The sequence below is a fragment of the Pongo pygmaeus genome, chromosome 1 (assembly GCF_028885625.2).
Source record: "Pongo pygmaeus isolate AG05252 chromosome 1, NHGRI_mPonPyg2-v2.0_pri, whole genome shotgun sequence".
NCBI classification, from domain to species: Eukaryota; Metazoa; Chordata; class Mammalia; order Primates; family Hominidae; genus Pongo; species Pongo pygmaeus.
In genome coordinates this window covers 227,308,053-227,429,948 of record NC_072373.2, presented here as the reverse complement: position 1 = coordinate 227,429,948, position 121,896 = coordinate 227,308,053, and the positions used below count along the sequence as shown (strand labels likewise).

Sequence of the window (121,896 nt, the reverse complement as noted above, 5' to 3'; positions counted from 1 at the left end):
GATCAGGTGGAAATTCATTTAACAGTGACTTCCTCCACATGTCTTCAGGAATTCCAAAGGGTGGAGAAAGTGAAGCGCCTCTGAGCAAAGGCATGGGAAGGGCCCACACCTATGTCTACCTCAATTCCAGCAGGGAGCTGACGCCTGTCACAGAGGCAGCACTACTGGAGAAGCATCCTGCAAGGTGCGGCTGAGGTGGGACCAATTCTCAAAGAAACTACGATTTAAAAAAAGATGTTCTCTTTTGCCTTTATTTCTTGCTATAGTGGGAACGTGAGTTCTGCTACCCGGGGCTGAGTGCACTGGGCAGCAGGCCCAGCAGACGGGGCCTGCAGGGGAGAAGGCACGGCTGGAGGCCCGTGCGCACCGCCACTCTCCTGGAACCACTGCTGGCCGAGCCACAGCCCTGTGGAAATTCTACTGCGTGTGGCAGAGACTGATGTGCAAAAGGTTTCTGGTGAATATTTTATGGAAATTGCTCCAAGCACTAAGGAAAGCGGGACCGTGCCTGTGCTGACCGTGGCCTTGCGCTAGCGCCTCCCTGGCAGTGCTCTCTGGCTCTCTCCAAACAGGATGCTTCCTCTTCTGATTCTGAGGAAGGCCTGAGACAGCCCTGAAGGCTTAATGTACAGTGTAGCCAGGTCCTGGCACTGCACACAGGATCTTTGGTTAGTTCCATACATACTGTTTGCACGAGAGCTGACGGCACAGACATGTAAGAGGCGTGCACGGCTGGGAGCTGGGGACAGCAGCCAGAGCATGGGGTCACCAAGGCCAGAGAGTTCTGGAGAAATGGTGGAGAATCAGGAGACCTTCTCTGTCCCTTACAGAGACAAAAGAGCCCGAGCGCTGCGTCAGCGCTTGGCGTGCGTCCTGCTGGAGCTCTTGCTCAGTCCGCCCTTCGGGGTGGGGATCTTGCTTCCGGCCTTTGACCCCGAGGGGCCCGATGCGGCCACAGCTGAGCTTTTCCCTGCAGAGCAAGCACAGGACCCACATTAGGAGGGGCGCTCCTACCCATGGACCAGGTGCAGAACCTGTGGCCACAGTGTGAGTGGCCGGGAGTGATCAGACACCCAGCAACAACGTCCGAGGCCCATGCTGATGGCCGTCACCCAACTACAGGAGCCAGGGCTGAGCCTGGTAGGGTCTACTCTTCAGCTTCCTATTTTTTTGTTGTTGTTGAGACAGAGTCTCACTCTGTCACCCAGGCTGGAGGGCAGTGGCACAATATTGGCTCACCACAACCTCCACCTCCCGGGTTCAAGCAATTCTCCTGCTTCAGCCTCCTGAGTAGCTGGACTATAGGTGCCTGCCACTGTGCCCGGCCAATTTTTTATAGGGTTTCACCATGTTGGCCAGGCTGATCTCGAACTCCTGACCTCAAGTGATCTGCCTGCCTTAGCCCCCAAAGTGCTGGGATTGTAGCGAGAGCCACCGTGCCTGGCCAGCTTCCTGATTCTAAACACTTGAGTCAGTGATGTAGAAAGAACAGAGGACTGGAGTGTGAATCCTAGGCCACCTGTGAAGCCTTTGCACTGCACAGCCAGTTTGCACGTGGAGAAGGATTTTGGTCACACGCTTATGATTATTAGCCTGCTTACTAAGGAACCAGAACATGAAGAGAGGCTGGGATGCTTTTTTTTGCTTTTAAAGGGATGGGGTCTTGCCATGTTGCCCTGGCCGGGGATGCTCTTTTGAATAAGTCAAAATGGAGGGATGCAGACTACACCTGCTCAGCGGCGCTGGCCCTCACCTGGCTGCAGTGCCGGGGCCTTCTGCAGAATGTGTGTCTTGCGCAGGTTCATGGTGCAGCCGGTAGGGCCCATCAGATGAGCTTTCCACGCCTGCAGCAGAGGAGGCACACAGAGTGTTAATCAGGTGAGACGGACCTGGCACGCTACCTCAGACCCAAAAGGACTCGCTGTGCCAGCTGAAAACGAGGGGTGGCCGCTCCAGCAAGAGCCACAGAAGAACGGCTCCCTCACCTGGGCACCTCCCTTCGGATATGTTATGTCAGCCTCTGCAGTCTGTGCGGGGTACAACTCAGGAAGCACGAAGTCCTGTCGCCAGGCAAGCCTGCATCTTGCATCCCCACCCAGCCACACAGGGCCCTTGGTGTCAGTGACTCTGAGCACAGCAGAGCACGCACGCAAATGCAAGGGTGAGAAGCAGAGCGCCCGCGTGATTACGTTCCAGGCCAGAAGACAGAACGCACCAGGCCCTGCGGGCTCCCCGCCAGCCTGCTGCCCACGGTTCCTCGTGGAGTTCCCACTCTCTTCATCCCTACTCCTCCTGAGCCACGCCACATGCACTCACCCTGCAGAATGTGGGGCTTACGCAGGCCTGACTGCCTGGGCAGCCAGCTTCTTTCCTTTAGGACCATCTGTGGGACCGTCTGCATGGGGACAGGGAGCTCATCCCGTCCCCCTGTTGGATATAAACGTGGGGCCGCCGATTCCCTGAGTCTTCTGGACATTCGGGTTGTTCGTGGTTTCTTCCCTTCTATTTAAACAACACTCGCGAGGCTGGGCGCGGTGGCTCACGCCTGTAATCCCAACACTTTGGGAGGCAGAGGTGGGTGGATCACCTGAGGTCAGGATTTCGAGACCAGCCTGGCCAGCTTGGTGAAATTCCATCTCTACTAAAAATACAAAATTAGCTGGGTGTGGTGGCACATCTCGTGTCCCCACCAGCTAATCCCAGCTACTCAGGAGGCTGAGGCAGGAGAATTGCTTGAACGTGGGAGGCAGAGGTTGCAGTGAGCCGAGATCCCATCAGTGCACTCCAGCCAAGGCGACAGGGTGAGACTCCGTCTCAAAAACAGACAACGCTCCCTAGGGACACTGCTCCAGCCGTTCTCCCATTCTCTGGTGGACCAGTATCTCCACCAGACACAGCCCTGCTTCTCCCTGGTTCCTCTCTCACTCTCACCAGCGGCTGTCAGTTTCTGGTCGCCTGCAGCAGCCCTCAAGATACTGGAGCACTTGCAGCCCCAGCCCAGCCCACTCCTGTCCCGCTTTAGCTGCTCCCAGCACGCCTGGGTTCTGGTCTCTCCAGGCCACTGGCAACCTTCATGTCCCTAAAGCTGGGGCGCCTTCTCATCAGGACGTGGCCCATCGGCACATGGGGTGCAGTTGCTTCCCCCTCCCCTGTGGAGGGACACGGCCTGCCCTAAGGCTCCAATTCCTCTCTCCCCAGCACAGAGGTGGCGGGTCCCTCTCCATCCCTTGAATCTGGGTGACTGTGGCTTGCTTTGGCCAATGGGACAGTGGCAGACACGTGGCAGGGCAGGCTGAAATGAACTCATGCGCCTGGGCTTGTCTTGCTGTTGCCCTCTGCCACTGCCGTGGGAACGCCATGCCCAGGCTGGCGTGCTGGGGTCAGACACAGGAAGCAAAGCTGAAGTGCCGCAGCTGCCTCCAAGACCACCCTCAATCAGTCTCCGGCTGCGGACCCCAGGCACACGCGTGTGTGAGCCCAGTCAGGGCCAGCAGAGCCGCCTGGCCGCCCTATGGCCAAGTGCAGATGCAAGAGCCGGGCAGCTGCGATCAGCTGAGCCCAGCCAGGCCAGCAGGGCGTCCTCTCTGATGGGCTGTGCTCTGGGGCCTCCAGGACGCCACCCTCGTCAGGCTTCCTCCCCAATGCATTTCTTCCCCAGCGCCTGGTTTGCTTCTTCCTGCCACTCTGCCTGGGGCTTAGCCTGTGGGCCTCTCCTCTGTCTATACTTGCCTTTAGAAGAGTGTTTCCAGTATCACGACCTTAACCCCACTTATTACACATGCTTACAAACCCCACATTTCCACCTGCAGCCACCTGTCTACCGGCCTGCGCGTCTGACAGGCATTTTAACTCCACAGCTCCAGGCTAAGCTCCTGAGCGCCCTGGGTTCCTGACCGCAGTTACTCCCTCACCATGTTGTGAGGGCTCCACCGGCCAAGTCCTGGGTCTGCCTGCAGTGCGTGTCCAGAATCTGACCACTTCTTGCCACTTAGCTCTCTGCTACCACCCGACCTCTCTGTCCCACAGGCTGCTCTCAACAGAGCAGCAAAAGTGGCTGGCGTGGGGCCCACCAGGTCATTCCTACTCTTCCGCTCAAACCCTGCAGGGACATTGCCTTCCACTCACTTTGAAGAATAATGGTCAATGATTTTTCATCCCCAGCATTGCCTTTCAGTCTATTTATGTCCTTTGATGAAGAGGAGGTTCTCACCTTTTACAATTTAATAGTTTCATTATAAAATGAGTGTACAGTTCAGTAGCGTTAAGCACGTTCACGATGCTTAACTCCAGAACTCTTTTCATTTTACAAAACCCAAATTCTGCCCCGAGGTTCTTCATTTTAATCTAATTGAATTGATCCGCCTCTTCCATCAAGGCTTAAGCTTTCTGTGTCCTGTTTGAGAAATCCCTTCCTATTCTGAAGGCTATTCTCTTATCTCTAGCATCTCCTGAGAGATTCATAATTGGGCCTTTCACATTTGAATCTCAGATCCACTCGGAGCTTTCTTCTGAGCAGTGTGGAGGGTGTTGAACTTCACTGTTTACCCCCTTCACATTCAGAAAAATTCCAGATGTTAGAATTAGCACAAAAGGACTTTAAAGCAGATCCCTAGTATGTTCAAGGACTTAAACGTGCAATGAAGTGCTACTGATTTATTAGAACCCGGGAGAACCTTGAAAACATGTTAAGTCAAAGACACAAAGGCCGCATAGAGTCCGATTCCATTTACAGGAAATGTCCACAGTAGGCAAATCCATAGAGACCAAAACTAGACAGATGGTTGCCAGGGGCTGGAGAGGGGGCTGGGGAGAAAAGGGGCAACATGTAGAAAGTGCTGTCTTTTGGGTGATGGAAAAGTTCCACATGTGTGCGGATGGTTGCACAACCCTGAATACATGAAAACCCACTATCTGTCCATGGGGAGAGGCTGTGCAGACTAGATCTCCGTGAAGCTGTTAAAAACAGGTGATCTTAATGAGTGAACAGAGGTGAATCTCGGCAGAGAAATGAAACCTGTAAAGAAATCCCAGCCAAACACAAATACTAGAATTGGAAAGTACAAGATTGAAAATGGAATATTCACTTAACAGAGGACTGGAGATGGAAGGAGAAAGGGCGCGGGGCCATTCAACTAGAACAGAAAGGAAACACTGGACAAAGCCCAGTGACCCACAGAACAGATTGAGCAGTCTTCACACTCACGAGCCTGCAGGCAGGAGAGAAGGGAGGGAACGCTGAAGAGAGGAAAAATATTTGAAGAACGAATGGCAAAACAATTCACACGAAATTAGAAAGACGTGTCTCAGCAGGCTAGAGTGGCAGAGCCTCCTGCTGGCCTCGAGGAAGTGAGCTGTCCAACAGAGAGGCCCCCGGTGCTGACGGTGGGGGCCTCTAGGAGTTGAATGGCTCTGGGTTGACAGCCCCCTAGAACATATTACTGCCAGCTGCTGGGATGAGCCTGGAAGTGAGTCCTTCCCTAGCAGGGCCGACAGATGAGAATGAAGCCTGGCTCTGGACCCAGGGAACCCGTGAGGTAATAAGTGAGTGTGTGTTTTCTGCTTATGCTGCAGGGTGTGTGGTGATGTGTAAGGCAGTGCAGAGAATTAGATACAGGGAAAGCAGATGACACATGAGATATGCCTGGTGACAGCTTTACAGGTACTACCTGTAAGAGGATGTCAATTCAAATCAGATGTTGGGAACAAGAAGGGAAGGAAGAAAAGGCTGTTACAGGAGAATCTGAGTACTGCTCCTAGCAGGAAACCAATGGCAATAACTGAAATCAGAGGGGACGATGGGCACTGCACGGAAGGACAAGTAAAGGTAACAACTCGAATGCAAACACAAAGGCTCCTACATTCTGGAGATAACCAGCGGAAAAGATGTATGTGCAGTGAGAGCTGCTTATATTGGGTAGAAAAGGGGCCGGATGCCCTGTAGGAAAAGCAGCCCCTGGAGGAAGGCGGATGGAAGCGGGGCAGGATGGCACCTCCGTCTGGGGTGGAGGAAGGCGGATGGAAGCAGGGCAGGACAGCGCCTCCGTCTGGGGTGGAGGAAGGCAGATGGAAGCGGGGCAGGACGGCGCCTCCGTCTGGGGTGGAGGAAGGCGGATGGAAGCGGGGCAGGACGGCAGCCTCTGTCCGGGGTTCTTCTAAGATGCCTGATTCTATCGACCCGGAAACATGTCTTCTGTAATTACAGAACTTAATTCTTTAAAGTCCCCTAGAAATGTAATATAAAATGAATGTATTTACAGTTGGTGGCACTGCTAGCCAGGGCTCACCCAAGTCCCTCCAACACAGGGCCACTGGGACCCCCGTCACCAGTGGCAGATGTGGTCAGGACAAGAACTGGGAACAGATCTAATTTCCAGTGGCATCTCCTGCTGGCGGTGCAGGTGCCACTGTGCTGGGGCTGCCCCAGGTGCAGTGGGGGCCAAGGTGAACTGGTCGCCTCCAATACCTGAATTCTGTCTCCTGGGCCTTTGGGAACCGGGGCCCATGGATGTAAGAAAGGAGACACAGATGTTGGGAGAGACAAGGTTAAATAAAGCCTGCAGCTCAGGACGGGAAGGGGAAGTGTATGTGCATGAGTGATGGAGCTTACTTCCCTTGATTTCTCCCGGCTGTGTCCACTGAGAGTCCAGCCACAGCGACCCACCCAGCAGCAGTGGGCATGAGGCCCCCAGTGCTGTCCTGAGACATCCATTCCTGCTAATGGGAACCAGGCCTCTGTGATCAGATGGCTGATTTCAGGTCCAGGGCAGGAATGCACCAAACAGGAGGGAGCTCTCTGAGGCTGCGTGGGTCTCATCCAGGCCTCAGGAGCCCAGCTGAAGAGTCTGCCATAGGCCAGAGCTGGGATAATTCACGTATCACTAAGCATGGTAACTGCAGTGACTGGAACACATCAAATAATTTAAATCCATGGTTCATAACGACACTACAGACAAAACAAAACAAATTAGCTGCCATGGAAGATGCTAGTGACCCAGCTTACTATTCTGAAAACCAGTAAACCAAGGAAAAAAATTAAACCTTCATTCTGCCTTTCCAATAGAAAGTCTAACCCAGGGTAACCACAGAGTGGACGAGCTTCTGCTTAGAGGAATATCCCAGCAGATGAACGAAAGAGGGATGACAGAATGAGGCCCCTCCTGAGTCAGTGGGTGAGGCCTTGAGCATCAGCAGCTGCCACCGTCATACACATCACGCGCCTCCCGGGGGTGACACCAGCATTGCCTGTAAAGCAGCCACACCCACACTGAGCCTGTGCACACCTGATGGGGCCCAGAGATCCCACCTCCTGTTTATAGGAAATACAGGGACAGAGAAACAGGTTAAGCGCCCCCAAGGGGACGTAGTCAGCAGATACAGAGGATGGCAAGCCCTATGGGGCAAACAGCCTCTTCCTTCACCAAGTGAATCGTAAGGAAAAAGAACAAAAGAATGAACCTGTTCAAAACAGACCAACCAGGCACCGGGGCCTTCTATGGATCCCGGTAATCAAATGCTTCTGACCTGATGAGATGGCGGCAATGTGACTGATGTCTGGAAGGCTGAGGCTGCTGCTGCGGCTGTGTAAAAAAAAGTCCTGATTCCGAAAGCTCTGATGGGAACGTTTACAGATGAAACAATGAGCTGTCTGGGTTGGCTTCAACATTACATGAGAGGGGAGCACGTGGGGGCACGGGAGAAACAAGACGGGCTGAGTTGCTAGTTGCTCGAGCTCAGTGACTGCTACAAGGGAGAGTCCTGAGGGTTTCTGTTGCTTTTCTGCGTACTCTGTGATGCATTTCAAATTTTGAGAGACAGAGACTGACTGACAGACAGACAGAGAGAGCCAGATAACTGGGTAGACACTAGGGCTGAGAGTGGCTGGGGGCTGTCTTCTCTGTTTGGTGTGTGAGTTTTCTGCGGTCAAGAGAAAGCTACAGTGGCTGGGTTGGAGCCATCTTGCTGGTACCATATCCCAGAAGGCTGGGACAAGGGGAGCCAGCAGCAGGACACAGTGACACACTGCAGGTGGCAGGAGCTAAGGAGGTTGGAGTGGAAGTGGCTGAGCCAGATTCCAAAACTGGGTCCTGAGCAGGGCCCCAGGGCTCAGCATTCGCTGCCTGGCATAAAGAGGGCACCGCCAGCCCATCATGTTGGACAGGGCCAGAATAACTGCCATGGAGCCTTGCACGCCATGTCCCTCCTCGTTGCCTCCAATGCCAGAGGAGCCGAGCACATGGGGGAGCGGAGGGTGGGCATGTACGAGCCGGCCGTCCCCACTAAGCCTGCTGAGTCACAGCGTAGTGCACTTGGGGCAGGGAGGAGAGCTTGGAATCAGGTAGGAAAGAGAATCGTTTAACCAAATAGGGCTAGGTTTTATTAGGCAAAAGGGACTGCAGTGTTACAGAATCTGGCCAAGATGTCACTGAGGGCCTCATTATCTGGATAAAGGCAATGACCAGAACAAAATAAAACCATTTCATGCTTGTATCCCAGTGACACAGGCTGGGCCTCAGTGAGTTGAGGCTCCTCGATAAACCATTCGTAAATGTAGGAAGGAAATCATGTGAACGTGTAGGTAAATGGAACAACTGCTCAGACAGGGCTCACTAGACGCTTTCCACTCCCTGAACACTCATGTACTGTACTCTGTGGCTATGGTCCAGCACTAACACCACCACTGTCACCACCACCGTCATCCACAGGTGTGTCACCTACTTCACTGGCCCCTTCCCCCCCAGGCCCCTCACCTCTTCTCCAGGGCTGAAGTTCTCATGGCACAGAGGACACCGGTTTGCCAGCTTCTCTGGTTTGGCAGCTGAAATGATTTAAAAAAGACTCAGTCGCTCCCTGAATGACAGGTGACAAGACATGCTGCTGGCCTGCCTGCAGGTGCCCTTTAATTCACCAAGCCCTTGCAGAGGCCCAAGAGCAGTGGCGCTTTCTCCAAGAGGATACCTGGTGACCTGAGGGTACGGGAGCCTGGGAAGGGGCACTCACGGTTGCAATCCTTGTTTTTTATGTGTCCGGGCAGCTCTTCCTTGAAAACAGCCTCACTGCAACGGTAACACTTTCCAAACCTGTCTTTTTTGTCACATTCCGTCAGCAAGTGCTCCGTCAGACTGGATATCTCGACCACCTGGATTTCAAAATACAGAGCAAAGCATGTTGCTGAGAAAGCGGCAGCGCCCTCCAGCCAGCCTGCAGAGCCTGTGAGCGCCTCCCCTGCCCAGGGAGGTCTGTGCCACCTGCACAGGAAGTGAGCCACAGGCTTCTGTCTTCGGCATTTGCCCACAGACTGTCTGGAGTCACTTGTGACACTTTGCTGAAGACCCCATGTCCTTCTTTCCTGTCATCTTAGCATCGGGCAGGGATGCTGTAAAGGATGGGGAAGCTACGGTCGACCTGAGTGTGTAACTTGGATGAGGGCGCAGAGTGGCTTAGTGGTTACAGTGTGGCCCAGGGTTGAAATCGTGGCTCCCCGCTATTTCTAAGAATGTGCATAGAAACAGGACCACAGAAAAGAATTTTAAGAGATTCTCTCGCTACGTTGGTGTCTCTGGCAGGAATGACTTGTATATACTCTATAACTTCAAGCTGCAGGACTTGACACACTGTAAGCCAGTTCAACCTCTTTTCTTCGTAAATTACCCAGTCTTAGGGATATATATATTTTTTGAGATGGAGTTTCACTCTTGTTGCCCAGGCTGGAGTGCATTGGTGTGATCTCGGCTCACCGCAACCTCTGCCTCCCGGGTTCAAGTGATTCTCCTGCCTCAGCCTCCTGAGTAGCTGGGATTACAGGCATACACCACCACGCCCGGCTAATTTTGTATTTTTAGTAGAGACGGGGTTTCTCCGTGTTGGTCAGGCTGGTCTTGAACTCCTGACCTCACGTGATCCGCCTGCCTCAGCCTCCCCAAGTGCTAGGATTAGAGGCGTGAGCCACCGTGCCCAGCCAGGTATTTCTTTACAGTAATGCAAGAAGGCCTAATATAGGGGATAGGGGAAGACTTCTTACACAGGACACGAATAGCATGAACCATGAAAAAGACTGGCAAGGTGGGCAATGCTAGCATTAAAAATGAGTCTACCTCAAGACACTGAAGACAGTGAAGATGCACGCTGTGGAGTGGGAGCAGGTGGTCACAATTCACGCGACTGACCAACCACTCACATCCACATGTATAAAGAACGGCCCTAAATCAATAAAAACAGACGGACAACCCGAGGGAAACGGGTGAGAAACCAGGAGGTGCTTTGCAGGAGGACAGCCAAGGCCTGCAGACAAAAGGACGGGCACTCCACCTCATCTTCACCAGGGACGGGCATAGTGGGAACTCACCAAGACAGCAGGAAGCATGGCCGCAGTGCCACTGTGCGAAGGGGGGCAGTGGCACTGTGGGAAGGGGGCAGTGGCACTGTGGGAAGGGGGCAGTGGCACTTTGGGAAGGGGGGCAGTGGCACTGTGGGAAGGGGGCAGTGGTACTGTGGGAAGGGGGGCAGTGGCACTTTGCGAAGGGGGCAGTGTCACTGTGGGAAGGGGGGCAGTGGCACTTTGGGAAGGGGACAGTGGCACTGTGGGAAGGGGGGCAGTGGCACTGTGGGAAGGGGGGCAGTGGCACTGTGGGAAGGGGGGCAGTGGCACTTTGCGAAGGGGGCAGTGTCACTGTGGGAAGGGGGGCAGTGGCACTTTGGGAAGGGGGGCAGTGGCACTTTGGGAAGGGGGCAGTGGCACTGTGGGAAGGGGGGCAGTGGCACTGTGGGAAGGGGGGCAGTGGCACTTTGGGAAGGGGGCAGTGGCACTGTGGGAAGGGGGCAGTGGCACTGTGGGAAGGGGGCAGTGGCACTGTGGGAAGGGGGCAGTGCCTGTGCTGCTGGCAGTGGTGCCCAGGCACAACCCCTTTGGAGCACTCCTGGGCAGCCCCACTGAGCATCAGCACACCCGGCAATGCCACGACACATTGTGAACCCAAGAAAGTGCATTCCTGTGCATCCTGGAAGACACCAGAACACTGTGGCAACATCGTTTATCATGGTCTCAAACTGGACACAGCCCTCGCGCACAGCAGTAGGTGGATGAAGGCACTGTGGTGTATTCAAGCAGTGGACGCTATAAAGCAAGAAATCCAACATGACATCACATGGTTCCGTTTCTACAAAGCTCAAAGGGCAAGGAGGACCCATTTGTGGTGTCGGAAATCAGACCCCTGCTGACTCTGGAAGGATCCCTGAGGGGAGGTGGCAGCACAGCATGTTTCCGGTTCACTGGGCTGTCTGTCACATGGAATGACTCGCATGCATTTTCAGGTGTGTGTTCGGCTTCAGTTACTTTTCTCACAACCTCTCCTCTAAAAATACTAAGACTTGGGACAGCTTTTTGACTCGGCCTTTCAACAGCCAGGTGTTCACGCTCATGCAAGTAGCTGGGCTGCTGTGCCGCTGGCCTGACCTGTTTGCAGTGGCCACATCTTGTCAGCATGAGACAGTGCTTCCAGTAGTGGAGATCCAGACCTTCCTCTGTGAAGGATTCACTCCTTTCCCCACAAAAAATACACAAACTGAAAGGAAAGCAAAGCAGGAAACAAAGGTAAGGATCTAGTTCCACTGATGGCCGTTCTGCTCCCACGTCACGAGGAAATTCTGGATTTCCCCAGTCCCTGTGATGTGTGCACTTTCCCTCTCATCTGGAACTGCCTCAGTTTGCTCTGCGGGGGCCGGGCTGGGCCTCCCTTGCAGGTGGCAGAGGAGGCCGGGTGTGCCATGTGTTAAAGCACGATAGGAAAGCCCTCACCAAGGAGGTGCCTGAAATCAACGGGCGAACAATCCTTCCGAACTTTCACTCAGCATCGTCAAGCAGAAAGGATATTTTAAGTTACAATAAACAGAGGGAAAGTTGTCTTGACTGACTCGGAGTGGATGCTAGTTAGTGCAGAAGGCACATTTCCTACCTTTTATGATGACTACGAAGGGCCAACTAGGGAGGACGCGTTCCCTTTCCAGGGTTTCTGTGTGGCTCGTTGCCCTGACCATCGTACAGTGGGTGGAAGACAGCGTGACTTACTTATCTAGATAGTGCTCATCCGGGATTCCCAGAGCTTCGGCAGGGGCTGCTTTCCCTCCTTGAATGTCTGAAGAGATTAAAAGAAAACAATTTAAATAACTTTTTATAGAAATTATTTTCAAAATTTTAGTAAGCAGTTTGATGTGAGCTCTAAAACGATTATACAAGTGAAAAGGTAGCGTGTTTTCCATTCAGCTGGGAGATGGCTGAGGTGCAGCAGGTGTGCAGCGATACTTGCTGAATGGACGGAAGCCGTTTCCACATGGAGCTTCCATGACATGCATTTACACACCCCGATTCTTTACACACCCCAATTCTTTACATACCCTGACTCTTTGGCTTCACAGCATCACTTTCTTTTTCCTAAGACACAAAAACAGTGAGGTCAGGGACAAAGGGCCGCAGTGTCAGTGAGTGAGAGCCTGTTGAAGATATGTTTTGATCATGAAAGCACATTTCTGGGTTTTGTTTTAGAATTTCTACTGGCTGGGCAAGGTGGCTCATGCCTGTAATCCCAGCACTTTGGGAGGCCAAGGTGAGTGGTGGATTACTTGAGCTCAAGAGTTAAGACCAGCCTGGGCAACATGGCAAACAAAACCCTGTCTCTACAAAAAATACAAAACTTAGCTGGGTGTGGTGGTGTGCCCTGTAGTCCCAGCTACTCAGGAGGCTGGGGAGGGAGGATCACTTGAGCCTGGGAGGTGGAGGCTGCAGTGAGCTGAGATCACGCTACTGCAGTTTCTCTCAAACTCAACCACTGACTGTGGAAAACACATGCAGAAGTGCAATTCTAGTTCCACAGACACCCACCCCGCCCCTAAAAAGAGCACAATTTTATTCTTATTATCATTATTTTTAGACAGGGTCTCACTCTGTTGCCCAGGTTGGAAGTGGTACAAACACAACTCACTGCAGCTTTGGCCTCCTGGGTGCAAGCCATCCTCCTGCCCCAGCCTCCTGAGTAGCTGGGATTACAGGTGCTCACCACCGTGTCTGGCTAAGTTTTTTTTTAAGTTTTAGTAGAGATGAGGTCTCACTATGTTGCCCACGCTGGTCTTGAACTTCTGAAATCAAGTGATCCTCCTGCCTCGGCCTCCCAAAGTACTGCAATTACAGGCCTGAGTCACTGTGTCTGGCCAAGAGTATAATCTTAGAACCAGAAATGGACTTAATATGTAAATTCTGAAAGTTCTGGAGATGGATGGTGGCGATGGTTGCACAACAATGTGAGAGCACTCCATACCACTGCAGCGTGCACTTAAAATGGTAAGATTTACACTCTGCGCATTTTACCCCAATAAAAAAAGAGAAGAAACCATCCCATCCTATCATTCTCCTGGGAGAGGCCTTCACCAGGCCCTGTGTGGGGGCGCAGGCCTACGCTGGCCTCGAGGCCCCCGCACCCCATGGTCCCCAGCACCCTGCAGCAGGGACCCACTGCCTGGGTCTTTCTCCCTTGTCTGCTCCTCCCTGGAGCCCCAGCTCCATGAGGGCGGGACTTTGCTTTGCTGCCTGCTGTATTTCCACAGCCAGATGGTGCCTGGCACAGACAGGCGCTCCATAAACACCGAGCCAATGAGCAGGAGCTGCAGGCTCTCAGGACGGCTGTGTGGAGGCTGTGCAGCCCGTCAGCATAGGCGACCCTGGGACAGACAGTGCTGTGTGCCCATAGGTGGCCCCAGGACGGACAGTGCTGGGAACAACAGCTCCTGGACAGCTGCTGCTTCTGGAGCCACTGCCACCAGGTCCTGGGCTGTGGTGAGGGAGGCGGGAGGCAAGCACCTGGCAATGGGCTTAGTACGTGCTAGCTCATGGCTGGAGGGAAATCCCTTCAGTTTGCGACATCCGTGTCCTCGTTTGTGTACTAATCACAATGAGTGTGTGCTGAGCCACTGAGGGCCACTGAGGGTCACTGAGCACACGAGTCATCCACACCACGATGCGGACCTGAGCCAGAGGTTCACTCCCCATCCCAGGGTCTGCCTGCCTCCTTCCGCCTCTTTTGTCCTTTTCTGATTGTGACTCTGACGTTCCAGCATTTGGTGGAAATGTCACAGTGACTTTTTGCCATAGGAAGTTCAGGCTATATTCAGCCACATTTGATGTTTTTTCCCCATTCGTACCCATTTCTTCTTTTAAAAATCTGTGCTAAGAACACTTGACATGAGCTCTGCCCTCTGAATAGGTCTGGGTGCGCTGTGCAGCCAAGTGGGCTGCAGGCCTGAGGTGCCAGCAGGTCCCAGAACTCATTCACCTGGCACGGCTGAAACCTCAGGTCTGCGGAACGGAAACTCCCTGTGTTCTGCCACCTTTATTTCTTTTTTTAAAGGAAATTTTCTTTCAACTGAAGGAAACTTCATCATAAAATCAGTGTTATGAAGCTAATTCATATCCCAGAAGCAGGGAGGTTGAAAAGGAACAAATATTCAACCAAATAATATTTGTTCCCAGTACATATGACACCCCCATGGGCTTAAAGAGTAAGGGCTGATAGAAACAGAATGTTTACCTGAAACCTTCCCTTTTTAATGCGCTGAAGTCAGACCTTTATAGTCAAGCTGATTTTTCTCCTCTGCCTCTGAAGGTGGCTGGAGAGCTGTGGAGGAGAGCAGCTCTGTGCCCACAGCCCCGGTCCCTCCCTAAACCTCTGCAGCAGCTCACATCAATTCTGACAGAGGATGGAGGGGCAGGAAGAGTATCTGCCACCCAATTCCACCTCTCCATGGAGGGCTTCTGTCATCCACCCCAAAACTAACCTAAAAAACCAAAAGCAATCAAGACGCTCATTTGCATAATCCCATGAAAAATAAGTCAAGTATAATGTGGATCTATACAGCAAAATACATCTCCGCTAAAAGCACACAGGTGAAAGACGTGTTAACTTCCAACCTGAACTTCAGCCTGAATTTCTTTCAGTGCTGCCAGCTGCCCTTGTAAAGCTTTTATTTCTTCTTTCTTTTGTTTTTCTGCTTCTTCTGTAGCCGCTTTTCTCCGTGCCTGGTAAGAAAATTATTTTTCCATTAGAACAGCTTGTTAGGGTAATCTTAGAAACTGGGAGACAAATTATGGCATATCAATTATATTTCTTATAAATTAGAATATTCACTAAGACTAATAACAAGTTAGAATAAATCTTTTCCATTGATTTCATCGGTGTTTATTGATAGATAAACCCGCCGTGTCCTCACAGCTATCGTTATTCCGTTTGCAGCCTGGGAACCTAAGGGTCTCACTGGCAGAAAGTGGAGGAGCTGGGATCTGAATGCGGGAACCTGTGTTCTTAGCCAGGACGCCTGGGCTTCCCATACACATGACTCCTTCAAATTACGTGTTTACTTATTTATGTACCGAGTAACTTTTTCAATACAGGATGAGGTCATAACTTTACCAAAGTGAACTTACCCTCATCTCAGCATCTGTAGGTCTGCCATCTATTTTAGCAAATCCCTCAAAAATTGTTTTGTAGAGAATGTTCTTGCGTGTGTTGCTGTCGTCTGGAGGAAGGTACTCCAGGATGGAAGCCTGGTGTTGTCTGTACATGTCCAAAATAATTCTAACCGCCGTCTCACGGACCTCATACACTCTATGCTCCAGGGCACTCACTGAAAACTAAAGTTGGGAGGGGCTCTTGTTACTGATTCTTAAAATAAAATTAATTTCTTCCAGCATACAAAAAAGGTACATTATAAACATTTGAAAAAGCAAGAAAAGAGAACACATCCATATTAAGTATTATGAAATACTTCAAACATAAAACCTCACGGATCTACTCTCTCATTGTAAGCCGTGTTATATTTTCATCACGCTTGTTTTGAATCTTTTTAAGAAACAGAACGCTGTGGCTATAGTGTAATTTCATCCCCGCTGTGCATCTCTGGGGCCCATGGTTTCTCATCCTCCTTGGAGGTGTGCGCTGCTGTGTAGCCGATATGCAGATTTCAGGTTTTTGGATTTGGGATCCAAACCAGTACGTATAATGGAAGTATTCCAGAATCCGAAAACAATCTGAAATCCTAAACACTTCTGGTCTTAAGCATTCCAGATGAGGGGCTTTAACCTGTACCTGATATTCTCCATCACACTGCTGTTATTGTCTCTTAAAGACAGGCCGGGTGCGGTGGCTCACGCCTGTAATCCCAGCACTTTGGGAGGCTGAGGCGGGCAGATCACGAGGTCAGGAGATCGAGACCATCCTGGCTAACACAGTGAAACCCTGTCTCTACTGAAAATACGAAAAAATTAGCCGGGCATGGTGATGGGCGCCTGTAGTCCCAGCTATTTGTGAGGCTGAGGCAGGAGAATGGCATGAACCCAGGAGGCGGGGCTTGCAGTGAGCCGAGATGGCACCACTGCACCTCCAGCCTGGGCGACAGAACGAGACTCCGTCTCAAAAACAAAAAAAAAAGACAAATGTTTTTTATTATTTGTTTCTCTCCATGGATAAAGATCTGCACACACCATGCACCACCGAGTAGGATTAGACAGCAGCATGCATGTGGGGGCCCCCATTTGTTGGATGAAACACTGGCTATTTTTCTGAAATCACTGCCTCACTCATTCCTTCAACAAATGCTGATGAGACCCTCGCCACGCTCCAGGCACTGTGGTGAGTGCCGGGCCGCGTGGTGTGTCACATGCAAGGTCTGCTTACCTTCATCACGTTGTCAATGGTGAAGCCTGAGCTGCCAGTGCCCAGGTCTTTCAGCAGCCGGGCCAGGAGGCCCATCTGACTCATTGCCAGGTGAACTGAAGAGTTTGCTTTCAATGGCTGCACCAGGTAGGATGGAATAATTTGGAGAGACTTAACTTCTTTAAACAAGGCCATTTCCTATGAAAGCCAACGTAATTTGTTAATTTTTACTGGAAAATGCTGGAGGCAGTTTAGTACAATTCAGCATGATCTTAAACTAAACATTGAAGGGAAAAATAGGGAAATACAGATTGATAGTGGTAAGGAGCAATAAGAGCACCGATCTGTAAGCTTGTATTTCTATTGAAAGCGTAACAACCACTAGAAACAAAAATCTGAGCCACAGGAAATAAAATCATGAAGAACAAAACGATTTTATGTCTAATGAAAGCTTTTCAGGAGCGTAATTGAAAACTTGAAGGTTTCTGTTCTCAGTATTCTCAGCTTCAAGGAAAAGGTTTTCTCATTTGTAAAATTCTAAAAGAAATTATAGCTGCTGCTAGAATCACCGTTATTTTAGTATTTATTAAATGTCAGCCAAGAGCGTATGATTCTGCAGTGATATGGTCACTAGTGGGTTAAGATGGAAAAAATGTAAGTACCATTACATATTTGAATGTCTCTAAACAAACAAGTCTTTATGTAATTAAGATATTTATCACTTAATTAACCGGATATGGAGAAAAAAATAAGATGCTGAAGCATTAAGTTACAATCAGAAATAAACCTGTTTCCAATAGGTCTGTAAGTCCTATCATCTAAAATAATCGCTCATCGCGCTGGACTGACTCACTCTGTATTTGGGCCTGTGAGTGACTCTGTACAAATCTAAAAGCTAAGAGAAGAAGAAGAGCATTCTCCAGGGAAGTTTGGACAGTAAACTCCTTAACTACAAACAGATGCTGTTGAGTGTGTATTTAGTCCACTAACCGGCACACTGGTGCACAAGAATTGTAACCCTCGACAGATTGCCTTAAGGTTATCTCAAATAGAATATTTTAGCACCACCAAACTGCTCAGAAATTAATGTGGCTTAAAAATAATTAAATGAAGCAATAACATGTGCTCATTTGCAACATATCTTTTGAAAGATGAACCCTCCTCACCCCCAAATTCTAGCTGTTGTAACCAGGAGTGTATTGTAGCACATTAGGTTGTAACCAGGAGTGTATTATAGCACATTAGGTCATAACCAGGAGTGTATTGTAACCAGAAGTATATCGTAACCAGGAGTATATTGTAACCAGGAGTGTATTGTAGGTCGTAAACAGGGGTGTAGTGTAGGTCGTAACCAGGGGTGTAGTGTAGGTCGTAACCAGGGGTGTAGTGTAGGTTAACCAGGGGTGTAGTGTAGGCCGTAACCAGGGGTGTAGTGTAGGCCGTAACCAGGGGTGTAGTGTAGGTCGTAACCGGGGTGTAGTGTAGGTCATAACCGGGGTGTAGTGTAGGTCGTAACCAGGGGTGTAGTGTAGGTTAACCAGGGGTGTAGTGTAGGCCGTAACCAGGGGTGTAGTGTAGGCCGTAACCAGGGGTGTAGTGTAGGCCGTAACCAGGGGTGTAGTGTAGGCCGTAACCAGGGGTGTAGTGTAGGCCGTAACCAGGGGTGTAGTGTAGGCCGTAACCAGGGGTGTAGTGTAGGCCGTAACCAGGGGTGTAGTGTAGGCCGTAACCAGGGGTGTAGTGTAGGCCGTAACCAGGGGTGTAGTGTAGGCCGTAACCAGGGGTGTAGTGTAGGCCGTAACCAGGGGTGTAGTGTAGGCCGTAACCAGGGGTGTAGTGTAGGCCGTAACCAGGGGTGTAGTGTAGGCCGTAACCAGGGGTATAGTGTAGGTCGTAACCAGGAGTGTAGTGTAGTAACCAGGAATGTAGTGTAGGCCGTAACCAGGAGTATACTGTAGCACATTAGCATGACAGCATTTCTTCTTACCTTTTTATTAGCAGTCGTTTTCCTTATTTACTCTGAAAATTTAGGTTTATTAAATGAAACTAGATCTGTGGTTCCTCATATTTTGGAGAAATGACCCCTTTGGATTCTTTTTTTTGAGACACAGTCTTGCTCTGTCGCCCAGGCTAGAGTGCAGTGGCGATATCACGGCTCACTGCAGCCTCAACCACCTGGGCTTAAGCCTCTCACCTCGGCCTTCCGAGTAGCTAGGACTACAGGGGTGTATCACCATGCCCAGCTAATTTTTGTATTTTTTGCAGAGACAGAGTTTCACTATGTTGGCCAGGCTGGTCTCAAACTCCTGGGCCCAATTCATCTGCCCACCTTGGTCTCCCAAAGTGCTGGGATTATGGGCGTGAGCCACCCCACCTGGCCTGGATTCTTTTTTTTTTTTTTTTTTTGAGATGGAGTCTCACTCTGTCGCCAGGCTGGAGTGCAGTGGTGTGATCTCGGCTCACTGAAAACTCCGCCTCCCGGGTTCCATTCTCCTGCCTCAGCCTCCCAAGTAGCTGGGAAAACAGGCACGCACCACCACACCTGGCTAATTTTTGTATTTTTAGTAGAGAAGGGGTTTCATCAGGTTGGCTAGGATAGTCTCGATCTCCTGACCTTGTGATCCACCTGCCTCGGCCTCCCAAAGTGCTGGGATTACAGGTGTGAGCCACCGTGCCCAGCCTGGCCTGGATTCTCTTTTAAGAAGGATCTGCACATCACAAAATTTTGTGTAAAACTTAAGTAATTCATAAGCTTTCTTAAGCTCAAAGGAGGACTCTTAAGAACTCCTAGACTAGATGAATTCATTAGCTAGTTTAAAGATTTTCAAATTATGGTACATAACTGTGTGCCCCAAAACTCATACATTTATCTCTATCTCAATATTTCCCATAGTATCTAGCCTAGAGGAGGCACATTTGGTGAAAGAATGAAAATATTTCTATTAAGACAGTTATATTTTTTATTTCTTTACCCTCAGATTTTCTATTTTGATATCGTTTTCTGTATGTTTTTATTTATTTAAAAAATTAATGGCATATGTTGGATAAAAGAAACATTGGAAAAACCCAACTGTAGATTTTAACTAAAGTTTATGTCTAAGACAAAACTGACCTTTTAGAGCATAAGGAAAGTGTGATGGTGAATCCCTGAGAATAATGTTAACTGAGTAGAGACAGAATCTTGTAAAAGGTGTTAAGAAAGCCAGAGAGCTACAGGAATACGTTTATCATCTACGGTTTCAAATGCTGTGGTGAAGTTCAGACCTGAATAAAATTTGCAGCTGTGACGCGAAGGCGGGCAGAAGAATCTCCAGTTCTGGTGAGCAAAATGGGAACGGTCCTCTCCACACAGTGAGCTGTTTCAAGTTTACTCAGTTTATGTTTAGGAATATATTGTGTAATGATCATTTTCAACAATTTCAAAGAAGCCTGAAAGACCTAAGAGAAAAGTGATAAACACGGATGAGTTACTACAGTGGAATTCCACCAAGAGGAAACATGGCATTTACTATCAGTAATACATATGAACATTATATTGAAAATGACATCTCGTCTGAAAGGCTGAAAATGGCAAACTGAAAACTGCTTTCTAAACACAGTACCTTGCATATAGAGGACATATGCTCTTACTTCACAGAAATCACTCCCCATCTTCCCTTCATACCAAGTATCTAACATCCCTGCTTCAATGGGTAAGCCCAAATCTTCCCTTCATACCTAGTGTCTAACATCCCTGCTTCAATGGGTAAGCCCAAATCTTCCCTTCATACCGAGTGTCTAACATCCCTGCTTCAATGGGTAAGCCCAAATCTTCCCTTCATACCGAGTGTCTAACATCCCTGCTTCAATGGGTAAGCCCAAATCTTCCCTTCATACCGAGTGTCTAACATCCCTGCTTCAATGGGTAAGCCCAAATCTTCCCTTCATACCGAGTGTCTAACATCTCTGCTTCAATGGGTAAGCCCAAATCTTCCCTTCATACCGAGTGTCTAACATCTCTGCTTCAATGGGTAAGCCCAAATCTTCCCTTCATACCAACTATCTAACATCCCTGCTTCAATGGGTAAGCCCAAATCTTCCCTTCATACCGAGTGTCTAACATCTCTGCTTCAATGGGTAAGCCCAAATCTTCCCTTCATACCAACTATCTAACATCCCTGCTTCAATGGGTAAGCCCAAATCTTCCCTTCATACCGAGTGTCTAACATCTCTGCTTCAATGGGTAAGCCCAAATCTTCCCTTCATACCGAGTGTCTAACATCTCTGCTTCAATGGGTAAGCCCAAATCTTCCCTTCATACCGAGTGTCTAACATCCCTGCTTCAATGGGTAAGCCCAAATCTTCCCTTCATACCGAGTGTCTAACATCTCTGCTTCAATGGGTAAGCCCAAATCTTCCCTTCATACCAACTATCTAACATCCCTGCTTCAATGGGTAAGCCCAAATCTTCCCTTCATACTGAGTATCCAACAGCCCTGCGTCAGTGGGCTGTTAGAAGCCCAACTGTGCGATGTCCATTCTTAAGGCCCATTCAGCATTAGAAAAACAGTAATTCTCAACCTCATCAGGTTTCATGCAAAGTGAAAACACAAACTGAAGATGTGGTAGCATTGAACCAGGCCTCTATAAACGCCTGGCTTTGCAGACCATGGAAAAGCTAACACTGCTCGAGACCAGAGACAATGACCCAAGCAAAGGCAGATTTCCCAGACCCTTCATGTAAGATCAGTTGCACAATATAGCTCTTGCTAGAGAACTTCATTTCTTAGTGATTCTATCGAGTTACAGTTGGTGATCACGTCAATGACCAACTGGTCCTCTCTCAAGCTGCTCTGGTCTTCTGTGGTATGGCGCATGATCTCATCTATGCACGCTGGAGCCAGCGCCAGTTGAGGACACTCACGGAGGTCACAATGTCCTTTATGGCTCTTCTAATGAGAAAGATGGATGCTCTCAGTGTGTTCTTTAAATCTTCTTTTGGGGTTCCAACAGGCATTTCCATCAACTTCTTATACAAGGCAAGCAGTGCATCCTCTCGGTAGGACCATGTCTTAGAATAGGCCCCAGCAACCTACCACAAAACAGGCAGCATTTGCATGACATCACACAACCATCCTCCAATACTATACAACTTGAAGGCTTTGTTTTTTTTTTTTAAACTAAAATGATTCATTTCTAATAACAGAACTTTTATAAATGAAAATGATTCATTTATAATAATAGAACTTTTACAAATAAATATGCATATTTAGAGAAATAATTTTTTCTGATAAGGAAATTTAAGACTATGTTAAAATACAAAAAGTATTAAATTCTCCAAGAGAAATATTTTAAAGCTGAGAATGAGGGGAAAACCCTACTCATTTCTTTTTTTTTTTTTTTTTTTGAGACAAAGTCTCACTCTGTTGCCCAGGCTGTAGTGCAGTGGCTCGGCTCACTGCAATCTCCGTCCCCCTGCGGGTTCAAGCAATTCTCCTGCCTCAGTCTCCCAAGTGGCTGGGATTACAGGTGCCTGACACCATGCCCGGCTAATTTTTGTTATTTTTAGTAGAGATGGGGTTTCACCATCTCGGCCAGGCTGGTCTTGAATTCCTGACCTCGTGATCCACCCGCCTTGGCCTCCCAAAGTGCTGGGATTATAGGCATAAGCCACTGCGCCTGGCCAACTCTACTCATTTCCATAAGGAGATACTTCCATCTTTTGCTGTGCCATCCTTTTGCGCTGGAATTAGCTGGTATTCAGAAGGGAGCAGTTGTTTAATACAAGCTCCATGAATGCCAGAAAGAAACACCCAGGCTGAAATGAGTACTCACTGGTACATCTTAGCTCATGTTTCTGCTGTTTCACATAATTTACAGTTTACAGAAGGGCAGGCGCGGTGGCTCATGCCTGTAATCCCAGCACTTTGGGAGGCCAAGGCCAGGAGTTCAAGGCTATAGTGAGTTATGATCATGCCACTGTACTCCACCCTGGGTGACAGAGCGACACTCTGTTTCAAAAAAAAAAAAAAAAAAAGGCCGGGCGCGGTGGCTCATGCCTGTAATCCCAGCACTTTGGGAGGCCAAGGTGAGCGGATCACAAGATCAGGAGATCGAGACCATCCTGGCTAACAGGGTGAAACTCCATCTCTACTAAAAAAAATTACAAAAAGTTAGCCAGGCGTGGTGGCGGGCGCCTGTAGTCTCAGCTACTCAGAAGGCTGAGGTAGGAGAATGGCGTGAAGCCGGGAGGTGGAGCTTGCAGTGATCGGAGATCTTGCCACTGCACTCCAGCCTGGGTGATAGAGCAAGACTCCATCTCAAAAAAAAAAAAAAAGTTAACAAAAGACTTTCCAATTCAGGAAGAACAAAGGGAAGTCGACAATATTACAAATGCAAAGCCCTGGGCGTTTTCCCTCCTTTATGTGTAAGTACACAGAGGTGTGCATACCATATAGACTTCCCTCACCTCTGCCCCCCACTGTTTTGTTTTGTTTTTTTTTTACCAAGGTTTCTCCCAACACATCGATGGCAGAGCTGGCTTCTCTCAAGGCCTTCTCAGTTAAGGGTTCTGGCTCCCCTAATATGCCTCCCCTTCGAGCATCGCTGATGTCTGCATTACTCATTTCCGGCTCCACCACTGCCTCCCCATGATGCTTACGAATAGCTGGAAGAGGCCGCTCATCGTAGGGCAGGGACTCTGCCTGCAGTGAGTGAAGGAGAGAGGAAAGCGCTGGGGAGATCCATAGGTCACATTCTCCGATGCAACTCTCACTGGCAGGCTTACTGCACTTACTTACCTGATCTGAAAGATGTTATTTTGCTAAATATCAGTATCATCAGGTTAGAATAATTTATACAACAAATAGGATGTAATTGAAAAGATTAGATGAGGCTTTCTATTACTTTCTAAACTCATTACAGACCTAATAAAAAAAAGCAAGGTAGATTCCGCCTCAATGACTGTTTACTGGTAGCAAATTTCAGTTCAATTGACATGGAGACTACTAAAGTAAAGGCTATTACATCTTTTTTTCTGACAAGATCTCTGATATTTTCTTAGTTTATTGCTTAGAAATAAGCATCAAGCCTGATTTTAATAAACATGCTCACAAGGTGTCATTAGGCCTATTGCTTATGTGGCTATGCTCTCACTCAGCACTACGGCTCCTAGAATGAAACAGAGGTGGGTCTGGCTGGGGTGCACTCATGCACCCCATGCATGGGAACAGCACCTGGCACAACACATGTCCTCTGCAAATACCCAAATAAATTGAATGCCAATCTGAAACAGAATTACCTACATTGATCTTTGGATGAGGATCTGTGGCAGGGAGTAACTGGTCTACTGCAGAATGCTGAGGAGAAATAGTTAGAGAATATGATGAAGGCTTTTCCTGAAGGAAAGGTTCTGCAAACTGGTTTTCTGTTCCTCTTTCTTCCAGTTGTGGTAGGGAGGGCATTGGCTTTTGGTGGCGAGGACTGCCAGAACGAGCGAGGGGCTGGAGGGGCAAATCAAAAGGTCTTCGCATCTAGAGAACAAAAAGGAACATTTAATTTCAAATACAACTGCCACGCCAGATATATCTATCTCATTCCTTCAGATGAATAAGACTTTAGAAAGCTGTGCTGGAAGAGGCTCCTTGGCACAATGAAAAATTTCAAAACCAAAGAGAAACTTCCACGGAGTGAAATCTACTTGAAAGTCCCACACAATCAAGTTGCACTCGTCTCAGCTGTCTCTCCGCATTTCTGTGTGGACTACAAAAGTGACATACACACCCAAAATGCTAGTGAAGGAATGAGCATTTGTGCATGGAGCATGTCCACACATACGTGCCCCTGCAGGAGCACAGTGGTGTGGAGAAAGCACCTGGGCTGGACCCAAGTGGACTTTTATTCAAAATCTGGCACCGCTATTCACTGTGTGTACAAAGGAAAGTGATGTTGTGTAATCCCAACAAGCAAAGCTGACTGCACAATTGCTGCACACTGGGCATGGTACTGTTTTCGACAGGTAGGCTCATTAATGCTTACTCTTTTTACCCCCACTTGAAAGCTGAGGGAAAACTGAGGCATAAAGCTGATAAGAATTAGTCTGTGATCACAGAGCTGGAATGGTGGTGTCCGGATTTGAACCCAGACAGTCCAGCTCCAGAGTGTGCTCTCTTTTTTTAGAGGCAGGGTCTCACTCCATCACCAAGGCTGGAGTGCAGTGGTGCGATCGTAGCTCACTGCAGCCTCGAATTTCTGGGCCCGAGTGATCCTCCTGTCTCACTCTCCTGAGTAGCTAGGACTACAGGTGTGTGCCACCAGGCCTGGCTATTATTTACTTTTTGTAGAGACAGGGTCTATGTTGCCCAGGCTGGTCTCGAACTCCTGGGCTCAAACAATCCTCCAGGCTTGGCCTCCCAAAGTGATGGGATTACAGGCGTGAGCCACCATGCCTGGCCTTGAGAGTGTGCACTCTCAATCACTATTCCATATCTCAGAACCTTCGTTTCCTTATCTGTCATGTGGGCTGAATGCCCCATTTGCATGAGTTCTAAAATCAGAGGCAGAGCACCTTATGGGAAATATGTTCTCAATACACCAAAGCTGTTAGCATTACGTTCTCACTTGATCCTTACAACATTGAGGGGTCAGTGGGGCAGGGTCATCACTGCCTTTTCCAAATAAGGACGTAGCTGGAGAGATGAAGGGATGCAGCAGAAAAGCAGCAGGGCCTTGGTTTTCCTGACCCCGGTTCGTTCCCTTTCCCACAACTGTGAGTCTCCTGAAAGAACATGCTGAGGCAAAGCCTCCCTGATGTAGGCACAGAGCTGAGGCCATCTATGATAACTGTCCCCTGAGCACTGCAGAGTGTTTTACACTACACTTCAAAGACATCTATCCACCTTTGTGAACCACACAGTTGAATCTCTGTTCTCCTAGGCTTTCCTCCACCCTGTCCGGGCTCCTGCACCCACCAGCTCGGCATCCAGGAGGCTGTGTAGCTCCAGCTGCTCGTACACCTCGGTGCGATACTGCTCCATCTGCTGCTTCTTCTCCTTGGCGAGATCGTAGTCTTCCTTCTCCACGGCACAGCGTTTCTCTACCTCATACCTCCCAAGGCGCTCACCAACCTGAAGCACAAAATATTTGCTTTTTGTTTCAAATTTGGATCAACTCACATCAAATGCAAAGCTAATTTTTAAGAATCATGCTTGAACCATCTTGCGAGGAGAGGGAGCGAGCACAGGGAAATGGAAGGAATGGGCCACACTCAGCAAAGGTCTGGCTGCTGTTGCTGTACGGACATTTAATAAGCCCATGGGTTGGTCATGACTTTCAGGATAGCTGGTTTTCCTATTTTCCCATCGTGCTCGGGGTCCTAGTAATGAGGTGGCTGACCCTGACACCTGAACGTGAGTCTGAAGAGATAAAGCTTCTGCTTCCATTTACATTTTTAAAGCGCTTATCTGTCTCCGTAACTTTATTTTGCTGAAATCTTTGAACTTACACTAACTTCACGGCTTTTAGTAACCGGTTTCTTTTACCATGTAGTTATTCTAAGTATACATAAAACCTATTACAGGCATAAATTAGGAACTGTTTTCTCCAAAAGCAATACCTTTTGCAAATCAGCAATAGCTTGTTTTAGTTTCTTCGCATAATCATAGCGTTCCTTTTGGACAGCTTCCCGTTTTCTTTCATCTAATTTTCGTATAATCTGTGCAACTTCTGGATCTTGGTACATGTCAAAAGCTAAGTCATCTAGCGGAGAAATATAGTCAGATTTCCTAAAGGGAAGAAATGCATATTTTAGAGATAATTTCAAGCCCTAGGAGTTCAGTGCTGAAGATGCACGGTTGAGAAGATGCCCCTCCCCACCCTGCCCCATCATGGTTCACAGAGCATTTCCTGCATGAGAAAACCGGTCTCAGAGAAGTAACGGGCCTCAGGTCACAAAGCTCTTAATTGCAAGCAGGCCTTTCCGACTCCAAAGCGCATGCTCTTGACCATGAACCAAACTGCACTTCAGGGCATCTGAGCCTCCAGTGCATTCGCTCAGAGTGCAGACTCTGGGCCTCGCCTTGTTATGGGCCCTGGGAATACGACAGTGAATGTGAATCAAATGCAGAACAAGGAGAAAAACAAAAACAAAGACAAATGGATGACCAGGCCCCACCCTAAGAAATGTGACTAGTGGGCCCAAGATGGAGTCCAGGCGCCGTATTTTATAACAACACAGTATTTTTTTCTTTCTTTTCTTTTTTTGGAGGTGGAGTCTCACTCTGTTGCCTAGGCTGGAGTGCAGTGGCGCAATCTTGGCTCACTGCAACCTCCACCTCCCAGGTTCAGGCGATTCTCCTGCCTCAGCCTCCTGAGTAGCTAGGATTATAGGTGTGTGGCACCACACCTGGCTAATTTTTGTATTTTTTAGTATAGACAGGTTTTCATCATGTTGGCCAGGCTGGTCTCAAACTCCTGACCTCAAGTGATCCACCAGTCTCAACCTCCCAAAACTGCTGGGATTATAGGTGTGAGCCACTGCGCCCAGCCTGTATTTTTTTGTTTGAGACAGAGTCTCGTTCTGTTGACCAGGCTGGAGTGCAGTGGCATGATCTTGGGCTCACTGCAACCTCTGTCTCCTGGGTTCAAGCAATTCTCATGCCTCAGCCTCCCAAACAGCTGGGACTACAGGCGTGAGTCAGCATGCCTGGCTAATTTTTTGTATTTTTAGTAGAGACGCAGTTTCACCATGTTAGCCAGGTTGGTCTGGAACTCCTGACGTCAGGTGACCCACCCATCTCGGACTCCCAAAGTGCTGAGATTACAGGTGTGAGCCACTGCACCCAGCCAACATCACAGTATTTTTGATGAACATGATAGGTTAAGAATTGCTACCACTGAGGTTTTACTCAAAGGGTTAAGTTATATGGTGTCAACCATCATATCCTAGAGGAGATCAAAAACATTCCTTCAGAAATAAGTGATCTTTTGCAGTCACCTGAATAGCTCATTTCTGATTAAATATGACCTCTATTCCTCCTTTCGAGCTCTATAGTAGGGTCTAGAATGTAAACAATAAAGCTAGTCTCACCAAGCAACAAAACTTTACGAGAGGATGAGGATGGAAGTGTCCCAGCTGCTGTATCAACCCCATTAAACAAGCCAGCTGCTTACGGTGACTTGAACATCCTTCGAGACAGGTACGTTTTAATGAAAACACTTGTCATAAAAGTGTAGTTGGTGAATCTGTATTATAATGAATTCAAGTGGGGCATGGGAATAGGTCCTCTTTAAGCACTCACAGCCCCCCTCTGGCATCTCCCCACCCTTGAGGTCACGGTACTTCGCTCACAGCAGCACCACAGGCTGGCAGCTGGGACGGCACCAGCAGCTCTGAGCTGTATCTAATCCCAGGGGTGACTAAACAGCGAAACATTTTGGGGTGTCTACAAGATCACATTAACTATTTTTAGTGTAACACATATGACACTCTTAAGTCTACGTCACGTTGCCTTGCTGTCCCAGAGATGAACACAAAGACTTCATTTGATTATAAAAATCCTTCAAAGTGAACATCATGTCCTGTGGCACCCAGTCCCAGCTCCTGTTGATTCAGCAGCAGTGTGGGGTGCCATCTATCCACTTTGGTACAGAACCCCCAGCGGCAATGACCGGATTCCATGTCCAGCACAGGCCCGCACATGCCAGTCACACAGCTTTTCCCAGTCCTTGCACTTAACCTTCATAAAACCCCGGGTGTGGGGCAGGACAGGCAAACCACAGCCTGCCATCCCACCTGGCTGATTGGATTAAGGCAACAGATTTAAAGTCTAAATCAAAATAACAGAAAGAAGCTTTATTGGCGATACTGAGAAACTAAAGACTTAATCAGTTTGGTTGTTCCTGCCCTACTGCACTTGCTTCAGTAAGGGCAGAGCCCCAGCTGCGGTCTTTGTGGCGAGGCTGGCAGGAGGGAGGTAGCCATCCACTCTCAGTGCTCCTTCCCCACAGTGCTTCCAATTGCCAGCTTGAAGGATGGGAAGAGTACTGTGATTTTTCTATTACACAAAGGAGGCATCTGAGGGACAGACCGAGAGGCTGGTGTTATTTATTTATTTATTTTTTTTTTTGAGACGGAGTCTTGCTCTGCCGCCCAGGCTGGAGTGCAGTGGTGCAATCTCGGCCCACTGCAAGCTCCACCTCACGCCATTCTCCTGCCTCAGCCTCCTGAGTAGCTGGGACTACAGGCGCCCGCCACCACGCCCGGCTAATTTTTTGTATTTTTAGTAGAGACGGGGTTTCACCGTGTTAGCCAGGATGGTCTCGATCTCCTGACCTCGTGATCTGCCCGCCTCGGCCTCCTAAAGTGCTGGGATTACAGGCGCGAGCCACTGCGCCCGGCCTTGGTGTTATTTTTTTATAGACATTACATGAATAGCCTCTACTCTCTAAGCACTCCACACTCACAAGTGCCTATGACAGCTCTGGTCTGCACCAGGCCTGTGCGGAGGCGGTGTAGCCTCTGCAGGAGGGAAGGCTCGCTGTCCACCAGTGCACATGCTCAGCAAATCGCATGCGGCTCCTGAGCAACTGCAGAGAGAATCTGATCCAGGTTGTGTGCAAACAGAAGAGCCTGGATCAAGAATTAATCACTTTATGCGAGCAGTCTGTATGCAGGTAAAAGTGAAATTACACCAAATGCGGACAAATTTGAAATTTCTATTAAAGTTTAAAAAGTTGATCTTTTCTTTATTGGGAAGCTGCTGTCAGAGAAGAACCAAGGATTATTTGGAATTCCTCTTTATTTAAATTTTTTTTTTTTTTTTTTTTTTTTGTGAGATGGAGTCTTGCTCTGTCCCCTAGGCTGTAGTGCAGTGGCATGACTTTGGCTCACTGCAACCTCCACGTCCCAGGTTCAAGGGATTCTCCTGCCTCAGCCTCCCAAGTAGCTGGGACTATGGGTGTGCGCCACCACGCCTGGCTAATTTTTGTGTTTTTAGTAGAGAAGGAGTTTTACCATGTTGGCCAGGCTGGTCTTGAATTCCTGACCTCAAGTGATCTGCCCACCTCAGCCTCCCAAAGTGCTGGGATTACAGGTGTGCGCCACCACGCTCAGCCTAAAAAACATTTCAATTCCTCTTTTTTTCTCATTGCGGCAACTATGGCAGCCCTTCCCTTCTTTCCTTTAGACCAGGCACCTCTGGAATGGAGTCCCCTCGTTGTCATCCACAGCAGGCAGGTGGCAAGGGAGCCACTGCCCCAAAGAGGTGCCCGGGACAGAAAGGGTGACCGAGGATGGCACGGTGGGGCCCTTTAGCTCTCCAAAAGTGGATTCACCCCCGGTCCTTACACTGCTAAAAAAAAAAGAGGAAGCAGCAACAGCAGCAGAAAAATATCTATAATTTTTTTTTTTTTTGAGACAGGGTCTCACTCTGTCACCCAGGCTGGGGTACAGTGGCGTGATCTCGGCTCAGGCGATCTTCCTGCCTCAATTTCCTGAGTAGTTGAGACTACAAGCACGCACCACCACGCCCAGCTAATTTTTGTATTTTTAGTAGAGATGGGGTTTTGCCATGTTCCCCAGGCTGGTTTCAAACTCCTGATCTCAAGCAATCCTCCTGCCTTGGCCTCCCAAAGCGGTGAGATTACAGGTGTTAGTCACCACACCCGGCCTACAATTGTTAACATGAAGAACTTTCCCCATACCCTTTTTTTTTTTTTTAGCCAAATTTACCAGTGAGAAAAAATATTTTTAATGGGTAGAGAGGGATTGGTAAAAATTGTGGTGTGTGTGTGTTTTTTTTTTTGAGATAGAGTCTCGCTCTATCGCCCAGGCTGGAGTGCAGTGGCACAATCTCGACTCACCACAACCTCTACCTCCCGGATTCAAGTCATTCTCCTGCCTCAGCCTCCCAAGTAGCTGGGATTACAGGTGTGTGCCACCATGCCTGGCTAATTTTTGTATTTTGAGTAGAGACAGGGTTTCACCATGTTGGCCAGGCTGGTCTTGAACTCCTGACCTTGTGATCCACCCGCCTTGGCCTCCCAAAGTGCTAGGATTACAGGCGTGAGCCACTGCACCCGGCAAAATTGTGTTTTTAAAAACGTATGTGATACATATTTTTCACTCTTCTAAAGAATAAACTTTTGAAGAGGCCATAAGGTGATGTCTCTAGAACTGATAACCTGGGTCCATTAATATCTTTGATTTTTACCATGAATTTGCTTGTGCTGATAAAATATCAAAGGATGGCTGACAGATCTTTGTTCTAAACGTATTTTAGGAAACTTCTAGTAATACCTGAACACAAGAAAGGAAGTAGTCTCTGCTGGGCAATAAATGAAGGTGTGTGGCTGGGCATGGTGGCTCACGTCTGTAATCCCATCACTTTGGGAGGCTGAGGCAGGTGGATCACCTGAGGTCAGGCTCAGGAGAATCGCTTGAACCCAGGAGGCAGAGTTTGCAGTGAGCCGAGATCACGCCACTGCACTCCAGCCTGGCGACAGAGCAAGACTCCATCAAGGCTAGCCTGGCCAACCTGATGAAACCCCATCTCTGCTAAAAATACAAAAAATTAGCTGGGCGTGGTGGCAGGCGCCTGTAATCCCAGCTACTCGGGAGACTGAGGCAGGAGAATCGCTTGAACTCAGGAGGTAGAAGTTATAGTGAGCCGAGGTCGTGCCATTGCACTCCGGCCTGGGCAACAAGAGTGAAATTCTGTCTCAAAAAAAAAGGAAAAAAATAAATGAAGGTGTGCTAAATAAAACAGTGACCTTAATCTTTATGTAAATTTCAGACAATCCAATCAGTGGCTTATCCAGCTCTAAACTGAATTTAGAGGCTCTAAGTCCAGAATCCTTTGGAAATGACTGACCCTTTCAGGATTCTGAGGAAAGTAAAAGAAGTTCATTGCTGGGGAGCAGGAGTCTTACCTGGCGTAAGTTCCTTCTAGAGCAGGGTCCTCGCTGTTGTGCCCAAGGTAGTGGTCAATCAACTTCTCTCGAGAGGCCTTTGGGGGCAAAACATCTGCTTAGTGTCTCAGAGAGAAAGAGGAACAACACAAAAGCTTAACTACAAGATTTATTTCATATAAAGCTGTCAGCAAGGTTCAGTGATCCTCATCTTTTGGAGGGACAGCTAAAACTGTTAAAGAAAAGTTTCATATGCTATAGCTCCTAAAAATCATCTGAAAGTTATTTACTAGTCAATTTTATGCAGATTAAAAGATGATACATTTTTTGGGTGAAAATAAATGACTCCCTCCTGTCAGAAATACATTTACTTCCTTAGGAATTAAAACTTTCCAAACTTACAGTATTGCTTTCATCACTGAAATCTGCAGGGTCTCCAATGATATTTATGGCAACCAAAGCAACCTAAGAAAGTGTTAAATTAACAGAATTAAATATACAATGTTTGAAATGACTTAACCCTTTTATTTACTTATTTTGAGACAGGGTCTCGTCTGTCACCCAGGCTGGAGTGCAGTGGTGTGATCATGGCTCACTGCAGCCTTGAGCTCCCGGGCTCAAGGGATCCTCCACCTTAGCCGCCCTGGTAGCTGGGACTATAGGTGTGAGCCACCATGCCCTGCTAATTTTTGTGTTTTTTTTTTGCAGAGATAGGATTTCACTATGTTGCCCAGGCTGGACTTAACCCCTTTATAACAAACTCTGACCTACACTGTTATCAAATGGGATGATGTATATCAAAGCGTATTAATTGTTAAAATGTTATGCCAATATAAATAATTTTTAATAATTAACAAAGAATTTTAAATAAATTATGTAAGTCAGTATTCTAATGCTTAACCAAATGGTTATTTTAACCATTTAAAGGCTGGGCGCGGTGGCTTACACCTGTAATCCCATCACTATGGGAGGCCAAGGTGGAAGGATCACCTGAAGTCGGGAGTTCGAGACCAGCCTGACCAACATGGAGAAACTCCGTCTCTGCTAAAAATACAAAATTAGCCAGGCACATGCCTGTAATCCCAGCTACTCAGGAGGCTGAGGCAGGAGAATTGTTTGAACCTGGGAGGCAGAGGTTGCAGTGAGCCGAGATTGCACCATTGCACTCCAGCCTAGGCAACAAGAGTGAAACTCCGTCTCAAAAAAAAAAAAAAAAAAAAAAAAGATGTTCAAATCATAATAGCTAAAAACTCCCAAAGTTTTAACATAGCCTCATAATGAGACGTCCACTCGAGATTCAGTATGGAGCTCATCTTTGAAGGATCTTGGGAAATTAGATGATGAAAAGTTAACACAACTCAGTTCCCAGTTGGTGAGTCTCACCTGAGGTGGGGAGTCACTTTTCCATCCTGCACCCCCAACCACTGTAGACTAACCCCACACTACTTCCAAAAATGCAAAGGTTCAAGACAGGCACATTTGGGGCAGGAGGGCAGCTGGCACAAACTGGGAAACCGAGCAACTTTTGAAATGAAATTCTTTAGTCTTTCATCTCAGTAAAGTGCTGCTTTAGATAGTTACTGCTTTTAAATGCAGGGCACATAAATTATCACTCATGGCGAGATTATCTGAACATAAGGACAATAAATAATCTATTATTTAAAAATCTTTATTAAAAAACAAAACAAAACTCCAAACTGTTTAAAGAAAACCAAGACAACAGCCAGGTCATTGCTGGTAAACACATGCAGGTGAGTGGAGGAAGGAAAAGGGTTAAGACTCATTCTTCTGGCTTCCTGGCATGTTATGCTGCAAGGGGCCAGGCAGCTTAACTGGACCTTTGCGCTCTTGTCCAGCTCACCTGCTTGGTCTAGAGATTTGATTTGCTGGGTGCTCGCATTCCTCTTGGAGGGGGCAGGGAGAGTTGTAAATGCTTGTGCTAATTAACTAGATTGCTTTGGACACAATTGATTTCTATTACACTAATCATGTGAGAAAAAGAAAAAAAGAAGGAAAGAAAGGGAGGGAGGAAGGAAGAGATGAAGAATTAGCAGCCTGGAGCTGGAGAGATTCTGGATTACATGCAACATTAATGTGTCCGCAATTTCCACCAGGGGATTTACCTTGTGCACATTGGGAGGGTTTATTTAGAACTGTGCTGTCCTACACAAATAGGATGTGAGCCACACGTGTCATTAAGGTTAAGCAGGCACATTACAAAATTTAAAAATGCAATTAATTTAAAAAATGTAGGTTAACACAACATATCCAAAATATTATCATTTCATCACATACAATTGACATAAAAGTTCTCAAGAACTCTTTCGTGTTCTCCTTTTGTACTGAGTCTCTGAAGCCCACTGTCTGGTGATGCTGGCAGCAGCTCTGGGCACTAGGCCAGTTCGTGGTGGGCACTGGCCACGTGTGCCCAGAGGCTGCTGGATCAGACAGCACAGCTCAGAGAGCTCAGCAGTCTCCCAGAAGAGATCCTCTCTTATAAGATCACCTTGAAAATGCATCTAAGAAAAGACACGTGACCACATAATCCCACAAAGAAGGTAGGGGCAGAATCAAAGGCGAAGCTGCATGCATCTTACCTGATTATATATGTTGTATTTGTTGACATGGTTTTGGTGAAAAATCAGTTTAAGAAATTGTCCTACTGCATCCACATAAACTGATTTTAGTTCCCGGGCTTTGCAACCTGTCTTTTCATTATCACAGAGAGACACGTAGCTGAAAAACAAAACACAACTGAAGAATTTGAAAATGTGCTGTTCAATAAAACTGCTCCCTACTCTGATTGAACTCAATAAGCTCATTTATTTTTATTGTTTTATTTTTTAAAGCTAGACTGCCCCTACGCAGGATCAACAGGTTTGAATAAAAGCTAAGTCTAGAATGAAAAACCTAGGAAAAACCCCTAGAACTCAAATTCTAATTAGTATTCTTTTTTTTTTTTTTTTTTTTTTTTGAGATGGAGTCTTGTTCTGTTACCCAGGCTGGAGTGCAGTGGCGCGATCTTGGCTCATTCCAACCTCCACCTCCCCGGTTCAAGCAATTCTTCTGCCTCAGCTTCCCAAGTAGATTATAGACGTTCGCCACCACGCCCGGCTAATTTTTGTATTTTTAGTAGAGACACGGTTTCACCATGTTGGCCAGATTGGTCATTTAATTAGTATTCTTAAGAAAATTTCTACATCTGAAAAGTAGAGTTGAATAGCAGAATTCACAGAAATTATAACGCTGCTTTTCAAGCATATTCAGTAAGAGGCAGGTGTTAAGAAATTGTGTACTCTTGAACCAAACAGAAGTACATAACATAGGACCAAAAGTTAAGGGACAATTCATTTTTAAGAGCTTTCAGGGCCGAGTGCAGTGGCTCACGCCTGTAATCCCAGCACTTTGGGAGGTCGAGGCGGGTGGATCACAAGGTCAGGAGATCAAGACCATCCTGGCTAACACGGTGAAACCCTGTCTCAACTAAAAATACAAAAAATTAGCCGGGCGTGGTGGCGGGCACCTGTAGTCCCAGCTACTTGGGAGGCTGAGGCAGGAGAATGGTGTGAACCCGGGAGGCGGAGGCCGCAGTGAGCTGAGATTGCACCACTGCACTCCAGCCTGGGCGACACAGCGAGACTCCGTCTCAAAAAAAAAAAAGAGCTTTCAGGTAGAATTAGCCTAAAAGCTGCCATGTTACATTTTAAATTTCATTCTTACCCAAGTCTTCGAAACCGCTCTGCTTGATAGGGTGCAAAATATTCAGGCAAGCTTTCACTAATGTAGAACTCAATTTTACTTGAAATCATATACTGGTGAGCAAGTAACTGTAGTTTCCTTATTCGACATCTCTCCACCATTTGAAGGACAATTTCTTGTGGAAATTGGCAAAATCTGAAAGCAAACACATTTTTATATTTTCTGAACAATTTCTGCAGAGGGTTTCTAGATGCTAGCATCTCATTCTTGCAGGTAAGAAGCATTAACCACACACCCACTTTGAACAGGACAGTCTGTAGGTACTGATGGTACAAAGATGCCTGCGACATGATTCCTGTTCTCTCGAGCTTTTCTTGTTGGAGCTGAAGCTTGGAATTAAAATTTGATTTGATCTGCCTGTAACCCTATAGGAATCATACTCTTGGCAGCTAGTAAATGGTCTGATGTGAAACCTGCAGTTTTTCATAAGATAAATCAATCTTATGAGGCGGCACCAGTGGGCAGGATGGAGCCAAAGGATTTTCCACAGGAACTCAAATGCTTAAGGGCCCCAAGGTATCAATATTTAAGGAGCGCCTGCCTTTCACGCATAGTGGTCTAGGGAGACAAGCCTATGCTATGGGCCATGCTGGAGCTTCTTTGCTCAAAAGTGACGTAACTTTTTTTTTTTTTTTTTTTGAGACAAGGTCTTGCTCTGTCACCCAGGCTGCAGTGGTGTGATTATGGCTCACTGCATCTTCGATCTCCTGGGCTCAAGTGACCTTCTTACCTCAGCCTCCTGAGGAGTTGGGACCACAGGCATGTGCCACTGTGCCTGGCTAAAATTTTGCCCAGGCTGGTCTTGAACTCCTGGGCTCAGGGGATCCTCCCCCTTCAGCCTCCCAAAGTGCTGTGATTACAGGTGTGAGCCACTGGGCCCAGCCCAAAAGTGACACAACGTATTAAAAAACTAAGAGTTGGGTAGAGAATCACAGCAGTCAGCAAAGACCCCACACTGCTTCCAAAAATGCAAAGGTTCAAGACAGGCACATTTGGGGCAGGAGGGCAGCTGGCACAAACTGGGAAACCGAGCAACTTTTGAAATGAAATTCTTTAGTCTTTCATGTCAGTAAAGTGCTGCTTTTAAATGCAGGACACATATATTATCACTCATGGCGAGATTATCTGAACATAAGGACAATAAGTAATCTATTAGTTAAAAATCTTTATTAAAAAAAAAAAAAAACAAAACTCCAAAACTGTTTAAAGAAAACCAAGACAACCGGCAAAGCTTTGAAGTTGTATACAGTCATGCACTGCATGAGACAGTGGTCCCATAAAATGACAACACTGTATTTTCACTTAGCTTTTCTATGTTTAGATACACAGATACCTACTTGTGTTACACTTGCTACTGTGTTCAGCACTGTCACGTGCTGTACAGGTTTGCAGCCCAGGAGCAACAGGCTATGCCACAGAGCCTAGGTGTGTAGGAGTAGGCTGTACCATCTGGGTTTGAGGGCACTCTAGGTGTTCGATGAAATCGACTGATGATGCATTTCTCAGAATGTCCCCATGATTGAGTGGTGTAGGACTGTACTTTAAAAAATCCTTCCAAAAAGGGCCTATCATTTAGCTACTCAAATGTAGCTGATGAACACTTTATAGATGAATCAAAAATACCTTTCAAGCTGCATATAAAAAGAAACCACACAGCTAAAAAGGCTAGTATGCATTTATCCTTTCAAGATAAATTGACAGATATAGATTTTTTAAAATAAAAATACTTGGACAACCGAAAAAATGGATGCCCAGGGGCTACGGTTGGTGCAAACTTTATGGTTTCTTGGAAAAACGTCTTGCTCTGAAGGGTTTAGGCTCTCTGAATTCTGAGGTCACATGAATGGCACGGGGGTCTCCCTGGATCTCTTTAACCGCCCCTTCAGTGTCTCTTCTAGAAGTGCATCAATCTATGCCCTGAGCTCCGATGTAGAGGGTCCCATATTTTCTATGACCTGTGGTAACAGGGTGCCTTGTCCTGTCATTGGGACCGGCTTCAGAGTATCCTCCTTTGTCTTTCTGCGATGTGCCTGACCTCAGGGAAGTCAAGAGACCCTGAGCCAAACCCAGTGGGAGTCTGTGGTGACCAAGGGCACACAGATCCTTTTCTTGGGTACATCCTCTGAAAGCACGTTACTGAAGTGAGTGTAGGTTATGCCCTTTAAAGCAATACCATGTCAACGCACAAGAGAACCATACTGGTGTGATTTTTATAACTATTACCAAAAAGGGTGGCTGTGTGTATACTCGAGAACCTTCAGTCCCTAAATAACACGGAACACGTGCAGTGAGCGTACAGGACCCCTGCAGAGGGGATGCTCCTGCCTGGGAGAGGCATGAGCAGGCTCATGGGGAGTCTGGGAGGAGAGGGCGGAGCGCTGGGCTGCCCCCGTGGGTGTGCTCCTCCTCCTGCCCTCCAGCCACAGGCTGGACCCTGTTAATGCTGCCTGCATGGGCAGTGCATCGGCCATGGCCTGGGCAGTATCAGGACGCTGGCTCGCCTGCAATCCCAGCTCTGCGGGTGACAAAGGCGCTGTCTGGCCCCTTCTGCTTACTCTTGCTTCATTTCTCAGTTCATTCAGAACTCACTTCCGGGAAATGCATGGACAGGGGGTCTTATTTGTTGCGTCTCCTCAAAAACTCCAAAAGGAAAATACATTTTAATTGTAAATGAGATTTACATTCAATTTTCAGCAACATGACTTCTGAATAAAAGCAAGATACAATTATATGATTGAATTTAAAATGCCATACATATTTACGCATTCGCGGGTTAGGAATAAATAGTAACTTCTCAGTCTTGAAAGCAAGTCATGAAGAGCACAGAGCTGACGAGGTGGGATGGGGTGGAGGGTGGGTTTTTATTCATGTGACTGAGGGTGGAGGGCAGATGCCAAGTGAGTGCACGAAGGGGCTCAGCTGTAAAGACCAAAGCAGCAGAGGCAAAAAGACTTCAATGTTTTAGGAAAATAATCAAGCAAAACACTCATCTAATGAACATTTGTTTTGAGACAGCGTCTTACTTGGTCACTCAGGCTGGAGTGCATGGCTGTCACAGCTCATGGCAGCCTTGGACTTCTGGGCTCAAGGGATCCTCCTGTCTCAGCATCCTGAGTAGCTGGGACTACAGGTGGGAGCCACTGTGCCCAACTGAACATTTTAATAAAAGTATACGCGTGTTTAAGAGAAATGTGAAAGACATATCTTTTGGTTAAAGCTTGGTGTCACATAAAAGCAGTTAGACACACACTCTTTCGGCACAGGAGCCCAACTGTAAAAGCAAAAAAGGCTGCACGCACAATCTCTGCACAGAAACTGGATGAGAATGTGCAGCCCAGCGTGTGATCAGGGAGTATGGTTAGACAGTTACGGGGCCTCATTTCTCTTCCTTCTCCTCCACATTTGCACATTTTCTTAAGGGAGTGTGAGTGAATGTTATAAGGAAAAGAAGGTCAACAAATTTTCTTTAAAAATATAAACAGAAAGAGATGCCCGACACTGCACTGCACGCTGACATTCTTGGTCCTGATGTCTGAGTGATAGTAAAATCTGAGGCTTTGAATGAAAGGAGCCCCTGTACCCTCCTCAGGGACCTGAGGCTGCCTCCCAGCCCAAGCCCCGCCCCGTCCAGCCCTCACCTAGGTGACCGCCACCCACTGACGGTTGGCGCATGGATCATGAGCTCCCGGGCACTGAAGCCGTCTTCGTGTCCAGATGAGCTGACGACTACAAATCCAATCTTGTGGGGCATTCTGCACGTTTGGGCTGTTTATAAGAGCAGGAAAGATTTCTTTAAAACAAAGGAATTCACTAACACATGGACATTTAAAGGGTTAGTTCATGCCTTGCTAACACACACAATAATGCACTAAGTATTCAGAATTTTCCCATCTCTTTGAAAGAGTCTATTATTTTTTTTTTGTTAAACACTTTTTATAGATGCTTCTGATTCTGTTTAAGGTATCATTTAAGTTATCTTGACTTTTCCCAAATGTGTGTCCAAAAAGTTTGACCAGTGCTGTGGCTTGTGCTCCCCAAAAGGATACGTTAAAGTTCCACCTGTGGTACCTGTAAATTGACCTTATTTGAAAATAGGGTCTTTGTAGGTGTGATCTAGTTAAAATGAGGTCCTCGGGGTGGGCCCAATCCAATGTGATTTTTAAGAAGGGAAAAGACACAGCCATACAAAGGGAAAGCGCCACGTGGTGACAGAGGCAGAGACCGGAGCGATGCATCTCTAAGCGGGCCAGCCAAGGACGGCCGAGGATGGCCAGCAGGCACCCAAGGCTAGGAAGAAGCCAGGAGGGATCCTCCCCTACAGCCTCCAGAGCGAGAGTGCAGCCCTGTCCATGCAGCCATCTGACTTCTGCCTCCAGAATGAATTTCTGGTGTTTTAAGCCATCTACTTTATGATATTTTGCTATGTCTAGAATATAAACACAAACTTCTTTCTATTAGTTAGGAAACTAATACAACCAGTACGTTAATTAGTTATACAATACCAAGGGGAGAAAGGCAACGTAAGCGCTAGCATAACAACTGCTAAATGAATGCATATGACCAGAAGGAAGAGCAGGAATGACAGGCAGGCATATTAAGTATAAAAACATTCACGCAGAGTCAGGTTGAGGGACTGACTCACAGGACATTGAGCCCAATTTGCTCAGGGACTCTGGGTTACTTTTCAGTTACTAAGCCAGTCAGATTCCTCCTAAGTAAGCCAATTTGGGTTAGGTCTAAATCATCGGGGGAAAAAAGGCTCCTCACTAAACCAGGAGAAAGACTCCATCAGAAAGTTTTCTGGGATAAGATAAACTATTAACTGAAATTCCCAATAGGAGGTAACATATAAACATACCCCCACATAAAACTGTACGTATTTTGACATGCTTGATGCGTGATCTAGATCTTTCTTTTACTTTCATTGAGAATTTGAAGAGAACCACTTCAGTATATTAATTGTTGGCTGGCATTATTGCTAATGTTTCTTGGAATGTATGAACAAAAGCACTAAAATAGAATGATAAACCATCATTGAGATTCTAGTTATTTTTTGCAGAACGTTCACTGCAAGATGTTACTGTATATTAAACGAAAACTAAACCAACCCAGAAAATAATTTTTAAAAAGCCCCCCAAAACAGGATGAGGCTGGGTGTGGTGGCTCACGCCTATAATCTCAGCACTTTGGGAGACCGAGGTGGAAGGATCACTTGAGCCCAGGAGTTCGAGACCAGCCTGGGTAAGACAGTGAGACCCCATTTCTAAAAAAGCAAACAAAAAAAGAGTTTTGAAAGGATGAGTGTGATTTAACCCACTGTTAGCTGCGCAGCCCCCCTGCACTCTGGACACCCTGTGACAGAAACGCACAGCCCATGGTTCCCACTCCTTTGTGACCTGGCACTTCTGGGTCACCTGCTTTTCCCTTGGCCACAGCATCTCTCTTCACCCACTCCCCACCCAACGGTGTGCCAGGTCTTATCAGGCCCACCCTTCCTTCCCATCCCACTGTCTTTTCTAGACAGCAACCGCCTGGTATCCCCACCTGAAGCGCCTCCCTCAGACAAGTCCTAAGTTCCTATTGTGTGAACGCGCCTCAGGCCCAGCTCCAGTCATCTCCATCCATGTCCTAACTCCAGGGCTCTCGGTGGGCTCCCCATCTAGGGATCAATGCGCCAACTCTCCCCTGACCCTCACTTCTTGTCCTGAATTCTGAAGTCCAGCCAAACAATCAAAGCTCAAAGTTAATACCCTTCAGCTCTGAAGCCCTCCAATCCTTTCATCATCTTTTTTTCCTTTTTTGAGACAAGAGTCTCACTCTGTCACCCAGGCTGGAGTGCAGTGGCGTGATCTTGGCTCACTGCAACCTCTGTCTCCCTGGTTCATGTGATTCTTGTGGTTCAGCCTCTTAAGTAGCTGGGATTACAGGCATGCACCACCATGTCTGGCTAATTTTTTTTTTTTTGGTATTTTAGTAGAGACGGGGTTTGCCATGTTGGCCAGGTTGGTCTCGAACTCCTGGCCTCAAGTAATCTGCCCGCCTTGGCCTCCCAAAGTGCCGGGATTACAGGCATGAGCCACCATGCCAGGCCCCTTTCATCATCTTTAAGGGCAGGGCCTGTCACTCCCTATTCCACCTTGAAAACAGCTCTTGTGCTCAGGCTGTTGGGTTCCAGTCTCCATTTTTTTTTTTTTTTTGAGAGAGGGTCTCACTCTGTCACCCAGGCTGGAGTGCAGTGGCACGATCTCGGCTCACTGCAACCTCTGCCTCCTGGGTTCAAGTGATTCTCCCACCTCAGCCTCCCAAGTAGCTAGTATTACAGGTGCGTGTCACCACACCCAGCTAATTTTTGCATTTTTAGTAGAGATGGGGTTTCATGTTGGCCAGGCTGGTCTCGAACTCCTGACCTTAGGTGATCCACCCGCCTCAGCCTCCCAAAGTGTTGGGATTACAGGCGTGGCCATTATGTCCAGCCCCGATTTTTTTTTTTTGTTTGTTTAATATAGGTTCTCGCTCTGTTGCCCAGGCTGTACTGCTGCAGTGGCATGATCATAGCTCACTGTAACCATGAACTCCTGGGCTCAAATGATCCTCTTGTTTCAGCCTCCTGAGCAGCTAGGACTACAGGCACATGCCACCATGCACAGCTACTTTTTTTTTTTTTTTGTAGGGATGGGGTTTCAGTGTGTTGTCTAGGCTGGTCTTGAACTCCTAGCCTTCAGTGATCCTCCCACCTTAATGTCCCAAAGTGCTGGGATTACAGGTGTGAGCCGCCGAGCCTGGCTAGTCTCTGAACCTAACCAACACTCTCTGTTATGGCTCGAAGACGTAAACATTGGACCTTTTCAGTCAAACAGAAGGGTGTTTCCAGTATGCTATACCGCCCCCAACAAATCTAAAACAAAGTACCGGCATTTAAGAACCAGCTAAGAGACATGCACAGGCACTGTGGAGGCAATGCTATTACCTCAGTCTGGTATTTGAAATGGATTCCTTTTTTAGTCTACCGTCTCCCAAAGACCTTCCAGTTGTACCCTAGGGTCCCCTCTGTGTAAACCTTCAAGTGTTACATAAGATACTTGGAATGTCACTGAAGGATGCCACTTTTAGGCTCTATAAAAATCACCATTAACAATTTGGGAAAAAGCAAAGCTCTGTTGAACGTCCAGTTATTGGCTGGTCTTCCTCACCAGAGGCATGATGGATCCCCGTTGTCCCAGGGACAGCCATCGGCATCCCGACAAGTGCCAGAGTACATCTCTCCCCAGGCAGCGATGACTCCATGGCGGTCTCATCCCTCACTACACTTTTCCTAATGCTGGCATGGTAAAAGGCAATTAACTATAAATTAAACGGAAACTCAGTGTAGCAACTTCCATTTTGTTACAAGACTAGGAAACAAAACTTGTTTCTGATTTTCTTTTTAAGAAGACTTTTAAGTGTGACCCCGCGCGGTGGCTCATGCCTGTAATCCCAGCACTTCGGGAGGCCGAGGAGGGCGTATTACTTGAGGTCAGGAGTTCGAGACCAGCCTGGCCAACATGGTGAAACCCCGTCTTTACTAAAAATAAAAAAATTAGTCGGGCTACTCGGGAGTCTGAGGCAGGAGAATCGCTTGAACCCGGGAGGCGGAGGCTGCAGTGAGCTGAGATCGTGCCATTGCACTCCAGCCTGGGCGACAGAGTGAGACTGTCTCAAAGGCTTATGGGTTTCTGATCAAGTCATCTTATCGACTGAAAGGGCTTCAGAGAAATCTGAACTTAAGTGCAAACAAAACAAAACAAACCCCAAAACAAAAAACAACCATCAGACTTTAATCTCTACAGGGACAGAGCAACTTTCCTCAAACTTTTGCTCAGCAGAACACATCTGAAACTGGCCCGCTATGTGCTACGCATCCAGAAGAGGAAAAGCCGGATCTGAAAACAATATTCCACGCTAAATGGGCCGTCCCGGCCGGGGCAGGCGCTCCCAGCACCCGTGTGGAGCTCCCCGGCATCCGGCACGACGGGGCCGCGCCGGCTCTTCGGGGACAGCAAGGCCGGCATCTAGCTCCACACCGTCCGCGCTTGCACCGCGCACCCAGGCTTCGTACCCAGCTCCCAGGTGGGGACCGCGCCCCCGCGGCGCCCGCGCCCCGCTCCCCACTCCGGCCCTGGCCCGGCGCCGCAGCGGCCCGGAAAGTACCTGCTTAGACGGAAGGGCCCCGACTGGCGCTGCCGCGGCCCCGGTGGAGAGGGCGGCTGGGTCTCAGCGGTGCCGCGGCCCGGGGAGGCGGCCAGGCGGCGCCTCAGCACCCGGACCCCAGGGGCGGGCGGGACCCGGCTCTCGTGGACTTCCTCGGCAGCCGCCGCTTCCTCAGACGGAACTCAGGGGGCGCCCCTTCCGCCGCCCCAGGCCGCCTTGCACCCCAAGCTGCTGCGGCAGTGACAGGGAAAAAGCAGACCAGGCCGCGTCTGCCCATCGCCCCGGCCGCAGCCGCCGCTCTCATGACAACCAAGCCCAGCCCTGGGTCAGGGCCTCTGCGCGTGCGCGTGCGCGACCCCGCCCCGCCCCAGGCCGCGCCTGCGCACAAGGGGAGGGCTCCGCTACTCTGACCCTCAGGGTCTTGTAGTTTCCGGGGCCACGGCACCTCGGCACACCAGGTGGCGTCGCGCCTTTGCTTTCCTGAGCCTTCTGAGTAAGGTAATGTGGTTTCCGTGGGGCGACGCCTGCGCACAAGACCACGTCGGGCCTCACTTTTCCCAGGCCTTCTGGGTAATGTAGTTTCCGGGATCGGCGCCCGGCCTGTGCCAGCTTGCAGAGCTCACCAGGTGCAGACCCCTGCGGCCAGGCAGAGGACGGATCTGAGCAGCCGGGCAGCGGGTGCCGCCGCCTGCGGGACCCAGAGGGCTTGAGGACATCTGCAATGCTCCAGAAGCCCAAGAGCGTGAAGCTGCGGGCCCTGCGCAGCCCGAGGAAGTTCGGCGTGGCTGGCCGGAGCTGCCAGGAGGTGCTGCGCAAGGGTTGTCTCCGCTTCCAGGTGCCTGCTGGGCTGGGCGGGGACGGCCCGCCGGGGAGGCGTGTGGGGAGAATAAGAGGTGCCGCTTTTCCTCTTGCAAAACGGAGGGTGCAGGCGGCGCCCGGGGCGGGTAGTTTTCGTTCGCCTCAGCCGCTAGGACCCCGGGCCCCCGCAGCCTGGGGTTCCTGAGCGTGGCTTCAGAGCGCAGGGGGTTGGGGGGCGACCTGGATCACCCCTTCCCTCTTCCCACCTCTCGGGCAGGACAGCCCTGTATCAGAGCTAGGAGACCCGGGTAGAGTGCCAGGTACTGGCACGCGGGGTCACGACTGCTCTGCCTGTCCAGCCTCAGCTTCCCCTTGCGTAAAATGAAAGGCTTGGCTAGGTGGGCTCTGCAGGCCCTTCCAGCCCTCGCAGCTGGGGATTGCAATCGTCACCTTATTCTAGGTTGGTTTTCTTTTTAGACCAGTACTAGGGTTACCAGGTGTGCATTGCCGGGGTCGGTGCGGGTGGGGTGGGAGTTGCCATAAAATGCCTAAAACTGACCAGTGCAGAGTAACAGGGAACCAGACTCCAACAAATTAACAGTGCCACGTGCCGGTCACACTTGTGCACAGAAGCAACCAACCGTTCTCCTTAGTGTGCCAGCACCGCTCTGGCGGCTGTGTGCTGGGGATGGTGGTGTTCAGCTCCTGGCAGCAGGGAGGCGGCGCTGTCAAAGACAGGCTCTATTTGAAGTGCCCTCAGGAGCTCATTTAAAAAGGGTGAATCCTGTAGAGCCAGCAGTCACTACCTGATGTATGTTTTTCCTGACTCTTCGTATTTTAGAACGGCCCGCAGTCAGGCGCCCTTGCTCCCGCTCCCTCATCCTTGCCTGGGCGTTGGAGCGACTGTGGCATACAGGCGGCAGCCTGAGCCTGCCTCTTTAAAGACAGCTCATTCTGGTCGTTTGTGAGGCCTGCAGATGCAAAGCCCTCGTCTTGAGACCCTTCCTCCTCCTGTTGCTTCTCCCGTCCCTGCAGCTCCCTGAGCGCGGTTCCCGGCTGTGCCTGTACGAGGATGGCACGGAGCTGACGGAAGACTACTTCCCCAGCGTTGCTGACAACGCCGAGCTGGTGCTGCTCACCTCGGGCCAGGCCTGGCAGGGCTGTGAGTGGCAAGGACTTTGGAGGTGGGCGGGAAGCTGGCACTCTCGGAGGTCCTGGGGGCTTAGCTCCGGGTGCCCATCAGGGTGGGGAAGGGTCCCCCTTGCTGTGAACTCTCGGGTCTCAAGGAGGAAGCCCTCTGGAGGCAGAACTGGTCAGCGTCGCTTAGGTGGCAGAGTCCTCAGTCCTCTCGTTCATGAACCCAGCTGTTCAGTTGGTTGTCTTTTTCTTCAAAAAATCTTGTAATTTTATTTGTCTTCATTTGAGGTGTCCTAGCAATTCCCAAGAGCAGAGGGAGGGCTTAGGGGTTGGGCCTGCACGGTTTCATGGGGAAGGTGGAGCCAGAAAGAGATGCTGTTCTGTTCTGCTGGGCTGAGCACACTTCTAGAAGGACGAGGTGGTGGTTTGTGGGATGCTCTCACGTTGTTCTTGGTTGGTGTTTGCTGAGATGCTGTCCTCAGGGCTCAAGTTTGGGGGCAATTGCTTTGAGAGGTGGTTCTTTAGGGGTATCTGTATTGAAGCCTCAGGACCCAAAGTCCTGCCTTTCAGAACCAGCTGAATGCCAAGGTCTGCGCTTGTTTGACGCCGGTAAAAGAGAGCTTTTGGCCACTGGGGCAGGAGATGCCGTCATGTGCCTTTACCTGGGAGGGTCGGCCAGTGTTGTGCAAATGGGGTTAGGCTCCAGGAGATGCTTCTGGCGGCCCAAGAAGGACATGGGTGCTCTGAGGGATGGAGCTCTGGCTCCTTGGCCTAAGGGACAGAAAGAGAGAAGTCGAAGAGTAACGTCCATGTGGCCACCTCCCTGGCTACAGTGTTGGGGGCTCCACTGTCAGCATCGAGGGGTGACGCCTCTGGTGTGTGCTCCAAGGTTGCAAGCCCCCTTTCTCCACCGGGCCTTGTGCTTTTAAAGGAGGCAGCCGGAAAATGTATCACTGTGATGCCCCCTGGGGTGGCCCCTGCAGGAGGTGGGGGCAGGGCAGGGGTGTGCTCAGGGTATGCCTCACCTTTGGATGTTATCTTCTTTCCCATTTCAGAGCATAGTTGAAAGACAGCAGAGCAGGTTGCTCTCTCTCTGTCTCTCCCTGCATCTCTCAGTCTCTGTCTGTCTCCTCTGTCTGTCTCTGTCTCTGGCTCTCTCTGTCTGTCTCTGTCTCTCTCTCTGTCCTTCCTTTCTCTGGTGCTTTATCCCCCTCTCTTCCCTGAGACCACTAGTCCTCCTCCTTGTTAGACTTAAAACAATTTTTTTTCTTTTCTTTTATTAAAACATTGAGATGGGGTCTCCCTCTGTTGCACAGGCTGGTCTCAAACTCCTGGGCTCAAGAAGTCCTCCTATCTTGGCTTCCCAAAGCGCTGGGATTACAGGTAGGAGCCACTGTGCCTGGCCAAAATATTGTTTTATTTACATTTTGAGACTTTGTTGCCCAGGCTGGAGTGCAGTGGCACAAACATGGCTCACTGCAGCCTCGACCTCCATATTTCAAGTGATCCTCTCACCTCAGCCTCCCAAGTAGCTGGGACCACAGACATGCACTACCACGTCTGGCTAATTGTTTTGTATTTTTTGTAGAGATAGGGTTTCGCCGTGTTTCCCAGGATAGTCTCACACTCCTGGGCTCAAGCTGTCCTCCTGCCTTGGCCTCCTAAAGTGCTGGGATTACAGGTGTGAGCCACCGTGCCTGGCCTAAACCGTTTATTTAGAAATAATGACAGATTCCCAGGAAGTTGCACAGATAGGAAGGTCCCATGTACCTCTACCCTTTCCCTCAAAGGCAACATCAGATACAACCATGGTACAATATAAAACAGGAACACCGACACTAGTGCAATGTGGGTGTTGTTCTGTCATTTCTCCCCATGTAGATTCCTGTGACTAGCATCAGGGTCAAGGTACAGACCTCTCCCATCCATCACTCAAGGTTCTCCCCTTTCTAATCCTGCCTACCCCTATCCACCACCAATCCCTAGCCCGTAGCAACTGCTCATATGTTCTCCATGTCTATAATTTTGTCATTGAAAGAATATTAGGGGCCAGGTGCGGTGGCTCACACCTGTAGTCCCAGCACTTTGGGAGGCTGAGGCGGGTGGATCACCTGAGATCAGGAGTTCAAGACCAGCCTGGGCAACATGGTGAAACTCCGTCCCTACTAAAAATACAAAAATTAGCCAGGTGTGGTGGCGGGCGCCTGTAATCTCGCTACTCGGGAGGCTGAGGCAGGAGAGTCGCTTGAGTCCAGGAGGTGGAGGTTGCAGTGAGCTGAGATTGTGCCATTACACTCCAGCCTGGGTGACAGGCTGAGACTCCGTCTCACCAAAAAAAAAAAAAGAATATTAGGTAAGTGGAATCATAAAGTATGTGACCTTTTGGGATGAGCCTTTTTCACTCCACATAAGGCTCCTGAGATGCATGTAAGTTGTGTGTATCCATAGTCCCTTCCTTTTCATTGCTGAGTAGCATTCCATGGTTTGGTTTTACCACAGTTTATTCAGCCATTCGCCTGTGGAAAGATATTTTGTTTGTTTCCAGTTTTTGTCTATTACAAATAAAGCTGCTCTGGCCAATTATGTACAGGTTTTTCTTTTTTCTTTCTTGTTTTCTTTTGAGACAGGGTCTCACCCTGTCGCCCAGGCTGGAGTGCAGTGGTGCAATCATAGCTCAGTGTAGCTTTCACTTTCTGGGCTCAAGCAGTCCTCCTACCTCCACTCCTGAGTAGCTGGGACTACAGGGGTGCACCACCATGCCTGGCTAATTTTTGTATTTTCTGTAGAAACAGGGCTTCATCGTGTTGCCCAGGGTGGCCTTGAACTCCTAGGCTCAAGCGATCTACCCGCCTTGGCCTCCCAAAGTGTTGGGATTACAGGCGTGAGTCACCGCACTGGCCATCTTGACAGGTTTTTGCGGGATGTAGGTTTTCATTCCTCTGGGGAGAATGCCCAGGAGTACAGTGCTGCATTGTGTGGTGTGTGTTTAGTTTCTGAAGACAAGGATGTCCACTCTTGCTGCTTCTGTTTAACATGGTACTGCCGGGTCTAGCCAGGACATTTAGGCAAGAAAAATAAAAAGCATCCAGATTGGAAAGGAAGAAGTGAAGCTATCTCTATTTGCAGATCATATGAAATTGTATGTAGAAAACCCTAAGGAATCCACTAAAAAATGATTAGAACTAATCATCAAGTTTAGCAAGGTTGAAGGATATAAGATCAATATGCAAATATAGAAATACACTTACAATGAACAATCTGAAAATGAAGCAGAAAATCATCCCATTTACATTGGCATCAAAAAGAATAAAATACTTAGGATAAGTGTAACAAAAAATTGTAATACTTATATTCTGAAAACTGCAAAATGTTGTTGAAAGAAGTTAAAGTTTTGAATAAACGGATTAACATCCCGTGTTCATGGATTGGAAAACTTAACATTGTTAAGACGGTGGGACTCCCCAAATTGACCTACAAATTCAACACAATCCCTGTGAAAATTCCAGCTGGTTTCATTGTAGAAATTGACATGCTGATTCTAATCCATAGTTCATATGGAATTGCAAGAGACCCAGAATAGCCAAAACAACCGTGAAAAAGAACATAGTAGGAGGACCCACATATTCTGATTTCAGAACTTAGTACAAAGCCACAGTAATCAAGACTGGCACTGGTACAAGGACAGATATATAGATCCATGGAATAGAACAGAGCACCCAGAAATCTATGTATCTGTGGTCAGGATGCCAGGACCATTCAATGGAGGGGGAAGAGTAGTATCTTCAACAAATGGTGCTGGGACAACTGCATATTCACATACAAAAGAATGAAGTTGGACCCTTAGCTGGTAGCTTATACAAAAAGTACAGTAAATGAAAGACCTAAATGTAAAAGTTAAAAATATAAAGCCCTTAGAAGAAAACGTAGGGATAAGTCCTCATCACCTTGGATTTGGCAAAGGATTCTTAGATTTGACACCAAAAACATGAGCAGCAGAAGAAAAAACAGATAAATTGGGCTTCATCAACATTAAGAACTCTGGGCCGGGCATGGTGGCTCACGCCTGTAATCCCAGCACTTTGGGAGGCTGAAACGGGCAGATCACTTGAGGTCAGGAGTTGAGACCAGCCTGGCCAACATGGTGAAACCCCGTCTCTACTAAAAATACAAAAATTAGCCGGGCATGGTGGCAGGCGCCTATAATTCCAGCTACTCAGGAGGCTGAGGCAGGAGAATTGCTTGAACCCAGGAGGCGGAGGCTGCAGTGAGCCAAGATCACACCACTGCACTCCAGCCTGGGCGACAGAGCGAGACTCCATCTCAGAAAAAAAAGAAAAATTAAGAACTTTGTTGCTTCAAAGGACACCATGAAGGAGGCTAAAAGACAGCCCACAGAATAGGAGAAAATAGTTGCCAATGATATGTCTAATACGGGACTTACATCAGAATATATAAAGAATCCTTATAACTTAATAGTAAAAAGGTAACCCAATTAAACATGGGCAGAGGTTCTGAAAAGAAAGAAATGTCTCCAAGGAAGATATTCAAGTGGTCGTAAGCACATGAAAAGGTGCTTGAGATCATCAGTCGTCAGGGAACTGCAAATCAAAACCACAGTGAGATGCTGCTTCACACCCACTAGGATAACAACCAGCGTGGGCAAGGATGTGGAGCGGCTGGAACCCTCAGGCCCCATTGACGGGAAGGGAAAACGGTGCAGCTGTTGTGGAAAATAGTCTGGCAGTTTCTCAACGATTACACAGAATCGCCATGTGACCCAGCAGCTCCACTCCTAGGTATGTACCCAAGAGAAATGAAAACACATCCACACCAAAACTCGTCCGTGAGCGTTTACAGTAGCTTTATTCATAATAGCCAAAAGGTGGAAACCACCCAAGTCTCCAATGATGAACACATGGATAAACAGAGTGTGGCACATCCATACAATGGAATTACTCACTATGAAGAATGAAGAGGAATGAAACACAGCATGGCCGAGCCTTGAAACCATGCCACGTCAAGAAGCCTGCACATACAGTAGGGTTCCATTCATAGGAAACATCCAGAACGGGGATGTTAGAGAGATGGAAAATAGATTAGTGGTTGTTTAGGGTTGGGGGTGGGGTAGAGGGGAGGGAGGTTGGTAGCTAAAGAGTATGAGGTTTCTTTTTGAGGTGGTGAAAATGCTCTGAAATTGACTGTGGATGTGGCTGCACAACTCTGGGAATATAATAAAACCCATTGTATTATACACTTTATTTATTTTATTTATTTTTTTTGAGACGGAGTCTTGCTCTCTCCCCAGGATGGAGTACAGTGGCGCGATCTCAGCTCACTGCAACCTCCGCCTCCTGGGTTCAAGCGATTCTCTTGCCTCAGCCTCCCGAGTTGCTGGAATTACAGGCATGTACCACCACGCCCGGCTAATTTTTGTATTTTTAGTAGAGACAGGGTTTCACCATGTTGGCCAGGATGGTCGCGATCTCCTGACCTTGTGATCTGCCCGCCTCGGCCTCCGAAAGTGCTGGGATTACAGGCGTGAGCCACCGTGCCCGGCCTCTGAATTGTACACTTTAAATGGGTGAATTGTAAGGAGTGTGAATTATATTTCAATAAAGCTACTTAAAATAAAGAAAAGAAACTGCCAAGTTGTATGCTAGAGTGGCCATCTTACCTTTCCACTGCGCAGTTTCTGTGCAGCCTCGTCAGCTTTTGGCGCTGTTGCTATTTTTAATTTTAGCCATTCTGATTGCAGTGTGGTGATGTCTCATTGTGCCCTTAATATGCATTTCCCTAATGGCTAACAGTGCTGACTATCTGAATATCTTTTGTAAAAATAGAGACAGGGTCTCACTCTGTTGCTTAGGTTGGAGTGCAGTGGCAATCATGGCTCACTGCAAGCCTGAACTCCTGGGCTCACGTGATCCTCCTACCTCAGCCTCCCAAGTAACTGGGACTACAGGTGTGCACCACCATGTGCGGCTAATCATTATTATATTTTTTTAGAGATGGGGTCTTGCTTTTTTTTTTTAAGAGATGGGGTCTTGGTTGCCAGGTTGGTCTCAAACTCCTGCCCTTAAGTGATTCTCCCACCTCGGTCTCTGAAAGTGCTGGGATTACAGGCGTGAGCCACCGCGCCCAGCCCTAAATATCTTTTTATGTGCTTATTTGCCATCTGTAGATTCTCCTTGGTGAAGTGTTTCTTCTTATCTCTTGTCCATTTTCTAATTGGATTATTATTTTTTTTACTGTTGCGTTTTGAAAGTCACCCCCCCGCCCGCCACCAAAATACCTGGACATGAGTTCTTTGTCAGACATGTGGTTTGCAAATATTTACCCTGTGGCTTGCCTTTTCATTCTCTTAAGAGCATTTTTTTGCAGAGTAAGAGTTTTTAGTTTTGAAGAAGCTCAGTGTGTTGATTTTCTCTTTTATGCAGTGCTTTTGATGTTAGGTCTAAGTACTTCCACCAAGTCCTCACTCCCCAGCATGTCCTCCTGTTTTCTTCTGACCCGCTGATGTGATTGTGAGACTTTTCTCATATGGTGGATCGCACTGATCGCTTTTCAGGTGTGAACCAGCCTTACCTTCCTACTTGGCCGTGGTGATACTTCTTTTTGCATGTTACTGAGTTCTCTTTGCTAACATTTTGTTAAGGTCCTGGGTAGACTTTGCTTTAACTTCCTATTAAGAGCCTGCCCGGAGAGCTCGCTGCTTCAGGGAGTTGTGAAAAGGCTCCAGGAGAGAGTAGGAAAAGTGATAGGAAGAATCTGAAAGCAACGTCTCCAGGAAGGGCCAAAGGAGGGGCGCATGGTTTGGAGGGGAGGAGGCCAAATGGGAAAGCAGCCGTCTCTTGGTGCACTTTCGTCTGTCTTCTAAAGCACACCCCGCCCCTTCTTCCTCTGTCCTCATGCCGCCCTGGTGCGTGGTCCCCAGCTGTTGGTGTCAGGGCAAGGACAAAGACCAGGGACACCTTGAGTCTGAGTCCTGGTGATTGCCAGGCCCTGGGGAATGGGGGAAGATGTGGTCAGAGGCTCTTCTTGTGACCAGGGCAGGGTGTGTCTTCTGCTGGACTGGCACCTTTTTGTTTGTCCCGTTGGTGGCAGATGTGAGTGACATCGGGCGCTTCCTCAGTGCATTTCACGAGCCGCAAGTGGGGCTCATCCAGGCCGCCCAGCAGCTGCTGTGTGATGAGCAGGCCCCGCAGAGGCAGAGGCTGCTGGCTGACCTCCTGCACAACGTCAGCCAGAACATCGCGGCTGAGACCCGGGCTGAGGACCCGCCGTGGTTTGAAGGTGCGTGGGGGCTGCAACTGGCAGGGGAGAGGCTTCTTCGGAGCCTGAGGTGCCAGGAGAAGTTGGGTTCCAAAAAGTCCCCAGTGAAGGGCTGGCCTGTACCCTCGTGGGTTGAGGTGGGGGACTTGGAAGAAAATGTGCTTATTTCCCAGCATTTCCCAGCCTCGTGGGAAAGGCACCCAGCAAGGACTCACGTGGGGCCAGAGTCCAGGGCAGCCCTCGGATGGGACTTTTTATATTTTTATATATATTTTTTGAGATGGAGTCTTGCTCTGTCCCCCAGGCTGGAGTGCGGTGGCGTGATCTTGGCTCACCACAACCTCTGCCTCCCTGCACCCTCTGCCTCCCAGGTTAAAGCGATTCTCCTGTCTCAGCCTCCTGAGTAGCTGAGATTACAGGCAAGTGCAACCACACCCTGCCAATTTTTGTATTTTTAGTTGAGATGAGGTTTCGCCATGTTGGCCAGGCTGGTCTCGAACTTCTGACCTCAGCCTCCCAAAGTGCTAGGATTACAGGCGTGAGCCACCGCGCCTGGCCTATTATAATTATTTTAAAAATTGTGCTGAAGTACATATGACATAAAATTTACCATCTCAACCATTTTTTTAGTGCACAGGTCATTGGCATTAGGTACAGTCACATTCTATGTGGCCATCCCCACCGTCATCTCCAGAACTCCTTCCGCCTTGCAAAGCTGAACCTGTGTCCCCGTTACATTCACTCCCCCTTCCCCCTCCGCCAGCCCCTGGCAACTACCGTTCCGGTTTTTGTCTCTCTGATTTGATGACTCTAGGGACCTCATATGAATGGAGTCACACAGTATTTGTCCTTTTGTAACTGGCTTATTGCACTCAGCACAGTGTCCTCAAGGTTCATCCATATCATAGCATATATCAAAATTTCCTTTTTTTTTTGAGACAGAGTCTTGCTCTGTTGCCCAGGCTGGAGTGCAGTGGCACGATCTCGGCTCACTGCAAGCTCCGCCTCCCGGGTTCACGCCATTCTCCTGCCTCAGCCTCCCGAGTAGCTGGGATTACAGGCGCCCGCCACCATGCCCGGCTAATTTTTTTGTATTTTCAGTAGAGACGGGGTTTCACCGTGTTAGCTAGGATGGTCTCGATCTCCTGACCTCGTGATCCGCCCGCCTCGGCCTCCCAAAGCGCTGGGATCACAGGCGTGAGCCACCACTCCCAGCCAATTTCCTTCTTTTTAAGGCCAAATGACAGTCCACTGAGTGTACATACCACTCTGTCCATTCACTCCATTGTGTGTACAAACCACACTCTGTCTATTCACTCCACTGCACGTACATACCCACACACTGTCTATTCACTCCACCGCGCATACATACCACGCTCCGTCTGTTCACTCCGCTGCGCGTACGTGCCACGCTCCGTCTGTTCACTCCGCTGCGCGTACATGCCACGCTCCGTCTGTTCACTCCGCTGCGTGTAGATACCACACTGTCTATTCACTGACACTTGGGTTGCTTCCACCTTTTGGCCTGGCCTTGTAAGCCCATCAGAGGTGATGCTGAGAGATTGTAGCCTTTTTGGGAAAGGAGGGCTGAGGGCCAGCCAGAAGCTCCTTGGTGGTATTTGAGATGCTTCTAAAAACAAAAACCAAACAGGGACGCTGTCTGTGTCACCATTAGAATACTTCTCAAGATGATGCAATCTGGCCAGGTGTGGTTGCTCACACCTATAATCCTAGCACTTTGGGAGGCCGAGGCTGGAAGACAGCTTGAGCCCTGGAGTTCAAGATCAACCTAGGTAACAAAGTGAGACATCATCTCTAAAAAGATTTAAAAAGTTAGCCAGGTGTGGTGATGCGTACCTGTAGTCCTAGCCACTTGGGAGTCTGAGGCAGGAGGATTCCCCAAGCCCAAGAGGTCAAGGCTGTAGTAAGCTGTGTTCGTGCCACTGTACTCCAGCCTGGAGGACAGAGCAAGACCCTGTCAAAAAGCTGAAGCAGTATGACCCTCATATTCTACCCTGCTTGGCACCTGAGCTGGGCGGGACACAGACCCAGAGGCCCCTGGCCTGCCCTGTGGACTTGGGGGTCTTCTCGTTTTCCTTGCAGGCTTGGAGTCCCGATTTCAGAGTAAGTCTGGCTATCTGAGATACAGCTGTGAGAGCCGGATCCGGAGTTACCTGAGGGAGGTGAGTCTGAGTGAAGGCCAGGTGTGCTGGGAGGGTTTTTAGAGCCAGGCTCTGTGGGCTCTGGAAGCTTGTGGTCCTCACGATGGGCAGTTGGTAGGACCACACTCCGTGCTTGTGTGGATCTGATGGGGCTGCTCTGGTGAGGGAAGCTAGCGCATGGACCCTGTGCCTCCTACCTTCATGGGGGTGAGCACCCATCGGGCCTTTTCAGCTGCACTTGAGGTCACTGGGGTTGGGGAGCGGGGCGGTGGTGGCTCCTGCCTGCCTCCCCTCCTCTCCCCCCGAGGCTTCTTCCTGGGCAGCAGTGGCAAGCATCAGGGCAGACACAGAGCCTGAGTTGTCATTTGCCCAACTGTGACCAAGGTCAGCAGGCACTAGCAGGGATCTGAGGCCCTTCTCATGAGCCCATCCTTGGTCTACAAACCTCTCCACCTCTCCCTCCTCCCTCCCAAAGGTGGAGTCAGCTCTGCCCTCATTTCCATCCACCCCATCTGAATGTGGATTTCCTCATCACATAGCATGACATGCCACACTACACCATACCACACCATACCACACCACACCAGGCCACACCACACCAGACCACACCACACCATGCCACATCACACCAGACCACACCACACCAGGTCACATCACACCATACCACACCACACCAGGCCACATCACACCATACCACACCACACCAGGCCACACCACACCAGACCACACCACACCAGACCACACCACACCAGGCCACACCACACCAGGCCACACCACACCAGACCACACCACACCAGGCCACATCACACCATACCACACCACACCAGGCCACACCACACCAGACCACACCACACCATGCCACACCACACCAGACCACACCATACCAGGCCACATCACACCATACCACACCACACCCGGCCACACCACACCAGACCACGCCACACCACACCACACCACACCAGGCCACACCACACCAGACCACACCACACCAGGCCACACCACACCAGGCCACACCACACCAGACCACACCACACCAGGCCACATCACACCAGACCACACCACACCATGCCACACCACACCCGGCCACACCACATCATGCCACACCACACCAGGCCACACCACACCAGGCCACACCATACCATGCCACACCACACCAGACCACATCACACCATACTACACCACACCAGGCCACACCACACCATGCCACACCACACCCGGCCACACCACATCATGTGACACCACACCATACCACACCACACCAGGCCACACCACACCAGACCACACCACACCATACCACACCAGACCACGCCACACCAGACCACACCACCCCATACCACACCACACCAGACCACATCACACCAGACCACACCACACCAGGCAACATCACACCAGGCCACACCACACCATGCCACACGTCATGCCACACCATGTCATGCCACGCCACGCCACGCCACACTGCATCATTAGCACGTGGAGGGTGCTGTGGAGGCCCCTGCAATGGGTGTCCTGCATGGTCAGCCCCTACACCCTCGGCCTACTCCTCTCTGTGGCACAATTGCTAATGCTGCACTGCACCCCTGTGTTTTCTGCATCTCTTCGAGGGCCTGGCGACTGGCCATGTTCCCTCGCATTTCCCAGCCTGCTCCCTGTAGTGGAGCTAACTGATGCTGATCCTCTTCCCTGCAAGTGCAATGCCCAGGCCCTTCCACGCACCACTGCCCACTGACCAGGGCGGGACGGCTGTGCCTGCCTGACTTTGTTAGCTCATCTTCTTTTTTGAGATGGAGTCTCACTCTGTTGCTCAGGCTGGAGTACAGTGGTGCAATCTCAGCTCACTGCAACCTCTGCCTTCCAGGTTCAAGTAATCCTCCTGCCTCAGCCTCCCAAGTAGCTGGGATTACAGGCATGTGCCACCAGGCCCAGCTAATTTTTCTAGTAGAAATGGGGTTTCACCATGTTGGTCAGGCTGGTCTCAAACTCCTGACCTCAAATGATCCGCCCACCTCGGCATCCCAGAGTGCTGGGATTACAGACGTGAGCCACCACACCCAGCCTGTTAGCTCATCTAAGTCTCACCCAGCCTGGGGGCTGGTGTGGTTCCCTCCATTTCACAGGTCAGAGTCTCCCAGGGTGGGACAGCCCAGCAGTGGCTGAGAGGCCATGTGAACTCAGACCCTCTGACCACAGGACTGGGCTTGGGCAGGATCTCAGAGGGCCATGGAGTGAGATGGATCGAGAGCCAGTGTGGGTTTTGGGGCACTGTGCACCAGGCTCAGCGACGTTCCTTGGTTCCTCCAGGTGAGCTCCTACCCCTCCACGGTGGGTGTGGAGGCTCAGGAGGAATTCCTGCGGGTCCTCGGCTCCATGTGCCAGAAGCTCCGGTCTGTGCAGTACAATGGCAGCTACTTCGACAGAGGAGCCAAGGGCGGCGGCCGTCTCTGCACACCGGAAGGCTGGTTCTCCTGCCAGGTGAGCTGTGTGCCCTTTATCCTGGGGCCACCTGGCTGGCCTGTGGAACACAGCCCGCCTGGGGCGAGGCGGGTGGGGACCTTCAGCCCTTGCCCTGCCTGGGCAAAGCCTTGTGAAGAGGTACAGCCCTCACATTCCCAGGGAGGGCGGCAGTGTCTCAGCCAGTGCCTCTCAAGCTGCAGTGCACACAGGAGCCCCTGGGGAGCTTGCAGAGGGCTGCAGGGCCCTGCCCCAGGGCTTGTCTCGGTAGGGCTGGGCAGTGTCTCAGTCAGCCCTGGCTGCCATAACAGATGACCCCTGCTGGGGAGGCTGGAACGGCAGCTAGTTACTGCTCACAGTTCTGGAGGCTGGAAGCTGAGATCAGGCCCATGCTCCCGCACTGCCTTCCCAGGTGTCCCTTCTGCACCATGCTAGGCGTGGTCTGGCCTTTAGTGGTGATGCATCTGTGTCTCTGGCGAGTCCTGGGCACACCCCTCCCCCTCCCATGGTGTGGGGAGCAACTTGAGGCGCCTCTTGGCGTTCGCACACTGCAGTTGCATTCCCAGTAAGGTCCAATGATGCCCGTGATCTTCCGAGTGCCACTCAGTGGGTCCAGCAGCAGGGGCCAGGTGGTGGGCGTGGCCTCCAGTGCTTCTTCCCATGGGACAAGGCTCCTTGCTGCTCCTGCCAGGCAGATCCTTCTGGGGTGATGGGCTCTGGCCATAAAAACACTTCTTCCAAGTTAGCTTAACATTTAGACTTTGCATTGCGCTCGCTCACCACTCACTGAGTACTTCGTGCCTGGCACTGTGGGAGGGGTTGGGACACAAAGACGAAAAATCCTTCATCCCTGACGGCAGGGGGATCCTGCACAGTGGAAGGTGAAAGACACATAAACGAGCGAGACAGAGGAGGCCGTGGGGCTGCAGGAGCCGCAGCCAGTGTCACGGGAGCGAAGGCCAGTCAGGAGCGGCCCCAGGGAGGGGGTGGGGCTTTAGAGCGGGTTGACTGATAGGTGGGGGCGCAAGAGTGAGCTGGGAGGGACCAGGTGCCCCGGGCATGGCAGTGGGAAGCAGTGGGCTCTGCTGGGGAGGCTGCGAGTCCCTGGGGTGATGGGGACACAGAGTGCAGGTGGGCAATGGGGCTCCGGGCACGTGCTCTGCAGATGTCTGTGCACGAATGAGTGTGTTGAGTGCTGGGCTGCGGACCACAGGGAAGACGGAAGCTGTGGCCATGGCACCTTCAGTGAGGCAGCCCTGCCTCTGCATTGGGATCACAGGGAAACATCAGGAAGCCGTGGGGAGTGGCTGGAAAGGGAGCCTCTGGGACATGGGTCCTTGCTTCTCACGTGCTGGCCCTGCCCTGGCAAGTCAGTACCTTCCCGGCCTCACTTCCCGTGAGGTGGGGGTGCTGGGGTGTGATCACAGGGGTAACAGTGATAATAACTACCTTGTCCTCTTTGGGAACTCAGAACATATTGTTGGGGTAATGAGGGAAAAAGAAGGATCTGATTCCAGAGGCAGAGCTTTTTTTTTTTTTTTTTTTTTTGAGACGAGTCTTCCTCTGTCGCCAGGCTGGAATGCAGTGGTGCGATCTCGGCTCACTGTAACCTCTGCCTCCCAGGTTCAAGTGATTCTCCTGCCTCAGCCTCCCGAGTAGCTGGGATTACAGGCGCCCGCCACCATGCCCGTCTAATTTTTGTATGTTTAGTAGAGATGGGGTTTCACCATGTTGGCCAGGTTGGTCTCAAACTCCTGACCTCAGGTGATCCACCCACATCGGCCTCCCAAAGTGCTGGGATTCCAGGCATGAGTCACCGTGCCCGGCCAAGGCAGAACTCTGAATCTCCCTAAAGCAGCACACCCTGGATCAGGGACCAACCCCCACAGGGTGTGCCTCTCAGTAAGATCGCCTGACTTGTGTATTAGGCCATTCTCACATTGCTATAAAGAAATAGAGAGTGGGTAATTTATAAAGAAAAGAGGTGTCATTGGCTTACGGTTCAGCAGGCTGTACAGGAAGCATGGTGCTGGCATCTGCTCAGCTGCCAGGGAGGCCTCAGGAAACTCACACTTGTGGTGGAAGGGGAGGCAGGAGCAGGCACGTCTCATGTGGGGGGAGCAGGAGCGAGAGGGAGATTGAGGGGTGGGTGCTACTTTTAAGCCAGATCTCAGGAGTACTCACTCTGGCGTGGGCAGCACCCAGGGGATGGTGCTAAACCCTTCATGAGAAATCCACCCCCAGGATCCACCACCTCCCACCAGGCCCCACCTCCCACACTGGGGCTGACATTTCAACATGAGCTCTGGGGTGGGGCTGCACGTCTAAAGCATGTCACTTGGTGACTGAGACTGTATAAGAGACTCACTTCTGGCCGGGTGCAGTGGGTCACGCCTGTAATCCCCGCACTTTGGGAGGCCAAGGCGGGCTGATCACGAGGTCAAGAGATCGAGACCATCCTGGCCAACAAGGTGAAACCCCGTCTCTACTAAAAATACAAAAATTAGCGGGGCCTGATGGCAGGCGCCCGTAGTCCCAGCTACTTGGGAGGCTGAGGCAGGAGAATCGCTTGAACATGGGAGGCGGAGGTTGTAGTAAGCTGAGATTGGGCCGCTGTACTCCAGCCTGCAGCCTGGCGACAGAGCGAGATGCTGTCTCAAAAAAAAAAAAAAAAAAAAAAAAGAGACTCATTTTCTGGCCTTCCCTCGTTGTCTTTTGGCCCCCAGGGTCCCTTTGACATGGACAGCTGCTTATCAAGACACTCCATCAACCCCTACAGTAACAGGGAGAGCAGGATCCTCTTCAGCACCTGGAACCTGGATCACATGTAAGCTCACAGAACGAGTTTCAGACCCAAGAGTGCCTGTGGGGCCCTGTCCCTGCCGCGGCCCTGTCCCTGCCGCGGCCCTGTCCCTGCCACGGCCCTGTCCCTGCCGCAGCCCTGTCCCTGCCGCGGCCCTGTCCCTGCCACGGTGTTGCCTCCTTGGGTTTCAAGGGCTGCACCCGTGTTACAGCCCAGGGAAGGGGTACCTGATGGCAGCATGGGGGGCTGCTGAGTGGGCACACACCATTCCCTCCACTGTTGGTACGTGTGCCTGACCCGGAGCCATCCCTCCTGTCCCCTCCAGTCCTCCCTATGGATGGAGCTGGTGGGCAGCGTCCTTCCCAAGAACACAGGTCCCAGCCCTTGGCCGTCAGAGGTTCTGAACCTCTGTGAGTTCGAACCAGGGTGAGCTCAGAAAGCGGGAGCTCCTGGTGTTATGATAGGTAAGGGTGTTTTTCCCTTTTTCTTTTTCTTTTAGAGATGGAGTCTTGCTCTGTGGCCCAGGCTAAAGTGCAGTAGCAGGATCATGGCTCACTGAAGCCCTGAACTCTTGGCCTCAAGCGATCCTCCTGCCTCAGCCTCCTGAGTCGCAGGGACTACAGGTGCTCGCCACCATGCCTGGCTGCTTATTTTGTGGAACCAGCATGAGCAGAAGTCTCAGCTGGCAGGAGTGTTTCACAGCTGTATGAGCTCTATGGCTGTAACAAATGGGCAGGATGGAAGACTTCACTCTTTTAAACTGAGATGCATTCCTTGAATATAATTGTAGCCTTGCCCTTGCTTTTTGAAGACAAAAGCCTTCAAATGCCCTTAAAGTGGCTGTACAGGATGAGCATCCCTAATCTGAAAATCTGAAATCCGAAGTGCTCCAAAATTCAAAACGTTTTGCGACCAACATGTCGCCCAAAGGAGATGCTCATCCGGTCATTTAGGATTTGGGATTTTTTTTTTTTTTTTTTTTTTTTTTCCGAGATGAAGTTTTGCTCTTGTTGCCCAGGCTGGAGTGCAATGATGTGATCTCGGCTCACTGCAACCTCCGCCTCCCGGGTTCAAGCGATTCTCCTGCCTTAGCTTCCCCAGTAGCTGGGATTACAGGCACATGGCACCATGCCCAGCTAATTTTGTATTTTTAGTAGAGATGGGATTTCTCCATGTTGGTCAGGCTGGTCTTGAACTCCCGACCTCAGGTGATCTGCCCGCCTCAGTCTCCCAAAATTCTGGGGTTACAGGCGTGAGCCACCGCATCTGGCCGGATTTGGGATTTTTTAAAGGACGCTCAGCTAGTCAGTATAATGTAAATATTCCAAAATCCTAAAAAAATCCCAAATCCAAAATACTTCTGGTCCCCAGCATTTCAGATGGGGACATTCAACCTGTATTGCTTTCGGAGTAAGATTTTTTTTAAAGTATGTAAAACACTATGGGCATAGTTGAGCTTTTACCCTGTCCATACTCAGCCTCTACACCTTGCCCCGAGGGAAAACACTCTTGTGAAAGGTGTGTGTGCCCTTCAGAGCCCTCTCGCTGCACCTTTACCACACGCTTGTGAGTTTGACATGTACATACGTGGCATCCCAGCTGGCATCTGCAGAGCCCTGTAGCTGCACCTTTACCACACGCGTGAGTTTAACATGTACATACACGGTGGCCCACGCTGTCATCTGCAGAGCCCTCTCGCTGCATCTTTACCACACTCATGTGAGTTTGACATGTATATATGTGGTGTCCCACGCTGTCATCTGCAGAGCCCTGTAGCTGCACCTTTACCACACGCGTGTGAGTTTAACGTACATATACGGTGGCCCACGCTGTCATCTGCAGTGTACCTTTTCATTGCACGCTATGCTTAGATTTGGCATATTCATTGTAGCAGGTGCAGAACACTTCACTTCTTGAATAGGCTCTAATTTTGACATCTTTCCATACTGGTGGGCATTTAGGTTATTTCTCATTTCTCATCATTATACAAATCCCTGGGATGAACACTCTATGGAATGAACCCATATGGTCTGGTTCCGTGCTATTTAAAGTGTGATTACTTTCAAGCATTAGCAACATCTGGGAGCTGGGTGGGAATTCAGATTCTCAGGCCCCATCCAGCCGTAACCCAAGTGCCTGGGGATTGGGGTGTACGTCCCAGCATGGACAAGATGCCCCAGTGTCTGAGCTTGAGTCCCTCTAGGGAGTGTGCTGGGTCCTAATGACACCTCTGTTCCCTCTCTGAGCCTGGCCAGGCTGCTCTCGCGTGTCCCAGCCTACACGCTCGCCATCCGTGTGAGTTCATGCTTTCCCAGGTTCTTGCTGACACTTGGTGTAATTGTACCTTTTTGCATTTTCCCAACCTGATAGGTGAGACACAGATTCTCTTGCTCTAATTTTCATTTTCCTGATGACTAGGAAGGTTGAGCTTCTCTTTCCATGTGTGTGGCCGCTTGTGTCTTCTGTGTTTCTTTCCTTTGCTCGTTCTGTCTTGGACTGTGGTCTTATTTGTGGGCATGCTTTACACATTCTGGATACGTTAATCCTATGATATCTTTTATCATAAGTTTTATTTATTTATTTTTTGAGATAGAGTCTCACTCTGTTGCCCAGGCTGGAGTGCAGTGGCGTGATCTCGGCTCACTGCCACCTCCACCTCCTAGATTCAAGTGATTGTCCTGCCTCAGCTTCCCGAGTAGCTGGGACTACAGGTGTGCACCACCACACCCGGCTAATTTTTGTATTTTTTTAGTAGAGATGGGGTTTTGCCGTGTTGGCCAGGCTGGTCTCAAACTCTGACCTCAGGTGATCTGCCCACCTCGGCTTTCCAAAGTGCTGAGATTATAGGCATGAGCCACTGTGCCTGGCCCACAGCAAGTTTTCAGTGTTAATGTGCTCAGATGTTCCCTTTGTGTGTTAAGAAATCCTGCCCTACCCTGTCTATCCAAAAGAGATTCTCCTACTCTTTTCTCTGCTGGTTTGCTGGACCCCTTGCCACATGCAACAAGTACCCAAAAATGTTTTCTCCCGGCCATCCAAATGCTCTTGTCCTTTTCAAGACCATTGCGGGTGGGGATGTCAATCTAGGGGACACAACTAGCATTTACAGAATGAAATAGGCCATCCTAGAACAGAGTACAGATGGAAATAGCAGAAGGGACAGCGTGAGTCAGAGGAATGTTTCACCAAGTGTTTGCTGCAGTTATATTTTCTCTCACGCTTCCTAAATATGTATACTCACACACAGATAAGTGCGTTGAGTTTTAATTAAAAATGTAGTTTTTAGCACCGGTCTTTGGAAAGTTGCAGAGACAGTGGTTTGTTTGCCACAGGCCTGTCCTGACGTTTGTGGGGGTTGACACCATGTGCCACATGTTTAACTATTTAAGAATTAAAAGCTAATGAACAATGAAATAAAATGCATGCTGTCCCCCTACCTGGACTTACATAGCATCATGGCTGGGAAGGTTTGAGAAGAATTTGCAGGCCTTTCCCAGTTCCGGGATGTGCACGGCAGTGGAACCTAAACATGGCCTGCCACCTGCTGCCTGCGCCTTCTCTTCCCACCCTTAGTGTCACCTCACACCAGGGGCCTGCACAGAGAGCGTCCAGGCCTGGAACACCTTCCCCCTCGGGCTGAAGGGCATGGGCCCTGGGGCTCGGCCTGTCCGAGGAGGATGGCCTGGCCCAGAGCCCGTGCGGTTCAGGGGCCCCTGGGTGGAAGGTGGCACGGGGAGCGTCCGTGTGGGCTCTGGGTGGACCCAACTCCTCAGCCCAGAAGAATCCTGCCTGCGGTGGGAGGGCTGTGGTGGGTGGGGCCTGGAAAGCTCCCGTTTCCTGGAGCCCTAGGGATGTTTCTTTTAGCACCATAGCAGGATCCTCATGGCCTGTGTGAGCCCTGCCGCTGGGGAACTTTCCTTTCTGTCTCTTCACAGCTGTCTTTGGCCGTCTTTGGCCCTTTACTTCACTTTATTAATGTTTGCTTTTTTTTTAAAATTTATTCCTACCTTCTACCTTTGTGGGTTTCTTCTTGCGTATTCATTTGTTCATGTCTCTTTTGTATCTAATCTGTGCTTAAGGTAGTTTCTCCTAGGCTGCATGAGCTGTGTCTTGGGGGTTCAGTTTTTTGTTTTTTTTTTTGTTTTTTTTTTTTGTTTTTGAGGCAGTCTCACTCTGTCACCCAGGCTGGAGTGCAGTGGCATGATCTCGACTCACTGGAACCTCTGCCTCCCAGGTTCAAGCGGTTTTTCATGCCTCAGCCTCCCAAGTAGCTGGGATTACAGGTGCGCACCATGCCGCCTGGCTAATTTTTGTATTTTTGGTAGAGACGGGGTTTCACCATGTTGACCGAGCTGGTCTCGAACTTCTGACCTCAAGTGATCCACCCGCCTCAGCCTCCCAAAGTGCTGGGATCACAGGTGTGAGCCACCACGCCGAGCTGGAGTTGTTTTGAGACTGCATAATTTACATTATGATTTTGTTTTTGACCCATGGATTTTTCAGAAGTCTTTTTAGTTTCCGGACATGTTTTCATGTTTGTGTACGGTGTCTTGTGTTCCTGCCTGCCTTTTGTTGTGGTCTGTTTCCTTGTAACTGGTCAGCGTTTATAGATGTTCATAATGCTCAGCACCTCAGTTCCACTGTGCCAGCTTTCTATTCTGTGCCGGATTTCTATTCTGTGTTGGATTTCTCTCGGTCCTGTGGCGTTTCCACCCCTTTCCTTTGGCCTTTATGTGCCATTAGGTTAGGGCTTATCTCTTGTTAGCCAAGGGTAACGGCCTTTCGTCTTCATCTAACCTGAGATTCTGTCATTCAGCCAGCCGCAGCTTGAACCTCCTGCTGCAGGTGTTGTGACAGCTGCTGTCTCCTAGAACGTGACTCTGTGGGGTCCCTCGCTCTCAACTGTGTCCCCAGTGTGTGGGACGTGGGACAGAGTTTGGCCATGATGGCTACTCAGTGAATATCTTTTTTTTTTTTTTTTTTGAGACGGGGTCTTGCTGTGTCGCCTGGGCTGGAGTCCAGTGGCGCGATCTCCGCTGACTGCAACCTCCACCTCCTGGGTTCAAGTGATTCTTGTGCCTCAGCCTCCCAAGTAGCTGGGATCACAGGCACCTGCCACCACGCCTGGCTAATTTTTGTATTTTTAATAGAGACAGGGTTTCACTATGTTGGCCAGGCTGGTCTCGAGCTCCTGACCTCAAGTGATCTGCCCACCTCAGCCTCCCAAAGTGCTGGGGTTACAGGCGTGAGCCACCACGCTGAGCCCACTCAGTGAACCTCTGTTGACCGTTTTGTTGAGTGAATATGTAGATTGGATTTTAGCTGCTTTACTCTGGGTTTGTATCCAGCATGCTGCATCTTCACTTTCTTCTGATCTCTTGTGTGCCTTCTGTTGACCTACTTGAGTTTCCTTCTTTCCCTTGTCCATCACCCCACCCTTTTGTGGTTTGACGTTCATGGTGTCCCTAATGTTAGTGATACTGGAAGACGGCACTGCTGCTGTCCCCTCTCCCGGGCCGGCCTCGTTGTGACCCTCTGCGGTATTCTTTAGTGTTCGTGTCTCACCTTATTTTAATCCTGCACAAAATGCTGGTGTGGTTTTATGGCCAACACTTCCATTTATTTATCAACAGATTCACCCGCGTCTGTGTTTGCCAGTGCTTCTTGCATCTCACCTCTGGGTTCATTTTCTGATTATTGATGTGTAGCCCTTAGTGTTTCTTCCACAAATGGCTGTGAGGGGTAAACTCTACTCAGTGTTTGAAAAGGTCCGTTCAGCTTCCACTCTTGAGTAATTATTTAGTTAGTACTGAATTCTAGGATGACAGATACCTACCTTCAGTACTTTGAAGAATAACTCCATTGTCTTCTGGAATCTGTGAGAAGTCTGTTGGCAGCCTAATTTTCTGCCTTTTTAATGGTAGTTTTAGATTTTTCTCCTCCTCTTGGAAAATGATAAGTATCTAGGTAGAGTTCTTTCTTTTGGATTCTGCCTGGGACTTGTATTCCTTGTGCTGAGGACACGCTTTTCTTTGGTTTTGGAAAATGCTTCTGCGTTGATGAGGTGTGGGTTCTTTTTGATTCTGCCTGTGCAGTTTTCCAGGAGCGGCTGTTAGCTGTGTGTTGGACCTTCTCATTGTGCTCTCCTCACGCTGTGCCTGCGTCTGGGCTGCTGTCTCACTGGGACTTTCTGCTGTGGACTCCATCATGTCCCCCAAGATTCGTATGTTGAAACCCTAATCCCCAGTGTGACTGCATCAGGTGATAAGGTCTTTGGGAGATAATGAAGGTCATGAGGGTGGGGCCCTAATCCACTAGGACTGGTGTCCTTAGAAAATGGGAAAGGAGCTCACTCTCCCTCTGTCTCCACCACGTGAGGACACAGCGAGAAGGCGGCCGTCTACCAGCCTGGAGGAGAGCCCTTACTAGCACCCAGCGTGCGGCACCTGTTCTTCCAGCCTCCAGGACTGTGAGAGAGTAAATACTCAGTCTGTGGTATTTTCCTCTGGCAGCTGGAGCACACTAAGACACTCCTGTATTGTTCAGGAATTCTCTCTTCAGCTGTTCATGTGTACATTCTGTCCGCTGAGTACATGCTTCCTTTTTTGGGTTCCTAAAGAGCCCAAAAGAAGTGCTTTTGGGTTCTTTATAAAATGAGCCTTTTTTATGCCAGTCTGTTTTCATTATTTCCATTTCTTTTTAATCACTTTAATCATTAATCATCCATTTTAAGCATATTTGTTTTACGGTCACATGCTAAAGCATTCAACCTTGCCCACAGAGAGGTCTGGCATTCGTTCTTGAGCCCTGGGAGGTAAACGCCAATGCCTTCAAATGTCCTGCCTGGTAGGAGTGTCTTTGTTCACCTGGGGGCCTTGGGTCACTGGATAGTTTAATGGGGTGATTTAGGATGGGGTCTTTGGGTCAGCTTGACCTCTAGAGGGTTTGAGGTGGAGGTTGGCGCTGTGGGCCATCAGCCATGTCTGTGTGAGCCCCAGTAAAGGCTGGCGCCCAGGCCTGGTGAGCTTCCCGGTTGGCAGTGTCGTCACAGAGGGCTGTGGAAGTTAGTGCTTGGGGAAGGTAGGGCTGGCCATGACCCCACAGGGAGGGGACAGTTGGAAGCTCTGGGATTGGAACCTTCCAGGACCGCCCCCTCTGTGCCTCTTAACCTTGGCTGATTTTCATCTGCAGCTATAAGAAATGATAACCTTGAGTCCAATGGCTCGTTGGGGGATCTGCGAGTCCTTTCAGAGAGTTATGGAGTCTGAGGTGGTCTCAGGGACCCCTCCCTGCTGTAGTTGGTGTCAGGAGTGAGGGTCCTTGTGGACTGTGCTAGGCTCCTGAAGGGCTTGTCACGTGAGCAGCCCTGTGCCGCTGCTGGGTTGGCCTCTCCTGCTGGTGGAGCCTTCTGCTGCTGTGTGTTTGGGCCCGGAGCTCGCTTCAGTAGGAAGTGCTTCCCGTAGGCCTCCTCTGTGCTCCGGTGTGTCACAGCCCCCCTTCAGCGTGGCTCTTCGTGGGTTCGGATTTGATTCCTGCAGATGCCCAGGGTTTCCCTGTGACTTGGAAGCAACTTCCTGCCATTTTTTGCTTGTGGTTCCCTGCCTTGTTGGTTGTGTACTTTGGGCTGTACACCCTGCGTTCTGTGGATGACTGTGAAGGTGGGGACAGGAACGCACTCCCAGTGTCTACACCCTGTGTGCTCCCCTGCCTTCTCTCCCCACGCTGAATTCAGGCTTGTCCACGTGACACCAGTGAAGGCAACACTGAGCTAACAGAGGCCTGCTTGTGTGGGGGACTTGTCCCCTCTGAACACTGCCATGGCCATGTGAGGGAGCCTGTCCTGGCTCCTTCAGGATGGGGGAGGACAGGGGAGAAGGGCCCAGCCCTAGGCCACCCTCCATCAGACACAGCTCCCGTGTGCACCAGGCAACACCAGCAGAAGGCCCCCCAGGCCAACCCCCGGAAGCCACTGCGTTTTGTGGTGGCTGCTTCTGCAGCATTAGATAATGGGCTCAGTGGGTTTCCCTTCCTCTTACCCAAGCCCCGGGCTCCACTCAAGCTTTTCTATCCCCCTTAATGGCTATGGCAGGGGTCTCTCCCTGTCTTTCTAGGGTCCCCTGGGCCTGTATCAGGGACTGGAACCCTGGTGAGCCCCTGGACCATAGCTTGCCTGTGTGCACTAATTTCTCTTTGGTTTCTGGCAGCTGGGGAGCCCCTTTCTTTTGATCTCAACTAAGTATTTTAACAAGGTGACTTTTGGCTGGGTGTGGTGGCTCACGCCTATAGTCTCAGCACTGTGGGAGGCCAAGGTCGGGAGTTCAAGGCCAGCCTGGCCAACATGGTGAAACCCCGTCTACTAAAAATACAAAATACAAATACAAAAATTAGCTGGGTGTGGTGGCGCATGCCTGTAATCCCAGCTACTCAGGAGGCTGAGGCAGGAGAATGACTTGAACCCAGGAGGCGGACATTGCAGTGAGCTGAGATCGTGCCACTGCACTCCAGCCTGGGTGACAGAGCAAGACTCTGTTTCAAAAAAAAAAAAAAGGCGACTTTTGCTCAGCATTTTGTGGGTTGTAGGGAGAGGGGTCTGCACCAGTTTAGCTCACCACCCACCATAAGCCCTCCTGGCCATGAGGTCTCTAAACCCCACTTGTTACTGCACAGTCTTCCAAATGGTTTATAAGTGAAACAACAATATCATGGTGTGTGTGTGTGTGTGTGTGTGTTTGGGACAGTCTCGCTCCAACCAGGCTAGAGTGCAGTGGCATGATCTTGGCTCACTGCAACCTCCGCCTCCCGGGTTCAAGTGATTTTCATGCCTCAGCCTCCTGAGTAGTAGCTGGGATTACAGGCGTGCGCCACTATGCCTGGCTAATTTTTTTGTAATTTTTGTAGAGATGGGGTTTCACCATGTTGGCCAGGCTGCTCTCAAACTCCTGGCCTCAAGTGATCACCCACCTCATCCTCTCAAAGTGTTAGAATTACAGATGTGAGCCACCGCGCCTAGCCTTATGTAGTTGTTTTCTTTTTTTCAGACAGAATCTCACTCTGTTGCCCAGGCTGGAGTGCGGTGGCACAATCTCTGCTCTCTGCAACCTCTGCCTCCAGGGTTCAAGCAGTTCTCCTGCTTCAGCCTCCTGGGCAGCTGGGATTACAGGCATGCATCACCATGCCCAGCTAATTTTTGTATTTTTAGTAAAGATGAGGTTTCGCCATCTTGGCCAGGCTGGTCTTGAACTCCTGACCTCAGGTGATCCCCCCACCTCAGCCTCCCAAAGTGCTGGGATTACAGGTGTGAGCCACTGCGCCTGGCCTCATGTAGTTTTTTAAACAGATACACATGTATGCATATAACGGTATAAGATTAGGATTGGAAAGATCAATAGCAAACCCTTAATAGTGATTACCTCTGAGGGGAAGGAAGGAGATGAGATGACAAGTGGTATCAAAAGTCACTTCAGCTTCCTTTGTAAGGCTCTGTTTTTAAAACTTTCATGTCCTATCATGTAATTTTTTGGGGGTAAATCTATACGTAGATGAAACGTGGAGGCAGTTAAGCCAGTTGTTGATGGTGGGTGACTGTAAGTGATGGGAAGGTGGTTGACCCCCTTTATTTTCTGCGTACTTTTCAGTATTCTGAACAGTGACACAAGTCTTTTTTTTTTTTTTTTTTTTTGAGATGGTGTTTTGCTTTTGTTGCCTAGGCTGGAGTGCGGTGGCGTGATCTTGGCTCACTGCAACCTCCACCTCCAGGGTTCAAGTGATTCTCCTGCCTCAGCCTCCCAAGTAGCTGGGATAACAGGTGCCCACCACCAAGCCCAGCCAATTTTTTGTATTTTTAGTAGAGATGGGGTTTCACTATGTTGGCCAAGCTGGTCTCGAACTCCCAACCTCAAGTGATCCGCCCGCCTCGGCCTCCCAAAGTGTTGGGATTACAGGCGTGAGCCACCGCGCCTGGCCACAAGTCAAGTTTTAAAAAGTAAGAGGAGCAAGGGTGCTTGCATCAGGCTTTGCTCAACAAACCTGGCCAGTAGGTGCGGCCGCGTGTCTGTGATGGCACTTAGGGGAATTTGTGAAGAGCTGTGACTGCAATGCGCTGCTGTGACCTGTTGCCTGTGGCACCGTGACCACAGAAAATGATGTCTCTAACTTTACTTTGCAGAATAGAAAAGAAACGCACCATCATTCCTACACTGGTGGAAGCAATTAAGGAACAAGACGGAAGAGAAGTGGACTGGGAGTATTTTTATGGCCTGCTTTTTACCTCAGAGAACCTAAAACTAGTGCACATTGTCTGCCATAAGAAAACCACCCACAAGCTCAACTGTGACCCGAGCAGAATCTACAAACCCCAGACAAGGTTGAAGCGGAAGCGGCCTGTGCGGAAACGCCAGTGACACGTACACACCACGTTCTGGTCTTTGTTTGAGGCCTGACGTGGGCATCATTTTAACAGGTGCCTTTTTTGTTATCTTGTTTTTTTCTTTTTTTTTGGTCACTCCAGTAGCTCCTGGAAAAAACCTTAAAAAATGTTTCCTGCAAATCTGATTTCATTACATTTCTGAATTGTTGTTTTGTTTTGTTTTGTAGATCGAGTTTCACTTTTGTTGCCCAGGCTGGAGTGTAGTGGCGCAATCTCGGCTCACTGCAACCTCCGCCGTCTGGGTTCAAGTGATTCTCCTGCCTCAGCCTCCCGAGTAGCTGGGATTACAGGCATGTGCCACCACTCCCGGCTAATGTTTGTATTTTTAGTAGAGACGGGGTTTCGCCATGTTGGTCAGGCTGGTCTCGAACTCCTGACCTCAGGTGATCCGCCCGCCTCAGCCTCCCAAAGTGCTGGGATGACAGGTGTGAGCCACTGTGCCCAGCCTGAATCACTTCTTATACCTTCTGACAGCCCAACTTCCAGAGGACAGCTCTGGGGTACTTGCTGGATGTCTCTGAGTTCCTGGTCATACGGGGCAGTAGGGATAAGAATTGTCTCTGGGCAGAGGAATTCTTCTGTTCTCTGGTTTCACCAGCGTTGGGTTTGCTCATGTAATGTGGTCATCATACTCAAATGGTGTCATGGCTGAAGTTGGCCACTCCTGCTTGAGGGACAAGTTGTTTATGCATCAGCTCTCTGCTGGGTTCCCTTTCCATGGCAAATGGGCAGCTCCATCCTCTTCACTCTTCTAAATGCCCAAAAGAGGTGTCATGCTTTGGGGGTACGATGTTTGTACTCCATAAAGAACATACAAGGACATTCACTGCTGATTTTTTTTTTTTTTTTTTTGAGACAGGGTCTCTCTCACTCTGTCGCTCAGGCTGGAGTGCAGTGGTGCAATCTTGGCTCACTGCAACCTCCGCCTCTCAGGTTCAAGTGATTCTCCTGCCTCAGCCTCCCAAGTAGCTGGGATTACAGGCACCTACCACCATGGCCAGCTAATTTTTGTATGTTTAGTAGAAATGGGGTTTCACCATGTTGGCCAGGCTGTTCTCAAACTCCTGACCTCAGGTGATCTGCCCGCCTCGGCCTCCCAAAGTGCTGGGATGACAGGCATGAGCCACTGCACCTGACCTGCTGAGCTGTTTATAATGGCAAGAACTAGGAAACCCCCCAATGTCTGTGAGTAGGACCACAGCGATCATGCTGAACCACATGGAACTGCCCTTTTCTAGGCCAAAAATGGTGAGCGATCATTTATTTCATGATTCAACCTGATACATTTACATAGTGCAAAACTGTGTCGCAGTTTCAAGCTTTTATGAGGAAGGTGTTTCTGTGTAGAAACTGGAAGCTGTTCAGGGCACCGGCAGCTGAACCCTGCTCCGTCGGTCAGCGTTACTATCATCTCAGATCATATGGAGCTCATGTCAGCCATGTGGGCGGCAGGTGCACAGACACAGTCTGGAAGGAAACACACGGATCTGAACAGCAGTAATCCTGGGGGATACGGGGTAGGGCTGGATTACAGAGGGCTCATTTTCTACGTCATATATTTTATGATACTTGAATTTTTTGAAATGGGCATTTATTTTATAACATGTTAAAATGTACTTTTTAAATTAAGTCATTTTGTAATATTTGAATTTTTACATTTGTTGTACAATCAGGAAAAGCAATAAAGATTTTTCAAAAATAGACATGTCAAAAAAGTTTGCACTCATTGAGGATGCTGAAAATAAGGATAAAAATAAGGAGTCCGTGATGTTTTACAAATTGACTTCAGTTGTTACATTTTCTTCACAGAGCTAAAGCAATACCTTAGAATTACCCAGTCCTGTGTGGGGAATTTCTAGAAGTCCCATCTATGGTACAGTGGTATTTATCTGCTCTGATCAGGGAAGGACAAACAGTGGGAGAGTCAGGGCCTGGGAACCAGGGGGCCTGGTTCCTCTTCTCAGATCCCTTTTGCAGGGTCTGAAGAACTCTCTGGAGCCAGCAGATCCCACCTGTGCAGCAAGGAGCCTGGCCGGGACAGCTGTGAGGCCCTTCCAGCTCCATCGCTCCAGCCTCAGGAGATGAGCTGCTCTGTTTTCCAGCCACAGACGTGGGCCTTTTTCAGAGACACATTCTTTCACCGTTTGTTTTTTAAGACAGGGTCTTGTTGTGTCATCCAGGCTGGAGTGCAGTGGTGTGATTTCAGCTCACCGCAGCCTTGAACTCCTGGGTTTAAGTGATTCTCCTGCCTCAGCCTCTGCAGTAACTGAGACCCCAGGCGTGTGCCACCATGCCTAGCTAATTTATTTTTATGTTTGTAGAGATGGTCTCACTATGTTGTCCAGGTTGGTCTCAAATTCCTGGGCTCAGGCGATGCACCCACCCTGGCCTCCTGAAGTGCTGGGATTATAGGCATGAGCCCCTGCACCCGGCGCAAGACACATTCTTGAGGGAAGTCCTTCCTTCTCAGCGGTCCAGGCATGCTGTGCCACCTTGCCCTGGACACACAGGGCGGCTATCCCTCTACCATGTGGCTCCACGGTGCTGCCCCACTGCCTACGACTAGGCCTAGAAGGTTCTGTGTCCCTCAGGCCTTCTGCGCCATCCTGCAGCTGTTGGGCCTCATCCGTACCCCTCCTCACCCTTCCTGACTTGGGGCTTCATTTCTGCAGGAGGTGACACACCGGAAACCCAGGCTTGTTGAGCTGTGTGTGAAGCATGTGAGGCTCTCCTGGCTGTGACATGGTGTTTTGGTCTTTTTTTTCTTGCTTCTGGGCCCTTGGCTGGGCAAGGTGCTGGTGATTGTTACAAAGAGCTATCACCTATCAGGAGTTATGTCACCCAGAGTCTCAGGTTAGAAAAGGTGGCTGAACCTCTGCAACAAAGAAAGAGTGTGTGGTCTGTCCATTCTCACACAAGAGGGAGAAAAGTTCTAGGAGCTAAGAGTGTGGAATTCTGTGATCTGTGGGGCTGAGGGTCACCTGCTGGGAGGTCCTGGCATCGGTAAGAAGCTTCCAAGGGAAGAGCCCAGTAAAGGCCTGCAGACAGCCTCAACCAGCTCAGTGCCAGGCTCCATCCAGATGGCAAAGCTGCAGCAAACACGACCACAAGACATGGCCTTCCTGCACCTCAGGAGGGAGCGCACTGTAGGCAGAGCCACAGTCGGCCTGCGCCAGAGGCTGTGCGTGAGCACAAATATACTGTTTTGTATTTTATCTTTTATTCCCTCATTCGCCCGCCTTTGTTCAGTCCCCCTAGGTCTGTGCAGGCTACGGTTCACATGCAGACTAGGAAGTGTTTCTACCTGGCAGTGCTTGTTAGCGCAGGTTAACATCCTACCTGGCGGCGCCTGTTAGCGCAGGTTAACATCCTACCTGGCGGCGCCTGTTAGCGCACGTTAACATCCTACCTGGCGGCGCCTGTTAGCGCAGGTTAACATCCTACCTGGCGGCGCCTGTTAGCGCAGGTTAACATCCTACCTGGCGGCGCCTGTTAGCGCAGGTTAACATCCTACCTGGCGGCGCCTGTTAGCGCAGGTTAACATCCTACCTGGCGGCGCCTGTTAGCGCAGGTTAACATCCTACCTGGCGGCGCCTGTTAGCGCAGGTTAACATCCTACCTGGCGGCGCCTGTTAGCGCAGGTTAACATCCTACCTGGCGGCGCCTGTTAACGCAGGTTAACATCCTACCTGGCGGCGCCTGTTAGCGCAGGTTAACATCCTACCTGGCGGTGCTTGTTAGTGCAGGTTAACATCCTACCTGGCGGTGCTTGTTAGTGCAGGTTAACATCCGTGATGTGAGTGAATAGGGGTGGCCCCAGGAACTCACGCAGTTTCCACTCTGCATGCTGCGTCTCCTCTGCAGGTGTATCATCATTCGGGACAGTGCACCTCACTGAAGTCTGCTTAGAGGATGGCAAAATTCTCATCACTACCAGGATACGTGCTGTTATTTTTTTTTTTTAAATTTTTTGAGACGGAATCTCACTCTGTTGCCCAGGCTGGAGTGCAGTGGCGTGATCTTGGCTCACTGCAAGCTCCGCCTCCCGGGTTCACGTCATTCTCCTGCCTCAGCCTCCTGAGTAGCTGGGACTACAGGCGCCCACCACCACACCTGGCTAATTTTTTTTTGTATTTTTAGTAGAGACGGGGTTTCACCATGTTAGCCAGGATGGTCTTGATCTCCTGACCTCATGATCTGCCCGCCTCGGCCTCCCAAAGTGCTGGGATTAGAGGTGTGAGCCACCACGCCCAGCCAGGTGCTGTTATTAATAGTTATTCATGCAGCAATCTAAAGTTGTACTTAATTAATTAATTAATTAATTAATTTTTTTTTAGAGGCCGAGTCTCGCTCTGTTGCCCAGGCTGGAGTGCAATGGTGTGATCTCAGCTCACTGCAACCTCCGCTTCCTGGGTTCAAGTGATTCCCCTGCCTTAGCCTCCCAGGTAGCTGGGATTACAGGCGCCCACCACCACGCCCGGCTAATTTTTGTATTTTTAGTAGAGACGGGGTTTCACTATGTTGGCCAGGCTGTTCTCGAACTCCTGACCTCAAGTGATCTGCCTGCCTCAGCCTCCCAAAGTGTTGGGATTACAGGCGTGAGCCACTGTGCCCGGCAAAAGTTGTAAATTATTTTCCCTGGCTATCATAAAATGACTTTATAAGCCACATTTCCAAATTATAGTTTGTTGATCAATAAATCACAAAGTTATTCAAAGCAGGTGAAGGTCACAGCTCATGAGAAAAGGATCACATTAGAAGTGGAGAATGACACCTTCAGGGAGGGCAGTGTTTGAATAGTAGAGTGGAAACACTTCTTACACGGCACTTCAACTATATTTTGCTTCCAATTTATGTTATGGAAAATCCTTCCTGTGCTTCATAGGACATTTTCACAGGGTTAATTCTAGCTGCTCTTGTAATTAAACCAGAAACGTATAAAAGCTCAAAACCAGCAAGACTCACTTGCTCCCTCATGAAAAGGCCCACACGGTCTTCCCACATCGCAGGCAACTTCTCCTTGTCCTTGGTCACCCGGGGACCCCAGCTTGCTCCTGGTTGGTCCACTTGGCTTCTATGTGCAGGTGGCAGCAGGAAGAGGCCGTGGAAAGAGCACTCCCAATGGCTTGTCTCCACTGCCCTGGGCGAGAACACACGGTGAGGTGCTCCCTGATGCCGCTGGGGCTGGGGAGTGCAGTTCTCGTCAGGCAGCTGCACACGGACCTCTCTATGGCTTGGAGCAGAGCATGGCCTTCGCTGGACGGCTGACCATCTCTACCACACAGGATAGGAAAGCCCGACACTTCTGCGGCAGACAAGTGGGAGTGGAAGTACACTCGAGAGAAGGGAAGAGGCCCTGTCCCAGCCTCCGTGGTTAACGGGTCTAAAAGATGGACCCGTGCCGGGCGCGGTGGCTCACGCCTGTCATCCCGGCAGTGTGGGAGGCCGAGGCAGGCGGATCACCTGAGGTCATGAGTTCGAGAGCAACCTGGCCAACATGGTGAAACCCCGTTTCTACTAAAAATACGAAAAATTAGCCAGGCATGGTGGCACATGCCTGTAATCCCAGCTACTTGGGAGGCTGAGCCTGGAGAATCGCTTGAACCCGGGAGACAGAGGTTGCAGTGAGCCGAGACTGTGCCACTGCACTTCAGCCTGGGCAACAGAGTGAGACTCAGTTTCAGAAAAAAAAAAAAGAAGGACCCAGCCTTATGAGCATTTGGGAGCATGAGACTGAGGCAGGATGTGTTTCCTCCACTTGGCTCCCAGGCATTGAGAAAGGAATCTGGTTTTAGGAACATATGACTGCTTTCAAAATATTTTCAAAATATATTTTATTTCTTTCTTACATGTATTTTGCAAAATTTCCGAGGTAAACATTTTTTCCGCATACAGAAATAAAAGAGTTCTTTAAGAACTAGCATTGAATTCATCACAAGAATGATCAAATTATGATAATGGAAAACAAACTTGCCTATGACCAAAGCCATTGAGCTGAAGTGAAGAGCTGTCTTTACAAAGATCCCTCTCATTAAGCCCACTGCCCTGCAGCTGATTCAAGCCATCGTCATGTATGTACGTGTATAAGAAAGGACACTGGCCGGGCGCGGTGGCTCACGCCTGTAATCCCAGCACTTTGGGAGGCTTAGGCGGGCGGATCAAGAGGTCAGGAGTTTGAGACCAGCCTGGCCAACATGGAGAAACCCCCGTGTCTACTAATAATACAAAAACTAGCTGGGCGTGGTGGCACACGCCTGTAATCCCAGCTACTCAGGAGGCTGAGGCAGGAGAATCACTTGAACCCAGGAGGTGGAGGTTGCAGTGAGCCGAGACTGCGCCATTGCACTCCAGCCTGGGTGACAAGAGAGAAACTCTGTCTCCAAGGGGGGAAAAAAAAAAAAAGAAAGGACATTGGCACAGTACAGCAGCTTTGCAACCTCAAAGACGGTTTGAGTTTTAGTTCCCATGAGTACATCCTCCAAAGGTATTGGGTGCTTTGCACTATTGACTTAGATGGGTCAGTTCTGAAGTTTGATTAAGACATTCTCTTGGAGATATATTTTATATAAATCTTGTAATGTACTAAGTTGTCAAATTGTTAATGGTACTAAATACTCAAAGACATGATTTTGTATGGCCTCTACATTTCTGCATCATCATCATCATCGTCATCATCATCATCTTTGGCTCTGAAATGCATTTTTCTGAACTCTCGTCTGCTCATTGAAGGACAAGATGAAGATGCAGGTGGGAGGTCCTTAAAGGAGAAGAAAACATGACTTCAGTCATAAGTAATACATATCTGCACCCGCATTTGCAATGTGCCCCATCCAGCAGCTCTGGGGCTTGCAGAGCGCTCTTCCCTTTTAGACACGTGAAAATACCTGAGTCCCAGCACTCACCTCTAGATGAGAGCTTCCTCCCTACTGGGCTGATCGAGTAAAGAGAAGGAAAGATGCTGGGTTCAAAACAAAAGAAAGCAACAGCAAGCGTGGGGTAGATGTTCAAAAAAACCACAAATCTGATTTCACGGAAACACACCTGTGGCTGCGGGAGGAACCCCTCCCACCACCACCTTTCCCGATGGCAGTGAATCTCAGCTCGGGAGATGGAGGGAGGGCCCCCAATTAGCCAACGGTTTCATTTTCTCCTTGTGGGTTAAAATGATCAATTTATGTTTAATGTTGTGTTGAGGCATTAAACTGCACTGAGTGGCGAGTGTGTGACCTGAATGTGCAGCTGCCTCCTGAGTACCCATGGGAGGAGGAAGGCGCCGCTCTTACCTGCATGAGCTCAACGTTTCCAAAGAACCGGCTCACGGGCATTGGCTGATTGCTGTCGTCATCTAGAAAGATGCTGTTGTCCATCTGAAGTGGTGGCTTCTGCACATCCTCTATCTCTAGCCCTGGCTCGTTCTGCTTCTGCACAGTGGAGCTGCTGTTGGATTCTTCTGCTCCGGACCCGGCACTGTGTTTCGGCACAGACAGGCCATCTTTAGTCTTTGCTAAGCGAGAGTCACTCACAACTCTGCAGCCACCGAGGGGAAGACTTGCAGCCCTCTGCTGCACAGAAACGCCAGCCTCGCTGCCTGGAAGCAAGGCACTGCCTTCAGCAAACTCATTTTCACAAGGGGTCTCAGGTGTCACTTTTGGCAAAGAAGCGCTGTCATTCTTAGGGACAAGCTTCTGTAATTCTGACTTCATAAGATGTCCTTTGTCACATTTGAACTTCTTGGACATTCGCCTGTCTGTGGCTTTGTGGGATGAGGAAGTCTGTCAAGAAAAAAAATGTAAGGGGAACCAGACACATCTAGCAAATAAAACAGGCCTCAATCCAGAGGCTAGTATTTCTTCTCACATCTGAAATGATAAAGATGCTGTGACCACAACTTTCACAGATCGCCATTTCACTGTTTTGCCACCAAGGGACAAAATACAAGTGAGACTGAATCTAGACACACCCCACATCACTCCTACACTTTCAGTTTTCCCTAGTGGTGTTACAGCTCCTGAGGTGAATTCTGAAGCATATATTTATATATTATACAATTACAGTAAAAGAATCCAGCTTTCATTCATTTCTGCTAGGGCATAAGCTCTGTGAAGGCAGGGGTCTTTGCTTTATTCACCGATTAGTGCCTGGCACACAGAAGGTGCTCAAGAAATATTTGCTAAATTGACTTCGACAAAATTTTACCAAGCACCTCATTATGAGCAAAGCTCTGTGCTACACGCTGGCATATGGCCAAGTCCCAACCCCTCAGCTGTGGGCTCCATGAAGCGGCTCTACTTCACTGGTAAGTTCAGGAACTCACTCCTCGGAATCGATGGCTGGGCTAGGGTGAACGGCAGACGGCATGAGATTCCTTTTCCCACCCACTCTGCCTTTCTCTTCAAGCCTCTGGCGGTGAGGCTGCACGGCAATGGGCCAGCATGACTCAATGGCACACTAAGAGCAGAGCGATGAGCACAAGTGGCCTCAGAGCCTGGTCTAGACACACACACGGGTGGGCGGGTGCTAGGATCAGGGCCCGGGTCTAGACACACACACGGGTGGGCGGGTGCTAGGATCAGGGCCCAGGTCTAGACACACACACGGGTGGGCAGGTGCTAGGATCAGGGCCCAGGTCTAGACACACACACGGGTGGGCAGGTGCTAGGATCAGGGCCCGGGTCTAGACACACACACGGGTGGGCAGGTGCTAGGATCAGGGCCCGGGTCTAGACACACACACGGGTGGGCAGGTGCTAGGATCAGGGCCCGGGTCTAGACACACACACACAGGTGGGCAGGTGCTAGGATCAGAGCCCGGGTCTAGACCCACACACAGATGGGCAGGTGCTAGAAGAGCCAGCCCCAGCCTGCCGAGTGTCTTTCTCTGAAGGTAATTACAGTGCTGTCACCTTTTCATCTGAAATAGTCCCCCTCTGGCAGACAAGTAACATTCGATATTTTTCTAAAGCAACACATTTTGGAGTGGCAATTTTGTATAAAATGGACCCTCGAGTCAGGATCTTGGCGTTCTCCATGGTAACAGAGCTCACCAGACATGCTGTCTTGGCAGATGTGGAACCACCGACTTCCTGGGCAGAGGCCAACCTGGCTGCCGAACAACTTCGTGCTTTCAAGCGCGCCGAAGACCGCACTGCACCTGTGAGCTAGACAGATCAAGAGCCACTCAGAGAGCACTCTCAGGGAGGCAACATGAAAGTGCAGACGAGAATTTCCCACCTAAAGAACACCCGAAGACAGCCCCTCCCGCTCCCAGGATTTTATCATCTTTGTGGAGACAGCTGTGGCCCGAATGTGTAAATCCAAACAAAATTGTGCCTGGGTTTAGGATACAGGATCTACTATTTCCACGATCTTGGAGGCTTGGGACAATCTGTCCCCCTTATCTTGTATATTTCTAGTAGCCACCATTTGTCCATTAGTGGAAATTAAGTCAACTTCAAAGTTGACTTAGAATAAGCAGCACATGCCCTTCCTTAGAAGGATCTCCAACTTTCATACGTTGTCAAAGTTCTTAAAAAAAGGTAACATGAGGAAACCAAAGTTTCTCTCCCTCAAATTAGAGTCCTATTCCATTAGTTGAATGCAGCTAGTGACTGTCTTACAAATCTTAATATTAACAAACTGGTCCACCTCTCTTTTATCCTGAATGCAAAGCAAACTCTTCTAATAACAAGAAAGAAATTAATTAAAGACATAACATTTAAAATAACTATTTAGGAATAATTTTTGGTATTTAGAAAAGTTGCAAAAAATAGTACAAAGAAACTGGTGTGATAGCTTACACCTGTAATCTCAGCTACTTTGGAAGCTGAGGTAGGAGGATCGCTTGAGGCCAGGAGTTCAAGACCAGCCTGGGCAATACAGCGAGATCCTATCTTTAAAAAAATTGAAAAAAAATTAGCCAGGTGTGTGGTGTGCACCTGTAGTCCCAGCTATGTGGGAGGCTGAGGTGAGAGGATCGTTGATCCCAGGAATTTGAGGCTGCAGTGAGCTATGACTGCAGCATTGCACTCCACCTGGGTGACAGAGTGAGACCGTGTCTGAAAAAATAATAGCAATAAAATAGTACAGGGAGTTGCCATGTAGCCTTCACTCAGCTTCCACTAATGTTAAACAACTACAGGACACTGTCACCATTAAGAAATTAGTAACATTACCGTACTCTTCATTAAACTATAGATTTTATTTGTATTTTATCAGTTTCTCCATGAACTGTTTTTCTGTTCCAGAATCCAGTCCAGAATACCACACCGCACTTAGAAAACTCGAAAGCAATGAGTGTGAGTAGTAGAAGCAACAAACAGGAGCAATGCAGGTTGACATGGTCTGGAAAGACCCAAGAGCTGCTGCCAATAGGCCCTAGAACTGGAACCCAGAAGGGAACGGATGAAGAGTGCCCTGCCCAACAGCAGATAAGAGAAATAAAAAAAGGAAAAAAACAAAAAAATAAAACATAGAAATAATCTGTCTCGGCTGGGCGCGGTGGCTCATGCCTGTAATCCCAGCACTTTGGGAGGCTGAGGCGGGTGGATCACGAGGTCAGGAAATCGAGACCATCCCGGCTAACACAGTAAAACCCCGTCTCTACTAAAAATACAAAAAATTAGCCGGGCGTGGTGGCGGGCGCCTGTAGTCCCAGCTACTCAGGAGGCTGAGGCAGGAGAATGGCGTGAACCCAGGAGGCAGAGCTTGCAGTGAGCCGAGATTGCGTCACAGCACTCCAGCCTGGGTGACAGAGCAAGACTCCATCTCAAAAAAAAAAAAAAAAAAAAAAAAAAAAAAGAAATAATCTCTCTCTGCCATGCACCCCGTTGCCCAAGACAGCTCCAGAAGCCCTGTGGGGTGGCAGCTCCAAGGTCCTGTGATACTGTGGCAGTCAGAGTGTGCGTCTGAAACAGGAGGGAGAAGAGCAGGCAGCAGCCCACCAGAGGCCAGGACACCTGCCCACTGTACACAGGACACACCAGGTGCCCACAGGCTGGGTGAAGTGCCTGCTACCATGGCACACCGGGGGCTGGGCCTCCGTCCTCTCATAAGAGCAGGGCTTTCCTGAGAGCCCCGGCAGACGTCATGGTCACAGTTACACCAAGGGGACTGAGGCAACAGAGGTTATAGAACTTGCTAAGAGTTGCCATAAACATCTCTCATCAAAATCCTACCACTGGGTCTTAAACAAGCCCATCTCCCTAAAACACCATCACGTGCCTCATAGGGAAAAGACATCGCTGTCCTAGAAAGCCACTGCCCCTCCTCTCCTCCCTGCTGTGAGCCGTCCTCTGGGCGCTTTGCTGCTCTGTTCTGGAGTATGCTGTGTGGGGAGCCCAGCTCGGTGCCTGAGCAGCTTTAAAGGAGTGGCACACCCATTTCAGATGATGACAACTTGGGTAAGGAGCTTATGAGGTTATACAAGTGATGCCTGGCTTCCAAATCTCTGTTCCATTACCACAGCTCACCCTAGATATGACCCCCAAAAACTGCCTGAGGTGGGGACTGAACTGAAGAAGCTGCCACCCGCTCTGTGTTCTACGCCTGCAGGTCTTTTCCCGCAGCAGGTGCTTCTCAAGGCTTCTGTCAGCATCTTGGCAGCAGCGGTTCTGAACTTTTCGCGTGCAACAGGTTCATCAGGTGGACCTTTCGGCCCCTTCTGCAGAGAAAAGCCAGATGATCCGGTGGGCCTGGAAGCGCTGGCTGTTACAGACACCTGAGCAGGCCATTTGCTGTCCACTCCGGATTGACAGGAGTCAAAATATGAGAGCAGCTTAGCTTCAGTTTCATCATGGATTAACTACCTCCAAGGTGTCAACTCCAAAATGTCAAGAATTGGTCACAGTCTCACTTGCAGATTCCTGCTCTGCAGCTGGACTGCTCCCACAGTCCAAAAAAGGAAAGACTTTCTCACCATTGAGATTCTCCTCATTCCAGTAGATTGTTTAATAACTGGTATGTCAGAAGCACAAACATGGTTTCTCCAAAAGGGCTGGCCGAGACTGACTTCAACATGACGGCTTGAGGAGCTTCACTGACCTTCTACTCAGAGAAAGTGATGAGCAGTCCCAAAACAGCCATTTAGAGAGACTTTGGAAATGGTCCTATGGGCACCCAGCAAATGAAGAAACACTTGCTCCAGAACACCTACATACATTTGGTAAGGACATGGAGAGTCTGTGGCATTTGAACTCTGTCCTGCTGCAGCCAAGAACACAGGGCCACCTCCCCACCTCCCACCTCCCCACCTCCCAGCTCCTACCTCCCAGCTCCCACCTCCCCAGCTCCCACCTCCCACCTCCCAGCTCCTACCTCCCAGCTCCCACCTCCCCAGCTCCCACCTCCCAACTCCCACCTCACACCTCCCACCTCCCACCTCCCCAGCTCCCAGGCAGCGGGGTTTCTTCCCAGGAGAGGCAGGACAGTAGTGCTTCCCTTTCTGCTCTCATCCCACCTATGGCTGAAACTAGGTCCTGAGTGAGCAGGACTGAGAAGAGGGGCCCTCCTTTCTGCTCAGACCCTATTTGTAGAATGAAGGCTTCACCTTGGCTCCATTCTACAAGTAGGGTTTGAGCCTCTACAAGAGGCTCCACCCAGTGAACCAAGAAGACTGGGGCCCCATCAACCCTGTCCTAGATATGAGGTGGTTCCAGGCTGGGGAAGGCAAATTTGGAGGATCTCAGGCTGCTGCTAGCTCCCCCAGCTCCTATTCCAAGAGGAGCCTATTACTGTCCTCAGCTGCAGGGCCCTGGCTCAGAGGCTCTGCCTGGGGTGAGAGGCAGGCAACTAAACAGACAGCTCTTAAGTCTGCCCAAAGGCACCAAATTCACTGTAACGGAATGTGGAGAAGTTCAAGCCTAAGGGAGCTGTTCAAGAACACTGGAGGCTGTGATGAAGGGGGTGGGGGCAGTGGAGAATCAAGCAATAGGCCAAATGGTAGGCCAACTAGTTCGCAGGAGAGAAACAGAGACTAACATGGCTGGGAGGAGGCCTCTTGGGCATAGAACAAACTAACCAAACACTGACCTTAGAAAGCATCCCTTCGAAGAAGCCACAATTTGATTGGATTAGTTTGTAGAGCAACTTATGCCCAGGCTGTTGCTGAGAACAGCACAATAACCTGGCATTAGCGAAGTTTAACAGCTGGATGTGGTCAGGGAAAGAGGAAAAGGACCTCATTAAAACCACTGTCATCCAGAGTGGCTGGGTGCCACCCTCCACCAGCAACATCAGAGGCTGAACACTGTGGCAGGGGAAATATACTTTATCAAAACAATCTACCCAGTTGCTAAACAAAGAAGCATATTAACAATGACAAGCCCCAGGGTTGGGGACAGTACCCAGAATTGCTAAAATGTATTATCTAAAATGTCAAAAAAATTATGAAGGCATAATTCCAACAAAAAATTATGAAGCACTCAAAGAAAAAGAAAAGTAGACTCATACGCTGGAATAAAAGCAGGCCACAGAAGCTGTGAGAGTGACCAGATGTTGGATTTACACATATATAAAGGACCAAGGTAGCCATAATAAACAATATCAAGATCACGAATAAAGAAGAAACATAAGATAATGTTGCATCAAAGAGACTATCAATAAAGAGAAATTACTTAAAAACCAAATGGAAATTCTGGAGTAGAAAAGTACAAAACCTGAAATAACAAAATTCACTAGAAGGGCTCAACAGTAGAACTGAACTGGCAGGATAAGCAAACTTGAAGACAGATCGATAGATTATGCATGCTGAAGAACACAGAGAAAAAAAGAATGAAGAAAAATAAAGCAAGCCGCAGAGAAATGCTGGACATCATTAAGCGCACTAACATACACGTAATAAGAACCACCAGGAATGCAGACAGAAAGGAGCAGAAAAAATATTTGAAGAAATAATGGCTGAGAACTTCTCAAATTTATAGAAAAACATTAACCTACACATCCAGGAATCTTTTTTTTTTTTTGAGACGGAGTCTCAGTCTGTCGCCCAGGCTGGAGTACGGTGGCACAATCTTGGCTCACTGCAAGCTCCGCCTCCCAGGTTCATGCTATTCTCCCGCCTCAGCCTCCCAAGTAGCTGGGACTACAGGCGCCTGCCACCATGCCCCGCTAATTTTTTGTATTTTTAGTAGAGATGGGGTTTCACCGCATTAGCCAGGATGGTATCGATCTCCTGACCTCGTGATCTGCCTGCCTCAGCCTCCCAAAGTACTGGGATTATAGGCGTGAGCCACTGCTCCTGGCCCCATATCCAGGAATCTTAATGAACAGAACTCCAAATAGGATACATGCAAAGAGATCCACAGACACATCACTGTAAAAATACAAAGATCAAAGCAAAATCTTGAAAGAGAACAAAATCTTGAAAGCCCCAAGAAGAAAGCCACTTAGAAGGGAACCTCAATAAATGAACTGACTGAAACAATGGAGAATATTCAAACATATTCAACGTGCTCAAACAAACCTGTCAACCAAGAATCCTATATCCAGCAAAGCTATACTTCAAAAATGGGCTGGGCATGGTGGCTTACGCCTGTAATCCCACCACTTTGGGAGGCCGAGGTGGTGATCACCTGAGGTCAGGAGTTTTAGACCAGCCTGGCCAACATGGTGAAACCGTCTCCAGTAAAAATATAAAAATTAGCCGGGCGTAGTGGCAGGCTCCTGTAACCCCAGCTGTTCCAGAGGCTGAGGCGAGAATCACTTGAATCCGGGAGGCAGAGGTTGCAGTGGGCCGAGATCACACCTCTGTACTCCAGCCTGGGCAACAGAGTGAGACTCTGGTCTCAAAGCAAAAAAACAAAAAACAAAACAAAACAAAACAAAAAACAACCAAAAAAACTCACTTTACAAGAAATACTAAAAGAAGTTCATTAGGCTGAAAGCAAGTGACCCCAGACAGTAATTCAAAACCACACACACACAAAAACAGCACCAATAAAGGTAATTATGTTCTTATAAAGATAGTTTAAATGCCTATTCCTCTACCTCCTCTTAAATTAAAAAGCAATTGTATACAATAATATGTATATAATATATACAGACATGTACTATATTTGCCAATAACAAAACAAAGAAAGTGGGTGAAAGCAAACCCCTACTGGCTAAGGAAATGACCACAAACAGAAAGTAATAATGATAACACTGTATTGTTGAGTTTGTAACATTATCAGATGTAATACATATAACAAAATACCACAAAAATAACCATATAAGAGTAACATTTCCGTATCACTTGGAATTAACCTAGTACAAATCTGAAGCTTAAGATGTATATGGAGAATATGAAGATTAAGATGTATACGGTGAAACACAGAGCAAGCACTGGAAAAAACCCAAAAAACGTCGTGAAAAAAATCATTAAATTAAAATGCTACATTAGGAAATATTCACTTTAATCCACTTAAAGGACGAACAGGGGAAGAAAAAGACAGATTTGTATAAACAAAAGAAAAAGTAAAGTGGCATATGTAAACCTAACTACGGTATATCAATAATATTAAATGTGCACGCGCTAAACAATTCAATCAAAAGGCAGAAACTACCAGACAGGATTTTAAAAAAGATCCAAGTATATGCGCCTACAGGAGACACGTTTTGGTTCAAAGATAAAAATAGTAAAAGGAATTGGAATTCACAAGTGGCCACTCCATTTGAACAAACCAGGAGAGCCTCCATGCAGCTCAGAGCCTCCCAAGTGGACCTGGACCTGAGCCGGGTCCACTGTGAAGAGGGTCCTTCACCTTAACTGTTACACCCACGCAGTGAGCACTTGCCCCTTGCCAGACACTGGCATCCCCCCTTCAATCCTCACCACCCTCTGGGTGGATCCCTCATCACCCCACTTCTAGCACATTAAATAGATGGGGCCAAGCTGAGGTCACTTGCTGTGTGACCTCCATTGGAGTGACAGCAGTTGAGGGGCACAAACTCAGCTCTGCAGCATCCAGCACTACCAGGAGTTGAAACCAGTTCTGGAGAGGGTGCCCCACCTTCCTAGGAAAGTGGCCTGAAACCTCCCTTCAAGGGGGCGTGACCTGGGAGCCCCCTCCTCCCCAGGACGTGAACTGTGAGCTCCACTTCTCCCGAGGGCGTGGACCGGAGCCCCCCTTCTCCCGGGGGTGTGGCCCAGAGCCCCCCTTCTGCGGGGAGGGTAACCTGGGAGACTCCCTTCTCCCGGGGACGTGACCTGTGAGCTCCACTTCTCCCGAGGGCGTGGCCCGGAGCCCCCATTCTCCCGAGGGCGTGGCCTGGGAACTCCCCTTCTTCTGGGGGCGTGGCCTGGGAGCTCCCTTTCTCCCGGGGGCGTGGCCCGGAGTCCCCCTTTTCCCAGGGGCGTGACCTGGGAGCCCTCCTTCTCCCGGGAGCGTGGCCTGGAGCCCCCCACTCCTCCCGGGGGCGAGGCCCAAGCGGAGGCCGCTCCTAGGCCACAGGAACTCCGTGACCCCGCCCCGGCTCTCCAGACAGCAGGTGGTCCGGAGTCCCCGCCCTGCCCGGCGCAGCTGCTGCCGGGACCCAGCCCTCACCTTCCGGCTCCTCATGAGTGTGAGCACCGCAGCAAAGCACCGCGCGCCCCGGCCCAACGCGTCCCGGCGGAGCGGCGACCCGCAGTCTGCAGAGCGCGCCGCGGCGGCGTCCGACGTCAGCACAGCCAATCACAGTGCAGCGCCCTCGTCATGTGACCCCACAGTGTTGGCTCTTACGTAAGTGGCGGGCGAAGCTCACAGGCCTTGGGCCAGTGGTGGGACACTGGAGCAGGAAGTCGGCCTGTGGCAGGTTATGTTCGTGAGGGCGCGTCCCTTGGCACCCCTGTAGTCGCTATGTTTCCCATGCCCGTGGCAGGCCTGAGAGGTTATGTTTGCGGGGGGTGCTTTTTTTGTAGCTACTGTGTTCGCCATATTTGAAAGGGGTAGACGGCCATGTTCGTCATGGCCATGAACGGCTCTTCCCTTGGTGCACCTGTGGCCGCCATGTTTGAGCGGGGTGGGCAACTATATTCTTGAGGGGCGAGCAACCATGTTCTTGAGGGGCGCTTCCCTTGAAGCCTCTTTGGCCACCATGTTTGAGAAGGGCAGATGGCCATGTTTGTAAGGGGCGCTTCTCTTGGTGCGCCTGTGGCCGCCATGTTTGAGAGGGGCGGGCAGGGCGTCCGTGAGGGGCGCCTCCCCTTGCGGCCCCTGGTTAAGAGCCTGCAGGAGGGCCGGAAGTGCTTTCTCCAGTGCCGCAGAGCGCTGGTTTCTGAGCGCCGGTTAGCGGCCTTGAGCAGCGCGAGGGACTCCCAGGCCTGCCCTTGCTGCTGCCCCGCTGGGGAGCTTTGCGCGCTTGTCGCAGGCTGTGCTGCCCCGCGACGTGCCGCTTTGGGTTGGGGTGGCCTGCCCGGGAAGTGGCCTCGGCTGTCCCCCACGTCGCGTCCGGGAGCGGGCCTTAGTGGAGGCTGTCGGTGGGCCCAGGAGGCCAGGGTCCGGCGTCGGGCTGGGGGCCGGTTTTCGCCCCCTGTTACGAGCAAGGCGGGAACTGACCCCTCCGCCGTCCCGTTACTCTCCGGGGCCAAAGTGGACTCGTAGTGGCCACGCCTCTTCCAATGGCCACGCCCTTAGCAGGCGCGGGTGGACCCGTATCGCCCAAGCCTCTTCCAGTGGCCACGCCCTATCAGTTCTGGGTGGACACACGGCGGCCACGCCTCCTCCAGCAGACACGCCCCTAGCTGGCCTGGGCTGCTGTGATGCATCTTCTTTGGCCGCCGCTGAGGGAGATGTTTGTAAAGCTGAGGACCACTGTTCTGTTGTGGGTTTTTTTTTTGTTTGTTTGTTTTTTGAGACGGAGTCTCGCTCTGTCACCCAGGCTGGAGTGCAGTGGCGCGATCTCAGTTCACTGCAACCTCCGCCTCATGGGCTCAAGGGATCCTCCTGCCTCAGCCTCCTGAGTAGCTGGGATTACAGGCAGGCACCACCACACCTGGCTAATTTTTGTATTTTTAGTAGAGATGGGGTTTCACCATGTTGGTCAGGCTGGTCTCGAACTCCTGACCTCAAATAATCCGCCCACCTTGGCCTCCCAAAGTGCTGGGATTACAGGCCTGAGCCACTGCGAGAGGCCAACTGTTCTGTTCTTTTTTTTTTTTTTTTTGACGGGAGTCTCGCTATGTCGCCCAGGCTGGAGTGCAGTGACGCAATCTCGGCTCACTGCAAGCTCCGCCTCCCGGGTTCACGCCATTCTCCTGCCTCAGCCTCCGGAGTAGCTGGGACTACAGGCGCCCGCCACCACGCCCGGCTAATTTTTTTGTATTTTTAGTAGAGACGGGGTTTCACCGTGTTAGCTAGGATGGTCTCGATCTCCTGACCTCGTGATCTGCCTGCCTCAGCCTCCCAAAGTGCTGGGATTACAGGTGTGAGCCACTACGCCCGGCACACTGTTCTGTTCTTAAGAATTTCAACATAGAAATGAAATCCAGCCTTGCCTTAAACCCTCCAGCCCTCGAGTTCTCTGGGCTCTAGGATGTGTGTCTTCAGGAAAGGGCGCAGGGTGGAAACCACGTCAGAGGCCGAGGACACCTGGCCCCTCCCCTCTCCGCCCGCAGGTGGCTGCGCAGTCCAGGGCTGGCTCCCAGGTGCTCCGGCACAAGGCGCACCCAGCAGCCCGTACTGTGCTTTGCAAATAAATGGGAGTCTTATTTCCTTTTTAAATCATTATTATTTTTTTTCAAGTGAGAACATTTAAATCAGGCAGTTTTGTCAGAAGCATTAGGTTTTCCACTTAAACTACAAAGGTTGAAAAGTGAACTGCATTGCATTGTGGCTTCATGGCCTGTTCAGGGTCCCTCTGTGCACTGTTCCAAGGCAGGGTGTGATTCATAATCTCTTCCAAAAGCATCAGTGTGCCTGCTCTTACGGTATGACTCTCTCAAAGCCCAGACATGCAGCTGATGCCTCCTTTTAGTGCCTGAGAAGGGAGAGTATTTAAGGATCCTGCCAGCTTGAGCTTTATGCGGCCTCCACTCTCTTTAGAAGTGTGACGTTTGGTAATTAGGTGGAGCCCTCAAATTAGACTGCACGTGGGGTTTTGCTTTCGGCAGTGAGTGAAGATGCTTGCAGCCCTGGTGTACGCACACTCACACATGTCCTACCTGGCTGTTGTACCCTCTCTCTTCCTAGACCTGCGCTTCTCCCGTGTTATTTCCCATGTTGTACAGAAGGGGAGGAGACAAATGTGTAACTGGCAGGAAATGCATTTGAAATGGAAACTTAATATAATCGCTGCCAGCTGTTCAGAAAAAAATGAGAGCAAGCGATACTTTGTTAAACACCTAGCCTGTCCCATTTTCGCAGAGATTGATTTCATAATAAGCTTGGTTCAGTGGTTTTATTTCCCAGTCCTTGGGCGCTCAAAGTTCTCATCCACTGGGGCTTGGCTGGTGTTTGCCTGTTTTGTTAGTGGTTGGTGCCAGTTGATGTAAACGCCTCACTGCCTGGCCTCGCCCGCCCGATGAGGGCTCTGGGCTCCGAGCCATGTGGACTTTTAACATCCCAAAGGGCACTCTCCTTCCCTTCACCACTGTGGTCTATCCCCTCCCTGGGTCTGGGATGAGCATGGTTTCCGGCCTCCCAGCTGTAAGGCCTGACACCCAGGCCATTCGTGAACGTCTCTCTCTCCCTGCCCACATCCTATCAGATGCTGGTTGCTGTTAATTCTAGATTTTGAAGCCTCATGGCTGGTCTCTCCTTTTCCTCTGGCCTGGGCAGCCCACAGCTGTTGGGGTGATCCCCTGCTTCTAGGAGCCAGAGCCACAGTCTTAGAGTGGCCTGTAAGTCCTGGCATGGTGCCTGGCACACTGTGGGTGCCCAGCAGGTATTTGTTGAATGAATGTGCGGAAGGGCTTCTGAGGTTGCCCACCGTTGCCGCTCCCTGCTGCAGACGCACAGAGTCCCAGCACCTGTTCCCCTGCTCCTCTGCTATCCACAGTGCCTCTCTGAGCTCCTGAGCACTGCAAAGCCTCTTCCCCACTTCCCTGTGCCTGAAAACCTTCTTTCCCCAGCTCCCCAACCCACGTTTTGCCTGGCTAATCCATTTGTTAAACCTCAACTTAGCTTATATCTCCTGTCCTCAGGGGGCCCTTCCTGGATGCTCCCCTGCCCGCCACATTCAGTCTGCCGGTTACTGCTTTTGTAGTGTTCTGCACTCTTCTACCAAGACCCTGTGGCAGGCCGGGACCGTTTCTCCGGCGCTATCCCAGAGCATGGCGCATCCACTGATTCACTCAACGTATCAAGCTCCACTGTATTCTGGGGACTGGGCCAGGCGCGAGCCCAGGCGTGGAATCGTCACACAGAATTGTACGTTTGCAGTGTGATGGGAGCCACGGGGGAGAGGCCACGTGGGCAACAGCACAGAGCTGGGGGTGTTGGGCGAGGATCCTGGGAGGAAGTGGCTGGGGCCCCCTCTCCCTCCCTCATCCTGTAGGATGCAGGCGCCTTTCAGGCCCACCTGGGGGAAACAGAGCCTCCTAGTCAAGGCTGGATGTGCAGTGGAGCCCCGTCTGGACAGGCTACCCCTCCTGACGAGGTGGGAGGTGTTGGCGTGGGCAGAGGAGCCAGTGTTGAATTCTCTCCCCGGCTCTACCTCAAGCTGTCACGTGGAATTGCAGGAGACCCTGGAGGGGGCAGAAAACCAGGCTCGGCCGAAGCCACCTCCGCGCCACGGCTTCCCGTGTTCGCTGTGTCTGCTTCTGTTCTTATTCCTGATTAGCTGTGTCCCCAGCCGGCCAGGTCAGGGCACAGTGAGACTCCTCATGGTGACAGGCGTGTGAAGTCTGTGCAGGCTTGTACGTGGCTGGCCCCCCATGTGAACTGTAAGCCCCTGGAAGGCAGGGTCTGTGTTTTGTTCACAGAGGCTGGTGATACCCAGGGGACATTGGCTGGCCGGCCGGCCGGGGGTGAGACACACACAGAGAACTTGAGGATTGTGGATTGGAGGAAACTTTGCATTCTTGCCCATACCACAAATGTCCGACTTAAAACACTGCTGTGCCCCAGTTCAGTATTTGCCTTTGACAAACACTGTAGGGCCAGTGAGAAAGTTGAAGAGATTTTTCAACTGACTAGCAGTTGGTAGACCCATTAACTGAGGCCACCCTGGCCAGAGCACGTCGCATTCCTGCCAATAGATGGTGACCTGTATGATGACGGGTCCTCTCTTGCATACTGGCCTTTTATAATTAAAAGAAAGAAATAATAGGTAGAAAGAGAGAGAGAGAGGGAGAAGGCAGGGGAAAAAAATCTTGCAGCATGCTTTAAAAATGTCATCGCACCACTGCACTCCAGCCTGGGCGACAGAGTAAGACTTCGTCGAAAAAAAAAAAAAAAGTTCTCTTTGAATTGACCTAAACTAATGTTTTCTTAATAGCCCACCCTCTCCTATCCTCTTGGTCCACCTGAGTTAGCTGGGCAAAAATAACCCTGCGGTAGGACAGCTGTCTGCTGTTGGAAAGTATTGCAGCTCCTCCCGTGTCCGCCCCGTACACATGTGCCAAGGTCCTGCCTTGAATGAAGGACACAGCGGAGAAGGATGTAGGCTCTGAGCCTGCTAGGGTGCCTGAGAGACTCACAGGGCTCCCCCTGGGGCAGTTGGAAGATGCCCAGAAACTTCAGAGAGCCACCAGCATGGGGCAGAGGGTCTCTTCTGGAGTTGGTGGCATCAGAATCAGGTGTAAAGTATATAGGAACTGTCGGCGCCATGCAGAGATGGGGAAGGAGATGCGGGTGGAAGGGCCCAATGCCTGCGCCCCTGGGGCCCTCACTGGAGGCTGAGCATTCACTGGACTCTTGTAGCCCACTTTGTAGACTGATCAGTAGTCTGTGACATGACAATGTTTGAGTAGAGTAGACCATTTTCTGCTTCATATATCCTACAACGTGCTGGGATCAGGAGGCAGCGGTGGCCACATCCATGGCACCTGCCCCAGCCCAATGCTGTTGTGGTCTCCAGGAGGTCATGACCCATGGCCTGACCCGGCTTGGTCAGCCCGGCCTGGCTGTCTCTTCCCAGGTTCACGCCCAGCCCTGGCCCCTCTCTGACCCCTTGCCAGGAAATTTGAGCCTTCCTTAAAGTTTCTCAATATTGTGGTTTTGTTTTGTTCTTTCTCATTCACTTGTCTTTTAATTTTTGGCTTCTGTTTTTTATGGGCACCTAATTTTGTGTGTTCTAAAAATTGAATTGTGCTTCTGTTCTTATTGATGGCAGCTCACCATCACTGTGTAAGTAGGCAGGAAGTGGAGGCCTACCTAGGAGAACTCACTTGCCTCCGCTTTTCACCGATGCAGGCCCTGTGGAGATGCTCCAGCGGAAGCCAGGACTTGTCTCCTGGTGGAGTCCACTGGTTTAATTCATCAAAAGTTTGTTGGGCTCTCTGCACACACGTTGTAAAGAGCACTGCAGGCAGTGCACAGGCAGGGCTGTGGGAGCTGTGGGCGCGGCTCCTGCCAGGGTGGAGCTGCACCCTCCATGGGGAGTCATGGCGCATGTACACAGCTGCAGAGAGAGGCTGCAGGGCAGGAGAACCTCAGGAACCCCGTAGTCTCCACTTGCCCTGACTATATGAAGAACACGCTCCATTTGGGTATCAGTGAAACCGCACATCAGGGGGGAATATTCAAATCGTGAACTCCAACATCATCCAGCATAAAAGCTCCGAGGGATGGGCCACTTTGCGCCTCACTGCCAGCCCTCCACTGGGATCACACTGCAGTGTCCTTTGAAGAAAAGGTCTGGGATTTGCAGAGCCTGGAAAAGGCTACATTTCCAGCTAGATGAAAAAAAAAAATTGCCATTTTATGAGAACCTTTGGGCAGTCAGGAAGAAAAACACCAAGATGAAAAGCCCTAATTTGAGAGCTCCCTTGCCTTCAAGCAGGGACCGCTGGCAGTGGAAACCGGCCGGGGATCGGGCTGATGGCAGAGTGAGGTTCAGGCTGGGAGCGGGTGTGTGGACAGGTCCCTCCCTGCAGATCCACGTCTGCCTCCCACTTGCAGATGCTCCTGTGCCCAGCACCCCGTAGGCTCACTTAGTCAAACATCAGGGGCATGGCAGGGCGGACAGATAAATGAGTTTTCCTGCAAACATACTAGTCATTGACGGGCAGCTGTTTTTGCCTCTGTGGCCATGTAGCCATGCTCAGACCATGTGCAGGATGAGGAATTCCTGAAGAACCGTCTGCACCCAGGGCAGAGACTACGGGGTTCCGAGGTTCCCCTGCCCCGCGGCCTCTCTTGGCGGCTGTGCGTGTTCACTTGCCTTCATTGACACCCAAGCATCCATCCTCAGCTGCCACCGACACAGGTCAAGGCCGCCCAGGAGGAGACACTGTGGGGCCCTGCCCGGTTCTCACGGGTGTTGCATTTTGGCAGGACATGGACCCAGGCAGGACTGGGAACAATGGCCCTCAAGTCCAGGTTGGTTCCCACGTGTGGCCTTCAGGAGCTAAAATCATCAGCTTTCAAATCACACAGGTTTCATCTGAGCTACTGAGACGTCACGGGCTGTCAGTAAAGGCCATGAGGGCCCCCTAGGGGGAAGATGTAGGAAAGAGTGAGTGGGAAGGCAGGGGTGCGGTGGGAAGGCAGGGGTGCGGTGGGAAGGCAGGGGTGCGGCCAGAGGGCGGGGTGGGGCTTGCAGGCCCTCCCGCCTAGTGTCTCAACCACTTGAAAGAGAGCTGTGAATAGGCATCACTCCGCTTTTAGGGATGCAGGACCGTAGAGACTGTGTGTCGGTGGCATGTTTCAGAAACGAGGCTTCTCCACGTCGGTCGGGGGGGGGTCTGCCCTGCTCGTGGGCCCTGGGAGCGGAATGGCCGACGGCCGGTCTCTGCTCACCCAGGCTCGCTCCGCCGCACGGAGGATTCCCCAGTTTCCTCGAAGGGCACTTGCCTACCGAGGTCCCTGCGACTGTGACTTCCCTGTCATGCTGCTTCCTAAGAATCCAGAACAGATTCAGGTCAGTGCGTTTCGAGGCAGCTAAGTGCTGCATGAATGGCAGCGTCCATCCTTAAACTTGAGTGCGGAGCCAGGGTCACTGCCGCCGGCTCGCAGCAGCTGACTGGTGTGAACTGATGGGGTGGACAACCTGGCTTCTCAGGTGGGGCTTTGCGGGGCTGGCTTGCTCCAGGCTCCCTCCAGGCCACCTCGTGCAATGGTTTCACCTCGTCTTATTCTAGCGCAGGTTTGCCCCCTGCCTGGCTCCATCCTTCTTTTCAAAGTCTGGGCACAGAATGGAGGCCAGCCCACATGGTTATCTGGTCTCCACACGTGTCTCTGGGTTTGTGCGGGTGTTGGCTTGCGGACCAGGAGCAGCTAACAAGGTCTGTACCTTGTCTCGAATTTTGGACTGAACTGTCTGGAATTCTTGGACGTTCTCAAGCTAACTCAGTTGCATGAATTTAGAGGCAAAAGGGTGGGGATAATTTTTCCCTTGGATTTGTCAGTTCCAAGATGTATAACTTTAGTATTCCAGAAAATAGATTTATACCAGATCAGGAATTTCTCTATTTTTCTCTCTCTCTTTCCTCTCTCTCTGTCTTTCGTGTCTCTCTCTCTCTCTCTCTCTCTCTCTCTCTCACACACACACACACACACACACTCTCAGTAAGAGTTCAGGCCAGTTACAAAGGTCAAGGGCACAGTCCATACAAGGCCTCACCCTGGTACCAATCACAAGTTCAGGTGCCCAAGGCCACCCTCAGTTTGATGATTCTGGAAGGACTCCCAGAACTCCTTGAAAGCTATTACACTCACAGTTGTGGTTTCTGTATTAGTCCATTCTTGAATTGCTATGAAGAAATACCTGAGACTTGATAATTTATGAAGAAAAGAGGTGTAATTGGCTCCCGGGTCCACAGGCTGTACCGGGAGCATGGTGGCACCTGCTCGGCTGCTGGGGAGGCCTCAGGAAGCCTCCAGTCGTGGCAGAAGCCAGAGGGGGAGCCAGCCTGTCTGGGTGGGAACAACATCTACATATATCAGTTCCTTACCGGGAAAGGATACAGATTAAGATTGACCAAAGGAGGGGAGGCAGGGGGCAGAGTCCAGGAAAAGTGCCCCAAGCAGAGCTCTTGCTGTCCCTTTCCTGCGGGACTGGGACTTGTGACTCTCCTGCGTCAATGTGGTAGCACGAGCGAGGGCCAGCCTCAAGCCACAGTGTCCAGGTTCTCACTGGGGCTCCATTACATGGGCATGGCTGATTGAGTGACCACCCAAGTGGTCAGTCCCCGTCCTTGGGCCGATTGACACCGCGTGGCCACCATCTCCCACCCTCCATGACACCGTTGGTCTTTCTGGCATGGCCAGCCCCACCCTGAGACCATCATGGTGGCTGTCCTCCACCCTAAGTCACATCACTGGACTCTCCCGTGTGACCCAAGGCCCTGGGCAAACAATAACTCCTATCAGGCAGGACATCGTGGAGGTCACCTCCCAGTGGCTGAGGACAAAGGTCAGGCCTCTTTGGGGCAGGATTCAATTCTTACTGCAGACCTTCCTCCCCCCACACACAAGTGAACTAAGGAGAAAAGGGAATAGAATACCTCTCTGGTGGGTCTGGAGTGCCCGTTTTCGGAGGCTGGTTGGAACTTTCTTATCTCCTTTTATTTCTGATTTCTGTTGAAATTCCCCGGAACTAATGCCTATTGTATGAACCTGATTACAAAGACAGAGATTTTACAGAGCATTTTTCCTCTCAGGAAAAAGGAGGCACCCTGCTTTTTTCTCAGTGAGAGAGAAATGTTCTTTTGAATAATTTTTTAATTTACCAAAAAATTTTTGATCCTACTGCTAAGGGGATGCAACCTTCCTGCAGAGAGGCGTGCAGATAATGTTGTCTTAATATTTGCATTTCTGCAGAGCATGGGCTGCTGCAGCCCGGGGGGTGTGTACCGTGGTGATTTGTAAAGTGACTTCCACCCTGTCACTGGGGTGAGGAAAATGGGTCCCCGGGCTGTGAAGGCCTCGTCCCTCCCTGAGGCCATGGGAACCAGACTGAGGTTCCTCACTTGGTTGGACACAGTTTGACCCAGACTCTTCTCCAAGCCAGAGGCCAGCCTTCCCACTTAGTAAAAAATTCGTTATCCTTCCCCTAGATGTTGTTATTAATTTCTTCCTGGGGTTTTAAAGAAGTCAGTGCATTTTAAGGCCAGTGGAGTGTTGATGGTTTGGTGCACATAGCACCTGCTTCTGTGGTGATCACCACCCTCGGGGCAGAGCGCTGCATCCAAACGGGAATTTTCGGCGTGACGTTCCCAGTGGGGCTTTTCCTAGCAATGGCTTTTTAAACTCTGCTGCGAGGACACCCAGCATCAGGGACATCCGACTCCCTGAAACGGCAGGGCTGCCACTGAGCTCCTGTGGTCCAGGCCTGGAGTTTCCATTTCTCTCTCAAGCTGGGCACTGGGTCCCCGAGAGTCTCCCAAGGACAATGGAGAAGCAGGATGCCCAGGCTCAGAAGCAATGCAGCACCCCAGCCCTGCATGCCCAGCCACCCCAACTTCTAGGCAGCTGCAGGCTCCCACCTGCGCAGAGAATAGGCTATTCACCTGCAATGGCGGCTGGCGCCGGGGGAGGCGGGCGTTCTGGGAGAGGAGGAGCCCCTGGCTGCATGGCTATGCCGTGGGTGGTGCCGTGGACCTGCTGGTGGCCGAGCCCCTCTAAGGGCTGCATGTGTTGAGGGTGCCCTGGCTTGGGTCTGGCACGGACCCTCTTGCGCAGATATCTCGTGATTCTCCCAGCAACCCTGTGAGACAGACGGGTTCTTTCATTGCCTACTGTTGACACCTGGGGAGATGGAGGCACACAGAGGGGACACACCTTGCTCAGGATCACACAGCAAGGAGGTGCCGAGGTCGAGTTGGACCTGGACTCCCTGCCTTCACAACCATGTGGGTCTCTGCAGGGCACCCTTCCTGGAGGAGGACTGCTGCAGACCCCTGTTGAGTAGGGGACGGCCGCCTGAAGAGCCACCCTTGGCCGCCTAGTTAGGTACCAGCTCAGGTGTCTGCAGTCCCAACGCCAGGGGGCAGGATGAGACAGGGGAACGAAGTCAGTGTGGCAGGCGTGGCGGCCTTGCTGGTCTTTTCCTGAGACGCTCTCAGGATGGCTCTTGGAGGGTGCCTGGGTGGCAGGCAGGGCTCAGAACGTGGCTCCGTTGCTCACTAAGGGCCTTCAGAGTCTTCTGAGCAGTCCAGGATGGGGGCAGCAGCTGCCTCTGTAGAGAAGGAGAATCTTTGGCTTCTCAGGTATCCAACACCTTGGCAAGCAGCAGGGAGTGAAATCACTGAATTAAGAATGTGTTTGTGAGAAGCGGCAGCTGCTTCCCGAGGGGGCTCAGGGAGGGAGCTGTGGGCTGGGCCGGGACCGCTGAGCTCTGTGTCCACTGCTGTCTGGTCTGGAAACAGCATGAATCCCGGTGACTGCTGCTCCCTCCCAGTCTCTCCCAGCAGGTTCTGAGCTGGTGAGGGGATTTCAGGGTGGTGGGTGCTGTGCTGAGGCTTTGCTCCCCTCTGGGTTGAGTGTCCGCTGCTGCCCCCCGCACCCCCCTGCTTTGCTAGTCTTTTCCTTCACGCAGCCTTTGCTGCCCGGGGGGACCCTCCCCCAGCCGTTCTCGGGAGCCCAGCCCCTCTGCAGAGTTCTTTAGGCTGCTCCTACCCAGAGGGACCTTCCCAGCAGGTGGGCCTAGCTTCAGATCTCCAAGTCCGTGGTGGCCTCCACCCACTGAGACCCAGGAGGCCCAGCGGGACTTGGGGTTCAGGCCAAGGTTCATCTGGCTCCCTCCTTCCTCCTCCCAGGCACAGGTCATCGTGTTGGAGGAAGCTCTGGGATGTACGGGTCCGAATCCCTCATTCGCAGATGGGGAAACTGAGGCCCACAACAGTTCAGGCCCTGGACTGAGCCTGGAACCCGCCCCTGGGGCTGGGTCCTGGCCTCGCCCATCTGTCTCCCTTGAGGGGAGGGCTGGGTTCTTCTCTTGGCCTCAGTTTCCTCCTGTTTGCCATTCCAAATACTTTTTATTCCCTCCCCCTTCCCCCAGCATCTCCTTTCTCTTCCTTTGTCTCCAGCCTTGTCTGTCGCTCTGCTTCTGGGCCTTGGCATCTGGGCATGAACCCGCCACCTCCAGCCAGTGGGAAGAGTGGGCACCACTGGCCGGGTTCATCTTGCTGTGGCGGCGTGTTTGGGGGATCTGGGGAGGGACTGATGGGTCCCCAGGGTTTCTGAGGATGTGTGCCTTGGAGCACTCCCAAGAGGCCAGTCTTCGTTTAACATGGGTGGTCCCCACAAACGCTGGGGCTGGGGGGTTTCCAGCCACCCTCTGGGCATGAACTTTGGGCCTTTATCCCAAGTCTTCGGGGCAAGGAAGGGGAGTGGGAATTAAACCGGTGCCGGCCATTAGGTCCACCCAGCAGATCTACCCGGCAAGCACAGCACCGTGGTCCGGAGAGCGCCAGTGCCTGTCACCAGGAGCAGAGTGAACCCCGCATGGGTGCCAGCTCCTCCTGCCCCTCCTGAGCCTGACGGGGCTACGGTTTTCAGTGGCTGCGACGCCACAGGACCTGTGAGGAGAGACTGCGCCCTGAAGGTCTGGCGGCAGGCAGATCCTAAACAAAGTGAGGCCTGGGAGCGCCGTCCTGAAGGCCCTGCTCTCCCCAGGGCCAGCTGCTGGCCATGGGGTCAGACAGGTCGCTGGGTCCCCACAGCCAGCGCAAACACAGATCCAGGCGTGGTCGTCCCGTGTCCAGGGAGCTGCTACCTTGTGCTGCTGGGGCCTGGCATCGAGTGGGTACAGCCAAGCCCACAGGAATGGAGCCGTGGCTTCCAGGGGCGTGCAACCCTGGCCTGACCTGGGCTGGCTGAGGAGTCCACCACCCCGGGCTGGCATTTGGGCTCCCCTCAAGCAGACCGCCTGTCCGCAGCCTCATCTCCTGGGAGCAGAGCCTCAGCCAGCCTAGGTGCAGGTCATCCTCACATGTGGCCACACCAAGGCCACCTCACAATCACAGCCATGCCACCTGCTGAGCCCCCGAGATGTGCGGGCCACATGCCAGCCTGCTCCTTCTGTTGTGTTTCTGCCGCAACTATCCACAGCTCTGTGGGCTGGAGCTGCATGAGGCTGAAGGAGAGGCCCGGGCAGAGAGAGGCTGAGCCTCTTGCTCTTGGAGGCGGACGTGGGTTTCGGTGCTGCCTGCGTCTGACACCCTGGTTGACATTTCTGTTCCTGCCTCAGGCCTCCTCCTTGAACCTGCCTCTGACCTCACCAGGAGTGGGTTTGTCTGGTGACCAGACCCTGGTGGCCTTCTGCTCAAGCCTCTGCCATCACACCACACTGGGGGTCGGTGACTGCAGGTGGACCCTGCTCTGTGGGAAGCAGCCTGGGGGCTACAGGAGGCGGTAAGAGGGTCACCCCATCTCTCTGGAGTTTGACACAATCTCCCATCTGGCCTCAACTGTAATGACCCCTGACCTCTGACCTTCAAGCCCCCAGGCCCAGTCGAACTGGTACCTTGAAAGGACACGGCCTCTTGGTGTCTGGGTGAGGCCACTGGGTCGGTGTGGATAGAGGGTGGCTGGATGTGCTTTCTGGGGGTCCTCTGGACACAGGGGGTGCTGTAATCCCCTCCCCTTCCTGGAGACCTGGTGGGGGACACTCCTCCCAGGGACTCCCAGGCAGGCCAAGCCCAGGTCCACAGGTCGCCCTCTCTCTTCCAAGCATTTGAAAGACACTGACAAATGATAATACTTTTTTTTTTTTTCATTTAGGGAAAGGCCTGAAAGTAAAATTGTATCAACATTAGGTTTGCCTAGCAAGCCTAATGTTAATGAAGCCAGGAGGTTCTCGTTTTGGGCCTTGACTGGACAGGTTTGGGCTAGAAACCACTTGAAGTATTGATCATCCATCTGATCATCAAGTTTTTTTTTTTTTTTTTTTTTTTTTTTTTGAGAGATGGAGTCTCACTCTATTGCCCACGCTGGAGTGCAGTGGCACGATCTCAGCTCCCTGCAACCTCCACCTCCCGGGTTCTCCTGCCTCAGCCTTCCAAGTAGCTGGGATTATAAGCATGTGCCACCATGCCTGGCTAATTTTTCATATTTTTGGTTGAGATGGGGTTTCACCATGTGGCCAGGCTGGTCTCAAACTCCTGACCTCAAGTGATCCGCCTGCCTTGGCCTCCCAAAGTGCTGGGATTACAGGCATGAGCCACCACTCCTAGCTTGTTCATCAAGTTTTTATTGAATATCTATTATGTGCCGATATTGAGGTAGACTCTGGGAGTCACAGCAGTGAAAGCGGCTGCCCGAATGCCTTGTGAGGGCCGGGGTCTCACTGGGGAGATGGACATGAACAGCAAACGCACAGCAAGGTTGGTCCCATCACCTGAGACCACACTGAGGCTGAAGAAGGGGCTGGCAGTGCTGGGGCAGGGCTGTGGCTCTCAGCATCCTGATATGAAACTATCTCCAGCAGGAAAGCCAGGGGTCTGTGTAGGGATGCCGCAGGACGCGAGAACCAGCCAAGACCTATGGCCCCTGCAGCCACCGAGGGCTCGAGAGCGCCCCCGTGGACTTGGCTGGGCCCTTCTTGGTGACATCCAGGAATGCGGCTGAGCGTGGGTGTTGACCTCGCTGTTTGCTGGAATGTTTGGGTTCTTGGACCACATCAGTGACGGCTGTGTCACCATGGCCTCGCTGTCCCCAGGAAAACCTAACGTGCACCTCGCGCTTGTCCTCTGGGACTCCCGTCCTCCTCCTTTGTCTGACCCCCGAGAGGCTTACCATTTCCCCAGGGCAGCCCTGGCTGTGGCCCTTGGCCCTGCTCCAGGCGGCCACGTCAGTGTCCTCCCTCAGCGCTCCCAACACCCTGCCTGCCTCTGCGATGGCCACCCTTGACTCCTAAACACCCCAGAAAGGGAAGAGGTTTAAGAGGAACCTTGACTCCCGCCATTCTGCACAGTCGTGGGTCCCTCCTCCACCCAGGGCCCTCAACGGGATTTCTGTCCACACCCCCAGCCAGCGACCCCTCCCAGTTCCTGCAGCTGGAGCGACCCTCTCTCCTGAACATTCGGGCACCTGCGTCTCTCACCGCAGCCGGAGGGCTGGAGCATCTTCGGTCAACTCGCCATCCCTGCCACAGCTGGAGGCTACGTGTCCCAGAACCTACCTTGCTGGGATGGGGGTTGGGGTGGCAGATGCTGAACGCATGTGAGGTCTGGGGGAGGACAAGTGGAGCTGGGATGTGTGGGAGGTCCTGGTGGCCACCGTGAGGATGGTCATACCCCATAGCTTTGTTGGTGCTGTGGCTGTAGCAGGCCCAGTGGCTCCGCCGAGCCTCCCTAGCACCAGTGCCCAGTGAAGTGTGGGCAGCTGGACATAGGTGGCCTCAGTTCCTGGGACTCCCTCAAAGCTCTGGTTTCCCCCCTGCTCCCAGGCTTCAGGTGGATGAGTTAGTGACCCCAACTCCAGACCTCCCTCCCCCAGCCACCCCCACAGTTGTAAAAACCCTCATTCTCATATGGAACCCCTTTCCTGAAATCCATTGAGTGACTGCTTTTTTGAGTGAATCTGGACTGGGCCACATGATGATCGCTGCACAGAGCAGCTCAGCTCCTCTGTTTCAGCCTCCCTGACTTCACAGCAGGCTCTGGGCATCATCTCCGTGTCATCCTAAGGCCACGGGCAGGGTTCCCACCAAACAGGAGAGCAGCTCTCCCGAGAGGAAGCCTTCTGATAGCCCTAGAACCAAGAGGAACCGTGTGGGATTGGGTGGGGTGTTTACTGTGCACTCCTGATGTCTCCTCCCAGTGAAGGACACCCACGTGGGACATTGTGGCCCCTGGCCCTCCCTCCCTCCCTCCCCTCGGTGGCAGAGAGAACTTCCTGGTGGGTGACAGCCCATGGTCCACCCTTGCCGGGTGGATTCAGGCAAAATATGCCAGGCTGTGTGCTGAAGGCATCCCATCTCTTCCTCATCTCCTCTCGGCTGGATCGGGGTGAGGCAGCGGGTGGTGAGTGTGTCTGTCCCACCAGCTCAGCCTCCAGCTGGTCTGCTCTGGGGCAGGAGCCCACCTGGCTCTCCTGCAGAGCTGCATGGCCTGCCTTGCCTCACCCGTGACAACAGAGACTTTGGTTCTCCATCTGTAGACGCGTTTGTCTTGTTTCTTATTCGGTCCAGAACTTGGGTGGGAAGAAGGGTGATATTATTTGGGTCCCCTCAAGACCTTGACAACAGATAGTTTTTAAAATCGCATTTTAAAGCCGCCAACTTTCTCTCCTCCACTTTGGTATTTCCCTGATTTTTAAACAGAATGTCGGCTCTGGAGGCAGAAAGCCTGGGCTTGGATCTGGGCCCTGCCACACAGTAGCTATGTGGCCACGGAATGCATAGCTTCCGGGTCTCCGATCCCTACAGTAAAGTACAGATAAAAATACTTTTCATTGATGTGTTTGAAATCGAATGAGATAGTTAATGAATGAGTAAGTGCTCTGCAAACTCCAGAGCGGGGTGCGCGTTCTGATCTGTTTCATAGAATCTGACATGTACCCTTTCCCACCCCAGCGTCTCTGAATTGGGATGCATCTGACAGCAAGTGTGGCATCCGGGCTGCAGTTGCCGTTGTCTACTCACATGTGAATTAAAAAAACCATCTCAGCATATGAAATCTCTAATCGCGTGTGAACTTGGTGGTTATTTCTGGTGCCATGTGGATAACTGCAGCCTCAACACCCCAGTCCACAAACCACGTACGGACCAACTGAGGAAGGAGTAGGGGTTCTTGTTGTTGCAGAAAACCCTCCCTCAACTTGTTCTAGAAGATGCCAGCATTCACACTTGGAGTGGGCATCAGCAGCTTGGAAGACACAGCAGTGGGCCCCTCTTAGCAGGAGCGCCCCGTCTCATGGCTCCTGATGACGACCCAGAGGGTGATGCTGCGTGGGGGCTCACGGACGTTGGCACTGTGTGTCGGGGGTGCTTAGGTGAAGGGGGCTCTGATGGTGAGGACATTCAGAAATAACAGAGATTGGACAGGTGCAGTGGCTCACACCTGTAATCCCAGCACTTTGGGAGGGAAGCCGAGGCGGGTGGATCACTGGAGGTCAGCCTGGCCAACATGGTGAAACCCCGTCTCTACTAAAAATACAAAAATTAGCTGGGCGTGGTGGCACGTGTCTGTAATCCCAGTTACTCGGGAGGCTGAGGCAGGAGAATTGCTTGAACCTGGGAGGCGGAGGTTGCATTGAGCCGAGAGTGTGCCACTGCACTCCAGCCTGGGCAACAGAGCGAGACTCTTTGTCTCAAAAAAGAAAAAAAAGAAAGAAATAACAGATTTATTTTACATATGTTTTCCTCTTTTCTGTGGGAATAATGAGAGAAATTAGGATGCCAAAAAAAAAAAAAAAGAAAGAAAAGAAAAGAAAAACCAAGCCCTTCTAAGTCTATAAGAATTTTTTAAGTATTTTTTTTTTTTTTTTAAGAGACAAGGTCTTGCTCTGTAGCCCAGGCTGGGGTGCAGCGGTGCAATCCCAGCTCACTGCAGCCTTGAAGTCCTGGGCTCAAATGATCCTCCCACGTTGGCCTCCCAAAGCATAACAAATTTTAAAATAAAATTGTAGATAATAAGAAAGCATTGTGTTAAAGTTTAATTGGCAGCATTTTAAATTCTTTCTTACTGGTCCATTAGATAATGGCCTCTGCCTTTCATTTGATGAACTGAATGTTTTATTCTAGGCAGATGCAGTCAGATCTGAGTTCCAGTTTTAAGCTCAGCTCTGCAGGTAAACAGCAGCACAAACCTGATTGCATTGCCTGGTCCCTCTGAGCCTCGGTTCCCTTATCTGACAGCAGGGCTGTATCTGTTCTAACTCTCTGGGTTGCAGGTGGTGAGAAGCAACCCTAATCGGCTGAAGCCAAAGAAAGGACTTCAGATCTCGTAACTGCAAATCCCGGGGTCTAGCCTCATAACTGCAAATCCTGGGGTCTAGCCTCCCTCTCTGGTTCTTGTCACCTCCTCATGGGCTTCAGTCTCGAGTTCCAGATAGGGGCAAGACACGGCCGAAGCCCAGGGCCTGCATCCTCCCAGATTCCAGCCACCTGGGAGTGTGTCTGTGGTCCCTGCTCTCTGATGAGGTCCCGTGCCCTGCCGTTGGTGCCAGGGGACTGTTGGAGCTGATGGGTCAAGCCTGCACTGGAGCTGGGTGGAGTTGGCTCCATCCTGAGGTTACCCCTCTGTCAGAGGGGCATGGGTGGTCCCCAGGGTAGAGAAAGTGTGTGCTGGGTGCCCAGACATCAAAGCCTACTGTGCCTCCTTCTGTGACAAAGCATGTGTCATGTGTGGCACCAGGTAGGGTATATACTCATAGAAGGGGCTCAACAGCTTGAATTCTCCTTTCCTTCCTTTCTTCTGGCTTATGGTCATCCACTCTTTGGAGCTAGCCAGGCCAAGTTGGAGGGTGCAAAGGTGAATGGGGACACTGGCATTCCAAAGGGGATCTGATATGGTTTGGCTGTGTCCCCACCCAAATCTCACCTTGAATTCCCACGTGTTGTGGGAGGGACCTGGTGGGAGGTGATTGAATCATGGGGGCAGGTCTTTCCCATGCTGTTCTCATGATAGTGAATAAGTCTCATGAGATCTGATGGTTTTATAAGGGGGAGTTTCCCCACATAAGCTCTCTTTTTGCCTGCCACCATCCATGTAAGATGTGACTTGCTCCTCCTTGCCTTCCGCCATGATTGTGAGGCCTCCCCAGCCACGTGGAACTGTAAGTCCATTAAATCTCTTTCTTTAGTAAATTGCCCAGTTTTGGGTGTGTCTTTATCAGCAGCGTGAAAATGGACTAATACAGGGCCGTTTTGCAAATACGATGGAGCCTCACGTCCCACAGAGCCAGGCGTGGGCAGATCTCTGAGGCGGGCTTTCTTTGTGAAGAGCTGCCTTGCAAGGGAGCCACAGAAAACACCTGGATTACGTAGAAGTCTTTGCCTGGGGGTGGGGAGCCAGCATGTAACCTCCTTATTTTTGGAATAAGCTCATGTGTTTCTGCTCATGGGGGACGAAAAACAACCTGCAGAGGCGCTTCGCTGTGTTCACGCAGCAGAGTTCCCGGGAAACCCTTGAGCTGACTCCAGGTCAAATTCTCATCCAAAACACTGGCTGCCAATGGCCCTGAATGCTGGAGTGATGGCAGGTCGTTACCAGACAGAGAAGACCAAGAGCCCTCCTGGGTTAATAGCGTAGGGGATTTATTTCCAGGATCACCACCCCCGGACTTGCCAGGCAGAGGGCTGTTCTGAGCGGCGCTGGAGGACAGGGTGCCTGAGGGCATCTCATTCTTCCAGCAGGACACCCCGGTTGCCTCCCTCCCACCTCCGGACCTCTATCGGCAATTCACCAGCTACAAAGGGTTCGCCCTCTCCAGTGCTATTTGTGGCTTTGCTGCTCACGTGGGTCCCCTGCTTGGTTCGGAGGAAACCTTTGTGTGCCAGGAAGGCCACCAGTGGAGGCCAGCAAATGCTGCCATTTCACCCCAGCCCACAGTGCCAGCTGCTGTTGCGGGGACAGTCTTTTCCCTTTTCCAGATAGGGGCTGAAAGTCATCTGCGTCTGGACCCCTCCCTTTTTCAAGGACAGTGGCGGTGGAAGGGGATGCTCTGTCTTGCTCCAGGAAACGATCCTTCATGAGTGGGCACACAGGCCGTCTCCTGAGATATCCACATTCTCTCTCTGGCCACTTTGGCTGGTGATGAAGGCCCAGCTTGGCAAGGTGTCTGGGACATCAGGGAGCCTAGGGTAAGTGAGCATCGGCAACAGTGGCTACTCACATCCCAGGGATCAGGAGGCCTATGGGGAAAGACCCAACGCAAGCTCCCTCCCATGCACGACAAGGGGCTGCCCCCAGTTCATGGAGTGATAAAAATGCCCAGTTGTCCAGTCCCTGAAGCACTTTAACCATGCAGGACCAGCTACATTTCCAGGACTTGGCTCTAGGTATCTTCCCCCAGCCTGCAGCCCTGGGCTGTCTTGGTCTCTGGGCCCCTCACCCTATGAATGCCATGGGGCTGGGTGCACTCTGCATATCTACATGTCATGGCCACCCATGCCGCTGTCCTCAGGTATTCACTGGCTGGCACTTTCCCCTGCTCCGTTCTGCAGGTTTTAGGCTGACAGTGGGCACTGAAGTTCCAAGGGCATTGGAAATAGCAACCAGCTTGCTCGCCCTCCCTTCCTTCCTTCCTTCCTTCTTTCCTCCCTCCCTCCCTCTGTCCCTCCCTCCCTTCCTTCCTTCTTTTCTTTGTCTTTCCCTCCCTCCCTCGCCCTTCCCCTTTCTCTCTCCTTCCTTCCTTCCTTCCTTCCTTCCCTCCTTCCTCCCTCCCTCCCTCCCTTCCCTCCCTCCCTCCTCCCTCCGTCCCTCTCTTTTTCTCTCCCTCTCCCTCTCCCTCTCTTCTTCTCACTCTGTCACCCTGGCTAGAGTGCAGTGGCACAATCGTATCTCACTGCAGCCTCGATGTCCTGGGATCAAGTGATCCCTGCCCCTCAGCCCCTACGTAGCTGGGGGTACAAGTGCATGCCACCATCACACATGGCTAATTTTTGTATTTTTTGTAGAGATGGGGTTTCATCATGTTGCCCAGGCTGGTCTCAAACTCCTGAGCTCAAGTGATCACCTGCCTTGGCCTCCCAAAATGCTGGGATTACAGGCATGAGCCACTGCGCCCAGCACCGGCCCCTGCTTTAGGGAAAGGTACAGCCAGATTATGACAGAAAGGCCTCTTAAAGCTGCCTCGATCATTTCTCAACATGAAAGCCCTGGCCTCTGACGGGAGGTGATGGACTGGAATGGGGACTCAGAAACCTTTCTAGGGCTGAAAAAATCCAGCTTTACCTCTTCTTTTTGGGTGGTGTTACATGGGTGTACACAGTTGTCAAAACTCGTTAAAATGAGCACTTCAAACATCTATTAAAAAATGTCTTATGACACCAGCTAGCAGTTCTTGCGTTTTTTTTTTTTTCATGTGTGGAACTGGGATTGTTATGAGAATTGAATGAGATATCCATCTCAAGCCCTTAGTAGAGCACCTGTGCCACGGCTGTGGATCAGCAGAGGCTGGCTGGCGGCATCGTTACTACTTTTAATTCTTCCTAGTGTTTAGCCCCATCCTTCAGACAGATGCAAGCGCCATTCTGTCATGAGTGGAAATGGAGACTCTTCTGGTTCAATATCCAGACTCAGGGTCCCCTTTTCACCCTCGTGCTGCTTGCGCTGGAATAATGTGGTCACTTGTGTGGTTCTCGTGTGGACAGATTGTTCCCTGCTCACCGCCCACCCACGCCAGGTGGTAAGTTTCATGAGGGCACCTGTTTTTTTCATCATTGAATTCTTGGCATACAGCACAGTGCTGGGCACTTGGATCTCTTAGAAAATATTTGTGAAAGGATAGAAGGATGATGGTGAAGATGATGATAATTTTTAATAATAATTACAATAGTTAGCTTAAAATTTTTTTTTTAATGTTTTTATTCTTTGTCTTACCTTTTCCCTCCTTGAGAAAACCAGTTCCCTAGTTAACTTTTGAAATCTTTTTATTGTAAGTAAAACACACACACAGAAAACTACACTAATAAATATTTGGCTTAATGGATTATGATAAGGCAGACATCCCTGAAACCACCACCCACATTGAGAAAGGGAACTTGGTTTCCTGCCCATGCCTTTCTTTTCCTCAAGCTTTATCTGATGACGAGCCCCACATCTGGCTGTAGAGATGCCATCCTTGAGGCTTTGCTGAGGCCTCTGCGAGGTGCTACCATGTTCCTCTGTCCTCCAGACTTCCTGGCAAGGGGCAGCTGGAACCGGAGGCTGCGTCGGACTCTGCCTTCATTACCAGTAGAGGGTCTTGACTATGAGTCGTCCAGGTTCTTGGCATTTTGAACAAAGGATTAGACAAGATGCACAAACAAAGCAATGAAAGAATGAAGCAACGAAAACACAGATTTACTGAAATGAGAGTGCACTTCACAGAGTGGGAGCAGCCTCCAGGAAGCCACTCAAGAGTGCTGGTTACAGAATTTTCTGGGGTTTAAATAGCCTTGAGGGGTTTCCCATGGGTTACCTGGTTTACACCCTGTGTAAATGAAGTAGCGACCTGCAACCAGTCTGACTGGTTGCACAAGGCGACCAACTACAGGCTGAACTGAAGTTACGAAGTTACACCTTATGCAAACACCTGGTTGGTTGTGGGAAGGGACCAATCAGAGGCTGAAGTGAAGTTACAAAGTTATACCCATATGCAAATGAAGACTAGACCCATGACCAGTCTGATTGGTTGCAGGAGGGGACCAATCAGAGCTACTTTCCATTTCTCATCTACGATATAGAAAAGGGGGTGGTGGCAAAGGGAGGAGCTTTTGTTCTCTTGTTACTTGGGTGTGGAAAGTTGGGGTTTTCGTTTTGATTCAGTTCTAGAAAGTCAGTGCAAATCAGCCTTAGGTTCCCTGCCTCTAGACCCTATTCTCCTGCCTCACTTTGGTCCTTTTGACCAGATTGCAGATGGTGCTGGTTTCTGTCATCAGGAGGCATGTAATAATGTCTGGTTTCACTCTTTTTTGATGGTAGCAGCTGTAGTGGGTGTAACTGTGTCCCCTAAAAAGAGATGTCAAGTCCAAACCCCTGGTACCTGTGAACAGGCTCTTATTTGGAAATCAGGTCTTTGCAGATACAATCAAGATGAGATCATACTTGCTTAGGCTGGGCCCTAAGCCAGTCGCTGGTGTCCTTATAAGAGAGGCAAATTTGGACACAGAAGATGCAGCAACGCACACACAGGGAGAATCCCACGTGAAGGCAGAGGTCAAGGCGGAGGTCAGGGCGGAGGTCAGGGCAGAGGTCAAGGCGGAGGTCAGGGTGGAGGTCAGGGCAGAGGTCAAGGCGGAGGTCAGGGCGGAGGTCAGGGCAGAGGTCAGGGTGGTGCCTCCGTGAGCCCAGGAATTCCAAGGATGGGTGACTGATGACACTGGAGGCTGGGAGACAGATTCTGCTGTAGAGCCTCTGGAAGGAGCCAGCCCTGCCAACACCTGGGTTTGACTTCTGGCCTCCAGGACTTCGAGAGAATACCTTTCTGTGGTTCTGAGTCGCTCCATCTGTGGGACTTGGTCACAGAAACCAACAGGGCTGCCATGATCCATTCACCTACTGGGCATTGCAAAACAGCGGTGTGCTAGTTCTCAATTCATTTCCATCCATTACCAGATTCACCGTATCTGGAGATGCCTTCTCCCAACCTTTATCCTTCCCACGGTAGCTGTACTTGAGTTTTATCCAGAACTTGACCTTTTAAGCCATAATTCCAGGCCTTCTGCACCCTTTAATCTCCTCGAGTCTTTGCAGGGACGCAGTGGAGTCGCCACTGCTGTTCTGAGAGGCAGCGCAGCCAGACGTCACCACTCAAGTCCCATTTCTGCCACTGGCTCCCTGGGGACCTGGGATGAACCGTGGCCCGGCTCCCTAATCAACTAAATGAGGGTAATGCTGGCTCTGCCTCCATAAGACCCTTCCAGGGGAAAGCAGAGGCTGTGAAGTGCCCGGAACTGTATCTGGTATGCACCAGGCTACACATGGCCAGCCCCTGTCTTGAGGAAAGTGAGGCACGAAGGGGTTAAGCAGCTTACCCCAGGCCCTGGCCCTTGGCACCAGCACCCTCCAGGACACCTCGTCCTGAACCTTCTCTGGATCACAGCCCTGGGGCCCGTCGGGATCAGTGTCCTGCCAGGTGGGCCTTCTCCCCAACCCCTCACGCTTCCCAGTGACACACCAGGGTCTGGGCCCAATTCCTTGACATCACACAATGTGAGTCAGTGGGTGGACCTCACGGGAGGAACGAGAGACAGACACAGGCCTGGGGTCAAGCCATGGACAGAGGGGTGTGCTGGGCGGGCCTGTGTCCCAGAGGGGAGATGGCACCACCCCGTCATTCCAACTTTCCACGGGGGCATGGGAGAAATCAGCTTGGTCATTTTTTTGGCACTAGGCGGTGTCTGGCAATGACAGTTGCCCCGCACTTGAGGACCCGGGCCTGTGGAGTTTGTGGCCCCCTAGCCTGGGAGGAGTCTGTTTGCTGGGAGAAGGGGAGCCGCTGTCTCAGCTGGCATGGGGTCCAGGGTCATTTGGGGACAGTCCTTCTCATTGCACTCCATGCTTCCCTGGTGATAGACAGATGGATTATGTAAGGAACTTGCAGAGTCTGAGGGATTAAGAAAAAGTTTGAAGTCATTACAGACACACTCTGACAGCGTTGGCTGAGCCGCAGATGGGCTTCCTGATGGGGACCCTTTGAAGCTGGCCCTCCTGAGGGCTTTTTGCTGGAGAGGCGGACTTCTGGGCCAAGGTGGGGAGCCCACCCAGGTGGATTCATGCGAGGACCTAACCCCGTGGCCTCCTTCCTCCTTCCCAGGGTCCCTGCCTCTCTGCCCAGCGATGGTCTTATCTCACCTGCAGCCACCCCCGCCAGGGAGGTGCCCCGGCAAATTCTCCCGATGCTTTGCTAAGCAGCGCCCCCGTGCCTGGCCTTGCCTGCCAGTGTGGGCAGGAGAATGACAGGTAACTCCTCCAGCTGTCAGCACCTGGGAGAAGAACAAGGGATGGGGAGGATTCAGTTCTGAGCCGGTGGGAGGAATGTGGTCTGCTCTTTCAGGGGGGTTTCAGCCGCTTGGCAGCCTCTGTCTGAAAACTGTCTTCCCAGTGAGCTGCCTGCCTCCAAAGTCCACAGCTTCAAGCCAGGTTCATGGCTGCACTCCCTGGCCCTGACCCTGGTCCTGGCCCTGGCCGCACCCCTCCCCTGACTGAGGGTGCTCTGTTCTCCCAGATATCCCAGCCAGGGCCAGAGGAGTCCCTTGGCAGCCCCTCCCTTCGTGGCCCATCAGCAATTCAGCTGCTGCATAAATCATGTCTGCGTGCTTCCTAAAGGGCCTCTGAATCTGCTCCATCCCTCTGTCCAGCCCTGCCACCCTGGGTGGCCCTGAACACCTGCTCACTTATCTCCTGACTCATAGTGGTTTGTGCAACATCTCCCTCCAACCAGATGACAAATGCCTTTCTTAGCTGGGACCATCTGGAGTCCTTTCCTAAGTCCCAATGGCTTGTAACCAGGTGCCACGTACCTCGAAGGTGCTTAATGCTCACCAAACCCAGCTCCATCACTGTCTCTTTTGGGAAACCTGTCCCAGCCCTCTGGGGAGGTGGGATCTGCCCCACCACCCTACCTGGGCCTGCTTTGGGAGGGAGTGCCTGCCGCACAGGTGACCTCGGTGCCTTGCTCCTGCTTTGGGAGGGAGTGCCTGCCGCACAGGTGACCTTGGTGCCTTGCTCCTGCTTTGGGAGGGAGTACCTGCCGCACAGGTGACTTCGGTGCCTTGCTCCTGCTTTGGGAGGGAGTGCCTGCCGCACAGGTGACCTCGGTGCCTTGTTCCTGCTTTGGGAGGGAGTGCCTGCCGCACAGGTGACCTCGGTGCCTTGCTCGAGGCTTTTCCTGCCTCCAGGCTTTGGTCTTCTGGAGGGCAGGGGTTGATTTTCATTCCTGGTGTCCCCGCCAGGGCTCAGCCATGGCCACATCTCTGCCGGCGCACAGAATGCTGGATGCAGGAATCGGAATTTCTTGGGGAGCTTGGCTCTCTTCTCTGAGGTGGGTGCTGTGATCGGGAGGTGGAGGCATCTCCGCCTTCTTTCTGTCCCCCCAAGGCTGTTATGTCACATGAGTCCCATATATGGCTTTGCCAGCCCAAAGCCTCCCTTTACTTGGCACCAGGTCCACACCCTGCAGCCTTGTTTTCCTGCCTGGGATGTGGGAGCTGCTTTTGGTCTAGCTCGTCTTTCCTCTGACACAGGGTCATGCGACTGTGGAGTGGCTCTCCTGTGGCCTGAGTGTCCCCTGTGCAGGCACCGTGGCCAGTGCCTTCCGTGTCTAATGTATCAATGCATGCCATCCTCAGGCAGCCCTGACTGGAGGGCTGTTGGCAGCTCCAGGGCGCCCTTCACAGAGAACGCTGTGTTGTCCTAATTTTGGAGGTGAATTCGGGCACCGAGAGGACAAGCCATCTGCCCACAGAGCTAAGAAGTGGTGGGGGAGAGTTAGAAGCCAGGCTTTGTAGAGATCCCCTGTGGCCAGTGTTGACCAATGGTTGGGGGAAAAGCTGGAAAAGAAGTCACTGCATTCATTTCCCCTCATTCCTGTCAAAAGAAATCACCAGCAGTTCAGTGGCTGCAAGCCGTACACATCTTTCCTCCCGTGGTCTGCATGTCAGAAGTCTACAATGGGTCCTCAGGGGCCTGTTCCTTCTGGAGACCGAGGCACGATCAATTTCCCCTTTTGCAGCTTCTCCAGGCTGCCTGCATGCCCACGGCTCCTTCCTCCATCTGCAAAGCCAGCGTGCAGCGTCTTCTCTCACACTCTGCCCCCTGCCTCATTCTCAGAAGGACGCTTCGGGACCACATTGGGCCCACTCAGACAATCCAGGAAAATCTTCTTGTATTAGTCAAAGTTCTCCAAAGAAATAGAACCAACAGAATATATATGTTTATATTTCTATACACCTATACATCTCTATACAGATGATAATCTGTCTATCTATCCATTCATCCATCCACCCATCTATCTGTGATTACCTATGTAATCTATCTTATCTATCTATGTATCTATCTATCTGCCTATCTGTCCATCCATCCAACCATCCTTCCATCCATCCATCCATCTATCTATTCATCCATCCATCAATCATTATCTGTGTAATTTATCTTTATCTATCTAGCTGTCTATCTAATATATCATCTATCATGTATCTAATCAGTAATCTACTTAATATATCAATCGATCAATTAGTCAATCCAGTCTATCTTATCTATGTATGTACATAATCTATCTAATCTATCATCTAGTCAATCAGTCAATCTATCATCTTTTATCTAATCATCTATCTTATCTATCTACTATCTATCTAGTCTATCTATCATCTATCTAATCAATCAGTCTATCTATCATCTATCTATCTATCTATCTATCTATCTATCTACCTGGATCTATCTATCTATCTACTATCTAATCAATCAGTATTATCTATCTATCTGTCTATCTGGATCTATCTATCATCTATCTAATCAGTCAATCTGTCTATCTATCTATCTATCTGGATCCATCTATCATCTATCTATCATCTAATCAGTCTATCTATCATCTATCTAATCAGTCAATCAGTCTTGTCTATCTATCTGTCTATCTATCTATCTATCTATCTGGATCTATCTATCATCTATCTATCTATCTATCATCCATCTATCTGGATCTATCTGTCTATCTATCTATCTATCTATCTAATCAGTCAATCAGTCTGTCTATCTGTATATCTGGATCCATCTATCTATCTATCTATCATCTAATCAATCAGTCTATCATCTATCTAATCAGTCAATCAGTCTTATCTATCTATCTACCTATCACCTATCTATCTATCTATCTATCTATCTATCTATCTATCTATCTATCTATCTATCTATCTGTCTATCTATCTGTCTATCTAGACATATAAGAGGAGATTTGGTATGGGAACTGGCCCACATGATGATGGAGGCTGAGAAGTCCCATGATCTGCTGTTTGCAAGCTGGAGACCCAGGGAAGCCGGGGTAGTGAGTCCAAGACTCGAAGCCTGAGATTTGTGGGGGCCACTGGCATAAGTCCCCACGTCTGAAGGCCTGAGACCAGGAGCTGTGATGTCTGGGGCCAGCGGAAGATGGATATTTCAGTTCAAGGAGAGAATGGATTCCCCCTTCCTTTGCCTTTGCATTCTACTCAGGGCCTCAGGAGATTGGATGCTGCCCACATGGGTGAGGGCAGGTCTTCCGCACTCGGTGCACTGATTCAAAAGCTAGTCTCTTCCAGAAACACCCTCCTACACACACCCAGAAATGAGGCCTTATCAGCTATCTGGGCATCCTTGGCCCAGTTAAGTTGACACACAGGATTAACATCTTTGGGGTCATAATTCAGCCGGCCACAGCCCTGTGAGCTCTGCTTAATAGACATCCAGCATTCTTCCGTGTTCAGAGAGAATAGGGGACCAGGGAGGAGGCACCAGACTCTGAACCTCTGTGGCAAATGCCGGGCTTGCCTGGGCTAAAGGGCCAAACCTTCCCCACAGCCTCAGGCAAAGCCCTCGCAAACCTGGTGCATTATTCAGCATTGTTTGTGGAGGGAGATTAAAATTGCATCTGGCTGTGGAAGCTCCTGCCCCCAACACCTGCCAGTGACAGAAGAGGCTGCTTCACAGAAAGCTCATTAAATATGAAAACATGATGTTGATTTCTAGCAAACTTAAATTACTTAAGCTGGTGTAAGTGGATAAATATTTCATGCTTCAGTTTATTAAGTTCCCACCAACAGTATGTCTGGCTGTACAGCCAGGGACCTCTCCGAATGCCTGTCTGTGGTCTTGGCCAGCAGACCTGAGGGGGAACCCACTCCATGGGTCTGCTGCGTTTTCGGGGTCATGCTTGGGCCCAGCTGCGAGTCACTGGGGTACTACAGGCTGCCCTCTGGTGCAGTTCCTGGCACAGTGGGTAATACCAAGAACCAGAGAAAAATGCAGTGAGCAGAGAGAGAATAACGAGGGAGCAATTGCCTGGTGGTTTTGTTTTTCTTGGTGAGGGAAATTAGAACCACAACAATTTGGGAACTTAGCTTCTGCCCTGCTCCTCCTCAGCAGATGTGCGGAAGCTGTAGTGCCTGTGGCTGCCAGGCCGTGTGCTGGCAGGGGGCGAATCCACCTGGGCTTCACTTGTGATGTGCCTGGATCTGCTGGCTTCAGAGGTGCCTGGACAGGGACGCCCATCGCCGGCCCTCCCCAGCCCCTGCTCTGCTAGACCTCCAGATGCAGCCAGGAAGAGCCATCTGTGTCCTAAAAACTGTACAAAGGACTGGTACAGCAGGGAGCAAGAAATGGACACACGAGCATGAATTGTGTCCCCCAAATCTATGTGTGGAAGGTCCTAACCCCCAGGACCCATGGGCGTGACCTCATTTGGAAACAGCCTTTCAAAGGCAAGCAAGTTAAGACGAAGCCATTAGAGTGGGCCCCAAGCCGGTGGGGTGGGGTCCTTATGTGAGGAGGCGATTTGGAGATACACACAGAACACGAACACACAACACACAACATACATGTAACACACATACAACACACACCACACACACCACACACAATACACACAACACATACACGTACCACACATGCAACACACAACATACAAATACACACAATACACAGCTCACAACACAACACACAACTCACTACATACACATCACACACCACACACACCACACACAATACACAGACACACATACATCACACACATGCAACACACACAACACACTACACACAATACACAAAACAAACACACACCACACACACTGCACACACACTACATACACCACACACCACACACACAACACAAATGCAACACGTACACACACCACACATGCAACACACAGCTACACACAATACACAACTCACATCATACCACTCACCACACACAACACACAACAAACACAGTACATGCAATACACACAAAACACACCATACCACACACAACAAACACACCACACACGCACCACACATCACATACACCACACACGCCACACACATACACACAACACATAATGAACACACCACACACAATACACACAACAAACACAAGACATACACCACACATGCAACACATGCAACACATGCAACACACAACACACACGTACACACAATATACAACTCACACCACACACAACACACAACACACCACACCACGCACACCACACACATACACACACAAGCACCACACATATACACACACCACACACAATACACACACAATACCACACACACTACACACATTCACCACACACACCACATACACCCACACCACATACACCACACACATACGCATAACACACATCACATGAACACACCACGCACACCATACACACAACACACACCACACACCACGCACACCATACACACACCACACACGCAACACATGTGCAACACACACAACACACATGTACACACAATACACAACTCACAACATACAACTCACCACACACCACACCCACCACACAATACACACACCACACACCACATGAACACATCACACACAATACACACAACAAACACAACACATACACCACACATGCAACACACAATTACACACAATACACAACTCACAACAGACACCACACAACTCACCACACACACACCACACACCACACACAATACACACAACAAACATAACACATACACCACACATATGCAACACACACAATACACTACACACAATGCGCACAATAATTCACAACACACATCACACACAACACACATCACACACAAACAACACATACCACGCACCACACACAACACACAACAAACACAATACACACAAAACACACCACACCACACACACCACACACCACATACACCACACACACAACACATCACACAAACACACAACACACGAACACACCACACAGAATACACACAACAAACACAACACATATGCAACACACAACACACACGTACACACAATACACAACTCACAATATAATACACACACAAGACACAACACACCACAAACACACCACACCACACACACCACACACAAACACACCACACACAACACACACCATACACATGCACACACACACTTCACACACAGGGAGGGTGCCGGGTGAAGATGGAGGTAGACACCGTAGCAAAGCCTCTGTGCACCAGGTAGTGCTGCCATTGCCAGCAGCACCGGGAGCTGGAGAGGGGCCCGGGACAGCCTCTCCCTCCTGCCTCAGGAGGTAGCAGCCCTGCACATGCCTGGACCTTGGGCTTCTGGCCTCAGGCCTGGGAGAGGACAGACTCCTGTTGCTTGAGCCCCCCAGTGTGTGGTGCATTGTTGCAGCAACCCTGGCAGATGGAAACAGGGTTTCCTTGTGGGAGGAATGGAGGGGCGGAGGGGATGTGGTGGTTGAGTGTGTGGAGAGCTGGCTGGGATTTGAGCAGCACCTTTGGGTTTGAGAAGCTGAGGCAGGTCCATTGTTCTTCACAGCCACTGGGCTGTTGGTTTCTGGGTACCAAATAGTGTCCAAGGTGCTTCAGGGACTCAGACAGCCTGAGTGGCTCTGCCATTCTCCACTTGACTGGCACAGAGAGAGGCGGAGATTCGCCCAAGGTCACAAAGCCGGCAAAACACAGCTGGGATTTGAACCCAGGCTGCTCTACTCTGGGAGCCCTGCTCTTGTAGGGCACAGTGGAGAATGTCCCCGATGGCATTTTCTGTCCCAGGAGGCAGAGGTGACTTGTTAGCCACATGGTCCCGATGGCATCCAGGCTCTGCAGCCTCAGCTCACCTGGAGAGTGGTTCAGTGTCCTGTGGCTCTGTGGGCTACACTGGGTGCAGGGACCACTCCCTCCTGCCCCAAGGGTGAGGCCACATGGGGACCTCTACCTATGCAGGCTGCAATAGCTTCCCCGCAAGAAAGAGGACTAGCAATCACCTTGGTCTCAGAGTCCAGCCCATTTCCAGCCGGGGCCATTCCATTCTCCTGAGGTCCCTCTAGCAGCTTCCATCTGTCCATGGAGCTGTCACTGGGTGACTCCCTAAGCTCAGCTTCTGCAGAAGCTCCTCCCAGGAATAAGCGGCCTCTCTCTGCTCCTTCTGCTCCATCTGAAAGCTAGAAACACATTCCTCCTAAAAGAAGCATTTAGATCAGTCAGTTGTTGGGAGACAATTCTCCATGAATATTTCACAGTTCCGCATGGTCAGTCCGGGACCTCTGAGCAAAGGGCATTGGCAAACTAATAGAGTAGCAAGACATTCACTTACATTCCCGATGAATCAACCTAAAAGCCTTCCCCTCCCGTGCTCAGAGAGGATTTGTTTTCTTCCAGAGTCGAGATAAGGTCTCTGTATCAGGAGGGGACAGTGGGCAGATAAGCCGGCCACCCTATGTAAGCCCCAAGTCTCATAATTTTGGGGCTCCTCTTTGGGGCTCTGCACGTGTAGGGAGCAGCCTAGTCTGGCCACATCACTCTGCGGGCATCGGGGCTGGGGAACTGGTGTTAAGATGCTACTTTTGCTATGGGTAATAAATGTCTTGTTTCTCTAGCCCGAGGATCTTGTGCCTTTGTGCCCAACATGTACGTAAAACTGGCAAGTTAACAGATTAGCTTGCAAACAGGGTAGCCACTGAAAGAGAAAGACGGGGGTCCTCTGGGCTGGTGAGAACTTGAGAGAGCTCCATGGAAATTAGTAGCAGATGTATTGGCCAAACCGTATAGTCAGCAGGGGGTATGGGGGTACGTGGCCCCCCACTTTGTTGTCTGTTAATTAGCAAGGGTTTGGGAAGTAGATGAACGCTGGATGTTGGGACGTGGGGTTACAACAAGAAGCCTAAATGGCATATTTGGGGTTTGTTTTCTTCTCCAGTTGGGGGAGAAAAGGTCTTGGAGTCCCCATAGCTGATACTGGGCTTGGGATGAGGCTGAAAAGATTAGAAGCTCGTTTGTTGGTTGCTTTCTCCTCCAGGTGGGAGGAGAAAGGGTTAAGTGTTTCCTAAAGCTGTTTCGGGCCAAAAGCTGGGCCACAGACGTCCATGGTTGAGCCGCAGGCATCTGCTGTACTGCTCAAACCTGAAAGTAAGTCAGTCTTGCACAATGGCACGGAGATGTTTCCTCTGCATCTCCCTGATTCACTGATGCCCCTCCAGCCTGACCTCAGCTACTGTGAGGGTTAGGGAGGAGATCAAGGTCTCTGTTCCCAAGGGGGAACCAAAGGCCCTACACACTCATCCAAATATCCTAGGGAACTTCAGGGAGGAGAGGGATGCAGATGTTTATAGTTCTGTTGGATGTGGGCACACAAGTCCCCTCCTGCATGGTTCCATGGAGGAATGGGATACTGCCTGCAGGGGTGGCTAAAGGTGCCACGGAATGTCAGCTAAAGCTCTGGTGGCATGTGAGGGGCAGGAAGAGCTCTGAGCCAGGACACTCCCTGGATTCTGTGAGGAGCACCGGAGAGGAGGCGGACCCTGGGACGAGGTGCCAAAGAGCAAAGTATCTCTTGACTGTTCAGTTCCCCTCTCCATCTCCTCTGCCCAGCCCGGAGGTAACACGGTCTCCTGGAAGCTACAAGTATAACTGTTTTGTTTTGTTTTGTTTTGAGACGGAGTCCGCTCTGTCACCCAGGCTGAAGTGCAGTGGCGCGATCTCAGCTCACTGCAACTTCCGCCTCCCAGGTTCAAGTGATTCTCTCACCTCAGCCTCCCGAGCAGCTGGGATTACAGGCACATACCACCATGCCTGACTAATTTTTTTGTATTTTTAGTAGAGATGGGGTTTCGCCGTGTTGGCCAGGCTGGTCTCGAACCTCTGACCTCAATCGATTCTCTCACCTCAGCTTCCCAAAGTGCTGGGGTTACAGGCGTGAGCCACCGTGCCTGGCCAACTATAACTCTTGAGGTGCTGAATTTAATTGATAGGGTTTGAGAGAGAATTGCAGTAAAGAAAAAAAAAGAGGCCAGGCATAGTGGCTCACACCTGTAATATCCCAGCGCTTTGGGAGGCCCAGGTGGGAGGATTGCTTGAGGCTTGGAGTTGGAGACCAGCCTGGGCAACACAGCCAGAGGAAAACCCTGTCTCTCTGTATTAAAAAAAAAAGGAGAGAAAAAAGGTCTGAGGGACGTTGCACATGCTACCTTTTGGGCCCATTTACTGTTTCTGCTGCTTCTGCTACATCAGGAACTGTCGTGGGAGCTGATGTGTTGCGTTGCGTTACGTGGTTGTCATTTTCTATCTCATAAGTGCCAGAGGGGATTATCCGGATCAGTGGAGAGCTGCATTTCTTTCTTTCTTTTACTTTTTCTTTTTTTTTTTTTGAGACAGAGTCTTACTCTGTCACCCAGGCTGGAGTGCAGTGGCACGATCTTGGCTCACTGCAGCCTCCACCTCCCAGGTTCAAGTGATTCTCTGCCTCAGCCTCCCAAGTAGCTGCATGCGCCACCATGCCCGGCTATTTTTTTTTGTATTTTTAGTAGAGCCAGGGTTTCACCATGTTGGCCAGGCTGGTCTCGAACTCCTGACCTCAGGTGATCCACCCACCTCGGCCTCCCAAAGTGCTGGGATTACCAGCGTGAACCACCGTGCCCAGCTGGAGAGCTGCATTTCTTTGTGTTTGTTCTGTTTGCAGGACTCTCAGTTTCTTCAATCTGTAGATTTGCCTTCCACCAAATTTAGGAAGCTTCACCAAATACCATTACTTCCTCGAGTTTTGCTTCAGCACTGCGTTCTTACTCTTCCCGTCCTGCAACCCCAGAGGACACAAATGTTTGGCCTTTTTCCGTTTATCATCCCAGGGGCTCCTGAATCTCTACTTTTTCATGATTATACTCTCTGTTAAGAATTGACAATTCCTATTGATCTAGCTTCAAGTTCACTGACTCTTTCATTTATAATTTCTGACCTCCTTTCAGCTAATCCAGTAAGTTTTTAAAACAAATTTTTCAGTTCTAAAATTTCCCTTTGGGTCTTCCTTATATCCTCTGTATTGCCAAGGCTATTTTTCCTTTTGTGTTAGGGGAGTGTGCCATTGTTGCTGCAGCATTTTTGTAACAGCGGCTTTAAAGTATTTGTCAGACAATCCTGACACTCACGTTATCCTTTCATTGGCAATGGTAGTCTTTGTTCGTGTGAATTGAGATTTTCCTGGTTCTTTGTGTGCCGTGTAATTTTGGATTGTATCCTGGACATTTTAAATATTCTGTTATGAGATTCTCAGCTTTCATTAAACCCTTTGGAAAACATTGAGATTTTTGCTTAAGCAAGCAGCAAACTTAGTTGAGTTCCAGCCCCATGTTTCTGCCTACCTTCTGTGGGTTGTGCTTCCATGGGCAGCTCGGTTTTCAGTGCCTTCGGAGCACTTTTTTTTTTTTTTGAGACGGGGTCTTGCTCTGTCGCCCAGGCTGGAGTACAGTGGCACGATCTGGGCTCACTGCAAGCTCTGCCTCCTGGGTTCACTCCATTCTCCTGCCTCAGCCTCCGGAGTAGCTGAGACTACAGGCGCCCACCACCACGCCCGGCTAATTTTTTGTATTTTTAGTAGAGATGAGGTTTCACCGTGTTAGCCAGGATGGTCTCGATCTCCTTACCTCATGATCCACCCGCCTCGGCCTCCCAAAGTGCTGGGATTACAGGCGTGAGCCACCATGCCCGGCCCTTTGGAGCAGTTTTTAGGTCCA

At 50.5% G+C, this 121,896-nt stretch overlaps 3 protein-coding genes across 6 annotated transcripts; 1 reads left to right on the top strand and 2 right to left on the bottom strand.

Moving 5' to 3' along the window:
• Nucleotides 1-223: 223 nt before the first annotated feature.
• Nucleotides 224-44,042, bottom strand: CEP104 (centrosomal protein 104). Of its 2 annotated transcripts, XM_063660039.1 has the most exons (22): nucleotides 43,524-44,042; nucleotides 38,975-39,101; nucleotides 35,298-35,471; nucleotides 34,175-34,313; nucleotides 31,980-32,042; nucleotides 31,599-31,675; nucleotides 26,284-26,452; nucleotides 25,640-25,795; nucleotides 23,975-24,202; nucleotides 23,177-23,374; nucleotides 21,595-21,762; nucleotides 19,956-20,129; nucleotides 16,713-16,889; nucleotides 15,464-15,670; nucleotides 14,951-15,058; nucleotides 12,388-12,424; nucleotides 12,062-12,128; nucleotides 11,450-11,558; nucleotides 8,998-9,136; nucleotides 8,748-8,815; nucleotides 1,754-1,844; nucleotides 224-970 (listed from the first exon to the last, which is right to left on the bottom strand). In XM_063660039.1, exons 2-22 carry the CDS (start codon nucleotides 39,085-39,087, stop codon nucleotides 855-857), a joined length of 2,778 nt encoding a protein of 925 aa, XP_063516109.1. In that variant the 5' UTR covers nucleotides 39,088-39,101; nucleotides 43,524-44,042; the 3' UTR covers nucleotides 224-854. The 2 variants fall into 2 exon arrangements, with proteins under 2 accessions (XP_063516109.1, XP_063516112.1); XM_063660042.1 differs by lacking the exons at nucleotides 224-970; nucleotides 1,754-1,844 and adding an exon at nucleotides 4,641-6,900 and having other exon boundaries at nucleotides 43,524-43,978.
• DFFB (DNA fragmentation factor subunit beta) lies at nucleotides 43,883-72,268 on the top strand. Of its 3 annotated transcripts, none has more exons than XR_008492820.2 (8): nucleotides 43,918-44,358; nucleotides 45,357-45,483; nucleotides 52,563-52,751; nucleotides 54,834-54,913; nucleotides 57,191-57,361; nucleotides 60,067-60,167; nucleotides 70,309-70,602; nucleotides 70,737-72,268. XR_008492820.2 is itself a non-coding variant. In XM_063660063.1 (8 exons), the coding sequence occupies exons 1-8, from the start codon at nucleotides 44,245-44,247 to the stop codon at nucleotides 70,311-70,313; spliced, it is 915 nt and encodes a 304-aa protein (XP_063516133.1). In that variant the 5' UTR covers nucleotides 43,918-44,244; the 3' UTR covers nucleotides 70,314-70,417. The 3 variants fall into 3 exon arrangements, 2 of the variants coding, with proteins under 2 accessions (XP_054298857.1, XP_063516133.1); XM_063660063.1 differs by lacking the exon at nucleotides 70,737-72,268 and adding an exon at nucleotides 66,239-66,366 and having other exon boundaries at nucleotides 70,309-70,417; XM_054442882.2 differs by having other exon boundaries at nucleotides 43,883-44,358; nucleotides 70,309-72,268.
• A 4,118-nt stretch (nucleotides 72,269-76,386) lies between these two features.
• C1H1orf174 (chromosome 1 C1orf174 homolog) lies at nucleotides 76,387-93,362 on the bottom strand. The gene is made up of 4 exons (XM_054442811.2): nucleotides 87,090-93,362; nucleotides 79,614-79,727; nucleotides 77,853-78,341; nucleotides 76,387-77,326 (listed from the first exon to the last, which is right to left on the bottom strand). The coding sequence occupies exons 1-4, from the start codon at nucleotides 87,102-87,104 to the stop codon at nucleotides 77,210-77,212; spliced, it is 735 nt and encodes a 244-aa protein (XP_054298786.1). The 5' UTR covers nucleotides 87,105-93,362; the 3' UTR covers nucleotides 76,387-77,209.
• Between the last annotated feature and the right edge of the window lie 28,534 nt (nucleotides 93,363-121,896).

Coding starts and splice junctions, on each gene's coding strand:
- CEP104 (XM_063660039.1), bottom strand. CDS start 39,087: ATGCCCCACAAGATTGGATTTGTAGTCGTCAGCTCATCTGGACACGAA. Junction 15,059..15,463: donor CTACAGATGCTGAGATGAGG/GTAAGTTCACTT, acceptor TTTTCTTACCAG/GCACGGAGAAAAGCGGCTAC. Junction 8,816..8,997: donor AAAAAACAAGGATTGCAACC/GTGAGTGCCCCT, acceptor AAATCATTTCAG/CTGCCAAACCAGAGAAGCTG.
- DFFB (XM_054442882.2), top strand. CDS start 44,245: ATGCTCCAGAAGCCCAAGAGCGTGAAGCTGCGGGCCCTGCGCAGCCCG. Junction 44,359..45,356: donor AGGGTTGTCTCCGCTTCCAG/GTGCCTGCTGGG, acceptor CCGTCCCTGCAG/CTCCCTGAGCGCGGTTCCCG. Junction 60,168..70,308: donor ACCTGGAACCTGGATCACAT/GTAAGCTCACAG, acceptor TTTACTTTGCAG/AATAGAAAAGAAACGCACCA.
- C1H1orf174 (XM_054442811.2), bottom strand. Junction 78,342..79,613: donor CTGCCAAGACAGCATGTCTG/GTGAGCTCTGTT, acceptor TTTTCTTGACAG/ACTTCCTCATCCCACAAAGC. Junction 77,327..77,852: donor GAAACGTTGAGCTCATGCAG/GTAAGAGCGGCG, acceptor TTCTCCTTTAAG/GACCTCCCACCTGCATCTTC.